The 139821-nt window shown below is 57.5% G+C and overlaps 3 protein-coding genes across 3 annotated transcripts; 2 read left to right on the top strand and 1 right to left on the bottom strand.

The window, feature by feature from the left end:
- Positions 1 to 38887: 38887 nt before the first annotated feature.
- SOX8 (SRY-box transcription factor 8) lies at positions 38888 to 43911 on the bottom strand. Its single transcript, XM_061400671.1, has 3 exons — positions 43235 to 43911; positions 41748 to 41974; positions 38888 to 41056 (listed from the first exon to the last, which is right to left on the bottom strand). Exons 1-3 carry the CDS (start codon positions 43870 to 43872, stop codon positions 40317 to 40319), a joined length of 1605 nt encoding a protein of 534 aa, XP_061256655.1. The 5' UTR covers positions 43873 to 43911; the 3' UTR covers positions 38888 to 40316.
- An 11340-nt stretch (positions 43912 to 55251) lies between these two features.
- LOC133238059 (uncharacterized) lies at positions 55252 to 72058 on the top strand. The gene is made up of 3 exons (XM_061400672.1): positions 55252 to 55579; positions 61412 to 61721; positions 65365 to 72058. Exons 1-3 carry the CDS (start codon positions 55267 to 55269, stop codon positions 66056 to 66058), a joined length of 1317 nt encoding a protein of 438 aa, XP_061256656.1. The 5' UTR covers positions 55252 to 55266; the 3' UTR covers positions 66059 to 72058.
- A 3777-nt stretch (positions 72059 to 75835) lies between these two features.
- LOC133237974 (lipase maturation factor 1-like) lies at positions 75836 to 111326 on the top strand. The gene is made up of 15 exons (XM_061400502.1): positions 75836 to 75889; positions 76306 to 76386; positions 76706 to 76879; positions 77352 to 77406; positions 79865 to 79932; positions 80413 to 80616; positions 81532 to 81679; positions 82257 to 82405; positions 92559 to 92624; positions 94937 to 95104; positions 104831 to 105014; positions 105460 to 105613; positions 105760 to 105943; positions 106502 to 106614; positions 106928 to 111326. The coding sequence occupies exons 1-15, from the start codon at positions 75836 to 75838 to the stop codon at positions 107100 to 107102; spliced, it is 1977 nt and encodes a 658-aa protein (XP_061256486.1). The 3' UTR covers positions 107103 to 111326.
- The last annotated feature ends 28495 nt before the right edge of the window (positions 111327 to 139821 follow it).

Genomic DNA, 139821 nt, shown 5'->3' with positions numbered 1-139821 from the left:
CAAGTAAGGCGGGAATTCTACTAAGTGCGTCTCCCAGGGCCAGGCTGGGGCTTGAGGCCAAGGAGGGGCAGGCCGCCGGGGGCATGACCTTCAACCTCACCGGAAAACGGTTACCAAGTGAGCAGGGATAAAAGATGGACATGGGAATAAGGCCTCTCTCCTGCATCCAGGAGGGCCACGCAGTGCAGGGTTTGGGAGGGCAAACCCAGAGACGCCCTCCCCCGCTGCCACGGCACCAATATTCCCAGGGTCCGATCTGAAACACGTCACAAGTGGACGGGGTGCAGGACGTGGTCTGCCACCCAACAGCAACCACAGTGCACAAAAATTAACACCCCGGATGCCCGTAGAGGGGGATGCTTCTGCAGGATGGGCCAGCTGATGACGAGAACTCACTGGACAAAATAAGGCCACACTGAGGCAAAGGCCAGAATGAGGGCAAAAAAGGGTGGTGTGGTGTATTCCCCACTGCTGCTGGGGGCTGGGCGTGCCCCCAATTCCTATGTTGAACCCCTAACCCCCAGTTCCTTGGGATGCACTTGTATTTAGAGAGTAGGTCTTTGAAGAGGTAGTGAAGGTACAATGGGGTCATGCGGGCGGACCCTAATCCAGTGGGAAGCAGAGGTCAGGGCACACATGTGCAGATGGCACCACGTAGGGGGACACGGGGTGGGGGGCGGGGGAACAGTTGTCTGCACCCCCAGGAGAGAAGCCGCAGGAGGAGTCGGCCCTGCCACACCCTGGTCTCGGCCGTCGGGATCTCTGTGTTCTCTGGGACAGTGAGAGTTCCACTGTATAAACCGTCCCGTCTGTGGGGCTTTGCTGGGGGAGGGGGGCCATAACACACTAGGGGGGCTGTGCGAACAATCGCCCCCAAACTTGCCTGCCTGAAACAACTAGACACACCCCCTGTCCACACAGCTTCGAGTCCGGGAACCCGGGAGCGGCTCAGCTGGAGGGTCTGGCTCCCAGTCCTCGTGAAGACGGGATCACGCTGTCGGCTAGGCGGCATCCTCTGGAGGCTGGACGGGCCCTGGAGGGTCAGCTTCTACTGGTCCCAGCTGTCACTTGGGGGGCTGGCAGGTCAGTGCTGGTGGGCAGGTCAGCACCCCTCTGGCGTTCTCCCAGTGCGGCAGCCAGCATCCCTCAGGCGAGTGACCCAAGAGAGGCTTTTAGGACCTGGAGACAGACAGCACACTCTGTCACTGCCCTTTCCTGCCACCCATGCAGGCTAGCCCTACTCAGCACGGGGCCCACACCGAGTGGGAGCACCAGGGAATGAGAGCCACTGGGACCACCTTGGAGGCTGGCTGCCCACTGGGGTTACAGAGACTTGATCCCAGGATGCTCTGCAAGAATTCAAAATTCAAAGACACTTGCTCCTTAGAAGAAAAGCTATGACATACCTAGACAGCATATTAAAAAGCAGAGAAGAGACATCACTTTGGCTACAAAGGTCCATCTAGTCAAAGCTATGGTTTTTCAAGTAGTCACATATGGATGTGAGAGTTGGACCATAGGCTGAGCACCAAAGAATTAATACTTTTGAACTGTGGTGCTGGAGAAGACTCTTGAGAGTCCCTTGGACTGCAAGGAGATCAAACCAGTCCATCCTAAAGGAAATCAACCCTGAGTATTCACTGGAAGAACTGATGCTGAAGCTGAAGCTCCAATACTTTGGCCACCTGATGCCAAGAGCCGACTCACTGGAAAAGACTCGGCTGATGGGAAAGATTGAAGGCAGGAGGAGAAAGAGGCAACAGAGGATGAGATGGTTGGATGGCATCACTGACTCAATGGATGTGAGTTTCAGCAAGCTCCAGGGGATGGTGAAGGACAAGGAAGCCTGGCGTGCTGCAGTCCATGGGGTCGAAAAGAGTTGGACACGATTGAGTGACTAAACAACAACAAAATGAACATTCCAGCTGCATTTATAGGAAAGTCATCTGGACAGACATGAATCCCAGAGTTCCCTGGGGTCACACGTGTGTGTTTGGTGGCCACGGTAGAAATCTTGGAGCTCTCTTTGCTGCAGTTGCGCGTTCTAAAAGGGTTTGTGATGAGCCTGTCTTGTTTGTATAATAGTTTCAAGCTTTATGCAAAAGATGAAGAATATGAGCAAGACCAGAGATGCCGAGGCCCGACCTTGAAGCTGAAGGCTGTGCAGGGGGTCAGACCAGCCTTCCCAGAGTTCACCGGCCTCCTGAGGAGGCAGGAGGCCTTTAGTCCTCCAGTGCGAAACTTCTCATCATCCATGGTCACCTCTGAAGCTGGGCACCTGGCTCCGTCTTCCTTCCCTATTGAAGGCACTGGGGCATGTTCCTTCTGGGGGTTCTGCTGGCACCAGGGCCAAGTCTATACACAGAAAAGCTGACTGACAGTCACTAGCAGGAGAAAAAAGTCATGTACGGGAGCCAGGCTCTCGGCTAAGACCTAAGACTGACACCTCCTCCCTGTAGCACTAAAGCCCTGGCGGAGGAGGTGGGGATAGAAGTCTGCCTCAGTCAGGACCCTGGTGTGCTCACGTGCGCTGTGCCCATGACGACAGGCCCAGAAAGAGGGCCGAGCACACGGCAGGCACTGGGCACAGGCAGATGCCGCTGCATGTGAGCACCTACGCTCCCTGGAGCCCCGACCCGACCCTGAACCCGGCACACCGGCTGAGTCATGAGATGTGTCATGGTGGCCGCTGCCCTGGCAGCTCCTGGAACCTCCATGGCTGATGGCCGTGCAGGGAGGACAGGGGACCCCATGGAGGTACAGGAGGATGTTGGGGATCACCTGGCTGGTGGGATAGGATGGGGACGCCCTGGGTTGAGCCCCCGCCTTGCAGCAGAAACCACCTGCGGGGGGTAGAGGCCGGGCCTGCCCAGGACCCTCCGGGCCCCACCAACCAGGTGCCGCCAGCCTCTGGCCCTCTGGCCTTGGTGCCCCCTGTCAGTCACGGGCTGTAACCAGCAATTACCAGGGGAAACCACAAATGGCTGCACGAAATTGTCCCAAATCCCCAAAGCAGGGAACGCACAAACCTCCCAGGGACGAGGGCATCTGGAGGCGCATCCGGCTCTCAGCGCCCGCTCAGACCCCTCCCGAGCCACCTCCGGGCGGCCCCACTTCCGCCCCCTCCTCATTTTGGCACCTCCAGGACTCTGGCTCTCCCGCAGGAAGCCCGCGGTCCCCGCAGACGTCGCAGCTTCCTTTGGAAGTTGCTGGCTGGAGCCTGAGGTTGGCGGCGAGGGGAGCAAGTCCTGCTAATTACAAGTGAGCAGCGATGACCGACCATCGGAAATGGAGCGATTACACGCTTGGGGCGGAGCGCTGCACAGGGCAACCTGAGTTATAGCCGTGGGGCGACTTCCCCGGGACTCGGCACCAGGGTCCCCTCCTGACAGCTGCTGGACACACAGCCCCCTTCCCGGCCGGGACTGTCTCCCTCACATTTGAGGTCCCCCAGGCTGAGAGGGACACCCTGATGAGCCCCAGGACATGGATGGGTGGTCTCTCACACCCCTCCCTGAAGTTGGGGGCCCATGGGCAGGTGGGGAACAAGGCAAAGCTTCCCAGCCCCCTCCCTCTCTGAGATCCCACATGAAGCAGCACATGGGGAGCAGTGGGGGTCCCAGTTCGGCCCTCTGGGCCACTGGGCAGGAGTGCCAGAGGGGAACCCCAGACAAGGCCTCAACTCCTGGAGCTTCTTTGTAGGAGGGAGGGGACAGGGCAGGAACAGCAGCCAGTGAGGGGCTCCAGCGCATCTGTGGGGTTGGAAGCCGGGGTGTTTATGTGCCAATTCCCGGGGCCTGTCCAGTGTCCAGAGGGCTCCTGGGCTGGCCAGCTGTGGCAGAAGCAGAGGGAAGCACCCCTGTGGGGCTGGCAGTGCCCCCTGTGGGTCCCTGGTGCAGGGCAGAGAGCATAGCTAGGGGACCATTCCTGAGCACTCAGGCATACAGTAGGTGCTTAATGAATGCAGGTAGTCTCCTGGGAGTGAAAAGCAAAGTGAATGAGGGAAGCTGCTCCCTCTCCCGCTCCCTGCCCGGCCCTAAGGGGTTAACAGCAGGCTGGCAGGCAAGTTCCCCCGTGCCAGCCCCTCCCCACCCCCATGCCCATTCATCCAGTCCACACAGGGCTCCGTTGTCCACCAAGGCCCACGCTGGGAGGCGGGGACTTCAGGCCACCGTCCGAGCACACGCGGGCTCGGCAGGACCACAGAAGAGGCCGCTGGCCTGCTCACTGAGCTCCTGGGGCTGCCGGCCGGTTTGAGGGGCCCCCAGGATGGGGCTCTGGATGGGCCCACCCACCCCTGCCTCTCACTGGCCTCTATCCGCAGTGGCAGCCAAGAACGTCGGCCCTGCCACTCCCCACTTGCGTGGCCCAGAGCCTCAGTGCCACACCGCCCCTGCACCTCCCAGGGAGTCTGGGAGAGTGAAGTGGCCGTGTGGGTGGCAAACGTCCTCCCCTGCTCACAATCCCTCCCAAAACCAGGGTCTCATCTGAAGCCAAGGTGCTGGACTCCTTGCAGCTGCCTGTGGCCAACTCTCCCCTCAAGGCTCCAGACTGGCCCCCTGGGCAGCCCAAGGATCACTTCCAAGCCTAGCAGCCTTGGCTCATCCATGCTGGTTTCAGGAACTTGCAGAGAGGGTGTCTGGTCGGAGTCAGAGGTCACTACACCCCAGGGAGCATCCACTTGGGGCCAGAGGCCCCGGTGATGTGTCTGTGCCGTGAAGCCAGCCCCACCCCAGGCCCAGAACCCTTTTGCAGGGTTCCCAGGGCCCTGGCCAGCAGCTCCCCCTCCTCAGCCAACCCGTCCCCCAAGGCTGGCACCATGTCCTCAGGCCCCCGCGGAGCCTGGATGGATGGATGCTGGGAGCTTGCAGGAGTCTCTCCCACCTGGCACCCCTGCACTTTCACAGCCACCTCCTTGTGCCCTTGAACTTCTGCCCAAACCTCCCTCGTCCAGCCTTTCTGTCCTCTCCCTGGTCTGAATCAGCTTGGACCAGCACACACATCTTCCCGCCCTGAGGCCACCCCCAACCCCGTCCAAAGGAGGGTGAGTAATTACGCTGCTGTGAACTGGAAACACTTCTCCACTGCAGCGACAGAACAAGCAGGTCCAGACTCCCACCCAGAGCCCACAGCTGCAGGCTGGGCCGCCTGCCTGGCGGCGGGGAGGGTGGACCATGTGGTCTGTCTGGGGCTCCCCTCCCCACCCACTCATTCAGTCACCCAAGGTCAGACACTGAGGGACGGGCCGAGAGAGGGACAGACAGACAAACACTGATAGACGATCGGATGGACTGATGGACAGACGGCTGGGTAGATGGACTGGTGGCCGGGTGAATGGGGGAACAGATGGATGTTTGGGTGAATGGACGGACAGACAAATGAACCAAATTAACAGGGCCTGGGAGGCAGTGGTCTGGCCAGGCTTTGGGGGGGTGGTGCAGAGCCTTCAGCTCCTTTCTCAGGGGTTCATGGTGACAGAAGCACCAGCTGGGGGCTGAGCCCAGCCCTCGCCTGAGTCCTGAGTCATCCTAACCTGCCTCTGAACTCGGCGAGGGGGTCCTACAGGTGAGCGCATCGAACGGGACCCCACAGCTTCCTGGGCTCTCTCTTTCAGAGGTCAGGCAGCAACCTCTGTCCTCCTGGGTGACGGGCACCCAGGACAGGAAGGCCCTGGGTGGATTCCAGTCCTTGTCACGTCCGGACCCCTCTGTGTGCCTGGCCAGGGGTTGCTGAATGGTAGCCCCAAATTTGTGTTTGCCAGAACCTGTGATGGGGCCATGTTTGGGAAAGGGGTCTCTGCAGATGCAATGAAGCTAAGGCTCCCTGGATGAGGTCATCCTGGATTGCCCTGGCCAGCCCCAAATCGAGCGCCAAGTCTTCAGAAGAGATGGAAGAGACACCCAGGGGAAGAGGCGGCTGCTTGCCGAGGAGCACCAAGGATCGCCAGCCTCCACCAGAGCACCTCCTCCCTCCACCCGGGGCAGGCTGCTCGTCCCCTGCCCCCTAAGCCTGGCCCCAGCCACGGAGGCTGGGCACCCAGTTCACCAGCTGCGCCCGGCGCCTGTCCTGGGTGTCTCCCCAAACCCTGAGCCCCAGGCAGCAGCTCCACCGGCCCCACACTACCCCCAGCCCTGGGGAGGGGGCCTGGAGGGAGACTGTGGGCCCAGCCCACCAGCTCCACCCACACCACTCCCCCTCCCCTCCCTCCTGCCTGGGGGGGCCAGGCGGCTGCTGCCCATCCCTGCACGCGTCACCCCACTCCACACCCCCATCGAGGGGAACTCAGCTCCCTCTGATGAAAACGCCTTGGGAGGGGTTCTCTTTCTCAGCAGGACCCTGAGTGAAGGGCAATCCTGCCAGGAAGCCTCATACTCCCCCCACGGCCCAGGGCCACAGGTTGCGACCGCCCCACCTCCACCTGAGGCCTCCTGAGGCCAAGGACACAGGCAAGCGCTCGCACCTGAGTCCTGCTGCGTCCTCAGGCATCTAGGTCATGGGAGTGCCCCCCCACCCGGCCCCCAACCCCCTCCTCCCAGACAGGCCCTGGTACAGGTCGACACGGGCCAGGCTGAGTGGCAAGGGGTCTTCTCAAGGGCTGTGAGCACGAGGGTCCAGGCTCACCCCGGAGCCCGGGGCTCGGGGCATGGTGCCTGTGGCAGGGCTCCCAGTGGAGGACCCCAGCCCAACCCCCAGGGTGCCCTCGGAGCTCTACAGGCCTCCCCGGCCTCCCCACCCTCTGAGGTCATTTTCCGCTCGGCCCACACCCGCTGGAAAGAGAGACCAGGACACCTCACTGCCAAGCCAGGGGGGCCGCCGGGGAGCAGCGGGAACCCGACCAGGCAGCAATTCAAACCGGGAGGCGCAGCCCGCCAGGGGAGGGGCTGTTGGGGCTGGCGGGTGCCCCGCAAGGACAGCGGCCTCCCCTGGCCCTGCCACGGGGCGCCGCCGCCCCCCCGGCCCCACCCTCACCCCGTGGCACAGACTCACAGGCTCACTGTGCCCACGGAGCACGGCCTCACTCACACCCAGTGGCCCAGATCTGGGCTGGTCTGGGAGCCCCGCCAGCAGGGGGTGGGCGGGTCAGCCACTCAGTCCTGGGGCCACTGGAGCAAAGGACTGTAAGGCTGGATGGCCTGAAACAACAACACTAATCTCTCGAAGTCTGCAGCCCGATGTCCAAAATCGAGGTGTCGCAGGGCCGGGCTCACCCAAGACTCCAGGGACGGCCCTTCCTGCTTCGTCCAGCCTCTGGGCGGCCGGCGTCCCCAGGCTTGTGGCCACGTCCTTCCAGCCTCTGCCTCGTGGTCACATGGCCACCCTCTTCCCCGGTGTCTATCGGCTCTCCCTTTTTTCGCAAGGACATCAGCCACCTTCCCCCAACCACGCCAGTCCGACCTCAACATAACCTGCTTCGACTGCAAAGACCCAATTTCCCAAGCAAAGTCACTCTCTGAAGTTCTGGGTGGATTTTGAGGGGCCTGTGCAGCGTCCCAGGATGTGAGCAGAGCCCCTGAGTCAGGAAGCTGCCTCTGACAAACATGGGGCAGCTTACAGAGCCCAGGCCACACGGTACAGGGCAGGTAGCACCCGGTCCTGAAGCCCAAACGCAGCTGAGTGTCAGGAGCCGCTGGAGGCCGGGGCAGACCCGCTGGAGGCCGGGAGCCACTTCTGGGTGCTCAGCTCAGGCACGTTCTCACTGGTGCCACCATCACTGCCGCCTGTCTCAGAACGTCCTCTGTCCTCATCTTCCCCAACTGAGATGCCATCACTGGCTACATCCAAAATACCATCACTACCGTGTGTAATTAATACTAAAATTATTGATGAGATGGCTTACATTTTCCTCATTTATTTTTCTAAAGATTTTTTGACGTGGACCACCTTCAAAGTCTTTATTTGAACATTGCTTCTGGTTTATGTTTTGTTTCCTTGGCCAGGAGGCATGTGGGATCTTACTTCTCCGACCAGGGATCGAACCTGCACCCCCTGCAATGGAAGCCAGGGTCTTGACCACTGTGCCCCCAGGGAGGTCCCACAGATGTTCAAACCAGTTTTACTGAGATATATCTCACATACCATACAGTTCACCCACTGAAAGTCTGCACTTAGATGGCTTTTAATATATTCAGAGTGATGTAACCATCTCAATTTTATTTTTTACTTTTTAAATACTTTGTTTGGCTGTGCTGGATCTTAGTTGCGACCCACAGGACCTTACTCACCAGGGATCGTACCCAGCCGCCTGCCCTGCACTGCGGTCCGTAGAGTCTCAGCCATTGGAGCACCAGGGAAGGCCCTCCACAGTCAGCTTTGGAACATTTTCATCCCCACAAAGAGCAGCCTCCCCCAGCACCCGCTCCCCTCCCAGTGCCGGCACCACTGAGCCACGCTCTCCCCCCATGGACATACCTGTTGTCGATGCTTCCTGTACGTGAACCGCACAGTCTTCCGCATCCAGCTTCTCTCACTGAACATCGCATCTTTGAGGTTCACCATGGGGTAGCCTGTGTAAGCGCTTCATTCCCTCTTCTGGCTGTGTAATGTCTCATCACGTGGGCTGCCACATTACATTCTTGCTCTCGGTCTTGCAAACCTGGCCAGCATGTCACACAGATGGTTCATCTTGACACGGACAGGCCACATTGCGGGGCAGCAGCCTAGTGGCCCCTTCAAGCCCTGACTGTCCAACGGCTGACCATGCTGTGCCTTAGACTGCACCAAGACGAGGCGAAGTCAACAGCTCTGATGTTTCAGAAAGGAGACTGTCCTCGAAGATGTTTTCCGACTGGCTCCTTGCCTTTGGTCTTCTAACGCGACAGTTTGCGTCTCTGGGGGCAGGTGGGCGGGAAGCCTGCCGTGTCCTTTCAGGTCAGGGGTCCTGATCACATTGTCACGCTGCTCGAGAGGGGCTGGGGCATGGGACAGCGCGCCTGGACCAGAGGCCACCGCCCCGCTCCTGAGAGACGCAGGCACTGCCCACACCTCTCCTCTGAGGGTACCCCCTGGGCCTCGGCCGTGTCCATGGGGACATCAGCCTCAATGCCCCAGAGACAGTGGCTTCTCAGGGGTGCCTGGCGTCCCAGTCGGTGAGCTGATCCCAGGTGAGCCCTGGCCCACAGGGTCCCTTTACCTGCTAGACGCCAGCATGTCCACCCACTCCCTGCCTGCAGGCAAGGCCACTAGAGCGTCCGCATTTGGCTGTGACCCTGGGGTGGGCACACAGACCCTTTTGCCCCCGGTCCCCCGCCATGCCAGCACTCGTCTCCAGAGTCTGGATCCCATGCTGGCCCTGGGGCTGGGTGCTGGCGCCCCTTTTACAGACAGGGAAACTGAGGCTTGGGGTCAGGTCAGGGTCACCCCTGCTTGGTGGGGCTGCACTGACTCAAACCCAGGGTGTTTGGCTCCTGTCTCCTCTGCCTCCTGATTAACACTCATCGTGACCACTCCTCACATGAGGGGTCTCCTCAGCAAGGCCAGGGGTCGGTGCGGCCACTTCACATCTGAGGACTGAGGCTCTGAGAGACCCCGGGGACCACCTGGGAGAAGGGTCCCCACCAGCTCCCTGCTCAGTGGATGGACAGCCCGTGCTGTGGGGTGGGGCACGTCCCACAAGGAGGAAACCGAGGCCTGGTGAGAGCCCTGCAGTGCCCGGCAGGCTGGTCTCCCCTGGCGTTAGCCTGAGCCGCCCCTCAGGGTAGCTCCGCAGCTCCTCGAGGAGGCCTGATGTCTGCAACCAGTCCCTGACTTGGCCAGTCATTGCACAGGGTCAGCGGCCTCCGGCCCCAGCCAGCGTCTCAGGGCTGAGGGACAAGGATGGTCTTATCTGAGGCCTCTGCCCAACCCAGATGCCCTGGGGTGGGCCTCTGGGCTCCCAGCTGCACCACGCTCCCTCCAAGAAGCAGAAGCCTGGGTCCCTGGCCCAGGACGTCCTGACAGAGGGCCCTCACGCACCAGGAGGGGCTGCCTGCCCACCAGCTCTGCGTCCCCACCCCCAGCCCCACAGAACTGGGAGCTGGGCACCCATGAGTCACCCTATGGAATTCCACCGCACATCCAGCAGGGTGGGGCCTCTGGGCCCCGTTGCTCTTGTTAGAAGCAGAAGGAACGTCCTATAGAGGTGCCCCGGCTGCTTGCCAAGTGGACTCCAGGGTGTTTTCCAGGCAGATCAGGAAGTGAAATCGCTCCTCATGCAGCCCTCTGGGGCTGGGGCAGGGGAGGCATGGCTGGCCCCCAGGCAGGGAAGGAGAGCCACCCACCGACTCACCTTTACCGGGCCCGCTGGCTGCATCCCCTGGACCCTACTCCCAGCATCCTGCTGCTAGGAGCCATGTGCTGGGCAGTCAGGGAGCCCGCCACGCTGCGCCTGGGCGGGAGGGACAAAGGACACCTTCCAGGGTGAGGCCCATCCCTGCAGAGCTGAACCCAGGCTGGAGCAAGGGTGGGGCGGGTGGGGGGGTCATAGGTCAGACCCTGAAGGAGGTGCAAAGACCCCAGTTCTGGGGGCAGGAAACTGACCAACGAGCTCAGGCTGAGCTGAAGAACCACGGAGGGATCTGACCCCCTGACCAGACCTGGAGGGCTGGACGGGGTGCAACACAACGCCCACTGCCCATCCCCCAAGGCGGCCTTGGCCACCAGAACCCCCTGAGCACCCTGCATTCCAGCCAGGAAAACCCCGCTTCCCTCTCTCTGCTGGGGTTTGCCCAGAAGCAGAAGTGTGTTCAGGTCACCTGGGAGCCTGGTGAGGGTCACGGCGGGGTGAGGGTCACGGCAGGGTGAGGGACACAGCCTTCCACACCACGCCCCTGACAGGCCCCTGGGCACAGAATCCACTGCTGGAAGTTCAGGGAACCCCTAACACCACGGCTCAAAGTGAAACCCGGGGGTCTCGATGGCTGAGCCGATTCCTTCTGGGTGGAGGGGACACGGGTCAAGGATCAGGGTTTCCATGTCTCTGAACCTGCGTTGGCCTGGCTGCAAACCCTGGCTAACTGGGTCCCTCTCCCAACTTAGGGGCAGTGTCTGCTGGGTCTGTCCTCCGCCCCTCTGGCGCCAGACCTGCCTGCTGGGGAGGGGCTGCGGCCAATTAATCTATCAGTTCCTGGTGTACCCTGGCTCCAAGCCCCGGAAAGGCCAGTAGCTGCTCACGTGGAGCCCGCGGGTGGGCTGATAACCCAGCCCCTCCTGGGACGACCCCGCCAGCGGGCTGGAGCCGGGGCCAGAGTTCAAACTCATTAGCACACGCAGAGCTCAAGGCGGGGCCCAAGGATGCCCTCCAGCCCTGACCTCCCGGGTCTCTTTGGGGAAGGATCCCGGCCCTCCTCCCCCCTGCAGCCCTCCTCCGAACTCCCTGGTACACAGGGGGTTCTGGTGGCCAAGGCCGCCTTGGAGGATGGGCAGCGGGCATTGTGTTGCACCCCGTCCAGCCCTCCAGGTCTGGTCAGGGGGCTCAGATCCCTCCGTGGTTCTTCAGCTCAGCCTGAGCTCGTTGGTCAGGTTCCTGCCCCCAGAAGTGGGGTCTTTGCACCTCCCTCGGGGTCTGACCTACAACCCCCACCCCCGCCCCGCCCCACCCTTGCCACCAGGCCCTGGGCCGCAGTCACCCTGAGTATGAGCCCCACTAGCTGGTGCGGCCTAGGGGTGAGGCCAGAATGCAGACCAGGGCTGCCCCGGGTCCGCCACGGCTCACCCCCCAGCCTCCACCCCCGCACCTGGAAGGCCCCCCAGAGACGGTGCCCTCAGACCCAAGGTGGCGGGAGATGTCTGCACACAGACCACCCCCCAGCTGCTGGCCCGCCACACGGCAGCACACACACTCCACACGCATGTGCACGCCCTGCTCCAAGCACAGGGTGGAGAGGAGCTGCAGAGACCCTCAGGCCAACATCCTGCATCCGCCTCTCGAGTCCTGGTGCAGAGGCTGTTTTTCTGGCCAGGCCGGGGCGGGGGTGGGGGCCTGGCGGGGGAGGGAGGTGGTGTGCTGCCCCCGACCCAGTGAGGAGCCTAGGGGACAGAGAAACTGTCAGAGCACTGCCCTGGGAGGTGAGTCTGTACCTTCAGAGATCTCTAACTCAGGGTGGGATGCCCTCGCAGGTTGGCCACGAGGCTGCCTGGGGCTCTCACACACCCCGGCCTCAGACCTGTCCATTTGCATGGCAGGGCAGGTGTCGGCCACACCCCGGGGAGGGCTGGTGCCCCCACAGACTTCCAGGGCAGGGGAATCACGGCCACACCCCCGGAGGCTGCCCCAAGGGCTGGTCCAGGACAGCTGCTGGCATCCCTCAGGCCGTGTCCAACAGGGGGGCCGGCCCCGCCCTCCCACACCTGGACTCCAGTGACCTGATTACCGAGCTCACACATCCTCCGGGGGCGGGCCACTGGGCTCCACTGTCTCAGCCAAACCCTGGTACCTCCAGACTGCAGTGAGACAACCGTGAGCATCTCAGGGTCCCCACCAAGAGTGGCAGGGTCCCCACAATTCCTGAAGATGCAGGAAGAGAGAAGGCTGTCCAGGAGGACCCCAGCCTCTCCTGCACCTTCCGCCTGGGACTCAGATGGCTCTGCCGTCCATCCACGTGGGTGCAGACGGCCTTGGCTGGCGGGCTAGGGAGTGGTGAGCCTGTGGGCCCAGCCGTAGGCACGCTGGGGGCCGAGACGCCAGCCCGGCCGGCCGTTGCCCTGTCTGCCGCCGGCCCATGGCGCGGCGCGCTGAGGCTCAGCTGCCTTCTGAGAGCGGGGTCCCCTGCTTGCTGGTTTGTGGCCGCCTTAATCCCGCACTAATTAGATTTCTGCGTTGGTGGTGAAAGGGCCCCGTGCGTGCCAGCCCCCGGGTAGCCCAGCCCTCGGCTTGTTTTGCACAGAATTTTAATTGTTTCCAAATTAATCCTCGGACTCAGTGAGCTCAGCGCAGATAAGCCATCGCAGGGAGGGGAGCGGCCGCCTTCCCAGCTCCCGGCTGGGGCTGGCCGCCTCCAGCGGGGTGGCGAGGGGAGGCCGAGCCTCGGACATGACGCGATCGCCCAGAAATGTCCAGGCCTTCTCTCGCCTCCGCGTCCGAGGACACGGCTGGGCTGCCCGGCCCGGGGACTTTTCCTTCTGTTTGCTCTTGGCTCAGCTCCTCTCCTAATCCTATTTTCGCCAGTTTCTATCCAATTTAATACAGCTTCTGTAAGTCAAAATTAATTACCCTGTGTGCTTCCAGCCCTCCATCTCCGCTTGCTGTTCCGGGGCTAGGCTCAGAAACGAGGGGCTTGGAGGGCAGGCAGGTGCGGCAGAGGAAGACAGCCCCACACCTGGAGGACACTTTGGGGCCCCACTTCTGCCCCAGGGAGCCCCGCCAAGCTGAAGGGGCCAGGTCCCAACGCCGCAGCGAGAAGGACCAGCCTCTCCCTCCAGGAAGCCTTCCCTGACCACCTCGGCCTCCCTCAGCTCCGCTGACAGCCACGTGTGCCAACACCGAGCCTATGCTCCCCACTACCCTCAGGGAAGGACCCATGAGGGATTCACCTTACAAAATGTGTCCATTACAGTCGGATAAAAAAAGGAATAAAGATACCAAAAGCGTAGATGACAAAAGAAAAAAAATAGATAAATGACTTCGGCAAACTAACAGCTAGCACGCTGAGAGATCCCTGGGGGCGTAAGAATCCACTTGCCAATGCAGGGGGCCTGGGTTCAATTCCTGGTCCAGGAGGGTTCACGTGCCACGGAGCAGGTAAATCCATGCGCCACAACTGCTGCGCCTGCGCGCTGCAACTACGGAAGCCCTGAGCTCCGCAACAGGAGAAGCCCGTGCGCAACAACCAAGAGCGGTCCTCACTCACCACAACTAGAGAAAGCCTGGGTGCGTAGCAGTGCAGACCCAGCACCACCAAAAAAAAACCACAACTTGTGCTGCAAAGGCACCCCCAGGAGAAGGAGAAGGCGACCTGCAGGTCAGGAGACGTTTGCAAATCAGGTTTCTGATAAAGGAATGGTAAAGGGGTCTAGATTACACAGAGAACTCAAACAACGCAACAACAGGAAGACAAACCGCCTACTTTAAAAAACGGGTAAAGGATTTGAACAGACATTTCTCTAAAAGGAGACACACAAGTGGCCAGTGAGCACGTGAAAAGATTCTCAACATCATCACTCATTCAGAAAATGCAAACTAAAACCATAATAAGATACCACCTCGCACGCACTAGGAAGGCCAGGATCAAGAAACAAAACAAACCAACCCCAGAAAATGACGCGTGTTGGGGAGGATGTGGTTCGCGGAAGCCTGTGCCCTGCTGGTGGGGACGGGAACGGCGCGGCCCCGGGGGAGACAGTCACTGTGCCTCCTCCAGAGGACAGACGCAGAGCTGCCACGAGACCCATGATTCCAGGTGGGCACCCAATATAATGGGAAACGTCCACACAAGAACTTCTGCACACGTGTTCATGGTGTGATCCACACCAGCCCAAAGTGGTAAAACCACCCAAACGTCCAACGGAGGAGTGGATGACCCTAAAGTGGCCCATCCACACAGTGAGTCTGATTCAGCCACGGAAGGAAGCGCTGATACATGCTACACACGGGTGAACCTCGGAAACATCGCACTCAGTGACATAAGCCAGACACAGAGAGACACATACTGTGCGGCTGCCCCCCCATGAAGTGTGCTGAGACAGAACGTGGACTAGTGGTTGTCTAGGGAGAGGGGCTGAGGGAGTGCTGGCCGAGGGGTGGGGGCTCTCCTTCAGCGAATAATGAATCGTTTCAAAACTGGCTGTGATCCTGGCTGCCTGACTCTAGCATCTGTCACAAGGATCAAGAACCACTGAGTCTTACACTTTAAACTGGCAAATCTTATGTAGATGAAGTACGACGTGTGCGTGCTGCGTCGCTTCAATCGTGTCCAACTCTGCGACCCCATGGACTGTAGTCCACCAGGCTTCTCTGTCCATGGGATACTCCGGGCAAGAATACTAGAGTGGGTTGCCATGCCCTCCTCCAAGGAAATCTTCCCAATCCGGGGATCAAACCCGCATCTCTTACATCTTCTGCATTGGCAGGTGGGTTCTTGACCACTGCACCACTTAGAAGCCCACAGGTGAAGTATAATAACAGAAATCATTAATAAGAAATGAATAATGAGTGGAGAGAGGAAGAGGAAATATCGAAAGAAACCAACACGTTGAGGGAGTGCCCAGAGCCCCCAAGGCAGGTTGAGCTGGGTCACACCCTCTGCTTGGCGCTTCCTGGTGGGCAGGGCAAAGACAGAAACATGCTCACAATGATGCCCTTTGCTTCTAGGCACTTCTCTTGTGTCTGTCAAGTTTGACCCCAGCAGAGTGGGCAGGAGGCTGGCTTCACAGCGGAGAACCCCGAGGTATATCCAAGGTCACGAGCTGGCCAGCAGCAGAGCCCAGGCAGGCACTTCGCACAGTCTGCAGCCACCCCACCTGCCCGCTTGTGTCCATGGAGGTGTGCGTGGTCACCACCAGCAAGAGGTGCCACACAGGGCCTTTCCAAAGGGGGTTCTGTAACCTGTTCTTGAGGGCGGGGAGGGAGGGGTCCACCCCCGACAGGGTGACCCACGGGACTAGCCCGGTGTCCTTTGCACAGAGGGCAGCGGTGGGGGCAGCCCCAGGGAGCACCTCCAGGGCTCATTACAGATGGCTGCTGGCCAGAGAGGCTGCCTCCGGTCACCACCGTGACTAAAGCCTAAAGAATGCTTGAAGCCTTGAGGCTTTTACGAAAGGACCATTCCCAAGGGTGTTTGGGAGCGTCTTGGTCCCTGGGTGGGGAGACCCTGGCTCCTGAGGTCATCGGCCGGGTCCCCTCGGATGTGTACACAGAAGCAGGCACCCCATGGATCTGAGCAACCCTACAGACGTGGCTGTCTCTCCGAGGCCCCGGGCCCTGGGGGTTTCTGGGCTTGTGGTCTCAGTGGTGTCTTCCTCTTCACCACTTTTCCCTAGCAGAGGGGGGAGCGGGCGCCAGGAGGCCACAGTTCCCACGGCCAGCGGCCCCTCAGAGGCCTCCCCAGAAGCCCTGGCTGGGCCCCCCCAGAGGGGGAGGCTGGGGTCCCCACAGTCTGCACTTCTCCCGCTCTCTCTCCTGGGGCCCTCAGCACAGGGCTCTGCCCCATCTGCAAATGCCCGGCGTTGTGGTCCCGCAAGCAACAAGCTGACCTCAGGTCTCCAGCAGCGCCCGGCTCAGGGGCCAGGGCCCCGCAAACCCCAAGGCCCTTTGCCAAAGGGAGCCACGTTGCTGCCTGCACCCTGCTCCCCTCTACAGGACTGCGGCAGGAGGGAGCGCCCAGGCCTGCAGCAACCCCGCCTGGAGTTTAGATGAGTGGTCAGGCCTGACCTCTGATGACTGAGCTCTGATGGGGCCCCCGGGGTGGACGGGAGGGCAGGAAGCTCCCCGGGCTGCGGCAGGGTCTATCCTGGGTCCTGTCCAGTTGCTGGCGGATCCCAGGTGCCAGGCCATAAGTCCCAGTCTCCCTGCATGCACTGTGTCTACAACCTTCCCCAAGGATTCCAATCCCCTGGGTTAGGGTCCGCCTCACTCAGGCATAGCCACCACTTAGCTTCACTATTAATGCAATGACTGTGTTTCCAAATGAGGCCCACCTGGAGGTCCTGCGGGTCAATGCTTCAGCACAGGGATTCAGGGACACAGTTCAGCCCTTAACACTCCTGCCAGAATTCCACCATCAACATGACTTGCATCTGAGGAGTGGCGCTGGCCACCACCACTGCCGGCCTGGGTGCAGACTCTGGGCATGAGTGCAGCTCTCCCGGGCTTGGCGCGGGGAGCGAGGGGGGCGGTTGGGCCGTGGTTCCTAGGGGTGCAAAGTCCCCATGGGCTGCACTGGGACCAGAGAGCATCTGGGTGGGCCAGTGTCATCTCAGGGGTCTTCAGACATAGAAGAGGGGGCCAGGGAGCCGCAATGCCATGAGTAGGACCCAACCGGCCATTTCTAGCTATGAATGTAGAGGAGGGGCCACAAGCCAGGGACGGAGCGTCTGCAGACGCTGGAGAAGGCAGGGCACGTGTTCTGCCCTGAGCCTCTGTGGAGCCCGGCCTGTAGATACTCCGATTTCAGCCCCTGAGGCCCAGGTGGGGCTTGCAACCGCCAGCCTGGGAGAGAATGAGCTTCTGTCCTAAGGCGCTGAGTGTGGTGGTTTGTTAACCAGCGCACCCCTGCCCACTGGGGCCCCAGGATCCCACAACCAGGCCCAGAGCCCTGAGCCGCCACACAGATACAGCAAACCAGGCACACAGCGTTCTGACTGAGTGCCGGCCTAGCGCCATGGACGGTTCCGCAGAAGGATGGCCACACACCTGACACCATGAAAGGCCAGACCCCATGAGCGCCATCTCAGTAAGGACCGCTCACCTTGCTGGGTGACAGGGGCTCTGAACGTACCTGTCCTCATGGCTAGGGCCTGGGGCCGCTTTAGGGGCCCTGGAGCTCATGGGGGCCCATGGGATCCCGACAGGGCTATGCACCCTCCTGTACCACCCCAGGCCCTGGAGGCCTCTGTCCTCTGCCAACCCTGGCCCGAGAGCCAGCCATCCCAGCTGCTCCGAGCAGATGCGGCCACAGAGGGTGGGCCCAGACCCAACACACATGGCCCCGAGCTCTGACTGTGAGCAGCACCCCAGGGCAGCGGCCACCAGCAGGCAAGGGTACTGTCTCCATCACTGAGACTGGTGGGGTCAAGCTGCCCCAAACTCTAAGCTTGGGCAGCGTGCACTGCGCTCCAGGCCAGCCCCCTGCTCAGACAGGGAGACTGAGGCTCACAGGGGCCACCAGCTCAGAGGTCCACCCCTGAATCCCCACCCCCAGGGACAACTCAACCATCCCCCCTGGGGACAGACTCAGGGAGTGGCCGTGAGGTGGGTAGACACCCAGAGTGTTCAGGCTGCTACTGCGTGGGGCTTCTGGACCTCGGCCCCCACCTCCCAGGATCTGGAAACAGCTGCTCGAGAACTATCAGGCCTGGAGGAGCCCCAGGCCCCTGGCCCGTCTCCAGGAAGCGCAGCTTGGGTGGGTCTCCAGGGCCCACCCCTTATCAAGTGAGCATGGTTCTCCCAGGGACCCCTCCAGCCAGCCACTGCCCATTCCCACAGACCTCACCTGTCCTACTCACTGCCCCATCCTCCTGGCTAAGGCGCCCAGGGCCTTACGCTGCTCAGAAACAGAGCTCCACCCAGACCCAGAGCCCACCCCCCAGCCCAGCTCCTCAGAGCCCAGCACACAGTAGGGCCCCATCAACACCTGTCACATGCAGGCAGAGGGAGGGTCTCCTGGCCGCTGGGACTGAGCAGAACTGGACTGCTCCCCTGGGCCCCACCAGCCTGTGCTCCCCACCCTCGGCCAGCTCCTTCTGGAGCCGCTGGAGGTCAGAACAGCCCAGGAGAAGCCATTAGGGGTCCGGATGCCCAGTGGGTCTGGGGTAGGCAGGACATTCGAGTAGGAAGACTCTGGCACCTGCTTCACAGGCAGAGGAGGGTGCCAAGGGAATCATGTTGTACCTGCTAACTGCATGGGTCCCTGTGTGTGTGCACACGCGTGTGTGCACAAGAGCAAGGCACTGTGTGTACACGTGTGTTCACACATAGGCAGGCGAGCTCAGCACTGTGTGCACACATGTGCGTACATGTGTGTGCGTCTAACTTGGGAGTGCTCCGGAGAGCTTTGGGCGCCATGGAGGACCCAGCCCAGCCCCAGGATCCCTGTAGGCCATGGCCACATGTCCTCCGTGGACACTGCTGGTACCTGGCCCTGGGCCTGGGGTGGGCTGGGCGGGGCCCTGGGCCCTCAGCCCCTCAGCCGTCCCCCTGCCTGCTCTGTGGCCGTGGGAGGGCCTGTGGGAGGGGGGTGGGCAATGGCGCAAACAAAGCCAGGGAGGTGGGAGCCAGCTCGGCCTGTCCCAGGACCGGGCAACATCAGGGGGATGCGCCTGTGTCCCAGGACCCCGGGAGGCCCCTTGCAGCGCTCTGTGGCGATCCCAGGCTGCCTTCCCAGAGTGTGGATTCCGGAGCAGCTGTCCAGCTATCAAATCACCTTGGGAAACACAGGCGGAGGCTGCCAGGCTGTGCGGGTAATCCACGCCTTCCCGGGGACATGGTGGCCACCGGGGAGCCCTGAAGACTGATTTTCCACTCGATTTAACCAGCCCTCATCCCTCCCAGTGTGGCCCCCACCGTGCTCAGGCAGAGCTGCACTGGGCCGCCCCAAACTCAGCCCCGCCTGCCTGTGGGGGCTCCTGGGTGTCAGCAAGCTACCCTCACCCCAAACGGGCCCCACGCTGAGCAATCAGGGGCCTCAGTGAGAACCCGACTGGCCAGCAGGTCTGTGCTTCTTCCAGTGTGTGTGGGCCAGAAAGAGAACTCCACCAGCGTCATGAACCACCTCTGGAAGCCTCTTTTCTAACAGGCTTGAACTCAAGTGGATCATCTTGAAGATAAGCAGGTCCCAGGCCGCCACGGGTCCAGCAAGGCGAACAGCACTGACAACATCCCCCTTGAGTGCGGTCACATCCAAACAGGTGTCAGGCGGGCAGATCAGGTTCACTGGCGTCTTTCAGCACCTACAACACTCCCAGCTCTGTGCCATCCCATGAGCAGCTTCAGGCAGAGAAGCATGTCATCCCTGAGGCCAGAGGCTGGGGTCCCCTCTGAGGTTGGGCCAGGGGCAGGGGCCGGATAAGCCCCCAGGCTTCCTGACCTGGGTTGGGGGGCGAGTGAGGTCACAGCCCAAGGGGGAGGGAGCTGAGCCCCTGACCTCATGGATGCCCAGCCGGTCAAGCACAGAGATGGCTTCTTAGGCTCCCACAGAGCCCGCGGGGGCCACGTGCCTGCTCACCCCTCCTCAGCCCCAGGGCCATGGGAGTCAGGACAGAGTTAACCCCCCAGGAGCCTACCCTGCTGTGTGGTGCGGGGCAGGGAGCCGGCGACAGACAGAGAGACAGACTGAAGGGATGCGGCCACTAGCCAGGAGCACCACAGACGTCCCAAGACCAGGCAGCTGCAGGAAACCTGAGCAGACGTGGGCCAGGAACCCAGGATCACAGATAGGCTTAAAATGGGAACATACTCTATTGCACTCTGGACACCAGCTCGGAAATCGACAGGTCAGCAGGGTTGAGTTCTTCCTGAGGCTCTAGTGGAGGGTCCTCCTGGCTCGTCCGGCCCTGGTGGCCCCTGGTGGCCACATGGCCCCGGCCTCTGCCCCGTCCTGACACAGCTGTCCTCCCCCGTGTCTTCACAGCGTCTCCCGTGGCAGGTGAGCCCGGGCGGTGCCCTGTCCTGCACAGACGGAGCCCACTGCCCATGGCTCTCAGCTGCTTGCTTGCCAGCACTCCTGGGGTCACAGTCCTCCTGGAATCCCCGTCCTCCTGGAATCCTCGTCTCCAGAACCCAGGCTGGGATATGCTGGGCTCAGACCAGCTCCCTCGACGCCTGGAGACCAATGAGGGGAGACGCTGGCTGGGAGACACACTCAGAGCTCAGTAGCCACACATTTCTGATCCTTCTCCCATGGAGGGGAGGGTTTCCTGCCCGCCGACAGGCCATGTGGATGCATCGCCGCTACCCCGGAGCAGAAGCAGCCGGGGAACCCACCGCGCTGCGCGCTCACCCATCATGCTTGTGAGCACACCTGCGCTGTGGCGCTGTCTGGCTTCCGCATCTGGCGCAGGCGTGTCCCAGGGGCTGCCCTGCTGGTTAACAGCCTTGTTTTAAACTCAGGGTTAATACCACAGTCCAGCACCCGGCACCTCAAACTGACAACAGGAAGTCCTTCAAGGTCCCTCCACGCCCGGCCTTTCTCATGGCCTCACACTCAAGACGCCAGATGCCCCTGCCCGCCCCACCCCAGGGAGGCCGAGGTGGGTGGACATGCTGGATCTGGATGCAGGATGGGGCACTGGTCGCCTGGAGACACAGCCTCGGATGGGCCGTGCTGGCTGACAGCCGTGCCTGAAGCTGTTGCTGCTGCAGCCTCATCAGGTCTGGAGCAAGCCAGTTGGGTGCCCCGCAGCCAGGCCAGAGCCCCACCTGGGCAGACCCTATGTTCCTCCCTCCGGAAGGACCAGGAGACCCGCCTGGTGGGCGTTGTGCCCACCTGTCCTTGTGCAGGCGCCCCAGGCCGGGGGCATGTGATCTGCAGGTATGCGGAGGACGGGGCTCTGACCACCACAGCGTTCCTGGGCTTCGCGTCTCCCTCTGCCAGCATCAGGGTGTCCTCTCGTTCCCACAGAGCCCCTTCCACAGCCCCTGTCTGGACACCTGCTGGGCGTCCAGCCGCAGATCGAGCGTGCACACTCACTCCAGGACGCCTCGTGCCCTCCACTGCCTCCTCTTCTCAACAGGACCCGAGACCACCCCGCCCTCATCCCCGGGGAGGAGGCTCTGCCCTCAACTTCCTCTCCTTTTATTAAAAGCACAAGCCAGGGAATTCCCCAGGGGTCCAGCGGCTAGAGGACTCTGCATTTTCACTGCTGAGGGCACAGGTTCAATTCCTGGTGAGGGAACTGAGATCCCACAGGCTGCACAGTGCGGCCAAAAAATAAATAAATAAATCAGGCCAGACCACCTGCAGAACAGGCTCTGGGTTTGCCATCTGCCTGGTCCATCGGGAACCCCCAGTACCCCCAGGAGGCAGCTCCAACCTCACCTGGGGGTCCCTCCTGCCCACAGGCCCCAGTGCCCCCAAGAGCAGCCCCTGGCCTGGCCTGAAGGATGGTCTGTGAGCAATGAGGTCCTGCCTCCCTTGGGCAGGCTGACGGGGGTTGCGGGGGGTGAGGGTAGGACACCGGCCAGGATGCCCCGGTCACGGGTGGACCCAGGAGCCTGGGGGACAGGGCCTGAGAGACCAGGATGAAGACCCCTGCCTAGAGTCTGCAGGCCCAGGTGGAGGGCACAGGAGACCCTGGGGGCTTGGGGACCCGCAGAGCCTCATGGGTCCTAGGAGCCCCACCACGGCCCCAGGGAAGCAGGCAGTTGGGCCAGGTTCCCTCACTGAGGGCCTGGCAGAGCCCGCAGGGGTGGGAGGAGGGCATGGAGCCTCCCGAGGAGGACTGGGGACAGCCAGCTGCCCCCTGCGGGCTGCACCTGGGCCAGAAGGGTGTCCCCGCCAGGCTCTGGTCACCTGGCCTGGCAGAGCTGCCCGAGGCTCCGGGCACGTCCGTCCTACTGGGCATCCATGCTCTCCTCCCTATGCTGGATGCCGCTGGAGCTATTTCAGGCGCCTGGTGAAGACATGAGCCGTCTGGCCAGACAGAGCCATGCCCCCGCCCACAGGGCCCTCCCTGCAGGGGCGTCCTGGCCCTGCGTGCTGTGGTGACTCACGCCCGCCATTGGCCCACTGGCCGGCTCAGTGCAGGGCGGCCCCCAGGGGCTGCTCGCCCAGGCCCACAGCAGGGAGTCCCTGGTGTTGAGGACCACCGGGCAGGGGCCACCAGGCTGCTCCTCCCGGGGTCCTGGGCCCAGCCTTATGCCCCCGGGTACCAACGCACATCCCCACCAGATAAAAGAAGTCATACGTGCAGCGACGTTCTTCATGCTCCCTCGGGGTCCACGCCCCCCACCACGCAGCACACCATCTTGCTCTGGGCCAGCTCTCAGACTGCCCCCCAATGCTGGGGGATTGAGTGAAGGGCCCACCGCCAAGGTCCCAGAGGCCAGGACAGCCATGGTGACAGCGTCCCCTTGGACGGGGTGGGACTGACCGGCTCCAGGGCTGTGGCCACGGAGGGAGGGTCAGATGCTGAGACTGGTCCCCAACTGGCCGTCACGCCCCAGGGGACAAGACCGCAGACTGCCAAGGTCCTATGCCCCTTGGGGCCGGCATGAGTTCTCATTGGTGGTCCCGGGACCCCAGCCCTCACGGGCACCCGGCTGGGAGGTGGGTGCGAGGGAAGGGCTCTGGGGCTGAATCTGAGATGCCACCCTGCGGGTCAGGCCCTTCCCAACACACGCGCCTGCTCCCCTCAGAGCAACCCTGAACCCAAGCCAGCCAGAAGCCCCAAGCTGGGTGCTGTGGGCACCAGCACCTCCGATCCCAATGAGGGGTTCTGCCCACAGGGCAGAGCAAAACTCAGAACCCGCACCCACCTCCATCACCTCCCCTTCCTCCCCACCCCGTTTTCCGAGACTTCAGATATGCACAGAAGCCAGAAAAGGAAATTTCTTCTGCCCAATTCAAGCTGCAGTTCCCGTCCCACTCCTGATGTACCAGTTACTGGAAAGCAATTCCACAAACGCCTCTCTGTAAAGGACGTGTTTTTGGCCAGTTTATACAGCTACCCTTGTTCACCCAAAAATCTGGAAGCTGCCTTCCACGAGCTGGACCCTCCCCCTCGGACACTCAGGGAGGTGTTTCTGCGTGAAATATGGGCCTGCTCTGAGGCAGAAGACGAACGGGCGCAGTAAATTCTGGGGTGGAATTTGTTTAACCTATCAACCCCCCCCCCCCGACCCGCTGGCAGTAAGTACGACTCTGGGCGGCCGGAGCACTGATGTATTTTTATGACACTTGGCAAGGCTGCTCAGGAGGCTGGAGAAAACGCGCCAATCGGAGCTGCCGCAGAGGTGGGCGCGCTCCCCGGCCGGCTCCTCACCCAGAAAATGTCCTGAAGCCTCACAGACTCTGCAGCAAACCCGTTCATTCATTCATGGCCGACTTCCCTCTCTAGCCAGGCAGGCTGCTGCTGCTGGACAGAACCAGGAAGACACTGCCCTCAGCCCAGTTCCCCAGCCCCCTGATGTGATGGGACAGGCCCCAGCAGGCGGGAAGTTTAGTAACAGCCCAGCAGGAAGGCAGGAGAGGCCTGCCCTTCAAGACATCCTTCCAGGTGCCTTCACAGGGAGTGAGCCCCCTGTCTCTGGTTGTAAGCAAGGAGAAGCTGGGGACCCCAGAGAGCAGGCTGGGCCAGGTGAACCTGGGCCTCTCCAGAAGTGCCCGTCTCGCTGCTCAGACGTGGTGTGCTGCCCAGGCCTGTGTCTGTAGCCACGGGGCAGTGCTGTGTCTTCCTACCCAAGGCCAGGACTTAGGAGGAGGTGGTGGGCAGGTTGCGAAGGTGGGAATTTGACCCAACACACACATCCATGGTAGAGACACAGCCCCTTGCCAAGAGGCCCAACTCACCACCCTACCGCCTTGGGTCTTGTGAGACAGCGACTTTTCAGCTCCAAAGCACAATTCAGGCCTGGGTGACGTCCCTCCACGGCCACCAGTCCCCAGGGGCTTCTGTGGGACCTGGACCCGCAGGGCACTCAGGAAAACGGGAACAGTTTCAGCTCCAACACCCTCCAAATATCGATGTTTAATCATCTGAATCTTAATTGAAATAAATTAGGAAAATTCTCCCCCACTTTGTTTTGCAGAGAAAAGAATTGATGGATGTGAGATGGGGGAGGGGTGCCCCATGCAGGTGCTGTAGCCCCATCTCTGCCCAGCTCAGAGCCCCCAGTTCCAGCTCAGAGCCCCCCAGTTCCAGCTCAGAGCCCCCCAATCCAAGTTCAGAGCCCCCCAATTCCAGCTCAGAGACCCCCATCCCAGGGCACAGACTCCCATCCCAGGGCACGGACCCTATCCCAGCTCACGGACCCCCCATCCCAGTTCATAGACCCCCCATCCCAGGGCACAGACCCCATTCCAGCTCACGGACCCCCATCCCAGGTCACGGACTCCCTATCCCAGCACACAGACCCCATCCCAGCTTACAGTCCCACATTCCAGCACAGAGACCCCTTCTCTGCCCAGCCCAAGGACTCTGTCCAGCTCAGGCCCGGGGCCTCTGGCAGTATTTGCGTGGCCGTCCTGTGGGCTCCCCGTACCCTGAAGGCCTGTTGGGCACGACCTCTGCTCTGCATCAGTATTGACCTGGGAGTGGGGGGCCTGGCGGCCCACAGGCAGCTTGCAGAGTCACTCACGCTTGCCATGCTCCCCGGGCCCCTGAATGTTTATGGAAGACTAGAACCCACTCTGGGCTCCACATTTACATCAGGAAAAATAACATTTTTTTTTTCTTCATGAAGTTAGTTAAGGGCTTCTGGAGGAAAAGAAACCTTGAGTCCTTGGTATTCAACTCACCAGGGGTGTGAACCGCACCGTTGTGCCCGCCACGCGGCCCGGCAGGCATCGAGCCAGGGCGGAACATTCCGGGGCGGCCTCTCCTGGAGTCCTGATGCCAAGGTCTGGTTTGGGGGAGGGCCAGTGTGAGACCAGGCACAGTGTGTGTCCACACCAAGCTCCCTGCAGGGGGAGGGGGGCTGCACAGGCAGCCTGGAACCCCGATGGGCAGATGTCAAGGTCACAGAAGCTTCTGGAACCCCTCCCAGGGTGTGGACACAGCTGCCTGTGTTAGGCTGTGCTTGACCAGCAAGTATTTCAGTGGCTTCTGCTGGCTCAGGCCGCCAGAGCAAAGCCCCACAGACCGGCTCGACGGCAGGAGTGTGTCTCCTCCCAGTCCTGGTGCTGGACATAGAGACCAGGTGGTGGGCAGGGCTGGTCCTCTGGTGGCCTGTCCTCAGGGAGCACACAGCCGCCTTCTCCCCGGGTCCCCGGGGTCTCCCCTGTGCCCTTCTGTGTCCTGACCTCCAAAGGACACCGGTTATGTTGATTAGGGCCCCCCTAATAACCCCAATTTCGGAGAAGGCAATGGCACCTCACTCCAGTACTCTTGCCTGGAAAATCCCATGGACGGAGGAGCTTGGTGGGCTGCAGTCCATGGGGTCGCTAAGAGTCAGACAGGACTGAGCGACTTCACTTTCACTTTCCACTTTCATGCTTTGGAGAAGGAAATGGCAACCCACTCCAGTGTTCTTGCCTGGAGAATCCCAGGGACGGGGGAGACTGGTGGGCTGCCGTCTATGGGGTCGCACAGAGTCGGACACGACTGCAGCACCCTTTATGTTATGTTTAACAACCCCAATATACCTTCTCCACCTCTCTAAAGGCCCTGTTCTCCAAATACAGTCACGTCCTTGGGGAACCAGGGATTAACCAGGAACTTGAGGGACACGCCCTGCCCATGAGCGCTTCTGTCTCTGACAGTCACCTGGGGGCGATGAAGACAAGTCCTGGTCCGAAGGCTTTCCTGGTGGGCCCATGGTTAGGAATCCGCCTGCCAATGCAGGGGACACCAATTCGATCCCACCAATTTGAACCCTGGTCCGGGAAGATCTACATGCAACTAAACCCGTGCACCACAACTTCCTAGCCTGCGCTCTAGAGCCCCTGCTTAGCAAGAATAACCACAGCAATAAGAAGCCCACACTCCACAGTGAAGAGCCACCCCCACCCATCCCGCTCACCACAACTAGAGAAAACCGCGCACAGCAACATAGCAACAAGGACCCAGCACAGCCGTAGATAAATAAGTCGTCACCTTCTGGGCACTCAGAGCTGTGCAGGCGCGTTACCCCCTCAGCCCTACAAACAGGGCACCGGGATCCCCCACCCCGTGGACATGGGGACACACTCGCTTGTCCAGGGGTCCCGGGCCTCTGCTATGGGAATCCCAGGGGACAGGCAGGACCACAGGGTGAGGGAGAGACTGGAGATGACTCTTAACTCACTCTGTACCCCCAAGGATTCCTAGGGCCTGCACCAGGTGCCACCCCTCTCTGAGCCTCAGTATTCCCATCTGTAAAGTAGGTGCAACCAGCATCCCCCAACCTGGAGGTCACAGGCAGAGGCGCTTTGGCCGGGGCTGGAAAAAGCTTCCTGTCTGGGGCAGCTGTCATCACCATCACGGATCAGGAAATCACATCCAGGTGCAGAGGCAGGTGGACAGCACACGGCTCCTACCAGAGGCTGCACGCAGACGGGTGCGAGTGACCCATGCCCTGGGAAGCCTCTTCTCCCCAGGAGGGCTGCTGCCTGTGCCCACCCCTGCCACACAGGCCTGGCCTGTACACCACAGAGGAGCACGGCCTCCCAAGATGTCACAGGCTCTGGGTTTCCAGGGGCCACTGCCTGAGGCCAGCACTTCCCGGAGGACCAAGGCCTTCCCCCATGGAGATGCACCGGCCTCTGCCTAACTGTTACTGGGGTCTGACAGCCAGCACGTGGTGGGAGGGGACACTGCATGGGGCCCTTGGTGGGAGGTTGCCACCTGCTGCTGTCTGGGGAGCTGGGCGAGCGGGGCTCCGGGTGACCAAGGGCCACTGCAGCACCTTCTGGGGCTGTGTCTGGGCTTCTAGCCCCGCCGGGCGGTGCAAGGGGCCCGTCTTGGACTCCCACCACCGGCAGCACTTTCTGTAAAGCCTGGGAAGTCTCCCTGGAGCCACCCCTGCCCCAGAGAGTGTGCGACTCGGGGAGTGAGCTCTGAGCCCCAAGGGACACGCGGATGAATGTGGGCACAGGGGTGCCTGAAGCCCTCGGGGCTGGACGTGGAGACCCCGGGGTAAAGGTCTGGTCCGGCCCCAGCCCCGCACTCTGAGCCTCATCCTCGGCGCTGGGCAGGATCCCTGGGCACTGGCCGAACCCAGAGAGGCCAGGCCCTTCGTGCGCCTCTGCAGCCCCCTCTCCACGCTGGCTTCTCCACACCCCCGGCCTGGCCCAGGCCCGACAAAGACTCACTTCTCAAAGCCGCCCCCTGCCCTGGGGTGGCCCAGCCTATGTCCACTGCTTGGGGGACGGAACGCTTACGCTCCAGTTCCCTCCTGCCTTGGAGAAACCCCTGCGTCAAGCCAGCCCGGCCCCTGCTCAGCCAGGGTGCCTCTCTCCTCCTCAGCCTAAGCGACCTCACTTGGGTCTTTCAGTTTGTGGAAAAGTTCGGATCTGTCTTTAAGCGACCACAGTGCAAATTCTCTGGATGAGTTAGCCCCACACCTGAGTCATCTTGGCTGCCACGAATCTTTCTAATTTATCGAGGTGAGATTCCCGTAACACAAAATTAACCATTTACAAGGAACATTCTCGACGTGATGCGACCACCACCTCCATGCAGCTCCAGGATGGTCACGCCCTGCCCAGCCCCCGGGGACCACTGACCCACCCTCTTTGCGGATCTGCCTGCCCAGGACGCTCCACATTCGGGGCTCTCTCACCGTGTGGCCTTCTGCGTCTGGCTTCTCTCACTCAGCGTCGTGTTTTCGAGGCACACTCCTACCATAGCGAGCGCCCACACTCCCTGTTCGGGGCCGAGTGAGGCTCTGTGTGCAGGGGGCCACACACATCTCCCCCTTGGCCTGGCTGGTGTCACCCGCTGTCCCGGGGCTGCGGCAGTGCGCACGGCCGAGCCTCCCTGCGCGGTCCTGGCCCACAAACCTGGCCGGCGCACACCAGGTGTCAGCTTCGCACCTGTTTATCTTCCGCACGGGCTCTCCAAGAACAGGTTGGATTGGAATCATTTTAATCAGCCCCCGGTGAGGCGTATCAGGGCTTCCCAGGTGGCTCAGTGGTAAACAATCTGCCTGCAATGCAGGAGACGCAGGAGATGAGGGTTCAGTCCCTGGGTGGGAAAGATTCCCTGGAGGAGGGCACAGGAACCCACTCCAGTGCTCTTGCCTGGAGGATCCCATGGACAGAGGAGCCTGGCGGGCGACAGTCCATGGGGTCTCTAAGAGTGGGACACGACTGAGTGACTGGGTGAACACACACACACACACACACACACACACGGTGTATCGGGGTCCTGGGGGCTATACCGGCTGCTCCTCTATGCAGAGGCACTAATTCCCTGCCTGCAGAGGTCACACATGCCTGCTGTCCCCACCGAAGGGCAACCCCGGTCATTCCAGAAGCAGGCTCTGAGGCCGGCATAAAGGGGCTGCCTGTGTCCTGTCACCTGATCCCCAGGGAGCACCCCGATGAGGAGCAGCGCCCAGACAGGCCGAGAGCCGTGTCCAAGACCAGGCGGCCGGCCGTAAGCAGAGCTAGGAGGCGAGCCCCCAGCCCGCCCAGGGTCCGGCGTCCCTCTCTGCTCTCCTGAGCTCGGCTTCCAGCTGACCATCCTGCTGGCATTCCGAGGAAAATCAGACCCTCCCGGGTGGAAACAGCATCCGTCCAAATGAGTTTTCCGAGTCTGGTTTAAAAGCACTCTGAGAAGCTCCAGGAGAGAAAATGTGGTTTTGATTTTCTGGGGCAGCCAGAACCCCGAACTCAGCCCCTGCGGCCCGAGAGCCCCTCGCTGCTTCTCAGCCAGACGCAGCCGTCACGGGGGGAGCTGTCAACAGGCAGCCCCTCCCTGGGGCCTGGGGCTCCTCCAGCCCCACTTCAGACAGAGCCAGCAGCTGAGCTCACACCGGCCACTTATCGAGGTCACTGAGAAACTGGGGCAGGGAAAGAGTTGACCCCGTGGGGCTTCCGGGAGGTCAGGCTGGGGTCAAGCTGCCGCCTCCGGCCTGGGATGGCCTGGGATGGCCTGGCCAGGTGGTAAGCTCCCCGGCACAGGCAGGATGCCAGGGCAGCCGGGCGTGAGGACAGAGGGGAGGCCCTCCCAAGGACCTGTGCCCACTCGTCTCATCTGAGCTCAGGAGGTGTCGCTTGTATACACCTCTGGCTGGAGCATCCCAAGTCCAAAGACAGCAGGAAGGGTCTGGTCACCCAGAGTCTATGTTGGGGTCCCCAGGGGCTCCTGCAGACTGTCCCAAGCCAGGTTCTTGGAAGTCCACAGGAGCAATCTGGGGGAATCTGGTGGGCTCCCGGGACTAGGATCACAAGAAAAGCCCTCCTTCTCCCAGGATCAGTCCCCTAAACCTACATCAGCTGAAGGGCAACTCAAGAGGTCTCACCAGGCACTTTGTGACATGAGACCCCATTCTCCATCGACAGATCGGGGAGACCCCCACCAGGCAGGGAGTCTGAGTGATGTCATGAGGGGCGCTGGCCAGAGCTCAGCCCACGGACCTCCCACCCAGATGCTATCCCCGGATCCCCTGTCCACCCTGATGGTCAGCTCATGTGCCTGCATGAGGTGCTGAGGTCAGCAATGACCACAGTAGGCTCCCTGCTGCCCTCTCGGGGCACATGGCATGTGGGCAGGACTGAGTCCCACCCTTCCTCCCCAGATGCTGAAAACAAACAGGTAGCCCTCTCAGTCCCCTTAGGTCTCCTGGGAAGCGGAAATGACCATTCTGGCTCCAGCTGAGCCAGCTGGCTTCCTGCTACTCCATCTCTGTCTTGGGTGCAGGGCCTGCGGGGAGCCCGCTGGGCTCTCCCTCTGGACTCACCCCCCCCAACACACCTCCTCCGCTAGCCCCGCAGGCCCCGCCCACCGGACCAGGCCCCCCTGCGTGTCGCTTGATGCCCAGTCGGGAGCCAGTCCGCACAGCAAGTTAATTATTTCCACGGTTAGGAGTCCCCCTTCCACGAATCTCCCTCAGGGAGCCCCTCAGCCTGGTCCAGCGCCTCCAGGACCCGAGCTGTCTCCATTCCGCAGGCGTTTCTTGAGCTTCCTCCCTGGGGGCCCCCAGCCTTGCGGTGCGGGCCCCAGCACCGTGGCTCTGGCTTCTCCACCATCTACGGCTGAGCAGGAATCTCACGTTTTAGTTCCGTTTAGGCTCCGTGGGGCCCAAGCCTCTGCTCCTTTAAGCTGACCACCTTGGCTGCCCACGGGAATATCGCTCCTCTCTTCCCCTGGTGGCTCCCTCGGCCCCCGTGGTGCCCAGACAGGTGGACCCGGGTGCCCATTTCCCAGATGAGTAAACCGAGTCTGAGCCTCTGGGACACGCCCGGCACGGGGGGGTGGGGGTGGGGTGGGGTGCGAACCAGCAGGGAACAGAAGCGGCCTCTGGCTGGGGTCCCAGCATCCTTCCGGATGGCGGGGTGGCGGGGCGGACGAGGGGCTGCATTTTGCAGACAAGCTTCAGGGGCTCCACACCAAGGAAGATTTGGGTGGGGCCTCTCCCGAGCTTCATGCAAATGCGCCTCCGCCGTGCTGTTTTGTACCGGCGCGGGGAGCAGCCGCGCCCACACTCCGGATCTGCCGCGCCCGCCGCCGCCCACGCGCCCTGCGGAATTAGCTCGCAAATGGGAGGAACAGGTGACGGGCGCCCGCGTGGGGTAGCAGCCCCGCCGAGCGCACACACGGTGTGCGGAGCTGGAGGCGGGAGGGGGCGAGGGCCCGCGACCCCATCGACCCAGCACCGTCGAGAAGGAGTTGGTCTGCTTTCCAAAGGCACCGGAGCGGGCTGCGTCCTGCTTTGCAAGAATGCAGCTTTCATGCCAGATGGAAGCAGGACGCCCACCTCCCGGAGCCCCAGCGCCGGCTTCCTCCGCGACAGCGCCTGCTCGCTGCAGGCGCTCCTGAGGCGATGGAAACCCCCGCTCGGCCGGCCTGCGACTTCCATCTGCCCGCGAGCGGCCGGGCTGGTGTTCCAAGGGAGGAAACACTGCCGCCGGCGCTTCCCGATCGGGTCCTGGTGCCGGGGCACCTCCCGCCGGTCCGGCTCCAAGTCCCGCAGCCCCTGGTGTGCGCCCCACACCCGGCCGGCTCCCAGGGGCCAGCCTGAGTATCCAGACGTGCCCACTGCGCTCCCGGGGCGGGCAGAGGGATCCAGAACCTTCTTAACTAAGACACCAAGAACGCGTCCCCTGCGGGTGATGCCAGCGCAGGGGGCTTATGGGCAGTGGGACCTTGGGTGGGACTCAGGGAGGCCGAGCCTGGGAGCAGCGCCTTGGCCCACAAGCCCCTCTGTCCAGCTGCCGGGGCGAGGGCACTTCCCCTTCCCAGCCGGCCAGGGCCAAACAGCCCACGCCTCTCGGAGTGCAGACGGTGCAGCGTCCATCTTCACAGCAGCAGAGCCTGGCCCGTCCCGCCCCCCGGGCCTCGCCCCACTTTGTTCCTCTGCCCGGGGCTTGGCCTGGGCCGGCCAGCAGGGTGCCTGTGGGGAAATCACAGACCCTCAGGCCTTGGCTGAGATAGCACAGACCCGCCCAGCTCACCCGGCTGGTGGCCGCTATCCTCACGGCCCCTGCCCCCTCCAGCACACCCAACTGCCCCCCAGCCCTTGTAAATGGCTTCCCCAGATTCTCACGCAGCAGAGCGCGGAGATGTCCTCCTTTCACAGGACCGCGCTCATGCCTGGACATTCCTCTCTGGGGCCTCAGGCAGCTGTGCGGGGGGCTCCTGCCCTCCCCTGCCCCCAGCAGAAGAAAGGTGCCCAGGACACCCGGGACACAGGCTCTCCTCACCACTACTCTCCTGTCTTCAGCGTAGTTTCTCTCCATCTGCTGAGTGACATGGAACCTTCCAGAATGTGGAGACTTGGGGATGTGGGTCCCCCCACTGTGGGGAGAAAAACTTCCAGAGACCCCACTTCCCGTAGAGAGGTCAGCAGAATTTGGGGTTGATCTTGGGAGAAATCCTTCCGTGTGTTTTTCTCACTGCCCTGCCTTTAAAAACAAGAAAGCAAAAGTCCTCATCCTGGAAGTGAATGGAGTCTTGCGAGATCCCTGCCCCTGGGGGCCCGCCCCGAGGAGCCCAGCTCCTTCTCCTAGCTGCGTTGGACCACAACGTGTGGAAAGACATTCCCTTCCTTACTTGAAGGGCATGTGGGAAGCTCCCCGTCTATCTCGTTAGCACGAGTGCTTTCATGGGTGTGCACGTGCCTGGAGCGGGCTGCCACACCACAGGGTATGCGCATGCTCGCTGCTGGAGGACGGAGCCCATTTCAAGGGATGAGGCCCCGGTCCCCACGTCCTCTCCAGAGCTTCATGTTTTCCCTTCTCTAAATGTTGGCCGTTCTGGCAGGCGCCCTCCCCGCCATGCCTTCTGGAGAAGGGAGCTCAGCACGTGCTTCAGATGTCTCTCGATCATTCGAGGTCTCGATCATCAGTGATCCTTATCATTCTCTATTAAACAGCTCAGAGCAGGCCAGTCCCCCACAACAACCACTGTGTGTGGGCCACCAGCCTACCACCCAGGGATGCCCAGGGTGCCCAGGGTTCCTTTGTGTCTCTGGTCCCACCAGCCACCCCTTTTCACTCCCTGCTAGGCCTGTACAGGGAGCCGCTGTCTGAGGCCTATTGAAAGAGAAACAGCCTAGCTTCCTGCCCTTCTGGGGCAACTGGGCAGTCATCTGACTTCAGGCTTTGGAGAACTGAGACTTGCCCCATCTTCCTCCATTCATGCACGGATTCACAGTCAGCAAACACTCTCTGAGGATCTGGTCTGTGCCCAGAACAGCCTAGGTCAAAGGTGAAGTTCAAGCACAGCCAAGGCTCTGACCCTGTTGAGCTCGTAAGGCCACCCAGGGGCTCACTGCCCGTGTTGGGATGGGGTTACTCCTCCCCTTGCCCCCATCCACACCCCGAAGTGTGTGTTTTCCATAGCAGGGCAGTGTGTGAGCTCCCACCCCTGTCTGTTGGGTAACCATCGTTCAGGTTCTCCAGGGACAGAGGGCCTTCTCGGACACGTGACAGTCAGTGTTGGGAGAAACCAGAATGAGTTGGGACCCAGAGCTGTGAGAGGCTGCGCCTGAGTCCTGGCCTGGAGATTTCTGCCTGCCCCAGGCATGGCTTGGGGCTGTGTCTCCTCACTGCTGCTTCCCACTCACGCCCAGCAAGAAAAGAACCAGCCAGATGGGCCCCTGGCACTGAGTGAGTGTGCGTAGGATGGTACCATTTACAGGGCCAGCCCTGCCCAGCAGGCCGACCCCTGGCTGAGGTGTGATCCCAACTTCAGCTCGAGATCCACTCTGGGGGATGTGTTTGCTGGCTGCTCCGAACCCAGTCCCGTGCTGAGCACTGTCCACCTGCATCTCCCATGCCTCTGAGCCCTGTTCCTGGGTGGTCCACATCATCCTTCTCATTTTACAGTGGGACAGCAGAGGGCAGAGAGGCCCTGGGCAGGGGTGGGGGCAAGCTCCCCAACGCCGGGCACCGGACCCCGCCGAGATGACCCTCTCTTCCTGTCTGGGTAAGGTAGACGCCTCCAGTTTCTAGAGCCAGGGTCACTCAGGCCCTTTCCACGTTCATCTCATCCCTCCCTTCCCGTCCTTTAGTGAGCCGGTTCCCCAGAGGACCCCAGTGGCCCCAGAAAGGGGGGAGAAGGGAGAGGAGGCCCCCTTTTAGGGGTGATGCCCAGAGGGTCCAGGCCGCCTCAGTCCCACACTTGTGTGTCAGAGGGGATACACATCTAACACAATTGTGGGGGTGGTTTGTCCAGAGGCCCTGCCGCCAACAGGACCAGGTCATCTGGAAACAGGTGTGGCCTCTGCTCCGTGCAGCCCTGATCTGACAGAGCCCCCACCCTCAAAGGCAGCCAGCAACCCCCCTCCGCCTGTGCGGGGGCAGGGTGTGCGGCAGGGGGCTGACCGTCCCTCCTGTGAAGGTCTCAGGAGCCCAGGAGCCCCCCGGCCTGGGCTTGAGTGCCGAGACCAGGGACGCGGCCTTGGGCTCTCCTCCTCCGTCAGCCAGATCACGAGCTGGGCAAGCAGTCCTGGGGTGGTGCCACCTGTCCCTTAACATCCAGGGGACAAACCCTGCTGGCCCCCCACACTCCCATCACCTGCGTGGGGAGACCCCTTTCCTCCCACCCCTGAGAGGACACCCCGCGGGGCACAGGCCATTCTGTGAAGGAGCAGGGGGCTTCTAGCAATTACCAGCTCCAGCCCCCTGGGGAGCGGGTGCACAGAGGGGCCGGCCAGCCTCCCCCAACCCTCCCCGGTGCACTCCTAACTCTCAGGCTCTCTGCTCTGCCCTCCCAGAGCAGCTCAGCTTTTCTGGGTGGGAGAGCTGGATCTGTAGGTGGCACTTTTTTTTCCTTGTGACGTCTGAATAACCATGACAGCAGCAGCAGGCGCTGGTGGAGCCTGGCTCTCGGGAGAGCTGCTTCTGGGTTTTCCAGGCTCCCTCTCCCCTCTGCACTCGCCCCCTCTCCTGTCTTTTTCCCCCTCCTCTCCTCACCTGTCTCCTCCTCTTTCCTCTCCTTTCAGTCTTTCTCCTTCTCCCCAACCCCCGCCTTCTGCTTCTCACAGTGCAGGGAGTGGGGGGCACCCCCTCTGCTGGCCTCTGTCCCCTGAGCCGGGAGTCGAGTCTGGAGGCCAGGACGGCCACCCTAAAGTCCCCTCTGCCGCCAAATATTTACGCTGTGTCTGCACACAAAAATTAATACATCGATTTTGTCAGCCGATTCCCACTGCCCGCGTGACCACCATGGCAGGGCCCACAATGCCGCCCAGGCCGGCTGGTCGCGCATACAAAGCACCCGCCCGGCCATTATGATTCCAGAGCTGAAATCCACCCCTGCGTGCATCTCATCGGTCATTCAGCAGCCCTTAATGACTTGTCAGTTCCTTGCCCTGCCATTTTCTGTCTAATTAATTCTTTTATTGTGCACCGGATAAAGCAAGACAAAGGCCTCCCGGCAATAATGATTCATTAAAATGCAGCGCCTTCGCCTGCTCTTGGCCCCGCACCAGCCCGGCTGCGCTCCACCCGGCCTCCAGCACCTTAACCCTTTGCGGGGTCCCGCGGGGGGCGCCCTGGCCTGGGAGTGGGTGAGCAGGGCCGAGCTGACCTGGGGAGGGGCCTCGCGAAGAGGTCTGTCCAGGGACCTTGCGCTTTCCCAGGGCAGCTGGAGCCCCAAGCCCCCCACATTCTGGCCTCAGCCCCCTAGGAACAACAGGGGCTGAAGAGAGCTGGGGGGCGCAGGGAGATGTTTACGGCTCACTGGACTGTTCCCCGCCCGCCCTGCATCCTGGGATAGCCCTGCCCGGGCGGGAGGCAGGAAGGCACCCTGGCCTCCATCAGCTGGTCTGGGGCTGAGCTGAGGAAGTCACTGGGTGCCTGGGGGGAAATGAGGGGAGGGAAGACCCCAGGGGCCCAGGACGAGTCCGTCCGCAGGAGGGGGCCGGAGGGCACTGGTCCTGTTTGTCCATGCTGGCCCTGGCCTCTCTGAATGCACCCTCAGGGCACCTTGGCAAGGCCGTCGCCACCCCGTGGTCATGGGCGCAGAGGGGCAGAGCTTCCAGCCCCTGGCACGGCAACCTTCCTGCAGGCACTCAGAGCGGCAGGAGGGGTCCGGGGCGGGGCTGGGAGCGGGCATCCCAGGCCCCCCGCCTTGGAATGCACATTCTCTGCCCATTTCATTTTCACTTGATTTTTTTAAGCAAATCTGCCTTATTCTGCTGAGCACGGAGCCGCATGGTGTGACTGGAGGTGGTAATGGCTCCAGGGGCCGCTGTCAACCGTCCGCTCAGGCCCTAAACTTGCTGGTTCTGCCCAGCATGTTAGGGGGTCACTTCCATCTTACAGGTGGGGAAGCCAAGGCTCCCAGAGGGAGGCCAGGTGCCTCAGAACCAGCTGGAAGGCACGAGAGAGGACAGCCTCAGAGCCTGGGTGCCCGGCACACGGTCCAGGGTGGACGTGCTGGGCCCTCGGGGCCAGGCCGCGGCCCTGCTCCCTGCTGCAGGACCGTCCTCGGTGGCAGCGGGGCCGCAGCCCTGGGTGTATTTCTGCCTTCTGCTCCTTCCCTCCCTGGCTTTTCTCCTTGGAGGGCCCCCACGCCCCATCGGGGCCAGGGGCCTGAGTTTGAGGGCAGAGTATGGCTACACACCTCCTTCCTCAAGAAGGAACCCTCCTCACCCCAAGCGCCTGGCAGAGCACCCCGTCTGCCCTGTCTCGGGTCTACACTGGCCCCGGGGTGAGGGTGGGGTACTTGGCACCGCTGGCTTTGTGGCGTCCAGACTGGGTCGTGGTCAACACAGGCTTTCCATGAAGCCTGTTGGAATGTGTCCACGGAGGCCATCCACACAGGGTGTGAGGGCTTGCCTGGTGCCGGGTGGCCCTGAGTCACCACCTGGAGACATTGTCCACCCCCCGCCCCTGCCCCACCTGACGCCACAGACCAGACGTCGGGGAGGAGAGAGTGGCTCCACACCAGGCCAGAACCCTCCATCTGTAATGTCCCATCCAGGCTGTTGTCCCATTAAATGTGGCCCAAAGTCACAGCAGGCTGGGTGGGTCCCGAGCCCAAGCCTCGAGATCTGCAGGTGAGCAGGCTTTCGGGCCTTCCCCAGGCAGCTGCCCAGAGGACCCAGGCCTGCCCGGGAGCTGACGCCACGTGGGCTGTGAGCTCCCATCCAAGCAGGAAGTCCCCTTCTGAGAGCCAATGTCATTCCAGGAAGGGCCTTCCTACTTCACCTGAGCAGGGCTGGGTCGTGAAGGCCAGTTCCCCTTTCTCCCTCACCAGAGGCAATGCTCTCGCTTCTGGGTGAGGAAGTGAAAATTGAGGAACTTCTGCCAGGCTGGCCCTGGGATGGGAGGCCTCCCGAGAACAGGACTCCGAACCAGCTTGCAGCCCGGCTCTCCTGGACTCAGGGCGAGGCCGGGCGAGGCCGGGTGAGGCCGACCTTGGAGGGAACATTGTTAGCCAAGCTCTCCTCAAAAACCCTTCACCAGGGACTTCCCTGGGGGTCCAGTGGTTAGGACTCTTCCTTCCACTGCAAGGGGCTCGGGCTCCATCCCTGGTGGGGGAGCTAGCATCCTGATGCCTCGTGGGATGGCCAAAAAAGAAAAAAAATCCTTCTCCAGCCTGAGGACCAGGACAGGCCAGGGACCCCTCCCAGCAGCCCTGACCTCTCAGGTGTCCACCCTGGATGCCTTCTGAGAGTGTCACTGAGGGGTCTGGCATTTGGGGAAACAAAGATTCCCATCACTTCAAGGCCCTTGGCTGTGGGCTCAACCTGTGATGTTGGAAAATGCTCCCGGCGGGGGCAGGAGGTGAGCCACCAGCCTAGCCCCCAAAAAGGGGAGGGAGCCCCTGGAGGGGCAAGGACACAGCATCTCCAGGCCCTAGGCCAGGCAGGGGTAGGGACTCACCTCTGAGCCTCCGGAGCTCAGAGGTCTGAAACCCATGGGAACCCCACCCAGGGTGAGTCGGCGGGAGAAGACCGGGCCCTGGGGAGTTAACTCACAGGAGCCCCTCCAAGTCCAGACAAAACCAGCAGAGCCGCCAGCTCTCGGGAACCAGGGCCGTCCCAGAGCAGCACAAGGGAGGCCTCCCTTCCTCTTGTCAGCCAGCTGGACGCCGGGGCCTTCCTCGATTTGGGGCATCAGTATGAGGGCTCGGAAGGCCATATGGACTTGGACAGCCCTTGGCCGGGCACAGGCCGGGCGGGGTTGGCTCCGTGAAGGCAGCCGGCTGTGAAGGCCGCGGGCGTCCGTGAGCCTGGCTTTCTGCAGCCCCTTCCCAGACCTGGGAAGCTTGGCACACACTGACCTCACGAACCCTCATAAATCCGGGCAGCTCTTCCCAAACGCTGCTCTTGGCAGGCCCTGGACGCAGCTCCCTAGCGCGGGGCGAGGGACGCGCCCTGGACTGCAGCCACGTGGGCGGCTGGGCCGGCGAGGGGATGGGGTGTGCGCCCCCCTGCCTGCGCTGCCCCATTAAAATTACAGAGGCAGCTGCCTGGCGTATCTCGGTTCTCATGAGAAGTATAATCTCCCTCTCAACCTTCTCAACCCAGCCGAGTCTGCGCAGCTCAGAGGTGGGTGCCCCCGGGCTTGTGAAGCCCCCGCATGAGCCGCATGTGCGGGAAAGGCCCCTCGCTTGTCGTTGCTCCCACAACCGTCTCTGCCTAGAAACCCTTTCTGCTTACCAGACAGCCCTGCCCAGGGCCTGCGGGGCGGCTTTTATCCAGCTCCCGGCCTGGCTCCGAGCCAGCGCCCGAAAAATGCCGTCAGCCACCCAGAGACCAGCTCTGGGATTCGCCCAGGAGGAAACCGCCGCCCGAATCTGGCTCATCTGGACCCATTTTGCCTCCTGAGGAGCCTCCCCCCAACACCCGCAGGAAGATGGAGGGTGGTCTAGCCAGCCGGCCCCTTCCCGGGGAGCCTGGGGTTAACCCTCACAGAGCCCCGCTTTAAAACGGGACCCCCTCGGTCTTGGAGACCCACAGCTCCCAGGCTTACAGGAAGCAACACACAAAATGCAGCCCACGTAGATAAAAAGCATTTTTTAATTTTTATCAAATCAATCTGTACAAAAGTTAGCGTTGCTTGGTCAGAAAGGAGCGAAACACAGCAGGTAAGTGACAGCGAAAGTTCAAACTTGACACCAAAAAATAGATTGCATAAAAAACAGTTTGCTGCAGCCCCCTGCCCCCACCCCCAGGAAGACATATGCAAAAAAAAAAAATTTTTGTTCTAGAAAAAGGTAGGAAAAAGTAGAAAAAGTAAAAAGAAGCAACATCTCAGATGTACTTAAATTTACAAAGTTTTAAAGGCACAATTTTCCAGGAAGTAGGCGGTTATCGTCGCTCAGCGCACAGCGGAAGCAGGACAGGTAAATCCGGCATTTTTCTTCTAAAACTAAGAATCTAAAAACGCTTAGTGGAGAAGGTTCTAGTTTCACAGCTTGTAGGTGGCGCCTGGTTCCTAAGAGCCAAGATTAATGCGTTTCTGGAGCCACCGAGTCCCAGGAAATCCCCGCCTCCACCACTTGGCACGGCCTCGTGCAGGGATGAAATTCAGTGGCGCTCTGCCTCCTAAACCTTGACTTAATGCCCGTGCCAGGGGTACCCCAACCTGATCAGAGAAACCACAAGACAAGCCCCTTCTCCTGCCTAGGTGCTCCGGCCACCTCCGGGGGACCCGGAGCTGGGGCCCTGCCACTCAGAGCAGGGACCCCCACCCTCTGCCCCGCCCACGCCTCACCCTCAGCTCTCCGGCTTCTGTTTCGTCTTAAATTCTACTCTCTGCACAGATTATTTCATTAATTAAAGATAAAATAACACAGAACATAAATACATTTTAACAGCTTTCAAAACAAATCAAACACATTGAAGCTTCAAAAATAAAAATTAAAAAAAATAATAAAATAAAAAGAGAGAAGTGTTAATCACAGCCAAACCTTGCTCGGAAGAACCCTAACTACAAGGAACACCTCCAGTCTAATGGGCTGGTCCCAGGAGGTGTTCCCTCGGACGCCTCCCGGCCACGGGAACGTCATCCGTGGGCCCTGCCCGTTCTCAGTACCAAGGCTGGCCGGGCCTTCGGAGCTCAGGGGGCCCGGAGCCCCCGCGCCTCTTCCCTCCTTTTGTCTTTTGTGCTGTGGCTGCCGCTTTGCAGCCATGGAGAGGCAAAACCCAGGCTCCCGTGCCTGCTCGGAAGAGGGGCCCGGCTGGGCTTCCAAGCCGCAGTCCCCACAAAAAGAGAGGGAAGGGAAGGAGGGCTTTGTCCGTGGATGGGGGTCTGGGAATCTGGAAGCAGAGGGGGCTCATTCACACAGCCTGGCTCCTCACGGACCTCGGCAGGCACTTGACACAGCCACGACTCCTGCCCTCGCTGCACCTTCCAAGCCCCTGGAGGCTGTGTGTCTCTACCGGGGCGAGGAGGTCCTCGGCCGGCGCCCCTCCCGCGGCCGCACCCTCAGGGTCTGGTCAGGGTGGTGTACACGGGCTGCTCCCAGTTACTGGGGGGGCTGTGGGCGGGCGGCACAGACAGGCCCCCGAGCAGGGGCGAGGCGTAGGGCCGGCGGGGCGAGTGGAAGTAGGGGTACTGGTAGAGGCCTGACGGGTAGCCAGGGAACGGGCCGTAGTAGCTGGGTGCCTGAAGGTCGGTGTAGTCGCACTGCGAGCTGGTAAAGGAGCTGGCGGCTGCGGCGGGGGCGGCAGTGGTGACGCTGGCCTGCGCGCTGTAGGAGCCGTAGTCGGCGTGGCCCGGGGAGCCATGTGACTGGTCGCCGTAGTGCCCGGGGCTCAGCTGCTCCGTCTTGATGTGCGGCCGTGGGGGGCCCGCCTCGGTGGGCGATGCGGAGGCCGACGGAGTGCCCTTGTGAGCCCATACAGGGGACGCCCCGATGCCGGCCGCCCCGGAATGCGAGTAGGACGTGCCCCCATAGGAGCCGGCCGCCGCGGGCTGGCCAGGCTCAGCGGGCAGGGCCGAGTGGCCGTTGAGGGGCAGGTACTGGTCAAACTCGTGGACGTCGAAGGTGTCCATGTTCCCGATGACCTCACTGCTCAGCTCGGAGATGTCCACGTTGCTGAAGTCAATGTTCTGACGCCCACTGTCCACCAGGCGGCGGCCTTCCAGCTTCAGCTCCTGCTTGCCCCCGTGGTGCAGGTCAGTCTTGGGGGTTGTGGGCGGGGTGGGCGGCCCGTGGGTCTGCCCTGGGGACAGAGCACATTTCAGGGATGAATGCCCCTTCTGTAGGGGGCAGCTGGGCTGGCGACACACACACGGGAGGAAAACCCGCCCCGCTAACTGCCGCAGGTAGGAATCAACGGCTTTTTGTTCCCGTATATTTCCCAGAAATTCCAGCAAAGCCAGATCCAGACCTCACTCCGCAGCCAAGGAAATTCCGTTAAGCACTGTTCTGGGGGAAGACCTGGGGCCAGGGAGGCCCTGTCGTGACCACCAAGGTGGGGGTGGGGGGGAGGAGAGGAAGCACCCAGTCCCTCACCCATGGCAACCACAGGGTCCACACCAAACCTGTCTCCCCAGGCCCATTGCTTTCGCCAGCTCGACTGAGACTGCTCAGCTGGCCGGGATTCCACCCGGGTCAGTCTGATCCTGAAACTGAGCTGCTGACCACCAGCCCAGCAGCATGAGTGAACCCGAGGTCAGAACCAGTAAAAAGGCCAGGGGAGCAGAAAGGCCTTCCTGAAGGACAGAAAACGCCCAAGTCACAGGGCACTGGGCCAGGATGAGCCCTGAGGCACCCAGTGTCAGAGGAGGCCGAGCAGGCCCCGTGGGCGTCGGAATAGCTGCCTCTCGGGGCTACAGGCCTTTCTCAGGGGACCCGGGGAAGGCCTGGTTCTCTTGTGGGCCCTGACCTGCTCGCTGGCCCCGGGAGCCCACCTGTGTGGTCACTGTGGTGGTGCGCATCCCCCAGGCCAGCGTCGGTCTTGTACATGCTGCCCGGGTGGTGGCCCAGCTCGGCGCCCGAGTCCGAGTCGCTCTGGCCGGTCTTCACACTCTTCCTGCGGCGCGGCTGGTACTTGTAATCGGGGTGGTCCTTCTTGTGCTGGACACGCAGCCGCTCCGCCTCCTCCACAAAGGGGCGCTTCTCACTCTCACTCAGCAGGCTGCGGGACAGAGGGCAGGGGTGGGATGAGCAGGCGGCCGGCACCACATCGGTGAGCCTGGGAGGTCCAGGGGAGCTGTGTGCCTGCCCGCACCTCTGTGGGGGTGGGGGCCCCAGGCCGTGCGCCCCTGCTCCGAGGTTGGGCGGGAGTAAGCCAGGGGAGATCGGAGGAATGAGCCAGGAAAGACTCAGGTCCTCCCGTTTCCATCTTCTCCCTCTTACTTCCCCTCCCGAGCCTGTTTGTTCCCTCCCTTTGGGACTTTCTAAGGCAGGCGGGTGCAGAGGCCAGGACCCAGCTGAGCATACACTTGGACAAAGGGAGGCTTCCTGGGAGCCAAGCCGAGACTCCGGGCAGCTTGGCTTCCCAGGGCTCCAGGAACACTGGCATGACCCAGTGGTCCTCACTGAGTCTGTGAACACACACTGGCCTCTCATACCCTTCCAGAGCTCCCCTCCAACTGCCTGTGGGCCAGGGTCTGGGGGCACAGCACTAACTGGACAGGGGCAGGAGCACAGAAGACACAAACACAAGGTCTGAGTGCCCACTCGCAAGGTGAGGGGCAGGAAAGGGGACCAGTGCCCTGACCCCCAAGCCTCCCACTGTCAAGCCCAGTAGAGAGCATTTGGTGGGGGGTGGGCTGCCCCGAACGAAGAGCAGTCCTGTCGCTGAGGCCCACTACCGCCGTAGGGCAGCTACTTTCTACAGAATGGCCAGCCTCATCACGCCAATGTGGGCACCAGCGCTGAACAGCCCCTGCGTTCCCCTCTGTCCCCGCTGAAGGTGCAGAGGTGGAGAAGAGGGAGAAGCTGCAGGGAGATGCCATCAGGCAAACCACACCCTTCCATCTGCCTCTAGACTCCTGCAATGGGGTGGTTCGGGCGTCCTTTCCAAGGAGAGGGCACCTCCAGAGATGGGTCCTGCTTCTAGAAAGAGGCCACTTTCCACTGGGAGGGACAGGCCTCCAGGCTCTGGGGCCATTCACAGCTGAGGTCCCCTAACTCAGCCTGCCATCATGGCCTAGAGGGGGCTGTTTCTGGACTCTAGGCGTGTTCTCGGGGGCACACTCCTCCCGCTGCCCTCTGCCTGCCCAGTCTGTCCTGTACCCCGCACCCGACCGGCTGGCCAGATCGGGTTTTTCCACTAGGACTCGCCCTGGGAACAGCCACTGGGAGAAGGGCCGAGGCCGGGCGCTGCGCCACCTCCCAGCTCCAGGCACCCCAGGGCCCGGTCCCCGCCCCCGGCCTGAGGACAGGCACTCACCGCCACAGCTTGCCCAGCGTCTTGCTGAGCTCGGCGTTGTGCAGGTGCGGGTACTGATCCGCCAGCTTGCGGCGCGCTGCCTGCGCCCACACCATGAAGGCGTTCATGGGCCGCTTCACATGCGGCTTGGCCTTGAGAGCGCCGCCGCCGCCGCCGCGCACGGGCATGGGCACCAGGCTCCAGTCGTAGCCCTTGAGCACCTGCGACACGGCGTCGCGGATGCAGGCGGGGAAGCGCTCATCCGCCGCCTCGGCCGCGTCGCCCCGGCCGCCGCCGCCCGCGCCCGCCGCGCGGCCCAGACCCTCGGAACCGGCGGGCGAGGGCGGCGCATCCGAGTCCGAGTCCTCCACGTGCGACATGGAGCTGGCAGTGCCAGACGGGCTGCAGGGCGGCTGGGCGCGGGCCTCGCTCATGTCCAGCATCGGGGCCGCGCGCGGAGAAGCGCGCACCAGGGAGGCGCACCGGGTCGATGGCCGCTGCGCTGCAGCCGCTCTGGGACCCGAGGTTGCCGTGCGATGGCCCGACCCCAGCCCGCTTACAGCCGCCGCTGCCGCCGGAGATCGGTCCCCGCGGGGCGACCCGCAACAAGTTTCTTTAAGCTGCTGCCACAAGGCTCCGCCCTCCGTCCTGCTCCCCATTGGCCGGCACGCACCCCACTGCCACTGGGGGCGGAGCTTGGCCGCCCCCCGCCCCCTCCCCCCCACCTTAAAGAAAGCGCCGCGATTCCCGCGGCGCCCCCGCCCGCCCCGCCTGGCGCCTCACCACGTGGGGCCGGCGCGCCCGGCAGCCGACGATCTGAGGCCGGACTGTGCATCACGCCGTGGGCCCCCCTTCCAGACGGGGAGGGAAGGGGAAGGGGGCAGCAGCGGGGAGCACCGAGCGCTCGTGGCGCCCTGTCCCTGCCGGGGTGCTCGGCGGCGCTCCCTCTGCTGGCGCGTCCCGGCCCTGGGCCCAGCCCCCAGCCCCCGCTGCCCGCTGCGCGAGGAGGCGGGCCCTCAAAAGCCTCCCCCCCGAGGCCTGCGTCGAGCCCCGACGTCTTGCCCACAGCCCAGAGGCGCCGGGGTCAACTGCCCGCCAGCCTGCGGCCCAGGGCGGGGATCGGCTCCCCGCCCGCAAGGCCGGCGCGAAGTGGAGGAGCCTCCCGCGCGCCAGTCTGCACGCCGCGCACGTCCAGGTAACGCGCGCTCAGGGGACACGGCTCGGAGCTGGGCGACCTCAGGACCGGTCCCGTCCCGGCGTGGAAAGTGCGGCGGGGGCGCGGCCGCGGGAGCAGCGGCAGCCAAAGTGGGCGGGAGCGCTGGGCGGGGCCTGGGCTGACCCTCGCTGCAGAGTCCCTAGGGCGGCCCGGCGGATGGCGTGGCCGGACGCGGGGGCCTAGGGCCTTCCGGACGTGATCCGGGGGTTGGGGGCACCGAGGCCGTCCGGCGGGGCGGTCCTGGGTGGTCTGGCGGAGGCGGAGGTCGCTCCGGGCGCCTGGAGTGGAGGAGGTGGGCGCGCCAGCCAAGGAGAGAAGGGGGCGGGGTGTGCCGCCCTGGTGGGGACCGCGGGGTCGGAGAGGGGACATTTCCCCGGAGGCAAGCGCCGGGCCGCGGCTCCGAGTCCCCGCCCGAGGCCGCCCCCGCGAGTTGGCCGCGGGCCCGGCCGTCCCCGAGGGCGGCTCGGATTCTTTCGCCAAACCCGCCCTGAGACGACGGACCAGCCGCCCAGGCTTCGCCAGACTGCACCCCTTGGGCAGCCAACTCTGAACGCGCCTGTCTCCGAACTTGTGGCCCGCCCAACCCGAGTGACCCAAGGCAAGGGTGCCCAGTCCCCAACCACGCACCTCTGGTTCGGGTCATGATTCCCTGACTAGCAGCGGTGCAGCCTAAGGAATAGAAGGGGCTGGTCGGTTAACTCCAAATTGAAAGTCGGTGATGCTTTTACCAACTTGAGGGCTGCCACTGAGCCTCTGACCTTGTAGGGAGAGCCTCTTGCCCTCACCCCACTCCTTAGCCAGACGGTGCCCCCAGTACCCGGTCCCTCCCCCTTCCTACCCACAGAGCCCAAGCACCTGGGCTGTGATCCCCTTAGAAATGAAGATTCTGCACACTCCACCTTGGAGAAGGCCTAGTTTCAGGCAGACGCCAAGTGGGCTCCAGGGGCTGCCTGGACCCCACAGCCTCACATCTGGAGCCGCTGGCACCAGGGCCCAGAGGCAAGTCCCTGCCACTTTTGGGTCAGGGACGGGCTGCCCCACTTGCCCTGGGTCAGTGACCCTGATCTCCAGTCTCCCAGGAAAGCACCCTGAGGCGCCTTGCTCTAAAGGTGCTGGAGAAGGCCCCGACGGTGGAGGGAGAGCCAGCCTCCAGAGGGGCCTGTCCCTGTGCCTCCCCTCCCATCGCCTGCCCATCTTTGCAGAGTCACATTCCCCTCATCTGGTGGCTTCCCTCCTGAGGCCCTGCCCTCCTCTTGGGGCCCCACCCTACAGCCAGAGGCCCAAGGCGGGGTCGGGGGGGGGGTACCCCAGGGCAGCCGCCGGACTTTTGGCCCATAGGGACCCAGGCATCCTGTAGATGAGGGGAAGGCGGCAGGGATGACAGACCTGCCCTGGGGCCCGGATCCGACCCCGCTGTACTGGGTGTGCCCTTGGGCACCAGGTCTGTGTTTCCATGAAGAGGAGAATGGAGCCCAGGCTGCATTGGGCACACTGGGCAGGGCGGCCTCTCCCTGCTCCCACCGACCTGTGGAGGGGCGCCGCACAGCTAGGACACAGACCGGTGACTGATGGGACCCCTGGAGGAAAAGAGGCTGAGCTAGAGGAGCCCAGCGCCTGATCCAGGCCACAGTGTGTGGCATGTGACCACCCTGGGCATCCCCAGGCTGCAGTGGCTGGGACTGATACAGTGCTGTGGGCAGCTTGTCACGTATGTGCAGGCCACCGTTCCCCGCCATGGGGCAGCAGACCCCTGCCAGGGCTCAGCTCGTTCCTGCTGCTGATGCCCAGAAGTGCCCCTCAAACCCTCTGGCTGGTGTGAAGGCTGTAAAATTCTCCGGGTGCACTCCAGCCCCACCCATGGGTGCTGACCTGGGTTCGTCTCCTGAGCTTCCAGGCAGTCTCTGAGTGGACCCGGGATGCAGCCTGCAGAGGAGGCAGGGCCATAGCTGGTTCCTGTACCGATGAGGTGCCCGCTGTGTGCGGCGGCCTTTCTGGGCAACACACAGTCCCAGCCCAGAAGGTGCTGGCGTCTGAGGAGGGCCAACACACCAAGCTGTGAGATCTTACCACCGGTGGGCATGGGCGTGGGCGGGGTAGTCCAGGAAGGCGGCTCTGAGGAGGTGACAAGTTGAGGCCTGAAGCTTCTGACCAATCAGAGAGGAAAGAGTATGGTGAGGAGGGGGCACGGAGCATGTGTCAAGGCCCTGGGGCAGCAAAAAGCACTGGTGGTCTGTGAACACAGCGAGGTGGGGGCAGCTCCCAGTTCCCCTCCTGGCCCCCCCTTCTCCTAGCTCTTCCTTCCTGTCCTGCCGACCCCAGTCCACATGCTGCACCTTTACAGAGTGGGCTGTGCTGTTTCAGGGAGATGATCCGATGGGCCAGGTTTGGAGCAGGACCCTGACCCTCGACCATCAGCCTGGGAACACTGATGTAAGCAAGGTTTCTAGGCCAGCATCCCCTGGCAGAGGCTCCAGGGCCCTGCAGAGAAGGGGGTGTGGGCTGCCAGGCGCCCCTGTGCCTATGAGGCCCGCCAGCAGAGGGCTAGAGAGCTGCAGGGCAACCCCTTCCAGGTGCAGAGACCCCCCCGGCCCACCCACCGCAGCTGCTGGACCTGCTTGGGAAGTCCCTATCTGAACGGGCTGCTGAGGGCCCCAGGCCACTGCAGAGAAGGGTACCCTGCCCATCCCCGCCCGTCCCCTGGCTGGCTCTCCTCGCCGACTGTCAGGGAAGCCATGTCTGTAGTTGGCCTTGTGGGGCGGGCCACGTGGGCCCCTGAGCCCCAGCGGCCGTGTGTCCTCTGTGCGTCCGCAGCCCCGGACTGGGCCTCTTGGCAAGCAGCCCGAGGCAGTTGGCATGACATCCTGGGAACCCCAGCTGAACCTCAGGGATTAATTGGTACTTTTAATTACTGGCCGGTCTGCAGACACCAAACACCCAAGCCAGAGATGAGGGGGCAGCTCTGAGCAGAGGCCCCATGGAGGCAGCCTCATCCTGGCCCACCAGGTCCCGGAGAGAGAAGACAGGCGCCCCAGGGTTCCAGCAGCCCTGGTGACAGACCCTCGGGGCTCGGAGCCAAGCCTTTTGCTCAGCCCCCCTCCCCAGCATCGTTGCCAGCTGCTGTGGAAGTTCTGGTCTGGGTGGAAACTGGCCCCTGGGTTGGACCGGTGTCCCCCAGGGGTGGGCAGTGGTGGCCCTCATCACTCTGTGTGGAGGACTCTAGAAGGTCGCACCTGGATCTTCCCGTCTCTGCCCGTAGGGCGGGTGTTCGGGGCCGCCCATGGCAGGGGCAGGTCCTGAGCCATCGCTGCATCCAGCGGGCACCTCCACAGGCGCCTCCCGGGCTCCGGGCACAGGGCCCAGCCCAGGCTATCCCTCTGCACCTTGTCACCAGCTCCAAGGCCTCCTGATGAGTAAACGCACAGCGCCTGGGGGCGCCTGCAGGCTGCCAGTGGGACCCCCGTGCTGTGGCCGTTCTTCTTTGGGGAGGGATGATGCTCAACCCAAGGAGATGGGCCCCCATGCCCAGTGTCTGCCCAGTGAGATGTGCGCACAGGTGTGTCGGGACAGCTGTGGTCTCTGCTCCGCCTGCGTTCACCCCCCCACCCCCACCCCAGGTCCCCGAGCCTCCGGCTGTGCCCATCCGTCTCTCTCCAGCCAGCAGGCTTGGAGCTGGCTCCACCCGCAGCCATTAGGTCTCTGATGGCAGGAAGAGGGTGATTCTGCTGCCAAAGCCGCCTTCAGGTGGGGTCCCCAGGGTAGAGGGAGCCCCAGGGGGTCCAGCCAGGGCCAGCAGCATCTTCCCCGGAGTAACTGGGCACCGAGGAGGCATTGGGCTCTGCCTGCCTCTGGACGGCCCCTCCCATCAGCTGGTAAATCCACTCTCTGTCCCTGCAGAAGGGCTCTGCATGCCACTGGACTCCTGGATCTCCGGACCCCAGCCCCATTCTGGGCCCTCACCCTGGGGACCCCAGCAATGGGACTGGAGGGATTTCCTCAGTCCACCTGAAGGAGGGGGACCAGGGTGTTGAAACTGACTTCAGAAAAACAGCTTTCTGAGCCCAAACAGGCTGCCAAGAGCTATGCTTTTCCCTCCAAGCTTGACTTTCTGATTTAATGAGGCTTCTTGTCCAAGTTGGGCTTCCCTTGAGGCTCAGCTGATAAAGAATCTGCCTGCAATGCAGGAGACCTGGGATCAATCCCTGGGTTGGGAAGATCCCCTGGAGACGGAAAAGGCTACCCACTCCAGTATTCTGGCCTGGACAGTTCTGTGGACTGTATAGTCCGTGGGGTCACAGAGTCAGACACGACTGAGCGACTTTCACTCACTCACTTGTCCAAGCTGGGCTTTCCAGGTGCTTCAGTGGGTAAAGAATCCTCCTGCCAATGCAGGAGACACAGGAGATGCTGGTTTGATCCCTGGGTTGGGAAGATCCCCTGGAGAAGGAACTGGCAACCTACTCCAGTATTCTTGCCTGGGAAATCCCACGGACAGAGGAGCCTGGCGGGCTACAGTCCATGGGGTCGCAGAGTCGAACCTGACTGAGCGACAGAGGACGCACTTTGTCCAAATTCAACTGCTCAGCACCAGCCTGTGTCAGGTGAGCCTAGGGCGGGCCAGCGTGGCTGGAAGTAGACACGTCACAAAGAAAATCCCCTTTCCTAGTAAGGGGCTCCGGCTGGCCAGGCCCTGGACACCTCTGGAAGTTTTCACAGACCCACTAGTGTCCAAGGCAAGTTAAAGCACACTCTGTCACAGATTTTCACTCAGGTGTTTGTCTTTCTGAGCATGGTGAAGGGGGTTTAACCAAGGTGTTCTCTGGGGGAGATGCTGGGGGGTCGCAGTTCTCCCGCAAGGAGGTGGGAGGTGCTCAGACGCGGGCCAGGCAGAGCCTTGCCCCTGGGGCGCCAGGCTGCGGCAGAGCCCTCGGGGCCTCCGGGCCTGGCGGGGCAGCAGCCAGCTCACCCCCTTCTTGGTGGGACGCGTGCAGGATACGAGCAGCAGCCGCCTGCTCCTGTGCCCGGGACCCCAGGACTGCGAGATGGGGGCCGGCTTTGCCGTTCACACTGGTGGTCGCCGCCCAGTCACCTGGTGTCAGCTTGAGAAGGAATAGGCTCCCTGGCCAGGCATAAGCAGGGCACCGGCCAGTCATCAGAGGAGGTAGCTGGGGGCCCGGGGGCAGATGGATCGCAGCCTCCTAACGGCTGGGCCGCTGCTCCCTCTCTGAAGCCCCTGGACACAGGGCCCTGCTCAGGCTGTGCGGAGCTGAATGCCAAGGGCCCTGGATGCACCGACTCCCAAGGCTCTTGACCATGGAACCCCTGAGCATCCACTAGAGGATCAACCCGAGAGGTTAGAGGCAGTCTTCCACAGCTTTCAACACTCTGTAGTTAAGAAACGGAGAGCACCCGTGGCCACTGAGCAGGTCTGTGAGCTTAGATCGGGGGTGAGTGTGATGTGTTTTGTCGCTCGTTCTGCAAACACTTCCAGGGCTTCCAGGCCAGACCTGCGTTGGTGCTGGGACAGCGGGTGACACTCGCGGGGTTGGCCCTGCAGAGGCTTGGCCTGCGAAACGTTCCAGGAGGTGTGGCTGGAGGTTTCCCAGCCGGCCTGTGAACAGGAGCTGAAGGCTCGTCCCCGCCCAACCTCCTGCCCTGGGGGGCTGTGGGGCTCCCCCGGGGAGCATTGGGGTCCCTTCAAGGAGGGCGCTCCCAGCTGCGGATCCTGATGCCATCCTCTGGCCTCTAGCTCGGGCGAGTTCTGGCATTACTCTGGGCAGCAGGGAGCCCGCGACACCTGCGGGAGTGACCCTGCTCCGTAGGATGCTGGGTGTGCCGTGGACAACACCCCATGTGTCTTGTGTCCTCCCTGTGAACTCCGTCACAGGAAGCTGGATGCTCTCCGGGCACGTTGCCCATGGGCAGGTCTGCTGGGCGTCCTGCAGGAGAGCCCGGGACAACAGTGCTGCTCGCCCCTTCCAGAAGTGCAGGCTCTGCTTCACCACTGGGCGAGAGTCACAGGAAGGCACGACCAGGTGCGGCTGGCCCTGGACACAGGTTCCCCCGCCCAGCCCTCAGCACCCCGAGGTCTGGGCCACATCAGGGGTCCTGGAGGTAGGTCCCTTCAGGAGCCAGGCAGGGAGGTGGGCGTGGAGGCCACTGTGGGCGAGGCTGTAAGGTGCTTGTGCCAGGCTGGCTGGGGAGCACTGCCCACCAACCGTGACCTGTGGCTTTGAGGCTGTTTGTTATATGGCATTACCGTGGGGTTTGGTAACTGATACAGCCCCATGGGCCAGATTCACCTATGGGGTCCTGACTGTGACCTTGGAGGTTTCCAAGACTTTTTCCCGTTCAGAATGTGATTCCACAAGCTTAGCTGTCTGTTCTTTTCCCCTCAGGGTTGTGCAGCCAGAGAGGGTAACTTTCTTCCCATCCTGCCTGGCAATACTCATGTCCCACCGCCCTGCAGGGCCGCACGGGGCTGGGCTCCTCTGGGGGTGCAGGGTAGACTGCCCAAGCCGCGGGGACAGGAAACGGCGAGCCAAGCAGAACAGCCGCCCGTGAGTCACCGTTCCAGAACAACCACAAATGGCCCGCACCTGCTCGTCCACCCCCTCCCGCACCTGCCAGCCTCACCAGGGGCTTTTGGCTGCTGGACAGAGTGGGGCTGGTGCACACTGACCACCTCCAGAAGACAGTGACAGATGTTAGCGCCAGCAGGTCCTGCCCCTCCCGTCAGCAGATGTCAAGACATGAAAAATTGGGGTAAATGAAGGGTGCACGATTAGATTCGGGCGCAAGCTGGGTTCTTGTGGGTGCCAGAGACAGCTGCAAAGGCACGTCGGGGACAGGTGCCCTGATGCAGTGGGGGCTGCTCGGCCCGGGTGCCCGGGGACAGCTGGACGAGGTGCCGACGTGGCCCTTCCTCCGTGGAGCCGCCCCGCAGCTGCTGGGAGCACCGCCAGCCATGAGCCGTGCGCCCCAGCTCCGGGCCCACCCTGGGGTTCCCAGGACCCCAGCCTATCTCAAGCTGATGGCTCTTCTCAGGGGGCCCCTGTTCTCTCCTCCCCTTCTTTCTGGGCCCTTTCTGGTTCTGTCTAGGTGGGGTCGGCTCCGGATCTTCCTGCAACCAGCCAAGAGGGCAGTCAGGCCTCTTCTCAGCACCTCTGGCCTTTCTCGTATCTTTTTGACTTATTTTCATACAGTAATCTGCTTGTAAATGTGGGTTCAGGAGCCTCTCCAGGCCCTGGCGTTGGCTAGTTGGCAGCTCCACCGATACTCGTGCAGGCGTGAGCTGGGGAGCCAGAGAAGGCACCTCAGAGCGCCATCCAGCACCAGGCCCACAGCCCTGTGGCTCAGGGTTGCAGAAAAAGGTTTGTTTCTGAGTGGGTTACCCTTGTGGGGCACAATAATATCTAAGATTATTTTACAACTGTTAGCCACTCCCCACACTTTGGCCACCTAATGTGAAGAGCCAGCTCATTGGAAAAGACCCTGACCCTGGGGAAGATTGAAGGCAGGAGGAGAAGGGCACAACAGAGGATGAGATGATTGGATGGCATCACTGACTCAATGGACATGAGTTTGAGCAAGCTCTAGGAGTTGGTGATGGACAGGGAGGCCTAGTATGCTACAGTCCATGGGGTCACAAAGAGTCGGACACAACTGAGCGACTCAATAACAGCAATATAGATCAAGATGTAAGTTTAGTATAAATGACAAGACCTATTGTGACTGGTAAAGCAGTGCCTTTTTAAGTGATTCTGAAACTAGGACCAGAGCAGATATCTTTTTTTTATTTTGGTGAAACCCACATAGCATAGAAGTAAGTATGTTTAGGTGTACAATTCAGTAGCATTTCGTACACTCGCCATGTTCTGCACCACCTCTCTATAGAGTGTTTCCTTCATCCCACAAGGAAACCCTGCCCCTGTGAGCAGTCTCACCCCCCACCTCACTCCCTGGAGCCACTGGTCCACTTTCTGTCTCTGTGGATGGACTTAACTCTGGATGTTTCATGTAAATGGACTCGTATAATACGTGGCTTTATGTGTCTGAATTCTCTCACTGCACACATTTCAGGATCCATCTATGTTGTAGATACATCAGTACCTATCTCTTGTTTTATGGCTGAATAATACACCAGTGCACATTTTATTAAATGCAGGTTGAAACAGCCAAGAACTTGAGTTTCTGGCTGGCCTTTCTATGGCCAGGTCCTGCTCGTCAGCGTTCATTCCCATGGAGGTTCTAGACTCTCAGATGGACTGGACCTCTGTGGTCAGCTCAGGAAGGAGGACCCTGGAGGGGACATGAGAACATGAGCTCCAAGAAGCCCTCTCTGGTGGCCTCGCCCACCCTGGGCAGACCCGAGGAGGGAGCCCAGAGCCCCGGGAGCTGGAGGCTGGACAAGGGGCCCTTTTCTGCTCTGCACAATGTCCCATTGTGCCCTTCTGAGGGGGGGGGGGACAATGCAGCGCCGGCCAGGGGAGGCTGAGGACAAAGGGCCCTTTGTGGCTCCATCCCCACCTGAAAGGCAGCGCCTGGGGTCCCACCTGGCAGCAGCGCAGCCCTCCTCGCCCCCGGCCCCTGCGCTGCTCCCACTGCTCGGAGCGCTCAGTGAGGACCCAGGGATGCTCAGGCAGGCTTGGGCCAGGGCCGCTGGACTCTCCCTCGCTCCCCCCAGATGGCTGCGTGGGCTCATGGCCCACTGCGGGGGGTGACAAGGCAGGATGGGGGAAGTGCGGCATGTGGGTTCCTGTGGAAGGACCTGGAAGCAAGGCCTGACCAGGTCCTTGGGCACACGCTTGTCTGCTGGGGGCTCTCCACGTTGCGGGTGTTTGCACCTCTGTCAGAACTCTTAGAGGTGCTACTCTACAGACAAGGTCTGAAGGGAGGGCTTTTCATGGAAAAGAAAAGGGAGCATTTTAAAAGAAAAACACACACTGTAAGAAGCATGTGTGTATGGACGCTCAGTCATTCAGTCGTGTCCAACTCTTTGCAACTCCATGGGCTGTAGCCCCTCTGTCCATGGAATTCTCCAGGCAAAAACACAGGAGTGGGTAACCATCTCCTTCTTCAGGACATATTCCCAACCCAGGGATTGAACCCGAGTCTCCTGCATTGCATGTGGATTCTTTATCACTGAGCCACCAGGGAAGCCCAGTTCAGTTCCTTCACTCAAAATGCTACCAACACCAACAGCGGAGGCTGGGGCGGGGGGTCCAGAAGTTGCTGATCAAGCCTATCTGGGAGAGCCTCTGTTCAGAGGCAGCCCCTCTCCTCATGGAGTCCACATGACAGGTGGTGAAGATAGAATTAAACAAGCCAGGAAAACTGGTCATTTGACCACATAACTATTGGTAACACACCAAACATTAGGAACAAGACAAAAAACCCAGAATGAACATTTGTAACATACATAGAAGAAGAGGATCTTTCTTGACAAAATTCACCACACACTCGTCTGGGCATGTGTTGGGGGCATTTCACATGGTATGACAAGGTGGTTGTCCCTCCCCGGCTAGACTGTGAATTCTTTCAAGATCAAGAGCTGTTTCATATTTACCTTTGAATTCTCAGTGGGCAACACAAAACTGCTGCATATGCTCAGGGAATAATTAGTTACAATGAGAGCTATACCTCATGGACTTTGATCTGTTTAGAAATTGAGGACACTGTTCTACTTCCACTTTGGAATGGAAAGATAGTCTAAAATAAAATCTCAAGCAATATGTGTGTGTGTGTGTGTGTGTGTTAGTCACTCACTTGTGTCCGACTCTTTGTGACCCCATGGACAGTAGCCCGCCAGGTTCCTCTGTCCATGGAATTCTCCAGGCAAGAATACTGGAGTGGGTTGCCATTCTCTTCTCCAGAGCATCTTTCCAACCCAGGGATCAAACCAAGGCCTCCTGCATTGCAGGCAGATTCTTTACCATCTGGGCTACCAGGGAAGCCCTAAAGAGTATGTTTAATACATAAAGAGCTCTAGCAAATGAATAAGAAAAACCCACACCTGTCTCAATCATTTCCTTTCAGGTGCTCCACAGTTCATCCAGTAACCCCAAAGGCTCTATGCCTGCCCTTTCGCACACCTCTTGTTTGCTCTGAGGAATGCCTGCGACTCCACCTGCTCAGAGGCACCTCTCCTGTGTCCTCAGAAGGTAGCATTGCTGGTGTCCTCACTGGGGTGATGCTTGGGTCATTCATTCGTCAGTTAAGTTCTTCCTTCCTCTGAATCCTCAGCCCACCACTGTCCCTTGTGGCTGGAGGGCCAGTCTGGAGGGCCAGAAGGAGCGCTGACTGCCTAAGGGGGCTTTGCTGTCCAGTGCAGAGCTGTGGGCTTGGGGCCAGGGGGAGGGCAAGGAAGCTGGAGGGTCTGAGATTTAGGGCCAGACGCAGCCCGCACTGTCCCTCACTAGTTCTGTCAGGGTCCCCCCAGCGCCCTCCTCAGGCAGCAGAGATGGGGCGCTGGGCAGGAGGCACCTGTGCGGTACCTGTACACACCCCTGGAGCCCTGGGGCGCAGCGGCTGCTCCAGTCGTCCGCACACAGCCAGGGCCCGCTGAGGGAGCGCAGGACCCACCGGCGGCCTCCCGATGCCCACATCTCAGCCACTGTGGACGCGGACCAGGCCTGCGGTCAGATTCGTGCTTTCCAATCACCTCTTTCACGTTGCATTTCTGCTTCTTAAGTGCCTTTCCGCCCTCTCTACCGTGAGGGTCCCGGAGGGCGGGCGCCTAGGCAGGGGAGTGCCCAGGAAGCCCCTGCAACGGTGGCCGAGGCAGTAAATGAACGGGCGGGTGGGGCGGGGGCGCGGCTGTACAGGCTCCCACGCGCTTATGCGGCGGGGCCTAGCGGAGGGCGCTGCAACGGGCCAGGAGCTCGCCCCCGGCCGGCCGGCCTGGCCTCAGGTGTGGGCGGGGCCTCGCGGCGGGGCGGGGCTCGCGGCGCCCCGGCGCATGCGCCGTGCTGGCCCAGCGATGGCGGCGCCCAGGGAGTCGCTGAGGAGACGCAAGGCTGGGGCTGGGGACCCGGAGCCCGAGGCTCCGCCGGGGCAGGGGCGCGACCTCAAGGGCCGCCCGGCCCGCCTCCGCGCGGGCACTTTCTGGCTGACCAGGATCGTGCTCCTGAGGGCCCTCGCTTTCGTTTATTGTGAGTCCGCTGGGCCAGGCCCCTAGTGTGGCCCCTCCGCGCGCGCCCCGTCCGCCACGCCCAGGGCACCCCTGAAGCGTGTTCGCGGCCGAGTCCCGGGGTTCCCCGGCCGATCCCGCGCTGACCAGAGCCGGTGAGGCGGTGACTGCGGCCCCGCAGCTTTGGTGCCCGGGCAGCAAGTGCGGGTTCACCTGCGGGGCGCGGCCCGAGCCAGGCGTGAGCAGGTGGAGAGCCGCGCGCCCCGCGCCGGCCTCGCCCACCGGGCCGCCCCCCAGAGTACGACTGGGCGTCCGGAGACCCCCAGCGTGTGTGCGTGCCCCGCCCCGGCCCCCACGCGCGGAGGGGCGCAAACCCCCGAGACCAGCAGTGGCACCCGACGCCAAACAGCTTCTCGAACGAACGTGGCAGCGCGGGGCCGGCAGGGCTGGGGGCGGCCACCGGCAGAGTGGCCTGGGCCCGTGGGCAGCCTGGTCCCAGCGGGTCCAGAGGGCACTGGGCACCGGGCGTCCCCGCGTCATTTCTGAGTCGCTTCCGCACACGCCTTCGAAGGGGGCGCGCGTGCCGCTCTCTGCCCGGCGACCTTCTGCCAACCCGGAGTGGGCACCCGGGGCCCCGGTCCGGGGAGGGGAGGGGCGGCAACTCAGCCACGACTCTCGTCTGTTCTCCAGTGCTCTAAGTTACTGCAAAAAATAGTTCTTGCTGCTATGCTCTATCCTCCACGGGATTAAACAGGCATTCTAAACGTTTGAGCTGTCACTTAGGGAAAGATGAAGTCAAGACAATGTTAATCTGCGAGGCTTTAATAGACCTTTAAACTGGCGCCGTTAACAGTGGGAAAAGCCCGCTAGCGCCTCGAGCAGAGAGCGCAGCTTATAGAACCAGCCCGGCTGACTTTGATCTCGCGAGGACCCTCAGTTCAGTTCAGAAGGAAACCGTTGTGAACCGCTGGGTCAGGCAGATAGTTTAAGCCTGGCGCTGAGCACAGAGTGAGTTGCTTTGGTGTATGAAATTTTTCTCCACCTACCTTTTCTCACTATGTGGAGTAGGATTGGAGTTTGTCAGCCGCCTTAAGGAACCAGTTTACCATCTTCGGCGACGAGGGTCCCTGGTTGAGACGGCTGGCAAGTAGGCAGCGTCCTGGGTTGGTCTCTTCTGGAGGCTGCAGGTCTCCTGGGGACTGCCAGCAACCTCAGCATAACTTAAGTCCCAGGAACTTCCCACAAGGCCGTGGGGTCCACACCTTCTACCTGATGTTGAGTGTAACCCACCAGGAGGCTGAGTGATGGGCCTTAAGCTTCCGCGCCCTCTGCACACATGACGGGGTTCTTAGTGCCGTTGTCCTGCCTGTCTGTGCATCTCCCTGGGGGCTCCTGCAGTGGGGATGGTGTGTAACACCTCTGGCCTCTGTCTTCTGGGAGCGGCTCCTGCTCCATAAATTTCCCTTGACTGTTTTCAGTCTCTGTCATTGCTCTGTGCCACCACAAGACCCTTTTCCACCTGTGTCCTCCCCCCCGCACCCCGCACCCCAGCCCCTGGGTGTGACACTCAGGTCAGGGACTGCCCACCTGCAAGGCCCCTAATCTAAGCCCCAGGAACCGGGCAGCGCCTCACACCTTCCAGCAAAGGGAGGGCCACGCCTGTCCTGGCTCCCGGGTCACCAGTCTGCTCCTGCTGGCAGGTACACCCCGTGGCCAGCCATGCCCCCCACAGGCCCATTGCCAACCTGGCAGCTCCGCCTTCTTGGCAGCCCTGTCTCAGGTCCCGGCGGCCTGCAAGTACCCCGGGAGGAGCGCACCTCCAGGCGCTCGATGTTGGCCTTCAGGCAGGGCGTGCAGGACCTCAGCTCGCTGTTCTCCTCATCCAGCTGCTGCAGCCTGGGCACAAGAACTAGGCTGGGACCCGCAGAGCTGTCCCCGACCACCACACGCGCCCACACAGAGGCCAGAGCTCCTCACAAGCCAGGACGGCATCTACACCTCAGGTGTGGGGACGCCTCACGTTTACAGAAAAGCTGTCACCACGGAGCAAGTCCCTGGACCCTGAGCCCCTAGCGGCTTCTTGAGGCGTCCGCTCGCCCTCGTGGCATCTGTCACACTCACACTGGAAACACGGGTGACCAAGCCACGGCCTCGACCCAGCCTCCCCCCAGCGCCCCTTCCCGTCGGGTCCCCGCACCGCGACACCGTCACGGCTCCTCTGTCCCCTCAGGGCTGCGGCATCTCTGGGCTTCCCCGCTCTTCATGACCTTGATGTTCTGAGCGGGCCTGGCCCTGTGTTTGATGGACGCCCTTCAGGCTGGGCTCATCTGGGGTCCTCTGGAGACTGGACAGGCTGTGGGTCTGGGGAGAGCCCTACTGGGGCCGGGGAGGAGCTCAGCTTCTCCATTGGATCCTCATTTAGCTTCAGGCTCTGGCCTGAGCTGGGGGGTCGCAGCAGGTTGGTGGTTCCCACAGGGTGCATGTTGGGCCCACTGGGGGTGTCTGCACAGACACGGGCCTGGAGTCTGCAGCCTGGGCGGGGCCAGAGGAGTTCATCCAGAACTTGGGCAGGAGTCTCACGTCTGAGCCTACCCCCACTTAAGACTCCAGTGTTTCTCTACAGAGCCCTTTGTCTTTGACCTTACATTTCATAGTTTTTACTCAAAACGATTTCCGAAGTTAATTAGGCCAGCCCTCCCTCCCGCCTTCCATGCTGCATCTGCGTGGCCGTGTTGTACGTCAGCAGCAGAGTTGCACTCACGTGTCCTGGTCTGCACTCTAGCCTGGCATCCCCTGGGGTCCTGGCTAGGTTGTTTTGATAGTTTAGATAAGGTTCCTGTTTTGTGATGTACAGTTTTATGGGTTTTGACAGATGCATAGTAGTCCATCACCCCAGGACTAGACAGAACAGTGCCATCCCTTCAGAGTCCTCCGGGCGCATCACCGACTGCTCCCCACACCAGCGCCTGGCGCGCTCTGACCGTGTTCGGCCCCGGGGTCCGCCTTTCCCAGGAGCCTTTGGGTCTGCTTCCTTTACTCAGCAACACGGCCTGGAGGTCCTCCCATGCTGTTGAGTGAATCAACATTCCACTGATGCTCCCTGACGCACCACACTTTGTTTACATATTCCAACACTGAGGGACATCTATGTTTCCAGTTTTAGCAATTATGAACATGTAGGCCTTTGTGTAAATCTAAGTTTTCAGTTCACTTGGGTGAATACCTAAGAGTATAATTGCTGGGTTCCATGGTAAATCTGTGTTTAACTTTATGAGAAACTGCCAAACTGTCCTCTAGAGTGACCGTACCGTGTGTGTCCCACCAGCAGGGAATGAGAGTTCCCCTTGTTCTGAATCCCCTGGAGCATTTGGTATTTTCAGTTTCTCGGATTTTGGCTGTTATGATAGGTGTGTGATGATATTGCATTGTGGTTTTAATTGGCGTTTCCCCAAAAACAAATGATATTGAGCATCTTTTCATGTGTTTATTTGCCATCTGTGGATCCTCTGTGTGAAGCAGATGACTTTCAGCGTCTACTCAGATCTTTTGCCCTTTGAAAACCTGGGTTGTCTGTTTTCTTGTTGAGTTTTAATGGCACTTTGAGTATTCTGGATGCAAGTCTTTCATCAGATATGTGAGCTACAGATACGTTTCCTAATCTGCAACTTGTCTTTTCATTCTTTTAAAAATATGTTTTACAGAGCAAAACTTTCTCATTTGATAGAGTTTACTGGCTTTTTCTTTCATGGATCATGGTTTGATTGTTCTTATCTAAAAACGTATTGCAAAACCCAAGTCACATCCATTTTCTTCTATATTTTCTTTTGGAAGTTCTATACTATTATGTTTTACACTTAAGTCTCTGGTCCTTTTTGAATAAATTTTTGTATAAGATGTGAGTTATATATCAAGGTTCATTTTTTGTTGTTGTTGCATATGATGGCCAGTTATTCCAGCACCACCTATTGGAAAGACTGTCTTTCTCCATTAAACTGTCTTTGCATCCTTGTCAAAAGTCAGTTGACTATCTTTGGGTAGGTCTACTTCCGGGTTCTAGACTCTCTTCCATTGATTTATGTGTCTATACTTTGGCTAATACCACACTGTCTTGATGACCATAGCTCTGTAGTAAGTTTTGAAGTTGAGTAAAATAAGGCCTTGAACTTTGTTCATTATCAGAATTATTTTGCCTATTCTAGTTCCTTTACTTTTACATACACATTTCAGAATCAGCTTGTCGTGTCTACGGAAAACTTTACTGGATGTTTTGATTGAGATTGCGTTGAATCTATAGATCAAATTGGGGAGAAATGACTTTTTAATGATGCTGACTCTTCCAATTCATGAACACAATGAATCTTTGTATTTATTTTGATCTCCTTAGATTGCTTTCATTATGTTTTATAGTTTTCCACATACAGATTCTGTGTATATTTTGTCAGTGTTTTTAGTCTAGACCCTGTGTTTGGTGGCTGTTGTAATTTTTTAAAAATTCAGATTACAATAGTTCATTGTTGGTATATAGTAATACAGTTGACTTTTGTTTGTCAATCTTGTATTCTGTGACTTTCATAAACTCACTTATTAGTGCTATGAGGGCTTTTTTTTCTTCTTTTCAATTTTGGTTGATTTTGGGGGATTTTCTACAGAGGCAGTGTATTAATAGAAATAGTTTCCTTCCTTCCTTTCTAATCTATATAGCTCTTATTTTTTATACTTGCCTCATTGCCCTGGCTAGAATTTCCTATGCAGTGTTACTGGAGTAATGAGAGAAGAGAGAGTCTTGCTTTGTTTCAAGGCTTCAGGGAAAAGTATTGCCATTAATCTCTAAGTATGAACTTGGGTGTAGGTTTTTTGTAGCCACCATTTACAGATTGATGAAGTATCCTTCTATTCCTAGTTTGCTAAAAAAATTTTTTTATCGTGAATGAATAAATTCTTTCATGTACTTTTTGTGTGTCTATTGATACTATCATATGGTCTTCTTATTTAGCTTGTTAGTATGGTGATTGCATTGGTTGTTCTTTGAGAGTTGAACCAGCCTTGCATTTCTGAGATGAAATTGGTTGGTTGTGATGTATTATCTTTATTTCTTCTTTTGTGAGTTTTGGTAGTTTATGTATTTCAAGTAATTGGTCTGTTTCATCTAAGTCGTCAAATTTATGATCTTAGATTTGCAGTATTCCTGTATTATCTTTTTGTCTGTGAAATCTCTAGCAGTGTCCCTTTTCTCATCCCTGATATTGGTGTCTTCTCTCATTTTCTTGGTTATTCTGACTAGACTTCTATCAATTATATTCATCTTATCGAAGAAGGATAAGATTTTGATGGTTTGGTTTTCTTTTTCCTGTTTTCAATTTCATTGATGTCACCTCTTTTTTAAAATATCTTTTCTGATGCTTGTTTTATATGTAATCTGCTCTTTTTTCTGATTTCTTAAAGTAGAAGTTTAGATTTGAGGCCTTTCGACGTTTCTGACATAAGTGTTTTATTGTAAATTTTCTTTAAGCAAAGTTCCCTCTGGGATGGTTACCTAACCATTTTGTGTAGCCGGTCACATACTTCCTACAGACGCGTGTGTGCTGTGTATGCACACACACACCGTGCACACGCAGGAGCAGCACACACAGGTGTGTGTGCCTATACCTGTGCCCTGTGACTTTTCCGGGTCGGATCTTCTACTTTCTCCCCAGAGACTTGTGAAACACTCAGACTCCTCGAGTCCACACTTTGATTCCAAACTGCTGCTCAGACCCTGCCCAGTCTCCTCCCGTGGCCGGGCCCCGCACGTCCGGGAAGTGTCCACAGACGGCTGTGCTCCTGCTCACACCGCTCTGTCTTCTCTTCCTTCCAGTTGTGGCATTCTTGGTGGCCTTCCATCAGAACAAGCAGCTGATCGGAGACAGGGGACTGCTGCCCTGCAGGGTGTACCTGCAGAGCGTGCAGCGGCACTTCGGAGGGCGAGTCAGCTGGGATGCCCTGAGCTACGCCCCCACCATCCTCTGGCTGCTGGACTGGTCTCACATGGATGCCAACCTGGACGCCCTGGCTCTCCTCGGGCTGGGCATCTCCTCGTTCATCCTGGTCTCCGGTTGCGCCAATATGGTCCTCATGGCTGCACTCTGGGTCCTCTACATGTCCCTGGTCAACGTGGGACAGATCTGGTAAGAGGGCGGATGGGGCACCTGGGATGGGGCACGGTGACTCGGGGCCCCAGGGGCATTATGCTGAGCCTAGCAAGGCCTCCTGGCAGCGGGAGCGAGTGAGCAAACTGTCTTCTTATATGAGTTCAGAAAAGACCGCCCGTTTTCTTAGGCTTTGGGGGCACTGCTGGTTGCATTCAGCCCAAACCCAGGAGCCTCCTGCTTCGGGAGTGACTTTGATTCTGTTGGGAGTACCACGGCCGCACCTGAGACCATGCTGCCCGCCTCCTGTGCTGGGGACTGTGCGATGGGGGACTTGAGTGTCCTGGGGGTCAGGGACACTGAAGAGACGCAGAGCCACAGCTCAGGGACTGCTGCTGCAAGTGGCTCGCAGGGACTGACCGGCCCGGCACTGTCCTGCTCAGATGCACGGGAAGCCCGAGTTGTCCCTTCGGCCCCAGGCTCCTCGGTTAGTGTCAGCTCCCCCAGAGGCTGGGTTTCTGGTTCTGTTATCTGTGCTTGGCCATGGCAGGAATCCTGAAGGGCTTCTTTGTTGTGCTTAAAGCGGCGTGTGGCCGCCCTCCCCCCTCTCCACCTTCCCGGCCCCCACAAGGAAGAAAGGATTATCTCTGGAAACTTGGAGCGAGGTTGGGCGCTCCGGGAGTCCCTTCCTGCAGAGGAAGCCGCCTTGGCACTTGCCTCTGGCAGAAGGGACAGAGGATCGACTTCAAAGGGCCGGGAGCTGATGCCCAAGAGCCGCAGAGGTGCTGAGGGACCCCTGCATCGTGGCCGCTAAGGAGGAAAACTTTATCTTGGCCTAAGACTCCAAGATGTCCAGGCTCTCCTGCCCGCGGCCCTGGTATAGACGGATTTGATTTGGAGAAGTGGATTTGATGCTATGGTTTTTCAAGGTCTGGGCACCAGTGCAGTGCCATCCCCACCGCATGGCTGTGCAGGGGGGCCCTGTGCCCATGGGGACACCCCAGGCCTTGCGGGAATGGTGGCTCCCCACTGCCCGTGGTCATCGGACGTGACATGGGCCTTCTCTGCTCCCGCTGACGGCACTGGACGTGGCCTTCTGTGCCATGGTGGCTCCTGTGTTCCTTAGCTTGGGGAGGAGGGGCCGTCACCCACTGGCTGCATGGCCAGGCCACTGCTTTAGCTCCTCTGGCCTTCCCGTCCAGCGCTGCTTCTGTTCAGCTGTCTCCAGGGGCGCTCACAGGCTCAGCCTGAAAGAACCTGCTTTGTTAGAAATTCCCGTCCACCTGCTTCCCGAGTGGAGAAATGCTCCTCTGCAAAAGGCAGGAAGAATTACGCAGATTCAACGCTGCCCCTCCTCGCCCCCTGCCACCAGCCAGGGGAGAGCAGATAAAATATTTATCCCTGATGCCCTCCTACAAAGTGAAACATCTCCAGGAACCTGGTTCAGTGTTCCAATCACCTGGCGCAAAGGCCTCTGGGTGACTCGAGGCCGAGGGCTATGCACACAGAAGCGGGGGCAGGGGGCTCCCCCACCTCAGTTCTCTGCCTTCCTGCCCGTGGAGATGAGTGGTCAGTGAGCTGTGGGCCACCCTTGGTGGTGGTTGCAGTGTTGTCTCTAGCAGACAGTTGGAGGTGAGGCGCTCACACAAACCATTTGGGAGCAAAATCTGAATCTCTTAGAATAGGGTGCACCTGAGTTTCTTTAAAAACCAGAACAATAGACCATCCCCCAAACTGGTTCTGTGAATGGCTACCTCTTCTAACATAAGTTCCGGCTGTTAAAAATACAATAAAAGCTGTAAAAGTCTAATGAATACCTTTTAGCTTTTCACATAATTAGATGTAACTACCTATTTAAAAATCTTGTATCAGGCAGCCTTGAGATTTAAAATTCAGAATAGGCGCAGATACGAGAAGGCATTTCCTAACGCCCTCAGCAGAGGCCTGTCATCGAGTCCACTGAGGGACGCTGCTCTTGTGGCCAGGCTGTGGGCGGGGGCCGGGCTGGCCAGCTGCCCTGTCAGCTCCCAGGCTCCTCCAGCTGGTTCTGAGAGACACCGGCAGCGTCCACTCCGTGAGGTTCGGACAGTCAGCCCCTTCTTCTCCTCTGCTCACGAAGGTCACTTATTGGAAGAATTTACTTCTTCCATCAGGCAGCGTGTGACTGGCCGTTGTAAAGGGTTTACTGTGGAAACTAAGGCTCCTGCTCATCAGAGAGCTCAAGCCGTTTCCTGTCTTCCTCCTCCAAGCGGTGTTCCCTGTGGGAAGCCCGCCTCTCTCGGGCTGGATGGATGAGCACCCCAACTCTGTGAGGAAGGGCCCCTGGCCTCACCGCGTGTCTGGTTGCCAGGCTGATGGGGTCTGCGTCCCCCCTTCTCCGGGGGAAGGTGCCTGGTTAGGAAACAGGCGCTCGGGGGCCCCTCAGACCTGCCCTCCCCTCCCTGGGGGCTTGCAAATCTCGGACTCCCTGTCCTTTCACGTGTCAATACTTCATTGAACAAATGTTTGTCTTAAAGCATCTCTATTTACATACCACAAAGTGTAACTAGTTAACTTATGCAAGAACAGCCACCATCTACCTCTAAAACGTTTCCTCAGCCTGCGTCCCCACTCACCCTCGGCACCGCTCTCCGTGTCCTGTCTGTGCCTCACACGACTGGGGACACCTGTGGCCTCCGCGTCTGGCTGCCACCACCGAGCAGGCATGTGGCTTGTCCGTGGTGTAGCCAAGGCCAGTGCCTGGTCCTCACTCACGGGCACTCGCTGAGCCAGGCAGTTGTGCCCTTTATCCCGGGGTCCGCGTGCTGGCGTCGTGTTGACCTGGGGAGAGGATTCATGGTGTGAGGAGTATCCTGGGTCCACTCACGTTACATTGTGGGGCTCCCTCCCATGACCTGGGGTCACACACATGTGTGCTCCCCAGGGCCCCAACTCCCTCAGGGAAGGCATGTCTGACACGTGCTCCCCTTAGGGCTGCTTTTCTAATAATCTGTGCTCAGCGTAACGTGGTGTCATTTGAAATGAACGATTCCGGGGTAGGACATTTTCACGATGCTTGAAGGAGATCACTGCAGTGAAACCAAGCGCAGGTGACCTTTGAACGGGGATCAGAATTGCCTGAGCCCCATCTACACAGGCTTTTCACCAAACCTCTAAGAAAAACCACTCCACTGCAGAAGCATCAGCCCGCCTGGCTCCAGGTTGTTCAGGGGTGAAGAGTGTTACATGTACTTTTCCAAACATACTTACTCATGCCCTGCTGTGGGCATAGGCCTGCAGTGCGACTGTGCGGTGGGGCCAGTAAGAAACTCCTGTCAGTGACGGTTACCTGGGAACCTAAGGTGTGCCCCAGGTTCAGTAAACAAGGGCAGGTCTCCCCTCACCTCACCTGCACTCAGACGCCCAGGGCAGGTGCGCCTCACCGAGCCCCCCACTCAGACACTTGAGTGCAGATTTTCCTCAGGTTCACCTCCACTCAGACCTCTGAAGACCGCTCTCCCCCTGGCTTCCGCTTTGCTCTGCCACCTGAGGGCCCTTCTTCCTTGTGGCTCAGTAATGTGACCTCTGACCTCTGTAACCTGTGCCTGTTCTGTTTGGAGACAGTGGGTCAGTCTTTCTTTAGCAGGTAAAGCGATGCATTAATTTGAAGCTGTTTGGTGACAGCTCTTCTCTTGTCTTTCAGGTACTCCTTTGGTAAGTGGCGGTCACATAATCCGGGTGTCGGCTGCTCACGCCAACGGGTCTCGTCTCCCGCGGCTGCACCGGCTGCCTCGGGCCTGAGTCCTCACCCGCAGTCTCCGCCAAATGAGGCCAGATGCCGCCTCACGCCTCTGCCCATCACGCCTCCCATGCTGGCTGTGGGCACCCAGCCGGCGTCCAGGATGTCGGCACTGGCGTTCCTGCTGGTGACTGAAGGGCCATGGTGCCCTGCAGGCCGGCCCTCACTCCCCGGCGTGCACGGGGACACCCTAGAAGACGCAGGATTCCTGGGGCCCCACAGGCTTGGGTCTTCCTGGGTTTCTGCCGGGAGACTGCGGGTCCCACTGTGCTTTGTGGATAGCGCCACCCCACGGGCCCCCGAGCTGGCAGAAATGCAGGGCTTGGGGAGTGCGGCCAGTCTGGACCCCAATCCTCTGAGCTTGGGAGCAGAAGCAGGGGCTCCCTGTGGCTCTGAGGCCTGCACTGGGTGGGGGGCGGCGGGGCGGCGACCTCCCATGCTGGGTGGTGGTGGGGGCGACCTCCTGCGCTGGCCTCACCTCAGCATCCAGGGCCACCCCCGTCATGGTCTCTGTCTGGCCTCTGTCGGAGGTCAGTGTCTTCAGCTTCACTCCTCAAAGGTCACTCCCTCACCAGCAGAGCAGGGCCACCTGCGATGAGCAGGACAGATGACCTGGGGCTTGTGGCCTCGAGCAGGGACTGCAGATGGGCTTCCTGGACTGTCTCGCAGCCATTACTGGGACAAAGTGGCGCACATCATCTCTCTTTGGTTCTGTGTGGGTTCCCTTTGGGTTCTGTCCAGTGGGCTCCCAAGGGAAGAATGGCCGTGGGGCGGGGCTGGCGCTGGACAGAGGCCCCGGGTGAGGATGGAGGCGGGGGTGTCGGGGTGGAGACTTGGGTGGGGTCTCCATGAGTGTGAGTGCTTCTTGAAGGCTGGCGTGGGCATACGGTTCTCTGAGGGAAGCCCGTCCTCTTTGGCTCTGAGGATCCAGGAGGAGCTGGGGGTCGGGGGGAGCCGGTGGAGGAGCCACAGATTCTCCTGTGGGCTCGGGCCAGTCCTGCTGACCCCAGGCCTGCACACGCGTGTACAGGTGGACTGCCAGGGGCTGCCCGCACAGTTGAAACAACAGACGTGCTCTCCCAGGGGTGTCACACCCTTACCCACAGCAGGATCCCGAGCACAAGGGGATGAAGGACCAGGGCCACAGGGGAAAAAACTACAATGTCTGGAATAAAAGCTCACGGGTAGGGCTGGATACAGGGGGCGGGGTCAGGAATGAATGGAGGAGGAGGAGCCACCAGCCCAGGGACCTGGACTGAGGAGCAGAGCCCAGCCTTTGGAGGGAGGAACAGGGAGCCCAAAGGGCCTTGCACCTCGGGGCACAGGTGCAGGGGGCCGAGGGGCACTATTTGTGGAGGCGCAGTCCCGGGGCAGGGTGGCAGGAGGGGAACCATCCACCTGCCGGGACACGAAACCTGCGTTTCCTCCTCTCCTGCTCCAAAACACAGGACAGGGGCTTTCTGGTGGCCCAGGGGTAAAGAACCCGCGTCCCAGTGCACGGGACATGGGCTTGATTCCTGGTTGGAAAACCAAGATCCCACACGCCTTGGGGCAGTGAAGCCCATGCAGTGGAAGGACTGATGCTGAGCCTGAAGCTCCAATCCTTTGGCCATTTGACGTGGCTGACTCACTGGAAAAGACCCTGATGCTGGAGAGACTGAAGGCAGGGGAAGGGGACGACAGAGGATGAGATGGTTGGTTGGCATCACTGACTCAATGGACATGAGTCTGAGCAAACTCCAGGAGTTGGTGATGGACGGAGGCCTGGCGTGCTGCAGTCCATGGGGTCACAAAGAGTCAGACACGACTGAGTGGCTGAACCGAACTGACTGCAACTAGAGTCCATGTGCTGCACCCCAGGTCCTGCGTGCCGCAGCTAAGCCCCGACACAACCAGATAAATAAACAGATGTAAAAAATAAAGTACAGGAAGGTTTAAAGCGAAAGTAGGCACGTGTCTTGCAAGGAGGACGCCTGTGACAGACACGGTGGGGGCAGGACCCTCCTCCTCTGTGGAGTGACTCGGTGTGAACTGAAGGTAGGTTTGAGAAGTTAACGGTGGACGTTGTGTCCCTAGGAAAGTGTACTTGCAGCCAGAGCACCAGTACTCAGTGCCCATCCAGGGGACCCACAAGGGCAGGATGGACAAGCAGGGACAGGACTGAAGTTTACAGGGAGCAGAAGTCAAGTGTAAGCTAACCGGCGGTGCAGCAGCCGTGCTGAGACACCGGGCAGCCTGTGGTCCTCAGGGCGGTGGCGCAGGCCACAGCCCACGGAGGGGGCACGTTTCTGGGTGACTGTTTTTACCTCAGTAGCTGCTGTTTCTCCACACACGGTGTTTGACACCATGACAGATTACTGGAGATGCACAGCCCACAGAAACGGGCCTGCTGCAGAGTGGGCACACCTGAGGAAAACACTAACAAACCTGAAGACGTGGGCCTGAAGGACAGTCACAGCCTGAAGGTGGGGAGTCATGTTGTATCAGGCGGGAGTTTTTAGGACTTAAGCCCAGGAGGCAGCATCTCTAGTAACTCTGAGAGGACTCCTCCAAGGGGGCTGAGGCAGTAGCCAGGTTATGTAGAAGTTTTGTAACAAAGGGCCAATGGTATAGCTGAGAAGAGGAGAGAAGCTAAAGGCAAAGGAGAAAAGGAAAGATAATACCCATCTGAATGCAGAGTTCCAAAGACTAGCAAGGAGAGATAAGGAAGCCTTCCTTAGTGATCAGTGCAAAGAAATAGAGGAAAACAATAGAATAGGAAAGACTAGAGATCTCTTCAAGAAAATTAGAGATACCAAGGGAACATTTCATGCAAAGATAGGCTCAATAAAGGACAGAAATGGTATCGATCTAACAGAAGCAGAAGATATTAAGAAGTGGCAAGAATACACAGAAGAAATGTACAAAAAAGATATTCACGACCCAGATAATCACGATGGTGTGATCACTCACCTAGAGCTAGACATCCTGAAATGCAAAGTCAAGTGGGCCTTAGGAAGCATCACTACAAAGCTAGTGGAGGTGATGGAATTCCAGTTGAGCTATTTCAAATCCTAAAAGATGACGTGACAGTGCTGCACTCAATATGCCAGCAAATTTGGAAAACAGCAGTGGCCACAGGACTGGAAAAGGTCAGTTTTCATTCCAATCCCAAAGAAGCAACACCAAAGAATGTTCAAACTACCGCACAATTGTACTCATCTTACCTGCTAGCAAAGTAATGTTCAAAATTCTCCAACCCAGGCTTCAGCAGTATGTGAACCAAGAACTTCCAGACATTCAAGCTGGATTTAGAAAAGGCAGAGGAACCAGAGATCAAATTGCCAACATCTGTTGGATCATAGAAAAAGCAAGAGAGTTCCAGAAAAACATCTATTTCTGCTTTATTGATTACACCAAAGCCTTTGACTGGATCACCACAAACAGTAGAAAATCCTTCAAGAGATGGGAATACCAGACCACCTTACCTGTCTCTTGAGAAATTTGTGTGCAGGTCAAAAAGCAACAATTAGAACTGGACATAAACAATGGACTGGTTCCAAATTGGGAACAGAGTACATCAAGGCTGTATATTGTCACCCTGGTTATTTAACTTACATGCAGAGTACATCATATGAAACGCTGGGCTGGAGGAAGCACAAGCTGGAATCAAGATTGCTGGGAGAAATATCGATAACCTCAGATATGCAGATGACACCATCCTTATGGCAGAAAATGAAGAGGAACTAAACAGCCTCTTGATGAAAGTGAAAGAGGAGAGTGAAAAAGTTGGCTTAAAACTCAGCATTCAAAAAATGAAGATCATGGCATCTGGTCCCATCACTTCATGGCAAAAAGGTGGGGAAACAGTGGCTGACTTTATTTTGGGGGGCTTCAAAATCATTGCAGATGGTAACTGCAACCGTAAAATTAAAGACACTTGCTCCTTGGAAGAAAAGCTGTGACCAACCTAGATAGCATATTAAAAAGCAGAGACATAACTTTGCTAACAAAGGTCCATCTAGTCAAAGGTATGGTTTGTCCAGTGGTCATGTATGGACGTGAGAGTTGAACCATAAAGAAAGCTGAGTGCTGAAGAATTGATGCTTTTGAACTGTGGAGTTGGAGAAGACTCTTGAGAGTCCCTTGGCCTGCAAGATCAAACCAGTCCATCCTAAAGGAGATCAGTCCTGAAGGACTGATGCTGAAGCTGAAACTCCAATACTTTGGGCGCCTGATGCAAAGAACTGATTCCTTAGAAAAGACCCTGATGCTGGAAAAGATTGAAGGCGGGAGGAGAAGGGGACGACAGAGGATGAGATTGTTGGATGGCATCACCGACTCAATGGACATGAGTTTGAGTAAGCCCCAGGAGTTGGTGATGGACAGGAAGGCCTGGCGTGCTGCAGTCCATGGGGTCACAAAGAGTTGGACACAATTAAGCGACTAAACTGAGCTGTCTGAATGTCAAAAGATTATTGTAAATTAAAGAAAACCAGATATGCCGAGTTCAGCGCTTCTCTGTGTGTGGGAAGATGCATGAGTCTGCTCTCACTGAATCACTCCTTGATGGGCACCTCAGCTCTTGGCGCTGGTGTCCCGAGTTTCCACATCCTGAGTATCCTCGGGGCTCACCAGCTCACATCGAAGGGGTGCAATCAGTGAGGGCGGTGACAGCCTTTGTTTACTGATTTGGCAGGAAATACTCCATTTCTCAGTTTCCTCCTCTTGATCTGGAATTCGACCAATATTTGGGAGACATTACATGACCAAGTTCTGTCCCATGATACTGGAGGCTCATCCTGCGTCAGGTGAAAGTTCCTGTTGATATGCTGTTCCAGCTGCTAATTTCTGGATTAGGCCCCATTGATAATTAAAGATTCTCTGGATCCTCCATCTTATTACTTACCACTATGATCCAGGAAATGTTTTCCCTTGTTGCTTCTTCCCATGCCTGGGAATCACACTATCACAGTTATTTTACATGAATCCTAAATGTGATCTGTTTCCCCAAGATGTTTAACCATCCTCAGTAGCGTCCAGGCTACACAGTGGGCGCCTTAAGAGACAACAGGATCCAAGTAATGCCACCAGCACCCCTGACAAAGCCACCATGCAGCAGGGAGACATGGAGCACAAACAATTTGGAGACAAAACAATGATTCGTGTAACTAGTTAAAATCCAGTTGCAATAAACCATGAAGTCCACAGGAGAGCCAGCTGGAAAGCGAATTCTGGCAGGATCAAGTAGAGAAAGATAAAATGTTTTCATCTTTGTTTACAAAGGCATATTTTATCAAGTTGTAGTAGGTCACAGCATAGGAGAGCAGGCTTTACTGGAGAACGAAGGTTTGAGCTGGCGTGTTTTCCCCGACGGAGCCGGTGGGGGTGACCCACGTGAGGTGTGCCACGTGTTGTGCACGTGAGCCGAGAGCACAGCGGATCCTCCAGGCGGCACCTCAAGTGGTGAACCACAGTGTTTGAAATAAACATGAGTGGGCTGTGCAGGAGGCCGTAGCGGGGCTGGCAGGGGTCTGGCAGGGAGCCTGGGCTGCGGGCCGGCTGAGTTGGGTCACCTGCCGCCGGGTCTCTGGTGCAGAGCAGCGCCCGCCCTTGCCCCCGCCTGTTAGGTTTGCCTCCAGGCTGGTCAGGCAGCCGCATGTTTAAGTGGCCTGGATGCTTGACCCCCGTTCCCTGTGACAGCGGCACCTCCCGCCAGCTGTTGCAAATTAAAGGCTCCCTGTGACCCTTACCTCTCTTAAATTCATGCTTTAAAAACAGCTTAATGAGGGCTTTACTGGCCCAATTGGAAGTTTTTATTAAAACCCGTCAGTGCTGGAGTGGAGCCTGCCTGCAGGAAACGATTGGCCAGCCTCGAGTTCAGAGCTGCTACGGCCACAGCAAGGCCACCAAAGCGTTTTCAGACCCTTGCCAGCCAGCTCGAGCTTTGCCTGGCCCTCACATCAGCCCCATGTCCCAGAAAGCAGTTTCTTGTGATTAAATTCCCGTGATCAGAGGCAGTTGAGGACACCCTGCCATGAGCTCACCCTTCCAGCGAGCCCTGCCTCCCTTGTCCCAGCCCTCTGATCTCCCAGAGATGTGGGTGCTGCTGGGCTGTGTGGTTCTGGCCTCGTGTCTGGTCGTGTCCTTGGAAAGGACTGAGAGCCTAGGTCAGGTGACTCGGGGCTGCCATGCACCCAGAGGAGCTGGTGGTTCCCAGAGGGAGGCAGGAGGCGCCACTGTGTCCTCACCGTGCGTGGCCGGGAAGGGGCCCTCGCTGGGGTCCCAGTGCCACCTGCCCCTCTGGCCTGAGCCTCCTCAGGCTGCTCTGGGCCTTGCTGTCTCCTCTCTGTCCCCTCCCGGCCACAGGGAGCACAGTGCAGGAGACCCACTGCCCAGGGGAGGGGCTGGGGTGGGGGAACCAAAGGCGCCACCCCATGTTCAGCACCTGCCTGACCTCCGTCCTCACCTGGAGCCCGCTCAACTCTGTAAGCGTGGACACAGCTTGTTGGCATCCCCACACGACCATGTCGGGTCCCGCCTTTCTCTTTTCTCACTTGGCAGAATCTGGTGACCGTCACTTAGTGGAACTGAGAAGAAAATATATTTTGAAGACTTTTTTCTTGTTTACATAATTATTGAGGCTTTAGTTGTTCTGAATTTCTCCCATTACATCTCGTTACCCGTTTGTTTCTAAAACAGAATAAGCAGAATTCTAGAATACTGAAGAAACCCTGAATTTGAGGGCTTTTGTCTGGAATCTTCTAAATTGCCTCGTACTTTTATTCAGTCGCGTAGGTGTTGGGCCAGTGTTTCCTTTTCAGTTCACAGTATAGCTGATGATGAGCATCGCAATGGGCAGAAGGCTCCTGGGTGCCATCGCCCAGGCTGTCGAGGCAGGGTCATCGGCACCCAGTTCCCAGAGGCCCGCGGCTGGTCTTGCAGCCCCAGTCTGCTTGCTGACCAGCCGCCCTCCCCCTGCCCCCAAGCCCAGCCCCACGTGACAGTCCTGCGACGACCAGAGCCTGTGTGGCCCCTCCGCCCTCCCACTGCACAGTAGCCATGTGGCTCCTTTCAAAGAACTGGTTTTATTTATCAGATTTTTTAAAATGTGTTTTGGCTCATTAAATCTTACTTTTTATAGGTCGCTTCCTTCTGGGAGGAAGGAATTTAGTATTTTCTAAGATCTTGAGTTGATTAACTCATTACTTGTCCACTCTTCTTACCTGAAATGAAAGCGTGGAGACGGGTGGTCACCCCCCTGTGACTGGTCCTGGGCCCCTGTGGGCTGAGGCCCGGTGTCCCCGACAAGGGACAGACACTCAATTTCATAACCTTCAGGTGTTACTGCCTCTTTAGCCCAGGTGCTGTTTAAAGAGGGTCAGAAACTCCAAACGCTTAAGGCTTTGTAGCTTATCTCTGGTTGGTCAGTTTCTGATTTTATTACACTGCAACCAGAGAGCATGGCCTGAAGATTGTTCATTATTCTTTAAGTTAGGTGTGTGAAGGGATTAGAAATTCAAGACGTATTACACAACCTGTAATACAAACAGCTCACCGTGGTTTTCCTGCGCTCACCCCGTCGTCTTCTCGGGGTGACTCCATCTCCCCAAGCAGTTCTGCCTTTTGGGTTTCCATTGGGTTTATCCAGTCGTGTTTCCGTCGGGTTTACCCGGTCGTGTTTCTCTTGGGTTTACCCGGTCGTGTTTCTCTTGGGTTTATCCGGTCGTGTTTCCGTCGGGTTTCTGTCGAGTTTCTCCTGTTGTGTTTCCTTCGGGTTTCTGTCGGGTTTATCCAGTCATGTTTCTGTCGGGTTTATCCCGTCGTGTTTCTGTTGGGTTTATCCGGTCGTGATTATCTGGTTGTGTTTCCGTTATCCGGTCGTGTTTCCGTCCGGTGCCTCTGCTGTGTCGCCTCTGGACGTCTTCCGTGCACTTCCCGCTGTTTTTCTCCCACCTCCCTAACGCTCTTCCTCCATCTCAGGTCAGCCATCACAAGTGTCATTAAGTTAATATTTGGTCTTTACGCTGCAACTATGTGAATATTGTTGAGTGCTAAGCTGATAGTGAAGTGTAATAATTTTCTCTAATTGGCGGGATCCACACAGCTTGTGGGATCTCATTTCCCCAACCGGGGAGTGAACTCAGGCAGTGAAAGCCCAGAACCCTAATCACTGGATGGCCAGGGCACTCCCTGGTTGCCTCTTCCTTTGCTTTGCTTTTCATCTCTGATCATGCTAAACTCAGCAGCTTTTCCACACTCGCCAGCACAGCGGCTCGGCCCCTCCCAACACTGTTTATTTCTTACCAATGTGACACGTGAGAACCTGTCAGTGCCCCTCAGTCCACAGAGGCTCTGCTTGCGCAGTGTTACCATTTGGAGTGGGGACTTCCAAGGCCTTGGATTGGGGTAGTGGGCAGGTGGACGCTCTGTCTGAGCAGGTATCACTGATGACTCACTGCCCTGTTCATCCCAGGGCCTTGTGGTCTAGGGCCAGGAGCCTCACTGTGCTGGCATGAGGCCCGAGGCGCAACACCTCCCTACCGCCTCCTCCCGGAGGTGTCCTGGAGTGCATCGTCAGGGTCGTTTTTAAGAAGCCCTTTTTTTGATCACATTTGCACAGAACAGCTAAAAGCAGCTGGCGAGATGGTCCTCGTCCTTGTTTCCTCAGCACTGATCGTCACCTGTCTGAGGCAAGGCCAACAGGCAGGCTTCATTCCCATCGCCCCGGCGCTGCTCCCGTGCCAGGGACATGCCTGTGTCCTGAGCCTGAAAGGCTCTGAGGAGCGAGCGAAGGCCTTAGTCTCAGTGAGCCCACTGCGGCCCGCAGAGAAGGCCCTGTCTCTGAGCCCACTGCGGCCCGAGTCCGGAGTGCGTCCCTGGAGCATCTGGCTCCCACGCCCCGTCATTGGGCACGGGAGGAACACAGCGTCGGCAAGCCTACCCTCTGCCAGCACGGTAACAGGGAGAGACATTGTTAGGTCGGCCTGGGTCAGCAACTATGTGCCAGTTCCTTTTGTGAAAGCTTTGATATTTTAAAACAGCAATTTTAAACTAGGAAGCCATGCTTTGTTGCTGTCACAATAGCAGCTCTTGTCCGGGTGGACCCGCTGAACGGAGACCGACACCAGCACAGTTTCCTCCCGTGAGCAGCTCCCAGTGCGTCCAGCAGGCCTGGCGGCCATGTCCTCCGCTTACCGGGGAGGGGCCACCTCCTTAACCCAGGATTCTGCACTCGTCATGGGATGCTGGCTCGTCTCCAGTTCATGTCCAGTTGACACGGTTTTCCATTTGGCTTCAGCCTCAACGCCTGTCTTTTGAGCATTCAGAAGACAGACCGGATTCAGGGGTGAAACCTGCGTGGTGTCCATGGACCCACGTGGGCCTCAGCAGGGACTGCTCTCCCCAGGGGCTCCTCCAGCCCCCTCTGGCCTGCACCCCCACTACCTCTGATGTAGGTCTTTGGTGGGTGCCAAAACCCTCCCCACAGCGCATCGGCCTGGTTCCCGCTGGAGCGCGTCTCAGCTCCAAGCCTGCAGGGGGCGTGGGGCTCAGGTCCTCTGAGGGGTCACTGGCAGCAGCGGGCAGCCCCCTAGACAGGAGTCTCAGTGGGGCTCCAGGCACCTGGCTCAGAAGCCGGGCTGGTGGTGCGCTTGCTCATCATGTCGAGAACCCCGAGTCCTCGTGTCCTGAGTGTCCGTGGAGCAGCTGCGCTTGCTGTGAGGTGTCTGGAGCTTGGGGGCCTCCTCGGGCTCTGCACAAAGGCCGGGTCTTGGGCTGGACCCAGGTGGAACGCTGGGTGGAAGCCCTGCAGGCAGAGCCCCTGAGCAGCAGCCCAGTCGGCAGTGGGATGGGCCACAGCCCCAGCCACGCAATATTGGGGGGCGGCTGAGGCAGAGCTCCCAAGTCCACCCTCACCAGGCAGCTCATCCTGATGAAAAGTGTCAACACGGCCTCAAAAAGATCTGACGTGGCTTCCCAGTCTGTTCAGAGTCCCTGGAGCCCTCCGCCCAGCCGCTCCATGGACATCTTACTGAGCCAGCCCTGGACACTGCAGCTGGACTGGAGACTAAATTGGGCTTGTCTGCTAATGGCACCCCACTCCAGTACTCTTGCCTGGAAAATCCCATGGGCGGAAGAGCCTGGTGTACTGCAGTCCATGGGGTCGCTAAGAGTCAGACATGACTGAGCGACTTCCCTTTCACTTTTCACTTCCATGCATTGGAGAAGGAAATGGCAACCCACTCCAGTGTTCTTGCCTGGAGAGTCCCAGGGACGGTGGAGCCTGGTGGGTTGCCGTCTATGGGGTTGCACAGAGTCAGACACAACTGAAGCGACTTAGCAGCAGCAGCTGTTTTCTCAGGACTGGGCAGGCTGGTGCCCGCCCCTTTGGAGCATGTCGTGCACCTCCGGTGGCCTGCCCCTCGGGCTCCTGCAGCAGGACCAGGAGGTGAGGGAGGGCGCCCCACTGTGGGGGAGTCTGAGGCTCAGGTGGGGAGCTGGTTACATACACGCTACTTCTGCTCCCGTTGCTCCACGATAAGGTTCACTCAGCACAGTGCTGTTCAGCGTGCAGGGCCATGTTTACGCCACGTTAAGCAGTGTGTCCTCTATTCCATCTTGCCTCTAGAAGCTGTTTTGAAATCCATGACCAAGGAGTTAACCAGCTTTACCCCTGGGTGAGCAGGTCGCTTCCTGCTTCTCTCTGGTTCTGAGTTATCTTCACTAAACGTTTTTGCTTTCTGTTAAGGATGAATGTTAGTTTTAATAAGTTAGCTTTAATAAGTGAAGTCAAAGGTGAGTGGACGTGAGCTGGGCCAGGGTTATCCACAAGAGCTTCTAAAAGCCCTGTTGGTGGCTGTCCAGGCTGGAGGAGTGTCTCCACCTCACAGGAGGGGCTTCACGCCCTGGGACGAGTCTCAGAGTCTCAGCAAAGAGGAGGCGAAGGTGGGGTGCAGGCAAGGTTCAGGCCCCACCTGGGTTTGGGGCGGGGCCCAGCATCCTGGGATTTAGGAGGGTACAGGTCTTCAGGGCTGGAGGGTAGCAGGGTGTCCAGCCGCCAAGTAGGACCCGTCTTTGGCCAGTCCCAAAGTTGGCCTGCTCCTGGGACCGCTGCCTGGCAGGAGGTGCTGCCCAGGGATGCCTGGATCCCACAAATGGGCCATCCTCCCTGGGGACAGTCCTTACAAGAGGGCCCTCTGGCGTGGAGTCGAGCAGGCAGGATGGGGCTGGGACGATCTCAAGGTCTGAGCTTCCAGACGCCCAGCAACGGGTGCAGAGAGCTCCTCACCTGGCTGCCTCCTCCTCTGTGCCCGAGGCCGGGGCTGGGGGCAGGGGTCACTGGGACCCCGCCAGGCACTTGGCGCTGCATCGGCGCCCGGTAAGCTCAGTCTACGCCTATGCCGTCTGTGCTGTGTCTCGGGTTCTGTCCGTTTGGACGGTGAGAAATCTCCTTTCATCTAAGGAAGAGATGTTTGATCTCCTTCAAGAGCAGCAGCGGGACCCAGGGATGGAAGCACAGAAGCTAGGCCCCGACCTGCAGGCAGCCCTCCAGCCGCAGGCCTCCCGGACCCTCTGTGGCTGGGCCCCTCCTTCCTGTGCTCCATGTGTGTGTGTGTGGCTTTGTCCGGAGGCTTGTGTGGTGGTCTGTTATTGATACATCCATGAGATGCTCAGGCCTTAACTTGGTGAAAAGCACCGTCCAGAATGGAGGGAGTGGGTCTCTCTGTGGTCCATTACACAAGACAGTGAGGTAAGGGTCAGGCTTTCGCCATAAACACTGTCGTGCGTTCCCTCCCGCCCCCACCACTCTGCCACTTGGTTCAGGACCCGCATTCGGGACAGCCAGCACCGTGAACGCTTGGCTCATCTTCAGTACCTGGATAGCTCTCTTCCTCTCTTTCCCTTCTGAGAGTGCCAGAATCAGCCGTGCTGTCATAGCGCCCGTGGCGGCCTCCGCTGGAAAAGGTTGGGGTGTGCGGGCGGCAGCAGCTGCTCTGGTTTGGGAGCCGGCGGCCCTGGGCGGCGCCCTCTGTCTCACCTGCACCTGAACTGGCGCAGAGCCCCTGCTGCACAGAGGACGCGGCGTGCCCGGGTCCTGCCCTCCTTCCCGCAAGCTCCCGCGCGTCTGCGCTCTGCGTAGGGGGCTGTGGGTCGCACACTCGGGGCGGGCTCTGCTCACCCTCACTCCTGCCTCTGGCGGCGCCTGCACTGCCCGAGTGGAAACACGGTCAGAGGCATCCGTCAGCCCACGTCCGCCTCCTCACGGAAGCCATCACTCTGAAAAACACATCTCTTGCTTTGTTCTGGAATAAGTTTTGTGTTCAGAGTTACACCTGAATACTTTGTTCAGACTCAGCACCACAGCCCCAGGACGGCGACTTGGAGCTGTCCCCTGAAGCCGACAATGCAGATCCGCCCCGACCTCCTCCAGTCTCAGAGCGTCGGCCCTGCGTGGCCAGCGCGGAGGCAGATCAGAACTCGCCCTCGGTCCGGTGGGACCGTGTAGCACCGCCCGCCTCTCGCGAGGAGTCTGACACGGCTCTCTGAGATGAGCCAGCTAATTCTCATGCACAGGAAACAAAAGACAAAGAAACAGTAAGGCACCGTGCCCTCCAGCCTGATATATGTTAAATGTTTGGAATATGTTAATCTGAGAAATCTGTTGCCAAGTCTCATTTCCGGTGACAGGAAGCATTCCTGTGTGTTACCCCAAGCCCGCAAAGCCAGCCAAGGTCATTACTGTGGATCTTGTTTTGGGCTGGCTGGTGACACCTGCATGGACCAGAGCAGCGGGACACCTGGGGTGCTGAAGTCTGGTTGCCACAGCAACCGAGTATTAACCAGCACCGTGACCAAGTGCAGCGGGAGGAGGGTCACCGCGCAGGTCACACGGGTCACTTCCTGTTCCTGCAGCGCCCAAGGATGTCCGTGAAACCCAGACTGGCAATTTGCTAAATGCTTCCTAACTGGGAGCGTGCAATTTAAAATTATTTTATTTAAAGCGTGAAGCCTTTAACCAGCTCTTTCAAATTCACCATCCAAGCTCTGGCTGAAATCTTCACAGATGTGAGAAGTGACCAGGAGGCTCCTATCCCAGGAGACCTGCGAGCTCACACCAGCTCCAGAGGATTCCTGGGCAGATGGGGTCCTGGGGGTGGGGGGACAGTGGACTGGAGGCCAGACCCAGCCTGGGGCAGTGGGGGGACGGAAGGCGAGCAGGAGCAGCCACACGTCTAGGCGGACAGCGGTAGTACTTCTGGGGCCTGAGGGTGGCCCAGCTTCCTCGAGGACAGGGCATCTTTGCCGGCGGTTCCAATAGCTGGAGGGGTCAGCGGACCTAGGCAAGGCCCCACGCAACGTGGGGCCTCTGGGAGGGGTGCGAGGTAGACGTGAGGGGCTCCTGCCCTCACTGGACAGGCTCGCGGCCTCCTGGTGCCCCATCCAGGCGGGAACAGATGGACACGCGTGTCCCATGACGTGCGGCGGCCGGCGGCTATGTAAACACCAGTGGGAGAGTTTCCCTCAGCTTCTGCGTGGCCTCCCTTGTGCTTTTCACCTGGTCTCATTTTGTATTTTGTCTCAACTGAGAAGGGAGGCATGTTAGCTGCATGTTGGGCAGGGAGTGCTGAATGGACGGCGGTGTTGGCAGGGGTCCCATCTGGGTGAAGGGCGGGTGGAGGTTCAGTGTCCGGCTAACCGCTGTGCGGCTCGCCCCCCTGGCCGGACACCGCACAGCAAAGCTGCCCTTCGTTCTGGAACTGTGTTCCTTAGGGGGGGCCGCCTGCTGCTCCGGCCCCTCCGTCTCCCGGCTGACCTGTGACCCCAGCCCCCACCCTCCACCCCCTCGAAGGAGGTGTGGCCTCAGGACAGAGGAGCGTCCCCAGGACATGTCCCAGGTGTGAAACGGCCCTTCCTTGGCATCAGCAGCAGTGGATGGCTGCTCTGCCTGGAGACCTGCAGCCCCGCACCCCGGGGAGGCGCCTTCGCCGTCTCCCACTCCTGACCGTGAGGCTAATGGGCTTCCTGCTCACCCCACGGAGGGCGCTGTCATCTGTAAAGCATCCTCGCCTGCCGCACTTAACTCCTCTCCTAAGTAACTGTCACAGTTCTGAGGCGGCTGTGAGGCTTCAGCTGCTCTCGGAGCCCTGGGGCGGCCATGGCCGCTGAAACCTGCTTTAGGTCACCTTTCCTCCCTGTGTGTGCTGCCCATGACCCTGGGTGACTGACCACAGCACCTGGGAGCCCCCTCTGAGCCCCCGACGGTCAGCAAGCATCTCTTACAGGAACAGCCTGGCCCCACCCACGTCTGTCCTGCAGCACAATGCCCACCCTGTGGTGGCCACGTGCTCTGCGACGCAGGCCACCCGGGGGCGAATTTTCTGATCCTTGGTCCTCAACATAAGAACGTCTCCACTCTTCACAGGCCCGGAGGACAGGGCTGAACGCCGGCACCGTGTCCAGGAGCAGTTCTTTGGGGAGCAGGTGCCCCAGGTGTGGGGAGTGAGGTCAGCCGAGAGGCTGAGGGCAGTGTTCAGCACACCATGGGCCTCCCTTGGCCGCAAGCAGCCCCGGCAGGCATGGGCCAGGAGAGAGGCGCTTGGGAGCTCCGGTCTGCCCACCTGCAGCCAAGCTGGCCCACAGGTGCCCGCAGCCTGCAGGGTGGGGAGTGTGTCTGCACTCAGAAATGGAGACCACCGTCAGCGGCCGGCCTGAGCCCCGGTCAGGACGGGACGGGTCGACACCTCGTGTCCCTGTCGGGCTGTCCCCTGAGACGGTGGGTAAGCGGCTCCTCGGGAAAGGGGGACCACGGAGCTGCCCACGCTCTCCTCTCCCGCATGCAGGGTGGGGTGCCAACCCTCAAGCTCGCAAGGACACCTCCCACACATGCTGGGCCAGCCTGGGCAGTGTCCAGGAAGCCAGCCCGGAGCCACAGCGGTGGGAGTGTGAGCTGCGGGCGGTGTGGTCAGGTAGGTTCCTGGCCGCCTGCTCACCGCCACCCCAAAGCCCCTGGCAGGAGGTCCCCTGCTGCAGGCGGAAACTTCCAGCCCCACGACGGGCCTGCGCTCGGCGAGGGCCGAGGGTGTGCGTCTGGAGGAGGGCTGTCCCGGGCCGCAGAGAACAATGGGGCTCCTTGTGTGCGCCGCAGCTGCTGACCCAGTGGAGGATGCAGAGCAGGTGGGTGCCAGTGAGCGCTGATGGCAGCAGGCCTCAGCCTGGAGGGCGAGACGGGGTGCCCACGCCCCGCAGGGCGAGGCAGCTTCCGGGAGCAGGGAGCAGGCGGGAGAGCAGGTGACACGTGCGTCCCTGGGGTGCGGCAGGCCCGTCACCTGCTTCCCGGCACTTAGCAGCTCTCTGGGCGCCGCCGTTTGCACGTCACTTTGATGGGTGTCACTCAGGCAGCACATTAAAATTCTGTGTGTCGCGTCTGTGCAGAGCGAGGTGACAGGGAAGGCAGGCCGGGCTCTGGGGACCCCCTCCACCCACCCACGTGGGCCCTGCGAGCTGTGGAGGGCCTCCAGGGAGGTGGGAGGCGGGCCCCTCACGGGTGGGCATGTGCTGCTCCTGCCTTGGCCTCTCTGGGGTCTGCCCACTCGCGGGGCCGAGCAGAGGCGGGTGGGGTTGAGCAGCCTGTGAGGGCCCTTCTCAGAGTGAAGTCCGCCCGGAGCCACGTTACTGCCGCTCCACGTTCTGCTGCTGTAGACCGCAGGTTATAGAATGTCCCCGTGGCGCTGGAAAGCAGTCCAGACTTAATGATCACAACCTCTCAGGACAACACCAGAGAAGCTGTCAAGAAAGGAAGAGTCCGCTTCTTCCTTTTGAGACAGGAAGGGGGTTTGAAGCGCCTTAAGAAGCACAGGTCATCCGTGTCCACAAGGAGGACAAGGCCTGGATGTGAAGTGGGTGGCTCCGGTGTGTGGACCCTCGAGGTTCTACACGGGGAAGGCCCTTCCTGCTGTCCTGGCTGCAGCACCTGGGGGGCCAGCAGGCCCCTCTCCCCTTGGCCAGTCACCCTGGGCTCCGCTTTCCTCTCCTGATCACAGAGCCCCCTTGGGGCTCTGGGGCCCACCTTGCTCAGCTCCCTCCTAACAGCACGCCTCCCCGGCACCATCCAGGCTTCTTCTGCTTCTGGAATCACCTCCAGACTGCGTGGGGTGCACTGCTGTCCTCAGAGCCCACAGCCCAGAAGGCTCGGCCGAGGCGGGCGGGGCCACCCCGACGCCCACACCGCCGCTCCCAGGTGCCGCTAAAAAGCAAACTCGCCCGCTTCTTTACAAGAGGAGAACTGAGTTTCAGACAAAGCGAATGAGAGTCAGTGGGATTTCTGCCTCCATATTTTACTAGGAAAAATTTCAAGCTGCCGAGTTTCAAGCAGTTGTGCAGGGAAAACCCACAAACCCACCAGCTCCACCTGCCTTGGCTGGTGCTGTACTCGTTGGCGTTGCGTATCTGTGCGTTTCTCTTCTGAACACTCAGTGCGTCTCAGAGCGAGCAGCGCAGACGGGGTTCAGAATTCATTCAGGTTTGTCTGGGTTTTGAGGAAGATGTTCACAAACACTGAGCACTTGGGTGTGCTGCCCACACCTGTGTCCCTCACACGGGCTCCCGGCGGGAAGAGCGACCAGCCCCCACCCGGTGGGACCGGGCTGAGCCACTCAGGGCCTGGACCTGCATCCCCCACTCCCAACCGGCTCCCCCTCCCTGGGGCAGCCAGGATCACGGTCTGCTCTGCGCTCAGCACCTCCCAGGGCCATCCTGCCTGGGCTCTGCCGCGGGTGCCCCAGGAAGCTGCTGCTCACGCGCTCTCTGTTCCTCAGGGTGGGAGTCCCAGCTCCTGGAGACGGGCTTCCTGGGGATCTTCCTGTGCCCTCTCTGGACGCTGTCTGCGCTGCCCAGGGGCACCCCCACGTCCCGGGTCGTCATGTGGGGCTTCCGGTGGCTGATTTTCAGAATCATGCTTGGAGCGGTGAGTACAACCTTTACCCGTTAACGTCCGGGGGGGGACATGCCCTCCTGCCACTTCCCTGAGGTCCATGGACCTGTTTCTGAGCCCGTGACTCCCCCAAGGCCCGGGGGACAAACGACACTCAGGGAGGCCCCTGTCACCCCTGCCCCCTGCCCTCCTAGGGTGTGCGGAGTGTCCGACCCCACCCCAGGGAGGCCTCCTGTCTCTCCTCCCAACCTGCCTGTGTGACCGGTGTCGCTCCCGAAGGCCGTATGCTCCGCGTCCCCCTTCCTGCCGCACGCTCCTCCCAGCCCTCGGACCAGGCCCCTGCCCACTACGCGGCCGGCAGAAGAGCACATCTCAGTTTTAGCTACACCTGCGAGCTTCCAGAAGCTTAAACTAGGAGTGAGGGGACTCACCAGGCAGAGGCCGCGCAGCTCTGTGGTCGGTGCCTCCCACCTCTGCCCTGCTTGTTCCGCTAGAGTCACACCGTGCAGACGGGCTGGCGTCTATCTGCTCTAAGCTGTTCCTTGTAGGCAACCACGCGCCTGCAGGGAGTGGGGCCCAGGTGGCGGGCGCGTCCCTGCCCCAGCCTTGCCGGCCCCCTCAGAGCCGCAGTTCTCCAGGCGTCAGCAGCCACTGTGACTCGGCGGGACTCTATGCCCCTCCTCACCCGTGTTCCGTTTACTCGAGGGTGTCTTACACCAGGGGGGCCGCGTCCCTGCAGCACAGTGTCCGACACCCTCGTTCCTGCAGGCCGCAGTGAGCGTCGGTCCTCCAGCAGGACGGCGTGCCCCCAGGACGAGGCGCCATGCTCTCAGCTCCGCACACTGCCCAAGCCCCGACACCAGGTGCCGGGGATGAGCTCCGTAGGGAGCGGTCAGAGGGGTGGCACGGGCTCCTGACCCAATCAGATAGGAGTGGCTGCGGCACTGGGAGACCCTGCATCGGGTGACTGTGTGTGCAGGCGCCAGGGTGAGTGCAGTGCTTCCCTCATTCACACGTAACTGGAGTGGGTATGGCTCACGGGTCCCTCTGATGAAACAGGAGACCACGAGCTGTCCTGACAGCGCAAAGGCATTCTTAGCTTCAAATCTGTCTTAGCAGTTCCTTGCCCACCTAGGGCTCGACTCTGGCTTCTCTCTCAGCTGGCTTTAAAAAGCATGAAAACGTACGCAGTGTTTCAAAGGCCTATGTCAGGATCTCCTATGATGGCAGCCTCGTGTGTGGCACTGAAGCCAAGGGCCAGGGTGGAGCCCAGCCAAGCGGGTGCAGAGCCCAGGGTGGCGGAGCCGTCGGGCTGCTGAGCACAGCTCGCTGCTGAGCAAACTCCCACGACGCCTCAGAGGCGGTGAATCATTAGCATGTTGTAAAGCACCTTTTATGGAGTTTTGATTGACAGTGAGCACCAGCTGGATAAAAGATTATCAGGTGCAGTAGAAGTTGTAATTACTTGATTCTATCTGTACACTGGATATTATTCGCCGTGCTTTGTAGGAAAGCAGAGCGACAGGGCTGGCTTGATGAAAAGGAGGGGCAGCAGCAGGGGTCTGTCCGTGGGAGCTGGGCAGACCTGGTGCCTTACGCCCCCGGGACCAGCCCGGCAGGTCGTCCTGGATGGTCTTTGCCAGCATCTCGAGGATCCATGTCACACCGTGCGTTACAGCCTGAGGAGCCGTCAGCCAGGGCGTCTGTGGGAGGCTGCTGAGAGCCGGACGGGGCTGAAGCAGCAGGGACACGTGTGCAGGGTCTCCGTGCCATCTTTACAGCTCTCCTGAAGTCTAAGGTTTTCTTCAAAATACAACGTTAAAGAGAAGTAGCATGAGCAGCTTCGTGCGTGGGCAGTGGGCACTGAGTGGACCCAGAGGTGGGTGTGCAGCACCGACACGAGAGGGCCCGCGGGGCTGAGCTGTCGTGTGAACTGAGTCAGTGAACACCTCCCACCGAAAGCCCCAGACCACTCCACTGACGAGTCCAGTCAAATGTTTAAGGAAGAATCAATACAAACCCACACACACTCATTCAGAGAACACGAGAGGGAACCCTTCCCAGCGTACTCCTGAGGCCAGTGGACAATGATATTTCAGACAGGGAGGTTCCAGAGCAGTGTTCCTCAAGAGCACAACAGAAACTCTCAAGGAACGGTCAGCAGGTGGTCCAGAGTACTTGGAGGGTTCAGGTCCACACGGTTTCCCAGGATGCAAGGCTGGTGGTACGTGAATTCAGTTCAGTTCAGTCGCTCAGTCATGTCTGACTCTTTTTGACCCCATGGACTGCAGCACGCCAGGCCTCCCTGTCCATCACCAACTCCTGGAGTTTACTCAAACTCATGTCTATTGAGTCAGTGATACCATCCAACCATCTCATCCTCTGTCATCCCCTTCTCCTGGCTTCAATCTTGCCCAGCATCAGAGTCTTTTCAAATGAGTCAGTTCTTCACATCAGGTGGCCAAAGTATTGGAGTTTTAGCTTTAGCATCACTCCTTCCAATGAATATTCAGGACTGATTTCCTTTAGGATGGACTGGTTGGATGTCCTTGCAGTCCGAGGTAATTCACCACGTTGCCAGACATAAGGAAGAAAGAGATCAGACGACATATTTGTCTCATACGATGTAGAATACGCATTAGACAGTGTTAAACACTTATTCACAATTAACAAAAAAGTTCTTAGCAAACTGGAAATAGAAGGAAATGTCTTCAACCTGATAAAAGATAATATACAAACTGCCTACAGCTGACATCAGACTAAATGGTGAAAGACTGAATGTTTTTTCCTATAAGCTTGGGAACAGGGCAGTGCTGGCCACTCTCCTCATGGCTACTCGGCAGTGTGTTGAAGATCTTAGCTTGTCTTTAAAGAAAGAAAAAGTGATGAAAGCCCTGAGGACTGGAAGGAGGAAGTGAAATCATCTGTGTTCATCCCACACATGGATGATCACATGGGCTGCAGAATTAGGGAGTGAAGCTGACCCACATGCAGGATGTGGCCAGTGTTTCCACCTGCTAGCAAAAACTGTCAGAAAACAAAGTTACAGATAAACCCTGCTGCTGCTGCTGCTGCTCCTAAGTCGCTTCAGTCGTGTCTGACTCTTGTGCGACCCCAGAGATGGCAGCCCACCAGGCTCCCCCGTCCCTGGGATTCTCCAGGCAAGAACACTGGAGTGGGTTGCCATTTCCTTCTCCAATGCATGAAAGTGAAAAGTGAAAGTGAAGTCGCTCAGTCATGTCCGACTCTTAGCGACCCCATGGACTGCAGCCCACCAGGCTCCTCCGTCCATGGGATTTTCCAGGCAAGAGTACTGGAGTGGGCTGCCATTGCCTTTATCTCCGCAGATAAACCCTAACAACCATAAAATACTTAGGAAGTACTCACAGAAGTGTGACACTTGGGCCCTGAAAACCCCTAGACGGTGCCTAGAGGAGCCCTGGGCAAGGAGGTCTTCCTTGTTCGTGGCCAGCAGTCAGTTGTCCCCATACTGGTCGATAGATTTCATGCAGCCCCAACATAATCCTAGAAGAGTTTTTTTTCAAAATCGGTGAACTGATTGTTTGGTGAGCACGGAAATGCCCAGGACTGAGTCTTGAGTGGGAGTAAAGCAGTTGGCTTCATGCTACTTATGGGTCCCGGATGCTCCAGGGACCGTGGCTCTCGAGGTGCCAGGGAGGTGCCAGCAAGGCTGCAGCGACCGGCGGGTCAGCGCGTGCAGACGGCGCCACACTGACGTCAGGCGAGGCTGCAGTGACGGGCAGGTCAGCGCGTGCAGACGGCGCCACACTGACGTCAGGCGAGGCTGCAGTGACGGGCGGGTCAGTGCGTGCAGACGGCGCCACACTGACATTAGCGTCAGGTGACATTTGGACAAGGCAGAGAGCCAAGTCGGCTACGACAGAAAGGAGCTTCCACAAGAGGTGCTGGGTGTCCATTGGGTGCACGAACCCCCGCCCCACCACACCTCCCACAACAGGCGGTTTGAGGTGGACAAACACATAAAACCAAGACACCTCTCGCAGATAATGTAGAACATCTGCAGTCCTGGGAGAGGTGAAGCCTGCTCACAGCACAGAAACCACTAACTGTTAACGAAAAGACATGGGTTAACTGGACAATTAAAATCTTGAGCTCTTCAAAAGACACCACTGAGAAACGGCGAGCCACAGGCTGGGGGCGCACTCAACACAGCGGGCAGAGCCTCTGTGTGCAGCCTGGGAAGGACGCAGCCCCCACTGACGACGGGTCATTCAGGAGAGGGAGCGGTCTGGGCAGGCTTGAGCACAGGCGGGTGTGCACACAGCCGTCCCCGCGCTGGGTGCCCGTCAGCCCCACAGAGCAGAGCCCCACACACCCCAGGGCCGGGCTTTCCTGGGTGGAGCAGCAGGTGACGCCACATCCTTCAAGCCCTGGAAAGACTGACCGGCAGCCCCACCAGGTGCCGCCGCTTCCCGCCTGTCTCCCGCACAGACTGCAGGCCTGGCCTGTGCTTCGCGGGTTCTCATCTTCTTTTTCATTTCCACAGACGTGGAGGTGACATGACGGCCCCAAACTGTCCCCATAGCAGCCGGGGGGCAGGGGCCTCACCACAGGTGGGGGCCGCGGGCCTTCTTCCTGTAGGAACCTGCCTTGGGGCAGGGGCTGCCTCACAGAGACGTCCAGGGCCCACGAGGACGGCAGCCAGAAGACGCAGTGTCGCCAGAGCAAGGGCCGTAGGAACCTGTCTGCTGCTGGACGTCAGTGGGGGCGCCCTGCTGGTGGATGTTGGGGGAGGGTGGGGAGACCATCCGGCTGCCAGGTGTGGGCGGGGGCCTGTCGGCCTGCACCGCTTAACTAGGTTGTTCGTGTGGCTTTTCTTCTCCTGCGTGTTCTCTCTACAGTTCTTCCAACGCCTTTCACTACCTTTCCCCAGGTACCACGTTGTTTTTATTATTGCTTCACATTTTAAGACTTAAGAACTTAGGACCCTAAATTCTCACTAAGCAACATCACCGCTAAAGTCAGCAGTTTTCACCGAGAATTGCATCTTTGCTGTCGCCGGAGCTGGTGGTGTTTTTTGTTGTTTTGTTTTGGGGTTTCTTTGACCATGCCACACAGCTTACAGGATCTTAGTTCCCTGACCAAGGACTGAACTGGGGCCCAGAAGTGAAAGCACCGAGCCGTAACCACCGGACAGCAGGGAAGTCCCTGACGCAGGTGGTTTTTACCTGACGTAAATGGAGAGGTCACAGCATGAAAGGAGACTGCGGAGAATCGGGGCAGGAGGACAAGCCTCCGGGCCCCCCAGGGGCAGCACGAGGATGCGCTTTTCTGTCTGCACCGGGCAACCCGCATGCCTGCAGGCTGCGGAGGACAGCCTGGGCCTGGTTACCGCCCACAGCTCCAGCCTCACACCTGCACACACACCCTGGGATCCCCAGCTCTTGGTGTGCAGACCACACCTGTCTGGTTAACACACAAAACTGCATCTAAATTGGAGAAAGAGACACCCCCAGAACCCACTGTGCAGAGGCCAGGATGCAGCAGGGCAAGCCGTGATTGAAGGCCCACGAGAAAACACTTTCTTCAGATAAAGGCGGTTTTGTCTGAGACTCAGCCATAAGTCACCTGGACTATCATGAAAGTTTTGGGCAAGTAAATTTGACAACACAGATGAAATGGACAAATTCCTTCACAAGTGTAGCTCACCAAAACTGAGACAGAAGGAAAGAGGAAATCGAAAGGGCTTCCTATCTGGTAAATAAATTGGATTTGTAACAAAATGTAAAAAACCATTCCAGAAAGAATGTGTAGGCACAGATGGCTTCAGCAGTGACATCAAACATCTAAAGAGGAAGTAAGGGCAGTCCTACACACACCCGGGAGAACAGCGGAGGCGGGGCCGTTCCCCAGGTCCTTTCACGTGACCAGCAGAACCCGAGGAGGCCAGCGCAGAAGGAAAACCAACCAGCATCCCTCACGAGCAGAGACACGGGGACTCCAAGCAAAACACCGGCAGATCGAGCCCGGCCATGAGAGGTGTGGCTTACCTCAGAAACACACTTCACTACAGCAGCAGAATGAAGCTGAAGAGCTGTTTGTCCGTCTCAGCACAGAGCACACCGAGGAGCCCATGCAAGGTCATCTCAGGGGGGGGCTCCTGCGCCGTGATGAGGGAGAGCATCCACGCATGATTAGACAGGCCTGCTGCCTGTTTCTGGTGCTGCTCTCCAACACTGTGTTGAAATCCCAGTGCAATAAGACAGGAAAAAGAAATAAAGGCACAAAGATTCCAAAAAAGGAAGTGAAACATTCACAGATGTGATTATACAAAACCCCGGGAATCTTAAAAAGCAGCTACCAAAGTGAATACATTAATTTAGCAAGGTTGCAGGATACAGTCAATGTGAAAAATGAATGGTCCATCATATACTATAAAGAAGTCATTTGAAAATAAAATTCTGAAAATACTATGGGCCATTGCTTGAAAACTCCAATGCCTCATAATAAATCTGATTAAGGATGTAGAAGACATGCATTAAAACTGCAAAATATTGCTGATATGAACGTAAGACCTACGTAAGCAAACAGGTGTCCCCCACTCATGGGGCAGAAGACTCAGTATTGTCAAGATGTCTTTTTCACCTGGATGTATATATACATTCAGGGTGATTTCTATCAAAAAAGCCCAGTGGGCTTTTTTGAGGGAAAGACATGTCAATTCTAAAATTCACATAAAGAGAATCTTGAAAAATAACAAAGTTGGAGGACTCACACTTCCTGATTCTTAAGGTTAATTTAAAGCTGAAGTATGAGGTTGATCTAAACTACAAAAATACATCCGTGGAGGAGAGGAGAGTCTGGAGAGAGACCCACCTCTGCTGTCAACTGACTTTGAGCCAAGGTACCAAGTCAGGTCAAGGGAAAAGGAAACTCAATTTTGCAAACAGTGCCAAAATCACTGGGTGTCTGTGTAGAAGGAGAAAATGAGCTTTGAGTGCCGTTTCAACAAAGAAGATCAGATGCTCAGTAGGAAGAGCGTCCTCTCCCGAAGTTAGTCCCTGCAGTAAAAATCTTATTAACGTGATAAAAGAAACACGGGGATGCAACACATCACGCCCCCCAAGAACAAATCAAGTAGGCATCCCGGCCACTTCCTTGTGGAGCCTGCAGTCTGTCACCCCGGCTCCTGGGAGGCATCCTGGGACCCTGAGGAGCACTGTCCAAGGGCTCTGACCTCTACCCAGCTGCACCCCCTCACAGCAGCTCCCCTCCCCGTCCCTCGTCTCTGACCAGCCACAGCAGGACAGCGGTGCCTGGACCTGCAGTGGTGGGGGGCCCTGGACCGTCCCCCCTACCCGCTCCGCAGCTCTGGCAGGTCTGTCCCTGGCAGAGGTCATCTGGGCAATTTTCACAGGCTTCCGGGGTTTGGGGAGGGGGCATGATGAGCCCCCCACCAGCATTATCCAGTTTCCCTCCCTCCCTTCACGTTCAGCCCAGAGGGTCCCCCACAGCCGATGCAGTGCCCCTCACCTGCGTGCTGCCTTGGTGAGCTCAGAGGGCAGGTTTCTGTTTGACCCCACCTGGGATTCTGAAAGCAGACACTGCCCCATCCTGGAGAGAAGGGGCCCGTGGTGGCCCCGGATTGGCTGGGACCCCTTCAGATGTGGACTGTTCAGTCCTGAGACCCCGAGCAGACCCATGTGCACTCAGGTGAGGTCTGAGCGCTGAGCCGTGACCCTCAAATGCTGCGTCATCAGGAGACGGGACACAGGGCTCCCCCACCTCTCACAGAGCACATGGGGTCCCGTGGGTCAGCTCCGCAGCCAGAGAAGATGCAGGGCGCTGCCAGATTCGATCAGAACTGAGGCACCCCAGCCCGCATGCCCACAGCTGTGGACACATCCCCAACCAGCAGGCCTGCTCCAGGGAGAGCCGGCCCCTTCCTGCACCTGCAGATGTGCCGTGTCCACTTGTGGGAGGAGCAGGCAGAAGGCGGCCACTGTGCTTACAGATGAACAGTGCGGTTCCTGGAGCAGACTCTGAGGGGAGAACGGGGTGCAGGGCACGTGCAACACTGGGGCGCTGGCGAGGGAGCTGGTGCTGGCTCGGAACCTGAGGCCGTCACCCCTCCCCCTGCCACAGGCCTGGGAGCCCCTCACCCAGTTAGGTGTGGGGCTGATGTAGCATCAAGCAAGCGATGCTCTTTCTGTGGCCAAAGGCCTTCTTTCTCCCATTTCCAAGGGGGAGATTTTCAGAAGCGAGTTCTGGGACCTGTGAGCTTCAGAGAGAAGCCCCTCTGCGTCCCCTGGGCACTGTCCCCGCCCGCTGCCCACGAGGTGAGGCCTGGGCCCCCTCAGCCGCCCCAGAATGTTCCCAGGTCCTGGCACTTGCCCTTTCCCCAAGGAGAGCAGGGGCTGGGCGGACAGCTGCAGGTCACTTGGTGTCTTACTGGCCTGTCTGTGCCATTTTTTTGGAATTAATTTTGGGCTGAAAAAGGCTCAAAGAAGGCTTTGTTCCTTTGACACTTACTCTGGAAGAAAAAAAAAATCCGTGGAAAATCTGACATCTGCATTGTAGAGAGAAATCAATAGATGGGAGGAATATAATTATCCTCTGCTCCCAGAAGAACATTTCAGATTTTTAAGTGTCTCATATCAGCTTAGAATTTGAATGACATTTTAATTATTTTGTTTTTTTTCTTCTCTGCCTGGCGTGAATCTCCAAAGAGTGCCACTCTCGGGTTCCGGGGGATGTAGGGAGCGGAGCCGTGCTCACGGGGAGCGTCGTGTGAACTGGCACGTTGTCCTCAGGAGCCAGCGGGGCGTTCGGCCAACAGGATGCTGGGGTCTGCAGCGCTGCTTCTATGCAGATGCAGCCGAGTCTGGGGTGTCCATGCTGGGAGCTGTCTCCTCAGCACGTCCGTGATCTCAGCAAACCCCCTTTCCAGAGCCTCAACCCCGCCCCCAGAGTGACCTGTCTCGAGAGTCTGCAGACATGGCAAGCAGGTCCTCGGGCGTGGTTCCAGCTGACTGCGAGGCGCCCAGGCCCCCGGGGGCACTGCTGGACAGCCACCAGGGAGGATGGTGCCCAGGACAGTTGGGTATTGCGGCCTCCACGGGACACACGTATGAACTCGCTGCTGGGCCCCACGGCAGACTCACACCTGGCCTGTGAGCTCGGCCAGGACACAGGTACTTGGCCAGTGTGGCTGCCACAGGGCTCCACTGTTTCTTGTGTCTATTCCGGGTGCCACGGCATCCCTGCCTCCCACAGGGGCCCAGGCCAGGAGCTGGCTGTGTCCTCGGCCCGTCCTGTGGGCTCCTTGCTCCCAGCCAGGCCGGAGTGGGGCACGTCTCATCTCCTGGGCAGGCATCCCGCCTTGCTGGCCACCACAGGTGGGGCAACTCACACTGTCTACTCTTGGCTCAGAGCCCTCAACCGTCCCAGAGTCCTTCCCATACAGGCTGCTGTCTTTGTGACGCGGTTCTCACCTTCCAGGGCAGCTGTCCATTGAGACAGACATCAGGGCTGAACCTCTGTGTCAAGCAACAGCCTCACTCCTGCCAGGGGACAGATGGCTTCTGACTACGTGGGGGTCAGGTGGAGCTGTGATTCCCAAGGGCAAGTGAACAGGATGTGTGGCAGGCACGGGAGCTGACTGCCCTCATGGCCACTGAAGAGCAGCATGCTGGCCACTGCCTGGCGGGGAGACTGGCAGAGCTGCCGGGAAGCTCACCCATAGGAGCCCCTCTCTGCAGCGGGTTGCCCAGTGGACTGGGTAGCAGAGGAGTCCCTGAGCCCGAGGTCTCCCTCATGCTGTGCCTGAGTGCCGGGGTCTCCCATGTGCTGTTTCCCATCATGTCAGCGGCGGGTGGATACTCTCTCTGAGGCCCAGTGGGACATCGTCCCTCCCCCATCTTGGCATTTCTAAGTCAGGTTGTGTTCTCATGCTTTATGAATTTGCCTTTTCTAAAACCTCACAGTTGCATTACTGTGATGATGCTCAGAGTCTAAAAGCTGGGTTTTAAAGAAACACAGGAGGAACTGACGTTGTAAAATGGAGAGTGTTTCTTTTTCCTGCATTTGCTGTTACTCCTGAGACGCTGAATGTTCCCTCCAGGAACACTGTTTGCAGTTGCCCTTCTGCGTCACCCCTGCATGTCTGTCCAGGGGTGGCTCACGGTCCTCTCCATCCTTGCAGGGCCTGATCAAGATCCGAGGGGACCGGTGCTGGCGGGACCTCACCTGCATGGACTTCCACTATGAGGTGAGCAGGGCGGCCAGGGGTGGGTGGGGGCGTGGGTGCAGGCTGAGCCCACCATCCCCTCAGGACGGGCCCTCCAAATCCCTGTTCCTGCTCCTGCTGACCACACTCAGGCTCATGCTGGGGCCTTTCCGTGATTCACCCGAGGGCATCTGGCCTCAGAACAACCTTCTCCTGGCGTCGGCTCAGCCCTCTTTGCCTGAGCTCCTCAAACCAGCCCTGTCGTTCTCACCCGGTCTGGGCACCACCTGTCAGGCGGGATGTCTTCCTTCCCCGGGGCGGCTTCGGCCTGCTCCCTTCGAGGGGGTGGGGGGTCCCAGAGTTGGGGTCCCAGTGCCCAGATGGGGGGCTAGAGGCAGGAGCTGGGGGTCCCAGAGTCGGGATCCTGGCACCCAGATGGGGGTTAGAGAGGCAGGAGCTGGGGGTCCCAGGGTCGGGGTTCCGGGGCCCAGACGGGGGGCTAGAGGCAGGAGCTGGGGGTCCCAGAGTCAGGGTCCTGGTGCCCAGAAAGGGGGCTAGAGAGGCAGGAGCTGGCGGGTCCCAGGCCCCGGCTGCTCTCATGACCAGGACGTCATCGGCAACAAGCAGAAGAGCGTCATGGCCACTGTGCTCCTACGAGACCCACACAAGGTCATCACAGCTCAGTGTTAGGAGGCACAGAAAACTACCCGAGGAGGAAGGGGCTGGAAGAAGAGGGACACCTGGGAAGCTGGGCATCCAGGTTCCTTTACTGTTCTTGCAACTTCTCTGGGCTTCCCTGGTGGCTGAGCAGTAAAGAATCCGCCTGCCAATGCAGGAGATGCAGGTTTAATCCCTGGGTCGGGAAGATCCCCTGGAGGAGAAAATGGCAATCCACTCCAGTATTCTTGCCTGGGAAATCCCATGGACAGAGGAGCCTGGCAGGCCACAGTCCATGGGGTCACAGAGTTGGACATGACTGAGCAACTAAACAACGACTTCTCTGTAAGATGGAAATCATGTCCAATTGAGAAGTTAGCAGGAAGACATTCTCCCAAGGGGGGTTGGTGGCCCTTCCCTGGGGCGTCGCACTTGGAGCCCCCACCTCCCTGTGTCCAGCGGGACACTACACCCTCCAGGCACCTGGGCCTGCGCACTCTGACCGGCATCTCCATGTGCCCACCGCACACCAGGCGCCTCAGCGTCCACAGCTAATCCGCGAGGAATCATACCCATGGCGGGGAGGGAGAGGGTCAGGCCGCAGCCACACCCAGGGCCAGGGTGCACGGGCCGCATGGTTGGCAGCTGTAGGAGAGTGCTTCCTTTCGCTGGGCTCTAAGCCGTGTCCAGGGGGAGTTACCACCATGAGTACCGTTTACCTTTGGCCCAGCCCTTCCCTCTGCAATGCGGGAGACCTGGGTTCAATCCCTGGGGAAGATCCCCTGGAGAAGGGAAAGGCTGCCCACTCCAGTATTCTGGCCTGGAGAATCCCATGGACATATAGACCATGTGGTTGCAAAGAGTTGAACACGACTGACTGACACTCACTTCCTCTGATGGCTGATGGCAGCCATGCTGTCTATATGCGTGCACGTGTGGGCTGTGTGTGTGCAAAGGACACAGGGCCCCGGAGGGGGAGTGCACAGCAGACCCCAGTGCCCTTGTCAGACCCGCTGTGCACAGACACGGAGAGGCGCACCCCGAGTCGGTGGGGCTGTGGGTCCACTGGGTCTGGGGCCGCAGAAGCCTGGTGTCCCGCCCGGCACCGTGCCCTTCACAGACAGCTGGATGTCCACAGCGGCTGCCCCGGCCCCACACAGCATCAGCACAGCTGGCCCCTCTGCGGACGGCTGCATGTGCAGGGAGGACAGGGCCCGTCAGCTGGGCCCTGGGCGCCGGCACCACGGCTGAGTCAACACACAGGCCTTGGGGACCTGCCGCGCCCGCCCACCCCGCACACATGTGGAGGCCATTCCCAGGAACACACACATGGGGCCGGGACCCTGCGCCCCCAGCCTGCATGTCCTCGGAGAGGAACTCCACGTGTGAGCTCCCGCCATCCCGCCTCCTCCCCACACCCCATCCCTTCATGGGGGTTTGCCAGCGCCCGAGCAGCTCAGCGCTGTGAGCACAAGTGCCCCCCGCCCCGTCTCTGAGCACCTGGTCACCAGGGCCCTCGGGGGTCCCTGAGGGGTCGGCGTCAGAAGTACGGGAAGTCTAGGAGTGCCAACTCGGCCGCGTGAGCTGCTGGAGGGGGTGCCTCTCCGGCAGGGCCGCCAGGGGGCGCACAGGGTAGGGTGCAGGGGGCGGGTCCCCGGGGGCCTCCAGGCACAGCTCAGGGCCTCCCTCGCCCACAGACACAACCGGTGCCCAACCCTGTGGCCTACTTCCTGCACCGCTCCCCGTGGTGGTTCCACCGCTTCGAGACCCTCAGCAACCACTTCCTGGAGCTGGTGGTGCCCTTCTTCATCTTCCTCGGACGGCGGATGTGCATCGTCCACGGGGCCCTGCAGGTCCTGTTCCAGGTGAGCAGCCGCGCCCACGGAGAACCTGAGCTCCCACATCCCGTCTGCCGCACCTGTGGGGGTGGACCTGCAGGGCCCCCGTCGCCCCGCGAACCGTGCCCCCATCTTCCCGCTCCTTGGCATGGGGCCTGTGTCGAGCTGCCCCAGACGTGGGCTCCGTGGTGCCAGCGGGGGAGGGGCCCCACACCAGGAGGGAGCCTGCGGCTTGGTTGGTTGTTTACTATGCCTGCTTCTACCAAGTTCTCTTGTTTCTTGTTTACTAGAAGTTTTGTGTTTTTTGTTTTGGGTATTTTTAGTCATGAGTGGGTGAGGTTTAGCAAAAATGCAGCCACAGTCAGTTACCTTCCTAGAATGAATCAAACTCAGTCGTGCTGCGTACATGCCAACACGTTGCTGGGTACACTTGCTACCGTTTTGTCTGGGTTTTTCGCACTGTCAGTGAGGTTCTTCAGTGGTTTTCCGTCCACACTGGCCGTGTCTGGCTCTGCTCTGGGTCTCACTCTCACCCTCGCAGACAAGACGGAACTGTTGCTCCGACATCTCCACTCGGCCGGGGCAGGGGGTGGTGGGCGGAGCCGGGTCTGTGTGGCCACTGACAACCTTTCGTGGCTGCTGAACATTAAGGGTCTCTGTTTTCTGTAGGTTTTTTAATGGCAAACATTTTCCTTGGAATTTGTCCGTTTTATCTGCTTTTAGACGTCCTGGTCAAAGAACAAGTGTGGTAGTCTCCTATTTTGCAGTCTGGATTTGTGTCCTTTCTTGGGAGTTGTCACTCATGATGCTCAGAGCAGATTCTTTTCCAACCAGCCTCATGCTCGTTCAATGAAAAGTTCCTGTACTTCAGCAGGTGCATTTATTTCCAAAGCTTTGTTTTCTCTTTGCCCTTGTTTAGCTCTCCTCTGAGGGTTTCTCATTCTGCTATTTTCCCTCTCCTAATTACCAAGTATACTGTTTCAGGCGAGCACACGCTGAATCCCTGTCCTTGCCGCCACGATGGTCCTGTGGCTTCAATGTGCCGTCATGGTCTCCCCTACCCACCTGCTTTGGCTGCCAGTATTTTAAGCTCTACTTTGCTTTTAATCAACCGTCTTTTTAAGAACAGTGTTAGATTTACAGAAAAACTGAGCTAAGAGTACAGACTGGCCCTTACAGACTGGCATCTCTACTTAGTGACGTGCAGCTGAGGTTGCTTGTGTCCTTCTGTGGGTAGAGAGCTCATCTCTTACTGCTGACTGATATTTCACTGTCTGGATGCACCACAGCTTCTTCCGGACTTGACTCTAGGGCAAAACCCTGGCTGGCCGGTGACCCTTCCTCCCAACAGCCTCTGAGGAGGGACACCCCCAGGAGCCCAGGGGTGCTCCTCCACGTCCCTGCCGTGCACACACTTCAGCTCAGGCAAAGGCTCAAGCACCCTTGAGGTCCAGCAGCACAGACACAGCCTCACACTGGACGGTCCTCCACTGGCACAGGATGCCCAACTGCTGGCTCCCCTTTGCTCTGGCGATGAAGAACATGGATCCTGCTCCCGAGGCAACTCGGAGGACCTGCCTGGAGCACAGCCTCCACGGGCACCTGGGTCTGCTCAGCCTGCATGGTCACCAGGGTGACCGTGAATCGCTCTTGAGGCTGTGGGGGCATTGATGAGTTGCTGCTTCAGCTGCTTTCACCAGCCTGGGACCACTGGAACCCTCTCAGGGCTGTAAACGTGGCAGGGGCCCTCCGGGCATCCCTCAGGCTTCACTGACTAGTTTCTGTCCAGAAATCTGAGCCCAGCTCTGGCAAGCGGTAAGCAAAAGCAAATGGCCATGTCACAAAAAAATAATTGAAGGAAGTTTGGGTTACTGGTGCAGGTAGACGGGTTTAGCTACTTGAAAATAGGATTTGGAAAAAAAAAAAAAAAGAAGAAAATAGGATTTGGGAAGGTATTTATGTTGACATTTGACCCAGAAGCCTCAAAATGCCTTTGTTTGTTCCCAGTGCACGTGATGTCTCATGGCATTTTAGGATGAGGACCCTCTAACTGGACTGGCCTGGCTGAGTGTGTCCTGGGCCAGGGTGCTGGCACCTCCACCGTGGGGGCCATGCAGACTTGGGGGGCTCAGGGGTAGGTGGCTCCCAGGCCACATGGCTGGTTCTCCACCCAGCTCTGGGTCTGCTGCCCGGGTGGACAGTGGTAGACGGTGGTGGCACACGGACACTGGGCAGAGAAGAGCCAGAGCTGGACCCTGAAAGATCAGGCCAACTTGTGGCCCTGGACGTCACTCTCAAAGGCCAGCCATGCACTCGCCTTCCGTCCCCCAAGGCCCTGGGAGCCTCGGTCCAGGCATGTCCCAACGTCATATTCCCCCATCCACATGGTGCCCAGGACAGGCCCAGGCTGCGGCTCTTCTCTGAGGCTTGCTCTGTTGCCCTCCTGGGGCCAGGCCTCAGCTCTCCAGAGCAGAGAGGATGAATGGCCCCCGGCTCTGCAAGCCCGCCTCCCGGGAACACGGCCCTCTGCAGGCATGGCACTGGGTGCTGTGGGTTTGCATGTTGCTCTGTCTCCACACCCGCAACCCCGAGGGTCCCTGGCTCTGTTTGTTTCCGTTTGTTCCCCAGGAGAGGGCTGAGGATGTGAGCACTCGCACCTCCTCCCACGCTCAGTTTGCACAGCTGTTCCGGAAGGTTCTGCGAGTTCTCCAGAGACAGCCTGTTGTCTACATGGGGAGGCGCACCACCTCGACCTCGGACCCCCATGCTCTGCCAAGGAGAGACCCTGCAGGGCCAGTGGTCAGCTTTTGCTGTGGGCCCAGCAGGACCTGCTATCCCGACGTGAACCAGGCCCGTGGCTCCTGGTCCACGCAAAGTTACATCCCAGACTCCCGTCCCTACCTCCCACCACGTCCGGCTTTTTCTAAACTCCATGACATCAGCCACAGCCCAAGGAACATCGCTGTGGGAACATCACTACAGCTTTGGGCACAGAGAGCTGCCCCCACCAGCCTGAGTGACCTCTCCACAGCTGGGGTAACAGTGCAACTGCCCGGGGCTTCTGGCCACAGAATATCACCCACGAGCACCCACCCCTCCTTGAGGGGCAACTCCTGGGCCCAAGGTCACACCTCACAGTTCATCTTCCCACTGGCCCCTGGCACGGGGTCATGGCCAGCGTGTGCTGGACAGGGGTGCCACGACAGCCTCCTGAGTCCTTGGGGCTCCCGCTGCCATGTTAGAAACAGGCCTCCATCCCCAAACGCTCTGGTGAACCTCATTCTCTGGGTCAGACCCCCCAGCTGGGCACACAGTGAAGTGACAGGGAGGGGTGTCTCTGGGCCCAGGGGACCCACTGAGGCAGGACTGGGATGGGAAAGCTAGGCATTGCTCAGAGGTCGTTAGGGCCACACACAGACTTAGCCTGCCGAAACTGCGGGGCCTCAGGAACTTGCCGGGCCAGGGCATTCTTGGTTGTGGCCTGTGGACCAGCACCTGGGACCCTGCCTCACCCCCCCAACAAGAGCCCCTCCTGCCACATCCAGACGGTCACAGCCACTCAGGTGGCCGTGCCAATGAGGGAGTGTCCTCATCTCCTGGGCTCCAAAGCTGGGGAGCCTGAGCCAGTGGCCGGAGGACCACGCCCAGGGCAGGCTAGCCAGACGCCGGCTGTCGTGGGGGCAGCTTGTGGCCCTGGCCCTCCTACAGCTGTCAGAAGAAAGGACCACCCTGGCGCTGGCCCCATACTGTAACTCCTACAGCTGAGTCTGCAGCCGGGACACCGAGGTCACTGGGCAGAAGGCTGAGGCCAACCAGCAAAGCCTCCTCAGGACACAGAACTCAAAGACCGAGCCAGCAAGGCCAAGGCACCGAGTGGACGCACTGCCCCAGACCTCGGAAGGCTGCATGGCCCCAGGCCTGTGGCCCCCACAGCTCTGGCTAGGAGTGCCAGGGCTCACACTGGTGGGGCCATTCAAAGATGGAGAAGCCCCCCTCAGAAAACACAGGGCCTGAGCTGACTCCAGGGGTCCCAGCCCCACCTGTGCTGAGCCACTCGACCCCTCCCTGTGGTGCTTCCTTGGCCCCCAACGGCTGCAGTCAGACCAGCCATGTTTGCCATGATCGGCTGGGAGAGACTATGGCCCCCAGGGGTGGCCTGGTGTCTGTCTCTCCAGGAGGGCTTGGGTTACAGCCAGTGAGACGATGGGGTCCCAGACCAAAGCTGGGGGGGCATGTGCAGCGTCATCGCTGTGGGAGCCACGCCAGCTGAAGCCTTGCGCCCATGCAGGGCCGTGGCCCTCATGGGTCCAGAGGCACCCAGGGCCCCTCCGATGGCTCTCATCCCGAATGGGAAATAACTGGCTTGGAACAGAAATGAGGGGAAGAAAGGCCCCCAGGGAACCCTGCTGGGCATGTGGGGTCTTCTCGTCACAACCACAAGTTCGCAGTCACTGTTAAAGCTTTGCAGCCGTCACTCCAGCAGCTGCGACCACGCTGCGCAACTGCCTCATTTAAGCAGCCCACAGGCTGCCGTGTCCGGCCCCTGCCTGCCGGCGTGCGCGTCCTGCTCGCCCACTTTCCCTTTGTGTCCCGTAGTTTTCTAACATTTCTTAGCAGAGGCTGCTGGCAAGTGACTTCCCTTCAGCCCTCTGGGGTCTCTCCTGGGGAGTCTGGGGGCCCTGAGCCCCACCCCTCTGGCCATGACTCCTCCCCTCTGGCAGCCTCTGTGATTTTTTCAGTTTTTCAGCATGTTGATTCAGTGTGCCTTGGGTGTGGTTTTCTTCGAGTTTATCCTGTTTTGAGATTTCCTAGGCTTCCGTGATCTGTATGTAGTTCTCATCACTGAGAAGTCTCTTCATGTTCCTCTGCGCCCCTCCCCTCCCGGGGTTTAGGTCACTAGTCTGCCAGGCTGCTTGGCTGTGTCCCCCAGGCCCTGCTCGGGTCCACTTCTCCCAGTGCCTCACTTCACAGAGCTCCTGTGGTCCTGGCTCAGATTCACCAACTCCTTCTTCTACAGTGTCAGTTTTGTCAAAAGCCTATCCAGTGAATTGTTTTATATGTTACTTTTTAAACTCTCGAGTTACCGCCCAGTTCTTTGGCATTTTCATATTTCTCTTACTTAGGACTGTCTTAAGCCCCTTAATCTTTGACAGTAGCTGTTTTCACATTCTTAGCCACCGGCTTCAGCCCGTTCTGGCTTCTGACTCTGCCCCGGGCAGGTTTTTTCTCTGCCTGTGCCTTCAGGCTACTCAGCACTTCCAGGCTGTTACCTTTCAGTCACTGCTGGACGCCAGTGTTGCGGATTCTCTCCTGACAGCCGCTGATTCCCTTACAAATCGCTTTGTGAGCCTCCTGGACACACAATGTCTCTCCACATGAGTTCCCAGGACTCAGGGGTCTTCCAGACCCGAGTAAGGTCAGTGAGGACACGCCCTGGGTGGGTCAAGCACTTACCCCGGCCTCACAGAGGAGGCCCCATCCTCCGAGCTCCGTGGCCGAGGGAACCGAGGCGGGACTGCAGCTCTCGGTTCCTGAGCCCCCTGCCGTGTGCCCACGTGGCGAGCCAGCCCCTCCAGCTCCCGGCATCTTCGTTTTTCCAAATGCAGTCATTTGTGTGGCCTCTGAGCATAAGGCAGACAGCCCTGAGGTGCAGCCCTGCTCTTGGGGTGGAGGCGGCGGAGGTGGGGTCTTGGCAAACTCGGCTCAGCAGGGCAGAGGAAGTGTGCGGGGAACGGGGGCGATGCCAGTGTCCCTGGGCCTTGCTCTCGATCCTCGTCCGTGGTAGGGGTGGCGGGTCCTGACACTGCCAGGCCTCATGCTCAGCTCAGCTCTCAGGAGGGACCCTGCGTCCTGATCACCCTTCTTCACGTTCCTGCTGCTGCCCACCTCCCTCTCATTCCTGGAGCTGAGTGGAGACCACTGAAGGGCTCCAAGCTCAGTTGGCAGGTGTCCTGCCTCCCTGGGCTGCCTTCCTCACTTTTCTTTCCTTTCTTCTAATTTTTTAACATTTTTCAGGCTAAAGGCTTACACTGTTTTACTTTTGACTCATCCTCGGAAATGGGAAATGGCCAGAACACGTGTGGGCTGAGGTCTCGCTCCAGTACACTGTCAGGCACCCTCATCCCAGGCCTCCTCAGGCCCGAGAGCACCGCCCGCTCTGGTCCGGGAGTCGGTCTAGGAGCTGTTGGCTCTGCTGCATCATCTCCCTCAAAGGGCCTCGTGCACCTGCGCCACATCACAGACAGCCCCGACTCGGTCTCCCAGATCACGATTCTCCCTGAGCATCATTCCTTCTGCTGCTCGCCTGTCTGGGTTTCAGCGTTGCATGTGTACATGCGAGGGTGCAGAGGAGCAGATAATGCTCACTCCTCGGGGTCCTTCAGGCTAGCAGCATCCTGCCTCGGTTTCTCTGGACGCCTCTGGGGTCTCGGGAGCCCATGTGGCTGCAAGGCGAGGCTATGGCTCAGTGAGGGTGCAGGCTGCACCAGCCACACCTGGGAGGTCCGCCCTTGGGCCACCTGGGGTGAACGTGGGCGGGTGGCTCCAGGAAACCCCTAGCTGCCCTGCTCCGCAGCGTGACGGGGGCAGTTTGAGTGTGGCTGGAGTGGTGGGACTGGTGGCTTCTCCCAGAGCCCTGCGGCTCTGAGCACATGCCGCCTATCCACTGCCCGCGGGGCCCGAGCAGTCACTAGGCCCGAGGGCAGTGTGACAATGGATGGGGCCGGCTGCTCCCCGCACCTTCTCAAGGGCTGTGGAACACGGGCAGGGCCCCCAGGGCCAGACCCAGAGGTGTCTTCGCGACGGAGGCTGCAGTGCGCCAGGGGCTTCTCCCCAGCTCTGGCGGCCGTCTCAGCCAAGAACTGGGCAGTAAGCAGAGGGCTTGCCACCCACGTGGCCCCACAGCTGCACCGGATGGCAGCCCCGGGCCCCGCGTGTCCCCACCTCCGTCTCCAGTGCCAGTGGCCGTGCTGCACAGCTGAACCACGGAGAGAGCGGCCATCCGGCTGAGCAGCCCACCCGCAAGCACAGTGCGCTGGCGGGGCTGTCAGGAGGGGTGAAGGGACAGCCCCCCAAGCCCGTGCTGACACAGAGGAACCAGTGGAGCATCTAAGGACTTGCTGGTCTGGAGACAAGGTCTGCCCAGGGGGAGCTGGGCCCAGGCCGCACGACCCCTGCTGCCCCCGTGGTGGTGGAGGGCCTGCTGGCACCTCAGCCCAGACCCTCAGGATCCTGCGGTCTCAGCAAACCCCAGGGCAAAGCCCCGTCAGCCCCGAGCAGCCCTGCCAGCTCAAGACCAGAGGCCCAGGGACCTCAAGGGGCTGGGCGTGGCTGCGGGAGAGACCACCAGACTAGGGCAGGCGCAAGTGGGGCCACTTTGGGCATCAGGGTTTGTTAACATCCTAGACAGTGAAACATAGAAATTATTTTTAGGCTCAGAACCAGGAAAACTAGCTTTCCAGAGTAATGCAGGGAGAGACCTCCCTGGTGGGCCAGTGGTTCGGATTCCGCACTTCCACTGCAGGGGGCATGGGTTCGATCCCTAGTTGGGGGAGTAGGATTCCCCCTCTGTGCAGCACAGCCAAAAAATCCCAAAGTAATCCAGGGAGAGCTGTGACTCCACATCTCACATCACACTCTGTGAAACCCCATATGGTCCATGAAACTGACTGGTCAAAAACCCAGCTCCTCGCTAGACCTGGGTCAGGCTGGTGTCTGTGACCACATGTTCTCCCTGGTCACCAGGATGGAGACGCAGCTTTAACGATAAATCAAGGAGTGGGTATCAGCTGAGCCTCACCTGGCCGCACAGCTCCGGCCTGGGCCTGTGGTCTCACCTCCTCCCTCAACACCCCACTCAACCCTGACCCATGAAGCAGAGGAGGCCATGGGCGGCAGATACGCACGCAAACGACCTGGGTGGGCACTTGGCCACTCTGCTACTTGGGGGCTGTTGGCTGGTCCGGGTCTGACTGCTCTGCAGAAATGTGACCATCTGGTTGGACAGCTGAACTTGATGAAGTACTCCTTACTCTTCTCATCACCATGGCGACTGTGCTGTGGTCACTGCGGGTCTGCTGTCACTGAGGGTCTCTTGTCACTGATCCCCGTTTCCTTCTACCTTGCTGACCTGCGGCTCCTGGTGTCGTTTCCCCTTTTCTGAGGTGGTGTTTGAGGCAGTCTCCCTGTAGACACCGCCGCATGGACCGCCCACACCTGGGACCCCCGTCGTTCCAGAGCCCCTGCTTCCTTGCAGGTCTGAGCCCCACCACCCCCAGGGGCAGAGCCTGGACCAAAGCAGAGCCAGTGTGACCCTTATCTCACACCTTCCCCAGAAAGCTAATTTGAAATAGATCCGAGACCTAAACATAATAGCCAGACCTGGAAAATTTTTAGATCTTTGTATCTCTGAATGAAGAAGAGATTTCTTAGATGGGACGCAAAAAGCAAAATTGTAAAGTTTTTTAAAAGTGTAACTTGGACTTCCTGAAAGTGGAAAATGTCACCTCTTTGAAAACCAAATAATGAAAGTCTCTGCCAGGACCTGCACTCAGCGAGGCCCTGGGGTGTCCGGGTGCTCCCCTCACCCTCCCTGGCCTCCAGCCAGCCCCCTGCTGAGTCACCTGGAGCCTCCTCCCCTGTGTCTGTCACTCCTGTAGGGACCCAGAAGCTCTGTGTGCAGTTGGCCTGGGGCCCTGGGGCCCTGTGCTCAGAGGCGCCTTCCGGGCACACGGGCGGGCATGACCCTGCAGCCTCTTCTGCCTTGAGTGAAGACCACCCCACTCCCGGCCACACCCTTGACAGCCAGGCCTGCATCAAGTAGAATGTGCCACTTTGAGTCTCTAGAACAGCTGACAGACATGCGGTCACCAGAAGGGACCCTGTGGAGCTTCTGGCTGGGAGGCACCCCCGGACGCAGGCGGCAGCACTCGTGGACGGGCCGGGGAGCGGCGCCCCTTCCGTCCCGCACGCGGGGGGCCTTAGTTCTCACAAGTTGTCTGCTCAGGGCCAAGCCCCGGGGACTGAGGACGTGTGGGCTTCTTGGACCCTGGTCATCCAGGCTCACAGGGACACTCGCCGGATCCAGCTGGGCCCATGGAGGCTTCTCAAGACGGGCAGTGACCAGACTCTCGGGCAGCCACCCGGCAGATAGCACTGGGAGGTTCACGAAGACAGGTCCAGCTAAGGCGCGTCCAGGTGCAGGCCTGCCCCGCAGGCTGCCTGTCCCGGGGAAGACTCGGGCCCAGGGCCGGCCTCGTGCCTGGTCACTCCGTGGTGGAAGCCGGGCTGGCACAGGCGCAGGCACCAGCGCATTCCCCAGTCCTGGTCCAGGGGAGCAGCAGGAGCCCCATCCAGACCCCGTCCCAGGGAGGGACGCGCTGCAGGGCCTCGGGGCTGGCTGTCGAAGCCACGCTGGGCCTGCTGCTCACTGGTCACAGTGACAGCTGCCACAGACACAGATTTGTCCTTTCCCGGCTGTGAAGCTGAGAACCCCAGCAGCCTCCACACGGGGGCAAAGGCCAGACTCAGGGTCAGCAGGAGGGGTCTCACCAGAGGCGCAGGGCAGAGCCCACCTCTGAGGTCGTTTGGGACATGGGCATCCCTGGGCCAGTCTGAGGGAGGCAGGGCAAGCGGCCTGGGTGGGGTAGGGGGCTGGGCACCTGGGATCAGCACAGGCTTCGGGAAGGGCGCGACCCGGGCCCGTGCGTCACCACAGCTCGTGAGGTGCAGTGGCTGGAGCCTGTCTCCCCACAGGTGGTCCTCATCATCAGCGGGAACCTGAGCTTCCTGAACTGGCTGACCATCGTGCCCAGCCTCGCCTGCTTCGATGATGCCACCCTGGGCGGCCTGTTTCCCTCAGGCCCTGGCCGCCTCAAGGACCAAGTCCTGAAGATTCAGGAGGAGGAGACCCGAGGGGCCGGGGTCCCGCGGACACGCGGTGGGTGACACTGGAAGGCGGGCGTGGCTGGGGAGTCCAGGTGGTCTCCGTGTCTGGTGCCAATCAACCCCTGAGGCTATGGCACCCAGCCCCATGCCCAACCCAGTGGCCTGGGAGATAGAGCAGTGTCTCCACGCCTGGGCAGGGTCACTCGCCTGCATGGTATGGACGGTGTGTCCTGGTCCCCGGCACAGTGACCTCAGGTGCTCCAGCCCAGGTCTTGGGACAGCTTGGGGGCTGGAGGAGGGCTGAGAGGAGCGGCTGTGTTTCCTCATCAGCCTGGAAGGTATCCTAGGCTTAGGGAGAAGGGGCTGCACGTGGTGGGAGCCCTTCCCAGACTCCCCAAGGGACCAGCTGCACCTCTTTTGGTCTCCGTGGGCCCAAGGGGCCGCAGAGAGGCCAGGCCTGGGGGCCACAGCCCACCCATTGTGCCCCCTCCCAGCAGGCAGCGTGGCACGGGGCACGGTCAACCTGGCGCTGGGCATTCTGGTAGCCTGGCTCAGCATCCCGGTGGTCCTCAACTTGCTGAGCCCCCGGCAGGTCATGAACAGCTCCTTCAACCCCCTCCGGATCGTCAACACGTACGGAGCCTTTGGCAGGTACCTCAGGGCCACTGAGACCCCGGGGGAGACGCGCACATGCGGCCAGCCCCCGCCTGCATCCTCAGCCTTACCGTGGCCTGCTCGGGTCGGGGGTCAGGGTGGGGAGGCTCAGCCCTGACTCAGCCCCTCCCCGTCCCTGCCAGCATCACCAGGGAGCGCACGGAGGTCATCCTGCAGGGCACAGCCAGCGCCAACGCCAGTGCGCCCGACTCCGCCTGGGAGGACTACGAATTCAAGTGCAAGCCTGGGGACCCGAGGCGGCGCCCCTGCCTCATCTCGCCGTACCACCACCGCCTGGACTGGCTCATGTGGTTCGCGGCTTTCCAGGTGAGGCCCTCGGCGGGGAGGCCCCGCAGACACAGGATGAGGTAAGGGAGTCTGTGCTGGGGCTCTGTGGGTGCCCAGGGCCGGGCCTCCCTGTCGGCTTCTCAGAGTGCTTCCCCCAGAGCAGACAAGGCAGGCATGGCCAGCGGCGGGGCAGCCAGCATCCGCGGAACCTTCGCTCAGACCCGAGCAAACCGGCAGGACTGTGACCCCCGCCCAGGACGACAGCCTCTGGGAGGCTCAGTCACGTGTCTGGGACCCCTGGTCCTGCCAATGACAAAGCCAGGCCTGGCCCCACTCCACCCAGGTCTCCGAGGACAGGACAGTGGGGAGGCGCCCAGGAGAGCAAGCAGGCGGCGAGAACAGGAAGGACCCACAGCACGGGGTCCTGGCCCCCAGGAAAGCCCACCCAGGAGAGCTGACTGCCAAGCGTGCTGCGCCAGGGCCCCCAGGCCGGCAGCCTGAAGGCTGGCAGCCGTCAGGAGGGAGGGGCGGGGTGCACACACGTGGGGGCTCTCAGCTGTGTGCACCCCGAGTGCCCCGTCCTCTCCTCACCCCCAGACCTACGAGCACAACGAGTGGATCATCCACCTGGCGGGCAAGCTCCTGGCCAACGACGCGCAGGCCCTGTCCCTGCTGGCCCGCAACCCCTTTGAGGGCCGGGACCCCCCCAGGTGAGATGCCCCTGCCAGACAGGCCCCGCTGCAGCCTCGGCCGCCCCTCAGGGGTTCTCCCCTAAATGCAGAGCTCTGCCCTGGGGACCGGCCTGGCCCAGAACCAGGCCTGGACACAGCAGTCCCGAGGCCCCACATACCCACTGAGGACCGCGGGCTCAGTCCACAGGCCCTGAAGCTTGGCCCTTCTGCTCCCGAGCCCCGCTGCCCGCCATCACGGGCTGGGCCTCTGGCTGCTCCTGGCCGGGCACAGCCCAGCTCTGTGCCCAGGGCCGTCCAGGGGCCGAGGCTGCCCGCTGCCCTCGCCTTGCAGGTGGGTCCGAGGAGAGCACTACAGATACAAGTTCAGCCGCCCCGGGGGCAGGCACGCGGCCGAGGGCAAGTGGTGGATCCGCAGGCGGCTCGGCCCCTACTTCCCCCCGCTCAGCCGCCAGGACCTGAGGGGCTACTTCACGTCCCGGGAGTGGCCGTACCTGGAACCCGAGTAGAGGCGGCCAGGGCTCGTGGCAGGAAATAAAGCAGGAAGACAGTGGCTGGTTGCTCTGAGTGGGGATCTCCGTCCACAAGGACGTGTGGGAAGCAGGGCTGGAGAGAGAGGAGGGGCTGCTGGCCCGGATGGGGTCCACGCTTCCTCGTCTGCCTGGGCCCCACGTTGCTGCTCACCAGGGGGTCCTGAGGCCCCCTCCCTGGCTGCGCTCCCAGTCAGCAGGCCCCGGGCACTGGCGTCCCAGTGCTGCCCGCATAGCCTCTGCCCCCAGCCGTGCCTGCAGCACCCACACTGGGTCCTTGGCACCAGTGGGCTGGTCCTCGGCCCAGCGTGTTGTGTGCCAGTGTGGCCAGGAGAAAACCCTGCCCCTCCTTTCTGCTCCCGAGTAGGTCCCCACTGCATGCAGGAGGTGCCTGTGTGGGAGAAGCTGGGGCTCCCCTCAGAGCCCACACACCCCTGCACCCACTCTCCCCTGCAGTGACCAATGCCCAAGGGTGTAGACAGGGCCTCTGTCCTCCTTGGGTGGGCTACCCCCACCAACCCTGATCGAGGTCCTCCCCCACCTGTGACCACGTGCCCCATCTCACGCTGGAGCCTCCTGCTCCCTGACCCTGACCCGGCAGGGGGGCACAGCAGAGCGGTCAGCCCCGGCCCGGACGCTGGGGTGCGGGGTCCCCAGGGCAGCCGCTCTGTGGCCTGCTCACTTCAGGTGGAACTGGATTAATGGTTTGTTGCTTGGTGACCCTCCTGGGCTGCAGCCCAGAACCTCCACAACCTGACGTCAGCGGTGAGTGGACACCTGCCCCCCCAGTCATCCACGGCGCCTGCCGCAATGTGGAGGGTCCCCACGAGAACAAGCTGGTCTAGGCCAGGAGACCAGACTGAGGTGGGCACAAGCGTGAGTCTGTGCAGAGCCCCCCCGCCTGCCTGGGGGCCAGCCGGCCCAGGTGCCAACAGAGAGGCCGTGTTCTGCTCGCAGGCAAACAGGCGCCCTGTGTCTACCACGGGACAGATGGGGCCTCAGACACCGAGCCTGGAGCCAGCACGTCTGCCCACGATGGCTGCATGGAGCTACCGCTGGCCCGCCGTGCCTGGGCCCTTCCCGGGGGGCTGTCCTGGGGACACTGCCAGTGGGTGGGAGCACCAGGGGTGCCCCTGTGGGGCCCAGGACGGGCAGGGGGCCTGAAGAGACACTGTGTCTTGGCTCGGGGTGGCCCCCTGGCCCCAGAACCACAGGTGGCCTCCTTGCCAGGAGCCGTGGTGGGTCCCCGGCCTGCCAGCCCTGCCCACCACACTCTGGGCTCAGCGCCACCCAGGGATCGGCCGGGGAGCCGTCGGGACTCGGATCCCCGGTGTGGGCTCTTCTCTCGGCTTCAGTCCAGACATGCTGGGCCCAGGACCCCTGGGACCTCTTAGGACACACACAGACGGTGGTCTCAGACCTGCAGGCTGGGCGGAGCCGTGGGTAGAGCCACGGACAGGAGTGCTAGCAGGAAGGTGGCCCAGGAACCCGGTGGCGTGCTCTCGCCCCTGGGGACATCCCAGGTGCAATCAGGGTGGGCGCATGGCCCACTAACAAATCAAGGCCCATCAGACCTGCCCGTGCCTCCAGAGGCTCGGGTCCCTGAGGGGTCCCCACTGGTCAGAAGCGGCCCCAGCCCGACCTTCAGAGCCTGTCCTGAGGCCCACACCCTCCTGTCGAGGACAGTCAGAGCCCACCCTCCTGCAGAGCCCTCCCATGGCCCACCTCCCTGAGCCTGAACCTGGGGTCTCCACCCAACACCTTGCCCTCCCCTGCGTCCTCTCATCCTGCTCGCCCACCAGCCACGTGGGGCCACAGGGCCTTTGCACTGGGAGCTCACAGTGCTCACGACACTCAGGGCCACCTCTCCTGCCTTTGCTCGACTCCAGCTGCTCCTGGTCACACACGGGTTGGCGGGGGCTCACGCTGGCCCCCCAGTGCTGGATACACTGTTGACCTGATGCAAGAGAAAGGCCCAGACGCGCGTGTCTGCTCCAACCGAAGCTGCCTCTGTCCAGTGTCAGGACAGTCAGCTGTTGGTGGGGAGGTCGGGGGGCAGGGACACGAGGTGGGGGCTTGGTTCACCCCTCCTGGGACAGGCGACTGAGTGCTGGGGGTCCTGGTGGGTAAGGATCCACCCTCCTCAACAAGAAGCTCAGCTGCAGGTTGGGAACTGAATTTCTGTCAGGTACAGGCTGTTGCACAGGGTCCTAGGTTCACCTTCTAAAACCAGGAGTCCGCTCAAGGCAGGGGCAGAGGTATTCTCCCAACACAGGAAGGGGTGGCCTGCTCGCAAGAGAGGTGAGCAGAGTGTGGCCTGGGCGTTGACCCTCTAGGGGACTGGAAATTTAAGGTCAGTTCTTCCCACCCGCTCTCTTGAGCTGCTGCCTTATGGAAACCTCTGCCTGACAGGCTGGCCCTCGATGAGACCCCCACCCCATCTGGGGGCTTCTCCCCTGCAAAGCGCTCTGCCCCTGTGGCTGCCTCAGTCTGAATGGGGTGATGGTTGCAACGCCCAGGCCCAGCCCCACACCTCCCCACAACTCTCCAACTCGAGGGCCCTGCACTCGGCCCTCTTGCTCCAAGACAGGACTTGGGCCTCCGGTCACCAAGCAGCAGCTAAGCTCAGGTGACCCACTGAGTCTGGCTGGGGGCTCAGCTGGGGGCCTGTCTCAGGGAGGACCCACTGCCTCCCTCTTGCTTGAGGACGGAGCAAAAGGCTCAGCACAGCTCCTGTCCCCATGAGCAGGGTGTGTGAGAGCCTGCCTCCATCAAAGGGGCTCTGGGCATCATCCCTTTGCCAGAAGGTCTGTCTCGGAGATGATAAACGCTGAGGCCACGCCCACCCTTCAGATCCAGCCCTCCTCTGCCCAGGCTTCCGCATCCACGCAGGGATGGCCCGACGTGCCGCGCTCTTAGGCTGCCGGCTCTGGAGGGACAGGGTCGGCAAACACTGGCCTGTGGCCCCTCAGGGGCAGGACCATCTCCTGAGGCTGTCAGTTTTTAGAATGGCCCATGGAGACGTGGAAGCCTGAGCGGCCCTGAGTGCCTGGCTACCTGTCTCGACTGCCCCGCTCGAGGCCACCCAGGGGCTGAGGCCTGCTCGCCCCGACTCGCCCCTGTTCTCAGCAGCCGCTCCGGCTTCTCAGGTCAGCTGTCCTGCTCTCTGTCTCACCCGCACGCGTGCTCTTCCTTCCTGCCACCTTTTCCAGGTCTGCCTTCCGTCTTCTCCTCAGGCTGCACACTTACTGTCTTTCTAACTGTTCCCCCGATTTCTAAGCACAGCTGAGGACCCTCACACAGTGGCTGCGCTTGCAGGGCTTCATGAGTTAGACCGTGGTCTCCTCTTAACACAGCAAACGCCAGAGGCAGGGACTGAGGTGCTCACACGCAGGGACTAGGAGGCAGCCTTTTGCCTGAGTTTTATCAGCCTGTTTGTCACTCCCAGCGCCCCTCGCCCCCACACCGCCAGCACGCTGGGTCAACACCCCTTTCAGAAGTGAACAGACTCTGGTACGAAGGACGCTTGAATTCCCAGAAGGCTACTTGTGTCCCTCTGCCGAGAGGTTCCCTTGCTCAGCATCATGACAACCTGTCCCCAAGGTCCACTCCCACCCTATATCCTGTGGCCTGAGGACACCATGGACCTTTGCGCTCAGGGACTCAGTTCCAAAGGTGGAACTCACATTTCAGAAAACTTAACCTTTAAAGTTCCTAAAATAATCAACAGAATTGACAAAACAGTAGCTTTTACTGACGAAAAGAGAAGATACAAACAACTAAAATCAAAAAAGCTAAGTGGGACATTACTATCTGCATCACAGACATAAAAAGGACCACAAGAGAACAGTATGAACAAATGTGCCCAACAAATCAGGTAACCTAGACGACACAAATTCCTAAAGACATAAAACGCTCAAGAAGAAAAAGGAAATTGAAGAGATCTCTTGCACATAAGATTGAATCAGTAATCAAACTTCCCAGCAGAGAAAAAGACTGAAGCAGATGGCTTTGTTACAGAATTCTCCCAAGAATTCAAAGAAAAGTTAACACAAATCCCTCCCAAACTCTTTCCCAAAAAAATCAGAAAAGGAGGGAACACTTCCTATCTCATCTTATAAGGGCAGTATTACCCTGGTAACAAAGACAGACAAAGACACCAGTATCCTTTATGAACAGAGATAATTCTGTTATCAGAATTATTTATAACAAAAATCCTCAACAAAATACTAGCAAAACAAGTCTATCAGCATATTAAGAGAATTATATGCCATGACTGAGTGGGATTTTCCCCAGAAATGCCAGAGTGGTTCAACGTAAGAAAATCAATCAATGTAATACACCACATTAGCAATGTGGTGGTGGTGGTTTAGTCACCGTGTCGTGTCTGACTCTTTGCAACCCCATGGACTGTAGCCTGCCAGGCTCCTCTGTCCATGAGATTCTCCAGGCAAGAATACTGGAGTGGATTGCCATTTCCTTCTCTAGTAACAGAATATAGGTGCAGAAAAAAAAAAGTCTTTCAGTTGATGTAAGAAAGTCATTTGCTCTCATGATAAAACCACTCAGAAAACTAGGAAGAGAAGGGCACTTCCACACATAACAAACATTCATGAAAAACCCCACAGCTAATGTCATCCTCAATGGTGAGAGACTGTAAACTTTACCTCTGTGATCAACACCGAGACAAGGACGCCCATTTGCACCACTGCTATTCAGCACTGCACTGGAGATTGAGCCAGAGCAATTAGTCAAGAAAAATAATTAAAAGGCTTTGAAATTGGAAAGGAAGGAGTGAAACTATATTCACAGATGATATAATCATATATAGAAAAGTCCAGTGATCCACAAAAATACTACTGGAGCTAATAAATTAATTCAGCAAAGATTCAGGGTATGAGATCAACATGCAAAAATTAGATGTGTTTCTATACCTGCAATGAACAATCTGAAAAAGAAACGAAGGGAACAATACCACTTACAATAGCATCCAAAAGGATCAAATACCTAAGAATAAATATAACCAAGGAGGTGAATGACTTCTACACTGAAAGGTACAAAAATGAAAAGCAGCTATGTCCATGGATTTGATGACTTAATTCTGTTAAGATGACAGTACTAATAAAGTATCTACTAAGTTGATGAATCTCTATCAAAATTCCAATGGCCTGTTTTATAGAAATATAAAGGTCCATCCTCACGTCCACATGGAATTGCAAGGGCCCCAAATAATGAAAACAACTTTGAAAAAGAAGAAAGTTGAAGGGCTCACACTTCCTGATTTTAAAACTTAATACAAAGTAATCAAAACTGGTAATAGCACAAAAATAGACACACAGATCAACAGAATAGAAAGCAGAGCCTAGAGAATCCCTCACATGTTTGGTCAAATGGTCTTTGACAGGGTGCCAAGACCATTCAGGGGAAAGAGGATAGTCTTTTCAAATGATGCTGGGAAAAATGGATCTAAATGCTAAAGAATGAGGTTAGGCCCTCACCTGACACCATATTCAAAAATTAACTCAGGGACTTTCCCTGGTGGCCTAGTGGCTAATAAGATTCTATGCTCCTAATGCAGGTGGCCCAGGTTCGATCGCTGGCTGGGAAACTAGATTCCACACACCGCAACTAAGAGTTCTCATGCGACAACTAAAGATCGCACATGCCGCAACTAAAACCCAAAGCAGCCAAATATTTCTTTTCTAAGTACCAGTACACACTGCAATGTGGATAAAACTTTCAGTTCAGTTCAATTGCTCACTCATGCATTTCTGTGACCCCATGGACTGCAGCACGCCAGGCCTCCCTGTCCATCACCAACTCCCTGAGTTCATTCAAACTCATGTCCATCAAGTCGTTGACGCCATCCAACCATCTCATCCTCTGTCGTCCCATTCTCCTTCTGCCTTCAATCTTTTCCAGCATCAGGGTCTCTTCCAATGAGTCAGTTCTTCACATCAGGTGGCCAAAGTATTGGAGCTTCAGCTTCAGCATCAGTCCTTCCAATGAATATTCAGGACTCATTTCCTTTAGGATAGAGTGGTTTGATCTCCTTGCTGTCCAAGGGACTCTGAAGAGTCTTCTCCAACTCCACAGTTCAAAAGCATCAATTCTTTGGCACTAGGCTTTCTTTATAGTCCAACTCTCACATCCATACATGACTACTGGAAAAAACATAGCTTTGACTAGATGGGCCTTTGTCAGCAAAGTAATGTCTCTGCTTTTTAATATGCTGTCTAGGTTGGTCATAGCTTTTCTATGAAAACATTATGCTCAGTAAAATAAGCCAGACAAAAAGATCACGTTATATGATTCCTTTTATAGAAATATCTAGAACAGGTAAATATAAGGATAGAAAGCTGACTAGTGGTTGCCAGAGGAGAGAATGGGTGGGTTGGGGCGGGGTGGCAACTGCTAATGGCTCAGGGCTTCTTTCTGAGGTAATAAAATACTTTGAAACTAGATAGAGTTGATAACTGCATGAGACTGATATACTAAATATCACTGAATGTTCACTGCAAAATGATTAATCTTAATGTCAATTTCATCTCTATTTTTTAAAATAAAACAAAAAAGAAAACCTTGTAAGTGTCCTGAGACCCTGCCCCAGGGGCTGGGAGACCTCACGCTGCCATGTGTGTGGAGCACATGGCACAAAAGGGTTGGGGGAGGGCAGATTAAGTGCTTCGTCCCTTTACTGCTGTGTGCACAGGGCTGGATTCACTCAGGCTGAAACATGTGGCTGTGGTTGGCGGGTGGGATGGAAGGTGGGTGTCCAGAATCAGCCTGTGACCACACTTGGGCACTGATGGTCTTGGAAAGACAGTCACACACGCGACTACCAATTAGCTGAGGAAAGAAGCAAATGATAAGGGCAGTCATGGTTGCACAATGCTAGGCTAAGGAAAGGTGGGCAAACAGAAGGGCAGTCGTGGCTACGCGATGCTGGTGATTCTTAAACCTGCGTCTGCTGAGGCCACCAACCCCCTCTTCCCAACTCAGATGAGATTCTCAGCAAGGCCTCGGGGTGGAGCACAGCTGGGGTCCTCTGCCCGCTCTCTGCAGGTGTGTGGCCACCTCATCCACTGGAACTGATCTGACGAGTGAGCAGCAGCTGACCCTGCAGCCCCTGGGCTGTGTGCTTCACTGTTCCAGGGGTCACACCTGCCCAGGGGTGTGCATGGTCCACATGATAACAGCTTTATCATACATCCTGGGACCTCATGGTCTCAGCCCCCACTGCTCTAAACTGCCTTGACATCTTTAGCACGTCCCTCACAACAAGTTGAAGCTTCTTGTTCTAACACAGGCAGACTTGTCTCATCTCACTTCACAGATATTGGTGCTTTTTACAATTGAAACAACCCTGCATCAAGCCTGTTGGCACCATTTTTCAACAGCATTTTGTCACGTCAGGCCTCCATGTCACATTTTAGTAGTAATATTTACTTAAATATTAATTTAATTCTCTTAATAATAACTGTTTGAATATTGCATTTGTTATGGTGCTGTGTGATCAGTGATCTCTGATGTCACTACTGTTAACTGTTTTGAGGCCACAACCTGTACCTTTATAAGACTGTGAACCTAATGGATCAACATTTGTTTCCAACCTGCCATCCTCCCAGCTCTCTTTCTCTCCTTAGGACTCCCTGTTCTCCGAGATACAACAATACTGAAATTAGGCCAATTACTCAACCACCCTACAATGGCCTCTAAGTGTTCAAGAGAAAGGAAGAGTTGCACATCTCTCACTTAAAAGCACAAGCTAAAGATGACTGGAGCATAAGGAAGGCTGAGTGCTGAAGAATTGACACTTTTGAATTATGGTGCTGAAGAAGACTCTTGAGAGTCCTTTGGACGCAAGGAGATCAAACCAGTAAATCCTAAAGGAAGTCAACCCTGAATATTCATTGGAAGGACTGATGCTGAAGCCAAAGTTTTTTCCAATATTTTGGCCACCTGATGCAAAGAGCCAACTCACTGGGAAAGACTGAGGGCAGGAGGAGAAGGGGACAACAGAGGATGAGATGGTTGGGTGAAATTACCAACTCAGTGGACATGAGTTTGAGCAAACTCAGGGAGATAGTAAAGGACAGGGAAGCTTGGCATGCTGCAGTCCATGGGGTTGCAAAGAGTCGAACATGACTTAGTGACTGAACAACAACAAAGATGATTAAATTTAGTGAGGAAGACATGTCAAAAGTCAAAACAGGCCAAAAGCTAGGCCTCTTGCACCAAATAGCCAAGTTGTGAAGACAAAGAAAAAGTTCTTAAAGGAAATTAAAAGTGCTCCTTTGGTGAACACATGAATGATAAGAAAGTCAAACAGCCTTATTGCTGATGTGGAGAAAGTTTTAGTCTAGATTGAAAATCTGACCAGCCAGAACATTCCCTTAAAAGAAAGCTCATCCAGAGCAAAGCCCTAACTCTCTTCAATTCTATGAAGGCTGAGAGAAGGGAGGAAGGCACAGAAGGAAAGCCTGAGGCTGGCAGAGGTAGGTTCATGAGGCTGAAGGAAAGAAGCTGCCTCCATGACAAAAAAGTACAAGGTGAAGCAGCAAGTGCTAATGCAGGAGCTGCAGCAAGGTATCCAGAAGACCTAGCTGAGCCAATTAATGAAGGCGGCTACACCAAATAACAGATTTTCAATGCAGACAAGACAGCCTTCTATTGGAAGAAGCCACCTAGGACTCTCAGAGCTGGAGAGCAGTCAGGGCCTGGCCTCAAAGGACAGGCTGACTCTCTTGTCAGAGGCTAGGGCAGCTGGTGAGTTTAAGTTGAAGCCAATGCTCACTGACCATCTGAAAATCCTAGAGCCCTTAAGAATTATGTGAAATCTACCCTCCTGCACTCCATAAATGCAGCCCCAAAATCTGGACGGCAACATATCTGTTTACAACATGGTTTACTGAGTATTATAAGCCCACTGTTGACACCTACTGCTCAGGGAAAAAAATTCCAGTTCCTTTCAAAATATTAATATTACTGCTCACTGACAATGCACCTGGTCCCCCAAGAGCTCTGATGGAGATGAACAATGAGATTAATGTTATTTTTATGCCTGCTAACACAACATACATTTTGCAGCCCAAGGATCAAAGATAAGTCATTAAGAAACACATGTCCTAAGGCAGTGATTCCTTGGATGGACCTGGGCAAAGTCACTGAAAACCTTCTGAAAAGGAGTCACCATCCTAGATGCCATTAAGAACTTTTGTGACTCAGGACTCATCGACACTAAAAGGAGTTTGGAAGAAGCTGACTCCAACCCCCATGGATGACTTTGAGGGGTTCAAGACTTTAGTGGAGGAAGTAACTGCTGATGTGACAGAAACAGCAGGAGAACTAGAAGTGGGGCCTAAAGTTGTCACTGAGTTGCTTCAATCTCATGACAGAATTTTTAATGAATGAGGAGTTGCTTCTCATGGATGAGCAAAGAAAGTGGCTTCTTGAGATGGAATCAGCTCCAGTGAAGATGCTGTGAATATTATTGAAATGGAAACAAAAACTTTAAAATATTACATGAACTTAGTTGATAAAGCAGCAGCAGGGTTTGGGAGGACTGCCTCCAATTTTTAAAGAAGTTCAACTATGGGGTGGCAAAGAGTCCCACACGACTGAGCGACTGAACAGCAGCTATGGGTGCACCGCTATCAGTGCGCCTGCCTACTGCAGAGGACTCACTCGCAAAGGAAGAGTCAGTCCACGTGCCAAACATCAGCATCTGCTTTTAAGAAACTGTCACAGCCACCAGCCTTCAGCAACCGCCACCCTGCTCAGTCAGCAGACATCAACACCAAGGCAACTCACTGAAGGCTCAGATGACGATTCGCGTTTTTAAACGGAAGGCGGGTATGCGCACTGCTCTTTAAACAAAAGGCTATTGCACACTTAATAGACAACAGCACAGTGTAAAGGTAACTTTTGTATGCGCTGGGAAACAAAGAAAGTCATACGACTTGCGTTATTGCGCTAAAGCTTCCTGCAGTTTGCTGGAACCAAACCATGAGATCTCTAAGTTGTCTGTAGTTTACATGCAAATAGTGAATGGTGTTATTTCTTTTTTACCCACCTGAAGCTCTTTGTTTTCTTTTTTATTCGTTTATTTTGGCTGCACAGTGTGTGGGATTTTAGTTCAGCCCTGAACTAAAATCAGTACTGTGGTGATGGAGAAGACTCTTGAGAATCACTTGGACTGCAAGGAGGTCAAATCAGTCAATCCTAAAGGAAATTAGCCCTGAATATTCATTGGAAGGACTGATGCCGAAGCTCCAATACTTTGGCCACCTGATGCAAAGAGCCAACTCATTAGAAAAGACCCTGATGCCGGGAAAGATTGAAGGCGGGAAGAAAGGGGACAACAGAGGACTCAATGGTTGGCTGGCATCACCAACTCAACAGAACAAGCTTTGAACAAGCTCTGGGAGATGGTGAAGGACAGGGAAGCCTGGCATGCTGCAGTCCATGGGGTCACAAAAAGTCAGACACGACTGATTGACTGAACAACAACAACAGACCAGGGATCAAACTCAGGCTCTTGGTGGTGACAGCACAAAGTCCTAACCACTGGACTGCCAGGCAGTTCCCTCTTTCTTGTCTTCTTGTGCTAGCTTCCAGGTTGAGGCCCACTATCTCTCTTATGATATCTTTTTTCTAACCTAAAAGTTGTCCCTTTAAAATCTCACTACAAAAAAAATAAATAAATTAAATAAAATCAAATCTCACTACAGTGAGTTGGTCTACTGCAAAAACCCTTTGGCTCAAACCATGTAAAAATGCTGGAGGAAAAAAAATCAAATTTTGTATCTGAACTCACACACACAAAATATAATTCAGTACAAGAGGACGTGAAAGGCAGAACAGTGCACCCCAGGCTGCAGGGAAGAGGCGCCCAGTCCTGATGACAGGGGACTCCCAACAAAGACCTCTGCATAAAACAAAAACCCTTTCAGGACCAAACATTAGAGAACAAAATCACTGAAACCCACTCTGATTCCTTGAGAATATCAGTAAAAGGAGGCTTCCCTGGTGATCCAGTGGTTAAGAATCCACCTGCCAGTGTAGGGAACACAGGTGCGATCCCTGGTCCTGGAATATTCCACATGCCATGGAACAACTAAGCCCTCGTGCAACAGCTACGGAGCCCATGTGCCCTAAAGCCTGGGTTCTGCAATGAGAAGCCACTGCAACGAGAAGCCCACACACCACAATCAAAGAGGACCCCCGCACTGCAACCAGAGAAGGTCCACACAACCAGAGTCCCCCCCACTGCAACCAGAGAAGGTCCACGCAATCAGAGAGGACCCCCACTGCAACTAGAGAAGGTCCATGCAATCAGAGAGGACCCCCCACTGCAACTAGAGAAGGTCAACGCAATCAGAGAGGACCCCCACTGCAACTAGAGAAGGTCCACGCAATCAGAGAGGACCCCCACTGCAACTAGAGAAGGTCCACGCAATCAGAGAGGACCCCCACTGCAACTAGAGAAGGTCCACGCAATCAGAGAGGACCCCCACTGCAACTAGAGAAAGTCCACACACAGCAACAAAGACCAGCGCAGTCAAAAATAATAAACATTTTTGAAAAGAAATGAGTATCTTTGCTTTTTAAAAAGTTTAAAAATGTATCGGTAAAAGGGATAAACTTCTAGCCACAATGAACAAGCCAAAAAGGAGACAAAACACAAATTACAACATCTAGAAGAAAGGGGGGACATCACTACAGATCCTATAGACACTGAAAGGATAACTAAGAGAATATTGTGAATTTTATTCCAATAGACTTTACATGCCAGTTGAAGTGAAAAAGAATTCCATGAAAGTACACATTACTAAAACTGACTCACAAAGAAAGAGAAAACCCTAACAGTTCCATAACAATTTTAAAAATTGAATTCTTAATTTAAAATCTTCTCACAAAACTTCAGACCAAGATGGCCTGATTAGTATGTTCTATCCAACATTTAATGAAAAGAATATCATCCTACACAAACTTTCATAAAATAGAGGAAACACACACTACTGGTCAGAATATAAAAATGCGCAGCCACATGAAAAACAGTTTGGCATTTTGAAAAAACATTAAACATGTACTCCCATATGACCCAGCCATTCCTCTCCTAGGTATGAAAACACAGAGACCTGTAAGCAGGTCCGTAGCAGACTTACTCATAATAATTGCAGAGCTGGAAGCAGCCCAGGAGTCCATCAGTAGGCAAGTGGATGAACCCATAGTGCTGTAAACACACAACAAATAATTCTTAGCAATAAACAGATCAAATTATTGCTACAAACTTGAACCTCGAAAACATGCTGAGCTAATACACACAGGAATACACACAGGAATACACAGAGCATAATTCCGTGTATACAGGGCTGTCGGTTCTGTCGCTCAGTCACATCCGACTCTCTGTGACCCCATGGACTGCAGCACGTCGGGCTTCCCTGTCCATCACCAACTCACAAAGCTTCCTCAAACTCACGTCCATCAATTCGGTGATGCCATCCAACCATCTCGTCCTCTGTCATCCCCTTATACGAGGCTGTAGGGAGGGGGAAATTCTCAACTACAGGGACAGAGAACAGATCAGGGGTTAACCCCAGGGGGCGGGCTGGGGAGGGGCTGACTGGGAAGTGAAACAAGGAGTATTTACAAGAGCTGGAAATGTTCTGTCTTAATTGCAGGGCAGGTACTTCAGGGTTTCTCAGAAACCGTTAAGCTATACACTTAACATAGGTGTATTTTGTTTTATGTAAATTATGACTGACTCTGTGGATAAAGCCCTAATTTGTAGTATTTTTTAATTTCCATGATTAAATACTCTCACCAGATCACTCAGCACAGAGTTTGGAAGCAGTGAGCATGGTCAGTCTCGTGTGGCGGTCAAGCCAGCTCCAGCATGCCACCACTTATCCCTCAGTCAAGTAAGAAACCCTGAAACATCACTACAGCAGGCTAAAATAAATAAGACTTTCAATGCCAGGTGTTGGTGAAGCCAGAGAGCAGTAGAAGCATTGGTCCCCATTGGAGATTGGTGACATCTACTGAGGCGGACGCTGTACACACCAGGACCCAGTGGTGCCATGTCTGAAGCATCACAACAGAAGTGTAAACAGATGTCCCGTGCACTACAGGCGTGCACAAGAGGTCACAGCAGCACTGATGGATCACTAAGGACCCAGACACCTCTCAGGAGTGGAGAAATACACACGGGCCTGCACCCACACGAATGGACAACTGACTGCACTCGAATTCTGCCACATGATTTCACTCGACCCCATGGGTGCGCAGGCCAATACAGATAACACTGGGGGGCACCTCCTGGGGCAGTTACACCCACATTCTGTTTGTGAACATTTTCTGAGCTCACGTTTTGTGAACTTCCATATGTGTTCCAATCCACAATTAAAATGTTTTCTACGGAAAAATCTGTTTTCGTCATAGTGTCAGAGCTTTTAGGCTGCATTTATTGTAAGAGTCTGGAGCTGGGTGTTTGTCTTTTCTCAGACCGTGTGTGCCCACTTGACTCCGGGTAGGGGCCCCAAGCACTTCTCTTGTGTTCTGACCGACACATTTTTCCTTTGTTGCTTGCCCGTTGTCGAAGGGCTTTGTTCCCTGAGTTTGTAAACCTGGGACTCAAAAGCCCCAGACAGCCAGCCCTTCCTCCCTCTCCCCCAGGCCCTGAGGACCAGAGCAGGTTCACAAAGCTTCCTTCATCTACCTGCAGGGACACCTCACTTTGGGGTGAAAGTCAGGCAAGCGGTGACACAGAGCCGGCAGAACCAGACAATGCCTCTCACCTGCCTCTCCTCCTGCGTGGGGCCACGATTCCGTTTGTCCTGGAAGGGTCGTCCGCGTGGCAGTCCCGGCTGGCGCTGGCTCGGAGGGGCTGCACCTGGGGCGAGGGCCTCGGTGCCAGCCAGCAGCTGCGCTCCCGCCAGGCATGCATTTGCATCTCAATACGCTGGGCTGGAGCTGGAGGAGCCAGCTGTCGGGGCCTTGGGAGAAACGCGCCTTGTTCCTTTAAGGGGTGGGCTCAAGGCTCTTCATCAAGTGGCCTCCATCTCCCTGCAGTCTTCACACTCACACAATTCTTCTAGACGAAAAAATATGAAGCGCCATTAGCGAGTTATCAGGGGCCAACTGTGTCCCCATCAAAGCCCCTCAGTCCATTGAGGCCGCGTGCAGCTGCAGGGGCTGGCGCCCAGCAAGCAGCCGGCCGGGCCGTCCCTCCGTCCCGTCTGTCCATCTCCACCGGGCACCGCGGCCCCGGAGGCCTTTTACCATCACATCCAGTGGAGTGGACGGCACGTTCAGAGCTCATGCGCTGTCCTGGGGGATCAGGCCCAGCCAACACCCCCAGACAACTACCCAGACCCAGCGGTCCCATCCTCCCCCAGCTGCTTCCAACCCAGTGCCACAAGCACGCCCCTTGCCAACCACAGCCCCGGGGCTTTAGCGCACAGGTCTGCCCGAGAGGCCGTCCCAGGTCCACCCCAGTGTGTCCCTCACCACAGGTCTCAGGACACGCATCCCCAGGCCTGGGGTTCCCTGCTCCTCAGTCCCCACACAGGGGGATCAACTCCACCAGGGAGGGCCTATAGGTTGGCAGTAGCAGATTGAGTTTGTTGGTGTTAGTTGCTAAGTCATGCCTGACTTCGCAACCCCACGGACTGCAGCACACCCAGCTTCCCTGTCCTTCACCATCTCCACTGAGTCAGAGATGCCATCTAACCATCTCATCCTCTTACCCCCTTCAACTACATGGACCTTTGTTGTCAACGTGATATCTCTGCTTTTTAATATCTTGTCTAGTATTGTCATAGCTTTCCTTCCAAGGAGTAGCATCTTTTAATTTCATGGCTGCAGTCACCATCCATAGTGATTTTGGAGCCCAAGAAAATAAATCTGTCACTGTTGCCACTTTTTCTCCATCTATGTGCTATGATGTGATGGGACCAGATGCCAGGATCTTAGTTTTTTGAATGTTGAGTTGAATAGTGTCTCCCAAAATTTATATCTACGCAGAACCTCAGAACATAACCTTGAAATAGGGGCTTTCTGGTGCGATGAGCTAAGAGGAGACGAGGCTGAGGTCCTCACCCCAAGAGGAGACGGCACACAGGGCATGTCACCTGATTTCAGCTGTCCGGGTTGTGGGGATCTGACTTAGCAGCCCCAGGACACCAGCACAGCCACCATCCCATCCGAGTGCAGGTGTGATGGGGGCACTCCCTCCCCCGGCTTCCTCTGACTTCTCTGGTCAGCCCTGGGGGCACACCCTTGGCCCTGGCCTCACTGGACACACCCACGTCAGACGCAGGAACAGCTCTCCTTTGATCATTTAGATGAAATGAACCAAATCCCCCCAAACCACAAACAACCAAACCTACTCAAATGTAACAGGTACTGAATAGTCCTATAACTGTGAGGACATTGAATTTGTAGTTATAACTACAAAAGAGAAATGCCCAGGCCCAAGTGGTTTTACTGGTAAATTCTAGTGGTGGTGGTTTACTCGCTCAGTCGTGTCCAACTCTCTGCAAACCCATGGACTGTAGCCCACCAGGCTCCTCTGTCCATGGAGATTCTCCAGGCAAGAATACTGGAGTGGGTTGTCATTTCCTTCTCCAGGGGATCTTCTTCACCCAGGGATCAAACCTGGGTCTCTTGCATTGCTGGCGGATTCTTCAGACATTTAAGGAAGAAATAACAACAGTCCTACCTGATCTCTTTCAGAAAGTAGAAAAAGAGGGAACACTTCCCAGGTCAGCTTTATCCAAACCAAATTAAGAAAGGACAAATAAGAAAATCAGAGACCGTCACCCCCTCACAACATAGAAAACAAGTCACCGATCAAGTGGGATCCGCCTTGGAATGGATAGCTGTTTCAAAAGTCAAAAATCAATTAAAAGACCAAATAAGAGAAACCACACAATCCTATCAATAAAAGCGGAAAAAAGTCAGACAAAATTCAGTATCTATTCACGATAAACAGCAAGCACCTCTCAGCAAATTGGGACGAGAAGTTCCTGAGCCTGACAAAAGGCATTGACACACCCACAGCCCCCACCCCTCAGTGGGGAGAGCCACACAGCGGTCAGCTGGGGACTGACCCCTGTTTGGAGGAGCTGGGACAGGGTGGGAGGGGGAAGACAGTCCAGAGAAGGCAGGATGGCTACCAGTGCCAAGTGGGAGAAGCTGGCAGACAAGCACCACGTCCCACACAGAGTCACACCAGGGTCTCCTCCCCAGGGCAGGGGCCCCAGCCCGGGAGCCACCCCCGCTCCCCAGGGCCCAGTGCTGAGCTGCGGTCAGACCCAGGGTGGGCCTGCAGATGCCCCCACCCCTCGGAGGCCAGGTCTGAAGGGGCTGCATCCCCATGTGAACCCCACAAGTCCAGGTTCAGCCCAGGTGAGTGCTGGCCCGCCACTGCCTGCCAACAGCTCCCAGGAAGGGGCACCCCGAGGGAGCGTCACCATGCCAACAGGACCCCCAGGACTGTCACACTGACCTCTGGAGGTGAGAGGCTGGCACTAGGCCCCAAGACCCGCCCCCCGACTGACCAGGTCTGGTCTAGGCAGCCTCCCTATGCCTCATTCCTCCACCATTTTGACAGCTTCATGGTGATTTTCGTACTCATGAGCCGACAGCCTGTGTGTTGGCCACAGGGCATCCCCTGGAGCTGCCTTGACCAGTCTGTGGCTCCGGACGTTGGCCTCACTCGAACCAACGTCCAGCGCCTGTGGGCAGAGCTCAAGGGCAGAGCTGGTCCGAGGGACAAGGGCCTCTCTGCTTGCGGCCCCATGTCGTGCAAACACTGGGTAGAACTGAGGGGAAGCAGCCTGGGCATCCCCCGTGGAGATTCTCAAACCACTAATCTAATCTAACCTATTTCACATGGGTCTTAGATTCTGCCAGTGAGGAAAGGCCAAGGGAAAAATAACAAATAACGAAAAGCACACAGATGTGTTTCCTGGTCCTGCTCACACATGAGAGGAGGAGCCTGCCTCCCCTTGGCTGTTTCCCCACAACCCTGACTCAAACTTCTGCGCTGATGCCAGCTGTGGTGGCAGGGCCCGCTGCTGCCTCTGACAGTGGGGCCCTAGCTCCAGTCTCTGTCCTGTGGAGTCACCTCCAGACAGGACAGCAAGGAAACCCTGGGTGGTCCAGTGGTCAGGACTTGGCCCCTGAGGGGCAGCCAAACCTGCTGGGGGTCTGCTCCCAACTCGACCCCACTCCAACAGCCTCTCAACCTAGAAGACCCCAGACCGTCCAGGCTCCCCTACCCCGGCACACACCGCTGCCAGACAGCCCCCACAGGCCACGCCCACCAACCCTCACCTGCTTCCCTGTCAAGCCTCCCACTCCCTCCTCCACTCTCGCCTCCAGCCTTGCCGCCACCCCAACCTAAGCTCGCCCCCCAGCATGGCCGAGCCCCCAGCCTGAGGCCCTGGGCCCTGCTCCCTCACTGGCCTCCACCTCCATGTGGCCTCTGGGAACCAACCCGACACCTGGTCAGCATGGGTGACTCACCCAACCCAGCCCTGGAAGTACCCACCCGCCCCCTGGAGTTCTCCCCCCTCACCCAGGAGCTCACAGCCGAGCCCCCCAGGCACAACCAGGCACAACCAGGAAGGAGCCCACCTACCGCCTGCGGACGACCGTGCTCGGGGCCACCTCTGAACCGTTCACCTCTCCCTCCAATCGCGCTGGGCCCTGAGTGTGCGCAGGCCTGCAAGAGGATGCGCAAAGGCGCTGTGGCTCCCTGACCCCACTCCCCACCGGCTCCAGGTTCCCACCTGAGCCGGTCCAGACGCCCCCACACAAGGAGCACGGCCCCCCGAAGGTGCATATGCACAGCCCGTGGCCCCACGGATCTGGCCCAGTGAGCTGGGCAGCGCTCCCACCCACGGAGCCCAGAGGTGATGGTAAACAGGTGTGACTCAAGCCGAGCTGTGGAAATCTGTTGCACAGTCACAGAAATCGAATTCCACTATGTGGAAATGTTACAAAACTGATCATAATGCAATAAGGCCACAAGTTATGAAGTATCAAAAAGAAGACAGAAAAAGACTTCCACATGGAAATTTTTTTAAATTGCTCACTCCTGGATGAGTGGGCAAAAACAGCTAAAATTACAGAATTTCTAACAAGATAATGATGTGAAAACACTACATACCAAAATCTTTAAAATACATTTAAAGCACTGATCATAAGACAATTTGCAGTATTAAACATTTTTATTTAAAAATATGAAACAAGTTAAATTCCCAACCCAAAAAAAAGCTTAGAAAAAGAACTAAGTAAATCAATAAAGAGCATATGAAAGGAAATACTAAAAAATGAGAACAGACATGCCAGGGTGAAAAACAGAAAAAGCATAGTCATGATTAGTAAACCAAAATCCTGATTTTTAAGTTAACAGAATATGTCATCTATTAGTTAACTTAACTGAGAAAAGAGGAGAAAGCCAGACATACAAAATAAGAAGTAATAAGGGCAAATAATCATTGAAACAACAGAAATCATGAAAAGAGGCCACTTGGCATCAGGCTCTACAAATGAGTCTGAAGACATAGAAGACATAGGAAACGTCCCGGGGAAACACACCAAAGCCGACACTGTTAGAGATGGAGAACTCAGACCTACTTCCATGGGAAAAAAGTTACCATGAACCACCCCAATCCACCCTACCCTCCCAAAAATTAGGCCTAGATAGCTCAACATTCAGAAAACGAAGATCATGGCATCTGGTCCCATCACTTCATGGGAAATAGATGGGGAAACAGTGGAAACAGTGTCACACTTTATTTTTTTGGGTTCCAACATCACTGCAGATGGTGATTGCAGCCATGAAATTAAAAGACGCTTACTCCTTGGAAGGAAAGTTATGACCAACCTAGATAGCATATTCAAAAGCAGAGACATTATTTTGCCAACAAAGTTCTGTCTAGTCAAGACTATGGTTTTTCCTGTGGTCATGTATGGATGTGAGAGTTGGACTGTGAAGAAGGCTGAGCGCTGAAGAATTGATGCTTTTGAACTGTGGTGTTGGAGAAGACTCTTGAGAGTCCCTTGGACAGCAAGGAGATCCAACCAGTCCATTCTAAAGGAGATCAGCCCTGGGATTTCTTTGGAAGGAATGATGCTAAAGCTGAAACTCCAGTACTTTGGCCACCTCATGCAAAGAGTTGATTCATTGGAAAAGACTGATGCTGGGAGGGATTGGGGTAAGGAGGAGAAGGGGACAACAGAGGATGAGATGGCTGGATGGCATCACTGACTCAATGTACGTGAGTCTGAGTGAACTCCAGGAGTTGGTGATGGACAGGGAGGCCTGGCATGCTGCGATTCATGGGGTCGCAAAGAGTCGGACACAACTGAGTGACTGAACTGAACTGAACTAAATTTCACAGATAAATTCTACCAAATCTTTAAGGGCTAAATGGTCTTAAAGCTTTACAAATTATCCCACAATGTTGAAATGAGGTGGTAACTTTTATATTCTTCTTCTAATGCAAGAAGAAAACTGGTAACCTAACCACAATAAGGACAGTATGAAAGAAAACATTTACAAACCAGCATGACTTACTAATACTGATGCGAAAGCACTAACCGAAACACTGGCCATCAGAATACAACGCTGTATGAGGAAAATAAGACACCACACCAAGGGGGATTTATCCCAATACTCCACAAAGTTGCCACACTATCAGAAATTTGATACAGAAAATTCACTATATAGGTACATTTCAGGAGAAAAATCACGTGATTATCCCCCTAGGTGCAAAAAAAGCACTGACAGGGACTTGCCTGGACGTCCAATGGCTGAGACTCCAAGCTCCCAAGGCAGGGAGCCCACGTTCGGTCCCTGGTCAGGGAACTAGATCCCACGTGCCACAAATAAGCCTGGGCACTGTAACTACTGAGCATGTGTGCCATAACGAAGACCCAGCACAGCCAAAATAAATAAACATTTTTTTAAAGCCCTGACAAAATTTAATTTTCTATATAGAATTTCTGATAGTGAAGTAACTTTAGAGTCTTGGGAAAAATCCGCCTTGGTTGTTCAGTTCAGCTCAGTCGCTCAGTCGTGTCCAACTCTTTACAACCCCATGGACTGCAGCACACCAGGCTTCCCTGTCCATCACCAACTCCTGGAGCTTGCTCAAACTCATGTTTATCGAGCTGGTGATGCCATCCAACCATCTCATCCTCTGTCACCCCCTTCTCCTCCTGCCTTCAATCTTTCCCAGCATCAGGGTCTTTGTCAAAGAGTCAGATCTTCATATCAGGTGGCCAAAGTATTGGAGCTTCAGCTTCAGCATCAGTCCTTCCAATGAATATTCAGGACTTATTTCCTTTAGGATGGACTGGTCTGATCTCCTTTCAGTCCAAAGGACTCTCAAGAGTCTTCTCCAACTCCACAGTTCAAAGGCATCAATTCTTTGGCGCTCAGCTTTATAGTCCAACTCTCACATCCACACATGACTACTGGGAAAAAAAAAATCCATACATGACTACTCTTTTCCTCAAGCAGAGTTGTATTCTGATGGCCAATCTTTCAGTTAGTGCTTTTGCATCAGAATTCAACAACTAGAGGGACTTCCCCAGCGGTCCAGCGCTTAGGAATCTGCCTTGCGTGCAGTGGGCCCCTGGTGGAGGAACTAAGACCCCACATGCTGGGGGGCAACGAAGACCAATTGCTCTGGAGCCCACACTCCACAACTAGAGTCCATGTGCCACAGCTAAGACCTGACACAGCCAAATAAAAAAAAAAAATTCAACAGCTGCAGGTGACAGCTGCATTGGACAGCAGGCTTAGCCCTAAAGAATCAATGGGGAAAACAGACTCAAACGGTGAGTGAGTTCACAAAGGCATGAAATTAACACACAGAAATCCAGAGTTTTCTGTCCACACAAAATAACCAATACATACCCGCCCCCTGCATCAACCTCGGAAACCAAGGAGATGAAACACTTGAGAATTAACCTAACAAGTGTGCAGAAGTCATTATGGGACAATTAACTGTGAACTTGCAGATGTTCAAGCTGGTTTTAGAAAAGGCAGAGGAACCAGAGATCAGATTGCAAACATCCGCTGGATCATTGAAAAAGCAAGAGAGTTTCAGAAAAACATCTATTTCTGCTTTATTGACTGTGCCAAAGCCTTTGACTGTGTGGATCACAATAAACTGTGGAAAATTCTGAAAGAGATGGGAATACCAGACCACCTGACCTGCCTCTTGAGAAACCTATATGCAGGTCAGGAAGCAACAGTTAGAACTGGACATGGAACAGACTGGTTCCAAATCGGAAAAGGAGTACGTCAAGGCTGTATATTGTCACCCTGTTTATTTAACTTCTATGCAGAGTACATCATGAGAAACGCTGGGCTGGAAGAAGCACAAGCTGGAATCAAGATTGCCGGGAGAAATATCAATAACCTCAGATATGCAGATGACACCACTCTTATGGCAGAAAGTGAAGAGGAACTAAAAAGCCTCTTGATGAAAGTGAAAGAGGAGAGTGAAAAAGTTGGCTTAAAGCTCAACATTCAGAAAACTAAGATCATGGTATCTGGTTCTATCACTTCATGGGAAATAGATGGGCAAACAGTGGAAACAGTGTCAGACTTTATTTTTTGGGCTCCAAAATCACTGCAGATGGTGACTGCAGCTACGAAATTAAAAGACACTTACTCCTTGGAAGAAAAGTTATGACCAACGTAGATAACATATTGAAAAGCAAAGACATTACTTTGCCAACAAAGGTCCATGTAGTCAAGGCTATGGTTTTTCCAGTAGTCATGTATGGTTGTGAGAGTTGGACTGTGAAGAAAGCTGAGCACCAAAGAATTGATGCTTTTGAACTGTGGTGTTGGAGAAGACTCTTGAGAGTCTCTTGTATTGCAAGAAGATCCAACCAGTCCATTCTAAAGGAGATCAGCCCTGGGATTTCTTTGGAAGGAATGATGCTAAAGCTGAAACTCCAGTACTTTGGCCACCTCATGCGAAGAGTTGACTCATTGGAAAAGACTCTGATGCTGGGAGGGATTGGGGGCAGGAGGAGAAGGGGACGACAGAGGATGAGATGGCTGGATGGCATCACCGACTCGATGGACATGAGTTTGAGTGAACTCCGGGAGTTGGTGATGGACAGGGAGGCCTGGCGTGCTGCGATTCATGGGGTCGCAAAGAGTCGGACACGACTGAGCAGCTGAACTGAACCGAACTGAACTGAAAGAAGTATGAGTACAAACTTCAGATTAGAGAACACCCAGTGTTGTTTGCGGAGAAGGCAATGGCAACCCACTCCAGTACTCTTGCCTGGGAAATCCCATGGACGGAGGAGCCTCGTATGCTACAGTCCATGGGGTCGCTAAGAGTTGGACACGACTGACGTGACTTAGCAGCAGCAAGAGCAGCAGCAGCAGCAGTGTTGTCTGAGGTTAACATCCCGAGTTTGCCTTGTGCTTCAGTTTTAGGAGAATGAACACCTTGTGTTTAGGAAACACACCCCTGGAATATGTCAGGGGCGGGCACCATAATGCAACTTAATCTCTGAGGACAAACACAGGAAACATTGACTTTTGGGTGAGCTGGGAGAAAGGAATGCAGAATTCACCATACTGTTTTTGCAACTTTCCTTTAGATGTGAGATCATTCCACAATAAAAAGTTAAAGAACTGAATTACAACTACCCACCCTCTGTGACCTGGCACTCCCCTGCAGGAACCTGGGTCACACTTGTGCCTGTGAGTGAATTTTCTTCTACAAAGATATTCTCTGTTGTGTCCAGACTGTGTTACCAACTTTTAATGTCACTAAATTATGTCCACAAAAGACAGGCCATGCAGGTGGAGTCAACCCCTCACAGAAGGTGCAGAAGGGGGTGTGTGCGGAGGGCTCTGTGCACACAGAGCACCCAAGACACAGAGAAGCAGGGGGGCGCCCATTTCTCAGGGAGGAACTGGGAGCACTGGAACACAGAGCTCATGTTTCAATGCATATCCCTAAAAATTAAATACTTTAAGACATAAATAAGATTGATACCTTCAAATACAAGACAATATAGCTGGCACCCTGCTATGGGCTAAACTGTGTCCCCCAAAAGTAGATGCTGACATCCTGACCCCAGCATCTCAGAAGGTGACCTTGTCTGGAACCGGGGCCTTAAGATAAGGCTCCCGCCTCCTGGGGCCTCCCAGGTGGTGCAGTGGTAAAGAATCCATCTGCCAATGATGCAGAAGATGAGGCCCCCCTGGAGGAAGGCAGCCCTGATCCCCTAAGACTGGAGGACTTACAGGAGGAGTGTTAGGGAAAACACAGATTGAAACCACCCACCCTGGCCAGGCAAGATAGAAACCACCTGTGAGAGTTCTCTTACAGCAGCGAGTCCTGGTAAGGAACATGGAACTAACGAGTTACCACCAAATGAAATAATTTGGGAAAGGTCAGAAGGAGAGAGGAGACACCAGCCCACAGGTCCTACAACCTCCCAGAGTCCTCCTCGCTGGAGTCCACCTTGGCTGAGCAACATGTGCACCGCCAGGAAGCGCCCCGAGTCAGGATGACTGGACAGACAACCCGGAGGGACCAGGCGCCACGCTTCTGAGCAGTGCTCCTGGGCCCGGGCGTCCCCTCCCAATAGTCTCTGGCTTTGCCAGCACGCGGTCTCCTCGGACAGTTCATTCACCAAAGGTTAGACAAGCGCCCACTCTCAGGCTCTGGAAGGGGTCCCCCTTCCTGCAACAGGAAGACGAGAGACACAGCCAGACCGGTGTGAAGACAAGACCAACACCAAGGGCCGTGGACAGCCCTAGAAGGTGGATGAGGCAGCAAGAGCCTCCCCGGAGCCACAGAGTGGCCTGATCTGACCTCCGACCTCCAGACTGTGAAGGGACTCGAGCCCCCAAGCCTGTGGCGTTTTTAGGCAGCCCTGGGAAAGGAACAGACCCTGAAAGCAAACAGGCCTGAGTCCAAGGTGCAAACATCCGAGGGACCCATCAGCCAGACAGGGAGCCCAGGGGCTGAGACCGCCCCTCCCGAGTCTGTCCCTGTCACAGGATACAGACTCGGCTGCACTGCAGCCAGAAACCACCTCGGGCTTGTTAAGTGCAAATGTGGGCTCTTTCAAATGCTAATCGGGATGCGCAGGGGGCCCCCAAAAGGAAACCAAGAAATGGGCCCAGCAGGGCCTGGGGCAGTTAGGAGGGGTGAGCAGGGACAGGCAGCGGCAGACAGGAAGTGCGGCTCGGCAGACAGATGGACAGGGTCTGTGCGCTCAGTGCCGCCAGAGGGGCTAGGGTCCAGACCAGAGAGCTGAGGGGACAGTGACAAAGCGCCCGGCAGAAAGCCCAGTGACCACAGTGTCCACCTGCAGAGCCACCCCAGGTGACCAGCGCTCCTAAGCAGAGCTGTGTCTGCTGAGAGAGGCTGGTGGTCAGCAGGGCAGCCACTGGCCCAAGGAGCCAGGCAGGGCCTCACCTCAGGCACAAGTGCAGAAACAGCTGCTGAGCCGCCTCGCCTGACCCTGCTTCTGCACATTGCTGCCCGAGCCATGCCAACGTGCCCACACACAGACACACGTACACACAGAGACACATGTACACCATGTGCACAAGCACACACCCCAGCTTCAAGGGCTCACCAGGCCTGCGTCCATCGTCACATAAATGACCTTCTTCCAATAACCAGGCATCACTGTTACCCCAGTTCTCAAGAGAAGGAAACTGAGGCAGTGTTGTAGCCACGCGTTCCGGGAAACAAACTCACTCAGAAGGACAATGCAGATAGTGGAATGCAGTTTATTACACCGGCGGGCCCAAGGCAGTCTCCTCTTAGCCAAGGACCCCGACCAGCATTTGTGAAAATCTTTTATACCCATGTGTACGTGTCTGAACCCACCACTCCAAATTCCTTACATAAACCAAGGAAAATACAATCCCAATAATCCCATCATTCATGAGCTATGTGCTCAAACAGTCAAACAATTAGCCAATAATCAATAAACCCAAGGTTACACTCCAATAGACACAGAAAAGATACAGAAAAACGTATGGCCTCTGAAGGAAGGGGTGATTGGTGTCTGTTTTCTCTTAGGTGATGAGTAACCTAGATACGATCTTCAAGGTTCTCCTGTCTGGAGGGGGTCTTATCCTTCTGTTGTTGTTTTCACACAGAGTTCAGAGTCCATTGGAAAGGTGGCCGAGCATGATCAGCATGAACAGGCCTAAGATGGAGTCCTGGCCCTATGAATTCCTTCTTCAGCAGGTGACGTGACTCTATCCACAGCAGATGGCGGTGGAGCCAAAGTTCCCATGGTGGGGGCAGGGGTACACCCTCACTGTGCAGGTCCTTCCCGCCTCCTTATTCACTTATTCCAGACCAGTTCTGTCCTCTCCAGGCAAGGCGTCAAGGCAGGTCCTCACGAGGGATGGATGCCACAGAGCGGAGGAACAGAGACAAGTGCTCTGAGTGGCGGGACTGGGATTCCGTGTTGAGGACATGCGTCCCACACAGAGGCAGCGAGGCTGTGGAACTGGGGGCATCAGAGGCACACGGGCATGAACTCAGTTTCAATCCAAGTGGCTACAGACAGAGGTGCATGGACAAATGTGTGTGTGCGCCCTCCCATGTCCCTGAGCTCGTCCAGAGTCCCCTCCCACTGGAGGGCCCGAGGCTCCTCAGAGTGGCACGGGGACAGCAGAGCTCGGACACCTGTCATCCAGAAAGAAGGGGGGCTCCCACTGGCCAAGGCCCAGATGCTGGGGCAGGAGCAGGAAATAGGACATTGAATGAATGAACGAATGGAGACTCCAGCAAGGAGTAAGACCTTTGGAGTCCATACAGCCAGAAACAAGCCACGTGGAAACTACAGCCTCCTGACAAGCAGTGCCAGGCAACGATCCTTCACAGAGGCACACGCGTGAACCCCCTGTCCTGAGGCAACATCAGACAGACTGAAGTTTGGGTCCCCACAAGGCTAGGGCTCCCATCCTCCAAAAGCTGAAAGTCACCAAATCCAGAGGAGATGAACACGTTTGCACACTGGCCTGTGCTCCAGGGCCACAAGCCTCCCCAGCCAGCACGGGCTCCACTGCGGTGGGCTTGGGGTGCACCAATCTGTCAAAGTGTCTCCCCGCCCAAATTCCCTAAAGCACAGATGAGCTTTTATGGTGAATTTGCTTTGATTTTTTCCTAAGAACTTGGTGACCCTCCCTTGACACAGAGACTCTCCCAGGATCCAGAGTCGGGGAGGGCGGCCACAGCGGGAAGGCCTCAGGGACTCGGAGCCTAGGCGAGAGCGCTGCTCTCAGGGTGGTTTGGGAGGCCTGCTATCCGGCAAGCTGCTCCCCGGCAGGGCTGTAGCCAGAGCAGTGGCGCTTGGCCGGCCTGGGTTGCAGGCCCTCCTTCTCTCCCCGGCCCTCTGACCTGCCCCAAAGGGACGCCCCTACAGTGTTTTCTGGGAAGTCTCCACCCTCCACTTGGTCCCCCACGACACTGAACAGGACCCCTGAGGCACAGTCCCCTTCACAGTGGCCAGACAGGGGGAAAGCCTGGTGTGCTTTCTGGGCTAGGGACAATGAAAGACACCTCGCCTAAAATCCAACAGCCCACTGAGCCCACCGGCCTGTGGGACCGACCTGCGCAGCCAGGCAGGGCCTCTGGCAGCAGCACCAGCCTAGTCGCCGCTCCACCTCCGGGGGTTTGTCCCCCAGGCCCATCCTGCCCGCAGCTGCATGGTGCAAGCTCGCTGCTTCTCTTCTCAGTGTGTATTTTCTCTGGACCCCAACCCATGGGCTCTTCTGCATTCTCTTTGAGATAAAAATCAAACACAAATCTTTAAAGGCCATCTCCAAAAACCACAGAATAGCTGGAATTAAATAAAAATAAAGCTTGTGGTTTTCCTCCCAGGAACTTCCTGCTTATCTGAAATGCACTGAGTCAGCAGCACCTCAGAGCCCAGATGGAGGTTCCTGGGGCCTCAGCCTTGGGACAGAGTCAGCCCGGCAGGTGACCAGCCCCCAAGTCCAGGGTACATCAAGGGAGGGGGACAGTGGCCAGACCTGCTGATCCAACACCGATGTACACATGTGCAGTCCAAACGGGGGGCTTAAGAGTGTCCCCAAATACCCACATTCACCATGATTCATGCCCAGGCTGTTGTGTACTCTCTCATGAGACAGTCGGTCAGGTGTGGCCACAGAAGAACATCTGGGGAAAGCCAAGTTTATCAAATTCACAGACCCCAGAGATGGAGCCACATGTGCAGGGCCACAGGGAAGCACAAGAGTGGAAGCCGGAGCCGGGGGAGGCCTAGAAGAGCCTTTCTCCGTCCTGGGGGCCAAGGGCTCTGGGGCTGTCCCCAGTTGTCTGGGCCCTGGTCCTGGGTGACCAAGGGCAGGGGGAACGCTGGCATAGTGTGTGGGCTGGATAAGGAGGTGGGTGGGGTCTAGAAGCTAGGTTCCTTAAGATGCCAAAACATCACAGATACAGAGAACCGGAAAACACAACCAACACAAGCTGAACACCAGATCATGACATTACGTGGCAACGGGGTCCTCGCAGATGGAAGGAAGTAAAGAAGCTTTAAGACGAGATCATCCTGGATCAGGGTGGCTCTAGATCCAATGACTGGCATCCCCACGGAGGACAAGCCACATGAAGATGGGGGCAGAGGCTGGAGTGGCATGGCCTCGGGTCAGGGACACCTGGTGCCCCAGGAGCTGGGCAAGCCTGGATCTCTGCTGCAGCCCCGTCAGCCTCCAGAGGGGGCATGGCCCCGAGACAGCGCCATCTCTGATTCCAGCTCCAGCCTGCGAGAGAACCAGTGTTGTCTTAGGCCCCCAGTTTTAGTGATTTATCGAGGCCTGAAACCACGGTCTCAAAAACGTTCCTAGGGGTTTCGGCATCATCGTGAAACAGAGTCGAGAAACCAATAAAATTGACTGTGAAATCTTCCTTTCAGCTGCCAGGAGAACACCTTTGGGATGACATTTAAATTTAGGGGCGGGAGGCAGAAGGAATGCTTTGGTGGGTGTTGAGAGTCTGCCGGGACTGGCACCACAGGAGGAGGATCAAAGGTTTTCACCGGGAAAGCCCTTCGTGTATGAATGGGTCCTTCTCACCTCAGCGCCCGACTCCAGGTTCCTCCCAGGCTCCAGGGAACACACACTGGGATCTGCCTGCATCGCAACACAGCACAAAAATCTCCTTTTCCCAGACAATTAATTTAAGATGCTGGGACATGTGGGGCAAGGCATCTGAAACCTGCTCAACATCTCTGCTGAACTCTATGTGGAATTTATACCTATGTACTGACTGCCAGGAATAGATGCATCAGCCAAATGACTGCAGTCATGAAGGGCACTCACATGCATCTAGTGGCAAGTAACAGAACTGCAGGCAGACAGTGAAAGGGAGCCACTGCAATGCTAAAGGGTCCTGGTGCTCATCAGAGAAAGTCCCATCCGTACTTGCCTCTCCCTGCCCCGAAGCTCACCCTCTTAGTATATTCCACACAGCCTTAATAGCCAGGAAGACGCTGTCATACTTTCTGATCCAGAGTTAATAGTGTGAAATAAAAATAAGTTTTATTCTTAGAAAATTTTCCAAATGCAAACCATAACATAAAATTTAATGTGACTTTTCTTTCAAGCCATATTGTCTCAAAGTCCTGACAGAGTCTCCTAAAAATGGGGGCAGGGTACCCATCTGAAAAATCACTCTTCTGGAAAAACTGACTTAACAATCATGAAAAGATACAGATGCTTCATGCGTTTATTTGCATGTTATCCTTGAGCATGTGCACACACGGACACACACACAAACACACTATGTGCTCAGTCGTGTCTGACTCTTTGTAACCCCACAGAATGTAGCCCACCAGGCTCCACAGTCTACAGAATTTTCCCAGCAAGAATACTGGAGCCGGCTGCCATTTCCTTCTCCAGTGATCTTCCCAACCCAAGGATCAAACCTCTGTCTCCTGCGTCTCTTGTATTGGCAGACAGATTCTTTACCACTGAGCCACCTAGGAATCCCCATCCTTGGGCAGGGGCCACGCTCATTATTGTTTCAGTTTTAGTGCCTGTGCTAAAGAAGCCAAAAGCACGTGGAATTTAAAGGAACCCACACCCGCATGAATAACTCCAATGTCCTCGCCCCCGGCTTCCCCGATGGTTTCAGCTCCTCCAGACTGATCTAAGCCTGAGTTTTTGTGCAGAATAATCTGACTTCCTTGTACTGATGTGGGAAGAAATAACAGCTGTTTTCACAATTCACCATCCACACATGGTAACAAAAGACAGTCACCTCTCAGAAGCTAGCTTTGCTAAAAGTGGCTGTTGGGAGGCAAACTCCTAACTGCACTTTGATGGATGAGACACAGGTTAACTTTGCCAAGAAGGAGAATTTGGGAGAGAAAAGAAAAGACAGACAAGGAATTTCTTTCGTGCAGCAAAAATATTCTACAGCTTTCGGCTATAAAGTTCTAACAACAAACAAGCTTTACTGAGGAGAAGAAAGAAACCACACACTCTCCAATGCAGAGCCCAAGGCCCAAAGCTGTCCCAGACTTGAGGAGATTGGAGTAAAAGCAAAATCACTGAAGGAACAAAAGCAGAGAGGCTCAAAGGCAGCCTCCAACATCAGTATTTTCAACGAATAAACATCCGCAGGCACCTGTTTCCTGGGAACCAAGAGAGAAAAGCAGAGACTTTAAAGAAAAGCAGGGAGTGAGGGGGGTGCCGTGGGGACTAAAAGGCAGCTAATTTTATCTGGCTTCTTTCCAGTGATAAAATCTAATCCATCATTTTCTCTGGGTGAAAGCTCTTAATGAAAATTTAGAGAGTGCAACTGAAATTTAGAATTCTCCAGGGATTCTGCCGGGAAGATGTCTAACCGCCACACAAAACTTGCCGCAGCTGACTCTGCCGAGAGAACTGGCCACGTGGGAGGCCATGGGGCTGTAGCACAGCTCCTGGACCTCCGTGCCCCTCGCTGCCACCAAGGGAAACCTCCTCCTCCAGCTAGGGAGCCCAGTTTACTGCTTTCCGCTCAGGGACACCCTGTGGGGAGGGCTGATGGAGATGCAGCCTTTCAGCACAACACACTTGCTCTCTGACAACATCCCCTGCACGCCGTCCTCACTCAGACAGACGGGAAAGGAGTCTCACTAGTCTCCCTCGTACAAACATCACACCTGGCTAGTTCCAGACATTTCCATCACCCCAAAAGGAAACTCTGCACCCATTAGCACTCACTCCCCACCCCACCCCAGCCCCTAATCCGGTTTCTTTTTTTATAGTTTTACTTATTTACTTTTGGTTGCGCTGGGTCTTCGTTGCTGCGCACGGCTTTCTCTAGTGGTGGCGAGCGGGTTCAGCAGTTGTGGCGTGCATGCTCAGCCACCCTGAGATATGTGGGATCTTCCCAGATCAGAGATCAAACCTGTGTCCCCTGCACTGGCTGGCAGATTCCTATCCACTGTACCACCAGGGAAGTCCTAATCTGTTTTCTGTCTCTCAGTTTGCCTGTTCTGGATGTTTCACACAAGTGAACACATGTCAGGTATGTGGCCCTTTCTGTCTGTTTCATTCACTTCGAACAGTGGTTTTGAAGTCCGTCCACAATGTAGTGTGTGGGCGCTTCGCTCCTTTTCACAGCTGGATGACACCCCTTGTATGGACAACTTCACTCCAATTATCCACCATCCATCAATGGACCCAGGCTGTTTCTACCTCACAGCTGCTGTAACTGCAGGAAAAACCGTGGGCAGGCAGATATCTGTTCAGGTGCCCATTTTCAATTCTCTTGGGTATGTACCCAGGACTGGAGTTGCTGGGTCACCTGGTGACTGTGCTTAACCTTCCGTGGAAACTCTGTTTCCCACAGCTGCTACACCGTTTTACATCCCCATCAGCCATGCACAAGGGTACCAATTTCTCCACATCCTTGCCAGCGCTTGTCATTTTGCATTTTTATTATAACCACCAGAGAGGGGGTGAGTGGAATCTCATGGTGGCTCAGATTTGCATTCTGTCAAGCATTTGTTCATGTCCTTGTTGGCCTTATCTTCTCTGGGGAAGTATTTGTGAATCTGCACTTCCACTGCAGAAGGATGCGAGTTCAATACCTGGTTGGGGAACTAAGATCCCACATGCCACAAGGCATGCCCCCCCAAAAAAAAACTTTACTTAGGCCACAATGTGCAGCATGCTAGATCTTTGTTCCCTGACTAGGGACTGAACCCATGCCCTTCGCATTGGGAGTACAGAGTTCCAACCACCGGACCACCAGGGAAGCCCCTATTGGTGCATTTTTGAACTGGGTTGTTTGTCTTTCTCCCGTTTCCACTCATCTTTCTGTAACCCTGCATGTAGGAGTCTGGGGCATGTGGGGTCCTACTACTCCGTGAGGCTCACAGGGCCCTCCAGTGCACAGGCTATGGTCTTTGGTCAGTGTTTGGAAACAGAGGGAATGATCTCAGCCTGTTAATGATCTCCTTCCTGGGTGTTCCCTTCTTAAGGATCTTTGATCAAAGGACATCATCATCCAATATATTTAATATTTTGTTTTCTCCTGGGAAGAGATGGATCCCAGTTATCCCAGGGCGGAAGGAATGACCCAGAGGCCAGGTTAACACCTCAAGCCACATAACACAAGACAGCGATCAGGGCTTCCACATCACTGAAACCCGAGCCCACTGCCACCTTCAATCCCAGAGAGGGCCCGAAGAACCAAAATTCATCAGAAAAAGCCAGAAAACACATGGCGATAGCAGATGCCACCACTAAGCTTACAGTACTGACAAATATTCTTCTGCCACTTCAAAGCTGCAGCACCACGTCCATTCCCTGTGCCACGGGCTCAGTATCCCCTTATTTTCCTCCTTTGATAAATAGGCAATTCAGATTTGTTTCCACAAAAGCAGGGCCCACACAACTCTCAACAGATGTGCTCCAAGCACACGCAATGCTAGAGAGTTGTGCTAAAGCCCTTTTCATCTTAACTCTCTTTCATTCTATAGTGTCTCACCCTGGAAAACCAGCTTGATTTAAAGGAGCTCCCTGAAATTCAGAAACTACGTTATCCTGTACCTACATGAAAACACGGGTATGACCTCTCACACTTGCAACCTGAACAAAGACTCCCCTGGTGGTCCAGGGGTTAAGAATCCGTCTGCCGAAGTAGGGGATTCAGGTTTGAGCCCTGGTCCTGGAAGATCCCACCAGCCAAGGGGCAACTAAGCCCATGCACCACAATTGTGGGGCCAAGCTATAGAGCCCGCAAGCCACAGCTACTGAGCTTGTGCTCCCCTACAAGAGAAGCCACTGCAATGGGAAGTCCCCACTCTCCACAACTAGAGAAAGCCTGCTTGCAGAACAAAGACCCAGAACAGTCAAAAATAATTAACAAAGTTAAAAAAAAGAAACATTCTAAGTCATCTCAGCAAACCTCAGCCCAGTGCATCTGCGCCTGGTTAAGATGTGGCCTCCAAGACGAGGTGCAGGCGTCCTGCGCAAGGGTGGCTGCCTGCCCCTCCTGAGGGCAGGGGTCACCAGAGCTGCCTGAAGCCCCTTGGCTCCCCGTGGCCCAGGCAATGGAGCTGATGGATTGGCGGTTCTCTGAGGCCAGGGAGACAGGTTCGAGGTGTGGGGGTGGGACACGGCAAACTGCCTTTTCTC

Source organism: Bos javanicus, chromosome 25 (genome assembly GCF_032452875.1).
Source record: "Bos javanicus breed banteng chromosome 25, ARS-OSU_banteng_1.0, whole genome shotgun sequence".
NCBI lineage: Eukaryota > Metazoa > Chordata > Mammalia > Artiodactyla > Bovidae > Bos > Bos javanicus.
The sequence above is the reverse complement of the archived record's forward strand: the minus strand, read 5'-3'. Positions and strand labels throughout refer to the sequence as shown.

Bases quoted from the DNA above. Each gene is read 5' to 3' on its own strand.
- SOX8 (XM_061400671.1), bottom strand. From the start codon at position 43,872: ATGGGGAGCAGGACGGAGGGCGGAGCCTTGTGGCAGCAGCTTAAAGAA. The intron at 41,975-43,234 runs GTGAGTGCCTGT...TCTGTCCCGCAG, and splicing joins ACGCTGGGCAAGCTGTGGCG to CCTGCTGAGTGAGAGTGAGA. The intron at 41,057-41,747 runs GTGGGCTCCCGG...CTCTGTCCCCAG, and splicing joins CCACCACAGTGACCACACAG to GGCAGACCCACGGGCCGCCC.
- LOC133238059 (XM_061400672.1), top strand. From the start codon at position 55,267: ATGCGGCGGGGCCTAGCGGAGGGCGCTGCAACGGGCCAGGAGCTCGCC. The intron at 55,580-61,411 runs GTGAGTCCGCTG...TCTTCCTTCCAG, and splicing joins GGCCCTCGCTTTCGTTTATT to TTGTGGCATTCTTGGTGGCC. The intron at 61,722-65,364 runs GTAAGAGGGCGG...CTTGTCTTTCAG, and splicing joins GTCAACGTGGGACAGATCTG to GTACTCCTTTGGTAAGTGGC.
- LOC133237974 (XM_061400502.1), top strand. From the start codon at position 75,836: ATGTCGTGCACCTCCGGTGGCCTGCCCCTCGGGCTCCTGCAGCAGGAC. The intron at 92,625-94,936 runs GTGAGCAGGGCG...CCTCGCCCACAG, and splicing joins GCATGGACTTCCACTATGAG to ACACAACCGGTGCCCAACCC. The intron at 106,615-106,927 runs GTGAGATGCCCC...CTCGCCTTGCAG, and splicing joins GAGGGCCGGGACCCCCCCAG to GTGGGTCCGAGGAGAGCACT.